A 144,179-nucleotide genomic window follows, 5' to 3' on the forward strand; every position below is an offset into this window, starting at 1 on the left:
CTAGTTATGTTTCAGTTAATGACCGAAGGGAGCCCTGACAATGAGGCCAAGTCTACTCCAGTAAGATTTTAAAGGGCTGCAGGAATTGGGAAGAGATTCCCTGTAGCTGTGCTGGCCAGAGAACCCTCATGGTGGAGGGAGATTTCAGCTTGCACATGGGGAGATGAACTAAGGGGTCTTGGTACAGGGAAGGCCGTGGGAAGAGATGAGGGACACAGCCTGGCTGGGATGGCAGACCAGCAGGTTCTGTGGCTCCAATACATCAGATCACACTGGTTCCCTTTTAACATGAGGGTTCCCAGGCCCCTCCAGAATCAGGATCTACAAGGGAGGGGCTCAGGAATCTGTATTTACCCAAGTCCTGCACAAGATTCAGATGGAGAACCAGACATCTGGAGGGACCCACGAGTTCATCAAGGGATGCAGGGAGGAGCGACAGGCTAAGGACAGACCTGTCATGGGCTGTCCTTAGGAGAGGTCCCTGAAAGCTGAAATTTAAAGGGATGAGGGAGACACAGCAGGCCTAAAGTAGAGAACTGGCGCCATCGTTGCTGTGAGTGTAGGAGAAAGGTGGATTTCTAGAGGGGGAAACTGGAGACAAGAAGCCCTCCTGCGAAGCTGCTGCAATAGTCCAGGAAGAAAGTAATGACAGGACAAAGGCAGCAGTGGTGAAGAAACGGGAATGGAATTGAGAAATATGGAGAATTGACAGGATTTGGCAACTGATTGGATGGGGTTGGGGGAGTCAAAGATGACTTATTCCAGATGGCTTTGGTGTTTGTAACATAAAAACAAGCACACAAGATCTTCTATTCTCTAATACTTATCTGATTTGAAAAAAGCATCCCTCTATCGCTCAGTTCCCAAAGACATACAACAGCTCGAGACAACAGTAATAATGGTGTGTTTTATAGTATATGAACTTTGCCATCAGAGGTGCAGGCATCAAAAAGTCAATATGAGTAAATTGACAAGCTTGTCAATGAATGAAATTAATTTTCTTTTTTCGCTGCATCACTAAACATAATTTCAGAATATCATGGTGATATTCACTGTCCATTATCCTGGCTGAGAGAGAGAGAGAGAGAGAGAGAGAGAGAGAGAGAGAGAGAGAGAGAGAGAGAAGGAAGTTAAAACATGGAAAGAAATAGCCATGATATCATGGCATCTAATGCACAAGAACACCCACACCCACTGAAACAGACATTTGTTCCAGTGGGCACACAGCCCCCAATATTCTCTCTCAGAATCTGTCACATTTGCAGCCGGGAGACCTCTGCACTTTGAGCATGAGAAAATGGATTTTAACACATTGCCCAGTTTTAACCTCAATCCAAGTGTTCGCCAAGACAACAGATGGTCAGGCCGAGGAGGAGGCACAGAGATCAGGACGTCCAGCCTCCTTGTTCAAAAACCAGGGAGAAAGAGGTTTACAGGGGATGCCACACAGCCAGCCGAGAATGGAACCCCAGCTTTTAACTCTGGAATCCAGCCATAGTCAGCGGTCCTGCCCCCATGGAGGAGATGGGAGAAGCAGCAGCAGGCACAGCTCTGAGAGTGAGGCCACTGTTTTGGAGAAAGACACAGAGATGCTTGGTTGGTCAAGAATGTTCAGGAACGGTGCTGGTTCTCTCATCCAGTCACTGCACAACTCGTCATTGAGCACTGACCATGGCACACACCCTTGTAAGCTTTGGGGACACAGCAGAGAACCAAACACACAAAGCACTGCCCTCGCAGAGCCTGGAGCCCAGTGCACACAGTCAAAAGCACACAGCAAGCAAAGGAACTGGCAAAGCGCAGGTTGTGACCGGTGCTCTGGAGGGTGAGGATGGAGAGGCAGCTGGGGACGGTGGGCTGGGGTGAGTGAGGGGCCTCCCTGAGGAGTGCCTCCCAGTTTCCGGCTCTGAGCTGCTCTTTCAACAGAGAAGACAGAACAGCCCCCATTTCCAGGGTGTTTCTTGAGTTCCCTTGGCTGACCACAAGCCTGTTTGGACCTCACACCCCCTGATAGGGTAGGTCCTGCTTGCCCCATGGTGCTCAGAGAGGAGCTGTGACGGACGTCCAGGTGGGTCCCAGCCCACGCTCGGTCTGCCAGGCGCCCAGGCTTGTCCTGAGCCCGGCCGTGCTCAGCAGCCCGTGTTGCTGCTAAGTTCACATCTACTTGGGTTCTGCTTTCCGCTCAACTCCCGACTGCCGAGTACAGCCTTCCTAAAACGCTGCCTCGCTGGATCTCTCTCGAGCCTGTGTTGCAATCAGAATCCGTGTGGGCTGCAGGACCTGGCAAAAGCCCCCATGACAGCCTCGTGGTGTGAAGGTCAAGGCTTCAGTAGACCGTCGGCCCCGGCTGAGCTACGCGTCCTTCACCTCTAAAATGGGAAAAATAACTCATCATGTCTGCATCATGGCTCCAAAAGGACAATGGAATGGTTGGGCAAGAGCACTAAACATGCCAGCTCACCCACTGCCCCACCACAGCGAGCTCTGGGGGTGTTTGTGTGTGTGTGTGTGTGTGTACGCACAAAATGTCCTAGGCACCTGCGTATCGATGTCCTTATTCTGAAGATGGGCACATGAAAACTCAGAATGGCTCATTGACTTGTCTGTGTTACAGCCAAAGCGAAAATCATGTCCAAGGTCAGAGTCTGTGTTCTACCTCCGCTGACAGAACAATCCCCATTCTCGGCCAAAGCAAGCGCCCTCCATGCCACCTCTGCTATGGTAGCGGGAGGAGTCACGAGCCTTCCCAGGTGCCAGTGGCGGGGGGACGTCCTTGGGGTGCTTGGGCAGGACGAAGAGCAGGAGCAATGACGTGTGCAACTTGTAGACAGTGCACCCCACTCTAAGCCCGGACCCCGGCTTCACACACGAGACAAAAAGAGGCCCATCCAATTCTGGGCCTCAGCCAACTGGCTTTTTGTTTATGTGAGAGAAGAAATTGCCTTGTGAACGCGAGTGGCCTTCCATCAGTAGATGATTGGCTAAGGAAGAAGTGGTACACTCACACAATGGAGTATTACGCGGCCACAAAAAGGATGAAATCTTACCATTTGCAACAATACCGAGGGACAGAGAGAACATTATGCTAACTGAAATAAGTCAGATGGAGAAAGACAAATACCATACGATCTCACTGATATGTGGACTCTAAACAATAGAATCAATGAACAAACAAAACAGAGACTCATTGATACAGAGAACAAATTGATGGTTATCAGCTGGGGGATGCTGGGTGAAAAAGGTGAAGGGATTAAGAAGCACAAATTGGCAGTTACACATAGTCACAGGGATGCAAAGTACAGCACAGAGAATAAGTCAGTAACATTGTACTAACTATGAATGGTGTCCGATGGGTACTAGACTCACGGGGGGATCACTTTGTAAGCTGTAGAAATATCTGACCACTAGGCTGTACACCTGAAACTAATATAATATTGACTGTCAACTGTTAATTGAGAAAAAAAGAACGAATGGACACAGGTAGCCTTTCTTATTTTCTCTAAACGGTGGGGACTCTTGCCTTCGGGTTGACAACGTGGGTGACAAAGATGGATTTTCGGAGCAAACATTTGTGTTGTCTGTGACCAGGTTGGCGCAGCATGAAGCAGGCAGCTGGATAATGGAGCCCCTTTGGGAGAGGGGCTGAGGACGGGTGTTTTTGCACCTTGGTCCTTTTGGGCCAAGCCACTAATTGGAACCTACTGTCCCATTAATGAGTTCTCTCTCCAGAGAGTCACATGACCCTTTCGACTCTCAAAGTCCCTGCCTAATGGACTACTGAACGCCAGAGAGCCCACACAGCTTTGTTTCAGAAGGCCCCTATTAAATACACAGCCATCCCCAATTAACCCCAGGTTTAAAAAACACTGGCAAAGCGACTCTCAGGCCGGCTCTTGGAAAGAGGGCTAAATTGGTATGATGTCATTGCTCTCCCTCCCTGGAAAAGGCCAGCATGGCCACCATCTGAGCAGTGGACGCCAGGCTCCAAGAATCAATTTCCATCCTCAGGATGCCACCTGTGCATGCCAAGTCATCCAGACCCTGCCAGTGACCCCAGAGGGCGACACTCACGGGGCCGAGTCTTCAGACAGTTCCCTGGCTGCCTGGAAAACGGTCCATGATAAGAGTGGAGCCAAGCAAAACAGGTCGAGGTCAGCCCCCAGGGAAGCCCAACTGGAGATGCAAATAAATGCACCCCCCCTCCCGAGTGGGCTGGGAAAGGATTCTTTCCTGTTTCCCCGTGAGTGCAGTCACAGAGATTCCTAACACCTCTCCATCTAACTAAAATGCAAATCTGCTCGCTGCCCTTCCCTGCTCAGACCCCTCCCTGCCTCCCTCCCACCTTTCAGGTAACATCCGAGCTCCTTAGGGGGTAATGGTCTCACCTCCAATCTCACCTCCCCCACGTGCCTCCTCAAGCTTAACCTCAGGAAATTCTGAGTTGCTTATTGTCCTCACACCCCCTCACGCTCCCTCCTGCCCTGGGCCCGGGCTCAGCTGTGCCTTCTCTGAACTGCTTTCCATGCTCCAGGTCTCACTGCAGATTCAACCTCTTTAGGAAAACTTCTCCCATCCAGCCGTCTGCTCCCCACCCCAGCCCCTGGCTGGGGTGTAAGTTCCCTTCCCTGTGTTCTCACAATGGCTTATATCAACCATGAAGACCCCCTTCACTGCAGAGACCTGACGTCGTCTGTTTTGGGGTCTCTCTCCAACCAGAAGAGGGTTTCTTAACCTTCGGACTCTGTTGACATTTTGGGTCACTTAATTATTTGTTAGGAGGGGACTTCCTGTGCACTATGACAACCAGAATGTCCCCGTACATTGCCAGATGTCCCTCAGGGATAGAATGGCCCTCAGGGAGCACTGTGGGGCTACTGTCAGCTCCGTGAGGCTGCGCCCAGCACAGGGCCGGAGCCACGGGGTAGGGAAGACCCTCACCACCCTCCTCGCCAGCTGAATGTGGCCCCAAGCAAGCTGCTCCCCAGCCTCAGCTTCCTCACCTGTGAAATGGGGACAAGGCTGTGAGCTTGTACAGCTGCTGAGAGTTCCTGCAATGGTTGGACCTGGCAATGCATTCTCCACGTTGAATGGATGTCCTCCTTCAAATACACAGAAAATGTAGTGTTGTATTCAGAGTCACCTATCATCATTGAGCCTTGCGGTGTACCCAATTCATTTTCATGTGTGCCATCCCACTCAACTCTCACGGTTATTACTGTCACCATCCTACAGACAAAAAAACAAACTGAGGCCTCAACATTAGCTGACTCACCCAGGACCTAAGCCGATCCAGCTCCTGCTGGAGATCAGACTGGAACCATCTTCTGGCTCCAAGACTGTTGGGGTCTCTCTCCTCTCCAGAACCAGGCGGATGATATCCCCTCTGCCTGCTCAGCTCCATCCCACCCCTTCTTGTGATCCCTGTCCATTCTCAGGCTGTGACTTTATGTCAATTCCTCCAGGAGCTTCCAGCTTCCCCCAAATACTACGAAGTGTTTGCAAACACCTGTGAGTTCCTACCTGTGACTTAAGACCGCACCTAGATGTGGCTTCCCGGGAAGGCCATCCTTCCCTCCCGCCCTGACGAGGCTCCCATCATGCCTTACACTTCCCTGGCATCAGGCTCCTTCATCTGTACCATTCTCAGTGGCGCCCACCCTGCTCCATCCTCAGTTCTCTCACTGCAGCATCCCTAGTAACCCCTCCCGCCCCCATAGCACAGGTGCTCAGTAAATATCTGATGGATGAACGAATGCATTTTGCAAAGGCGCACATGTTGGGGCTATGGTGTCCTGATATCCCACTGGACATTACGTTTTAAGTTCCTTCCAAGGGTGACTGCCTCTCGTGAGGTCTGCCCATGGAAAGAGAATACCTCGGTCACGACTCAATACTGCTGATCCGCACAACTGTTAATAATTGTCGCCGTAAACTAGCAAATTAGATTCTGGCTTCATAAAAACAGAACCAAGTAGCCGGTGACACCCTTGCCAGAAACCATCTATGTGTTTGTTCGCAACTGTCCTCTTTCCCAGGACAGATAATGAAATGGTTCTCCCTTTGTCTCCTCCCACCCCCACCAACGGCATACACGGTGGGAAGGAGAGAAAATCTGCACTAGCCTGGAATTGCGATCTCATCTCCTTGCAAAAGGAAAGCGGTATTTAATGGAAAATATTGTACAAAAGAATCTCTTTGCACAGGAAAAGAAACGTAATCATCTCTTTAGGCGAAAAAAAAGAAAAACTCCAGTTCCTTAAAAACCCAGCCATATCCTGCATATGGTCTGTTTAAATGCATTTTTATTAAGATTTATACTGCTTAATGATGGCTTAAAGAATCACTATATAAACAATACTATTTTAATAGTAAGAGGGGTGGAATAGTTCTAATTCCAGCCAGTAAAAACTCACTCCTCAGTGGTTTATGAAACTAGAGTACGCTGATGGGGAAGTGCTCAATTAATGTCAGGCCGGATGGATTTCAATCTGGCTTGAAATATATTTAAACAAATGAAGTAGATACAAATGTTGGCTCGTTGGCCAGCCAGAGCTAAAAAATCCATTTTCTATCCCATTTATAATAAGAACTAATTTGAACGTAATTTATCTAAAGCACAACGTTTCCTGATTTTTACATGCAACCATTACTTATAGTTTAAATAATAGTTATATCCATGGATCTCAGTGCACTTAATTGAAAATGCATGTTATTAAAATGCAAGACTTAATCCTTCAAAAATAAAAGCATTATCCTAAAGAATAATTGAATACTCAGAAAGAACGGGTTGGGGGGGAAGCTTTTAAAAATCAAGCCTCCCCTTTAAATACAGCACTTCTCTCCCTTTACGTGGTATTAGAATTATGTCAGAGTGAAATTAGCCACTCTCAACCCGTTATTTCAATTCAGATTACTACTGCCTCTCATCCAAGTGTCAGACTTGGCATCAGAGTCAAATCCGTCTGCCGAGGAGTGACATGTCAAGGGTGACAGTGACAAATTGTCACTAAGTGAGGAATAACACATGACAGGGCATGTGTCCGTAATGAGGCATATGCATGCCAGTAAGCCTCGGGACGCACGGCTGAGGGTGGAATGCTGGAAGCGCTCCTGACGTCGCGGGTTCTCATTAGGGCTGCGCGCCTCGTTGGGTGGGGGTTTCCATCATTACAATAAATAAATAATAAAGAAGCTCCTAAATGAACAACATGGACAAAGCCCTTGTCTGTGTTTTTGTAAAGGAAATCCAAATGTTTGTAAATGGGTTTGGGGGGAACAGGGGCTTAAAATCAGGGCTTTCTTTGTGACCTCTTCCTGCACATTCATGATTTGTTTCTTCATTTCCTCCTTTCACTTCACCAAGATCAAGGAAACCCACACTCCAGAATGAAATGATTCTACCTCTGTGTGTTTGCACAGATACTTCTAGGAGCACGTTGAGAGACAATCCAACTTACCAACTGGAGGCCGCCACATGGACATTTCACAAAAGCACCAAAAAAAAGCAGACTTAGTAGTGGTCACCAGTGCAAATGACTACTTTTTTACCCCAAGCAAAATGCAAACAGAAAGAGAGAGAGAGAGAGAGAGAGGAGGCAAGAAGTACCATTATGAAATATTAACTCAAGAGGCCACAAAAATAGGAAGCATTAAGAAAGGGAGATAGAATCTTGTTTAGTTTTGCTGTCTTCAATTTCCCATATGGGATCTCTGGAAGTATTGTTCTTCCCAATAAACAGTAATGTTTTTACACCCAAGTCACAAGTCACAGAGGTACATAAAGACGTGCTATTAGATTTTATTGGATGGATGGATGGATGGATGGATGGATGGATGGATGGATGGATAAATGTGTGGGTGGATGGATGTGTAGATGGGTGAAGGGGTGGGCACAGAGGTAAGACAGGAAGTGATGAGTCCAGAGGCATGGCCGGGGCAGCTCCTTGGGGGAATCAAATGACATGTAGGAGCTTGGACTGTCCAAGGTGGTAGTTAAATGACTTGGGAGTGACATGGACAAGTCTGCACGGTGGAAAGATCACTCTGCCTTCAGTGTGTGCAGTCAACGGGAGTAGATGAAAATGGAGACTGGGTGACCAAGCAGGATGCTCCTGCAACCTTCCGTGTATGAAGTAGTAACACCCACGATAAAGTGCCGAAAGATATGACTAGAAGTGGACAGATATAAAGGATGTTCAAGAGAAATAATCAACAGAAAATGGCTCGCTAACTGGTTGGATTTATAAAGCGGAGAGAGAAATTGTGGATAATTCCCTGGTTCCTGGTAAAATGATGGAACCATTGACTGAGACAGCAGCACAGAGACAACCGAGTTTCAGAAGGGAGTGATAAACTGACCATTTGGTAAATGTTGAAATATTAGCAAGAAATCAGGATTTGGGAGCCCTCAGCACATTGATGGTAACGAAAGCTGCAACAGTGAAAGACATAACTGTAACAAAGACTGTATTTCAGCAAAATTGGGAGGACCCAAGGGGCAACATTTGCACATTCCTAAAGTGCACATTTTCTTCATAGAGATCTGTATTTTTTAAGTGAGATCATGCTTTTAACACAATTTGGAATCTGCTTTGATTTTCTCTTAACAAAAATACCATGGACATTTTTCTTTATCCTTTTCCTCTCATCTCATTTTTAATTGCTGTTTCAATGTACATCATAAATTACTGACTATATCCCCTATTGTTGGGCATTTAGATTATTTCTGGGTTTTCGTGAATATATATGCCTCCTGTGATTTCTTTTTTACTCTAATGTAACTGATTGTCTTTGCAAGGGCTCCTCAGAGTTCCACTCCGATTAAAGGGAGAGGGAAGGGAGTGATGAGACAGGAAAGCCAGATGCTCTCATGAGTGTGCCTGGGGATAAGAGGTCTGGGGTGAGGGGAGATTTAGGGACCCACACCATCTGGGGTGAGAGGAGAGATGGAGATACCCAGGGGGGCTTTTCTAAGAATTCATTTCTGCCTCCACAGCTCCACAAGTTCCATAGAGTCTGTCCAGGAATTTCTTGATAAACTATTCATCTAAAAGTCACTTATTAAATTCAGTGATACAAATATCTATGTATTGATTCTTGCTATGAATTAGATAGGCCAGGGGAAGTAAAAAACCTAAATGCCTAGTGGCTGAACACAACAAAATTTCCTTGGCTCATGCCAAATCTCACAGTATCCACTGTGGATCTCCAAGAGACTCGGCTCCATAGAGTCCCTCAGGGACCCAGGCTGACAGAGGCTCCACCATCTTATAGTTTCACCATCTGGAACATTCCACCCCATCGTAGACAGAGGGAGATTAGAGAATCCCACATTTTCTAGTTTTCCACTGCCCTTGTCTGGAAGTCACACACGTGGCTTCTGCTCTCCATTCCTGGGCTAGAACTAGTCATATGACCATACCTAAAAGACAAATGGGTTGTTCAGTGAGCTTTACTGCCTCTGCCAAAATAAGGTCACCTCCAATAAATGCACACTGTATCATAGCAAAAGATTAAAAACAGCCTAAACGTCCTTCAATCAGAGAACTGATTATATTTGTATTCATATCAATAGAATATACTTTAATCAGAAACAACAGATAGCACTTGCAAATCAATATAAAGTAATCTCAAAATATATTATTAAGTAAAGAAATTAAAGTACCATTAAATAAAGTAAATTAAAGTATCATTAGGTAGAAGGGGATATATACTGCTGATCGTATATGCATAAAATGGCACCAGTACAGGAAGCTGGTGATGTGGTTGTCTTTAAGAAGAGAAACGGGAGAGTAGGATGATGTTCACTGCTACCCTTTCCTACATTTTGAATGTTGAACCACCATAAATGCATAGACTATTCAAAAAACTCCTAAGTGGTTTCGCAAAAACCTTCATTAAAATTGACTTTGAGCCCCACACACACCCTGCAGGACCTTACACAGACACCATGGACACGCCCCAGCATTACTGAGCAGCGCCGGCTGCCTCTCCTGCCCCTTTGGGCCTCGTGTAAAGCCACCATGTCACAGCTGTGGCTGCCAATAGCCCTAAGGAGGTCACTTTCCTCTGGACAGACTTTCCCATGGTGGTCACTGCTCACACTGCCCCTGGCCTCAGGGAGGGGCTGCGGCCTTGATTCCACGGACACAGCTGATTCCAGGATTCGAGGTGTCAGAATAGCCTCGGGCATAAAAGAGAACCTACGGTCTGTTAGTACTGGATGGGGGCCCTCAGGGGCTGCTCCTGCCTCCAAGCCCCAGGGCCACTCAGCCCACACCATGGAATGCACACCCCCATGACGGCACCCCCAAGTCCAAGCCCAGCCTCCCAGGAAGCTGAGACAGGAAAGACCTCTGACTTCATTTCCTTTCCATGGTGGGCCTCTCTGCAGGGTGCCTGATGTGGAGCCTGGCCTTGACCTCTGGCCCCAGCTGGCCAGAAGCCCCGCAACCACCCAACAGATGTACATTTGGAAGGTATGCGAATACCTGAACACTTACATGGAGGCGCTCTCCAACTCAGCAGAGGTGTGGCAAGAGGCAGGCGGACACGCATGGCAAGCCAGGACCGCATGAGAAACCCTGGGCGTCTTCGGTAGGCTTGCCAAACTCAACCCTGTGGGTGAGATTCCAGCCCACAGACAGGCTGCAAAGGCTCCGGCCCACCTAATTAATGTCAAGTGTTGGGGGAAATCAGAGAAAATTTGCTGAAGACGAATCTCAGACCTCCAACAGGACAACTGCACCCCAGCTCATTTTCCCCTTAAGTCTCGTTCCCACACAAACATTTTCCCCACCAGCCCATATCCTCCTGCTGGTGGAGGAGTGGCGTGGGGGTCAGGGCTGCTCTCGCTTTCCTCTCCCTGCTGCCAGCCCTCCCCTGGAGGAGGTCGCAGACAAGAAAAGCATGGTGGCCGCAGCTGCCATTCTGCTTTGTGGGCAACACGTGAGCTTATGTATTTCAGCTGTGGAATTGGGTGTAGGATGGGACTCACCTGTGTGGAAGCTGAGACTCCCCCCTGACGCCGTGTGATTGTAGAGGTCCTAACAGAGAGAGGCCGCTCCAGGGACACAAGGCAAATATTGACAACATGTGGGCACTGTTCTGGGCACCAGAGGGAGAGCAAAGAACAGACAAAACATCCCCTTGTCCCGGAGCTGGCAGAGGAGACTCAGCATGGAAAACAAATAAACACACAACCTAGAATGACGATCAACAGGATGGTGACCAGCCATGACACACAAGACCCCGGAGTCACCTGAGGGGCTGCAGCAGAGGGTGAGGGGCCAGAGTGCTTAGGGCAGTGGGGGCCGAGGTGAGATGACCCAGGGCAGAGGGAGAAGGGAGGACAGTGTGACAGGGGCAGGAAATGAAAAAGCTGCGGTGAGCCAGAAACAAAGCAAACAAAAGAGTGCTTGGGGCAGAGTGAGCCAGAAGGGGAAAGGAGCCCGAGAAGGTGGAGAGGCGGGAGGGGCACGGTGGCCTTGTACTCTGATGGCAGCGGGAGGTGCAGGGACAAGCGGATCATGGGCGCCAGTGTGGGAAGAACAAACTCAAACTGCATTCACATCTAAAATTTCCAGTCAGCAAAACATTAAAAGACAAACCACACATCAGGCGAACATGTCTGCCCCTTGGATAACCAGCCAAGGGAGGGAAGCAGAACATATATAAAAAACGTCTACAAATCAGTAGGGAAAAGAAAAAGTCCAAGAAGAAAGACTGTGAACAGGCTTTTCACAGAAGAAACCCCAGAGCCCGCACAGCAGGGGCGGCTCACAGGTGCTGTGGGGAGAACCTGCCCCAGGCCTCCCCCAGCTTCTGGAAGCCTCCAGGGGTTCCTGGGCCTGCAGGTGGCTGCCGTCCCATCTCCTCATCCCATCTGCCCTCTGTGGGGATCTCCGTGTCCAAATTTCCCCTTTCCACAAGGACACCGGTCACCCTCATGACCTCAGATTACCTTCGTGACTTCTGTAAAGACCCCATCTTCGCATACGGTCACATCCTCAGGTACCAGAGAACCCCAACATATCTTTGGGTGGGGGGTGGGAGGGAGACACAATCAACCCCAAAACAACAACAATAACAAAGTGTGTTGATCCAGCTCTGCCTCACATGGAACCAACCAGAAGGCATGGATCCTTCCAGAAGTCAGTCACCCATTTATTGCTGGGGAGTGGGGGAAGGGCCACCAAGAGCGGCATTTATGAATGGCCGGGGTGAGCGGACAAGAGCATGACCACGCAGCCTGGGTCTGACTCCTCAGCTTTGTTCTTTACTAACGGAATTTGGTCAGTTTTCTTAAACCCTATAAGCCTCCGTTCCTTCTGCTATAAAATGAGAATAAAACCGTGGCCCCTACCTCATAGGGTGACTCTGGGAATTAAGAGCGGATGCACCTGAAAGGCCCAAGACAGCGCCAGCAGAGAGCCAGCCCTCGATAAATAGGAACTGCTATCAGTGTCTGTGTTCCAGTTTCTCACACCTTGTAGGTGTTTAATTTGTGTGTGGGGAGTAAGTGACAGAGCAGGAGAATACATAAACATAACCAATAAGTGGCCATAATTGGTGCAGGCTTAGAAATGACCAGTAATCGTCCTGGCTGGCGGAAAACAAAGGTGCCTGGTGAATTGGAGAGACCGCGCTTGTCGAGCGCGTTTCCAGCAGGTCACTTCCACAGGCAAGGGCGGCTTCGCGGTTTCCTCCACGGTGGAGACTGATAAATGTCTGGTACTTATTTACGAGGCACAGTGATTATGTATAATTATCCCATAATGCCAACACATCGTGAATACTTACAGCACCGCTTTCGCCCCCGCCCCTAAGGAATCTGGCCAAACGGCGCATTCAAGATACTTTGTGTGATTGAAATTTGGAACAGGTGTAGGAAGGAGGAGTCTTCCCGCCTGAGGTGAAGGAAAGCAGCTACTCTCGGAAGGATGGGGAGGGCTGTGTCCTGGGAGAATCCGCGGTGAAATGAAGAAATGCAGGGCAGAGGTCCCCACGGACCCAGGCCCTCGCTAACACGCCACCTCCTTTGGCTCCTTTACAGGGCTTATCACGTCCAAAGGTACCTCATCTGTCCACTTGTCCATGGCAGGCCTCCCACGCTGGCAGGGGAGAATTCTAGGTCTTGTGGACCAGGGTAGCCGCAGCACCCCAAGGAGGGCCAGGCACACAGTAGGCACTCAGTAAATCCCTGCGGAATGGGCAAGTGCATGAAGGAGTACGTCACTCCCTGAAGGGAAGGCGGAAGGGGAAAGGAACTAGCATTAAGTGAGTTCTTACTCCATGGGCCAGTCCCATGAGAGCGTTTAATCCTCATCAACACTCTTGGGTTTTTATTTTATGCCCAATGTGTGGATGAGGACACTGAGGCTCAGGGACATGAAGATCACACGGGCACAAAGTGCTGGGAACGAGGTCCTTGCTCCGGCCTCGGCTGTGGTCACTGCCGTCTGCCTCTAACACCAGTACCTTCAGAGAAAGGGCGTTTCCTAGGGGTGAACAAAACACAAATCACCCAGTTGAACAGTACCGCTGTGATCAAAAAGGAGCCATCAGACACAAAAGCTGTTTTCAGAAACGAAAAAGGGGGTCCGCGTGGCCGGGGGAGGTCATTCATTAGGGGAGCTCGTTTTCCCAACAGCTGAATGGAAACTTGAACTACAGCCTCTCAACCTGAACTTCGACTTGGCCCACTTCCGTATCGAATGACAGCAGTTTGCCATCTGTCCTGGGTCTGGCTCGCAGAGGACCTCAAAGGGCAGATCTAATCTCCCTTCGCTTGGCCTTGACTGCAAACCCTATCTTCTCTTACTTAAGAAACAATAACAGCATTTATCCCCCGGCCCCGTGCAGATGGCTGGACAGTCGCCCACTCTCTTGTCTGCTCCTCCATCTGAGAGAGTCAGGGAAGGGACAGTCACTTTAAAGGGAGGTGAAGCTGATAAAAGCCCTCGCAGACAGAGAGCCTTTTAATTAGGGCACGACAGATGAAACTCGTGCACCTTTGCCCTAAGTGTCGACTTGAGGACTGAGCCACATGGAGAGAAAATGTGGACTCGGGGGTCAGACTCTGGTTTGCATCCTGGCTTCCTCATGGACTAGCTGTGTGATCTTGGGCAAGTCACTTTACTTCTCTGTTCACCATCTTAGCTATAAAACTAGCCCCTTCTTTGTGGATGCTGTGAAGATTTTAGTTACTGAGATAATGTATGTAAATCACCTCAGGTCTGACACAGAATGAGCTTCTTAAAGAGCAGGTATTCTTAGCAGTCGGTTACTTAGACTCTCCGCAAATGTCTCTTAGGCCAAAAAATTCCCAGGCACACAGCTGCAAATCTTTTTCTTTGTTGAACTAACCTCTTCCCAGAACTCATCAGAAAGTCAGTTCATCACAGGGCTGTGAGAAACCTCAGCAGTCATCTGATCTGCCCATTTTACAGATGGGGACACCAAGGCCCAGACGGGGCAAAAGAGTTGTCCAAGTCCCCCTAGTGAGACAATGACAGATCCAGGAGCAGAACCCCAGGCCCCTGCGTTTGTCCTCTTACTGCCCTAGCTCTCTCTATATTCTGTGTCACTTACTATTGTACATAACAGATACCCCCAACACTTCATGGCTTAGCACAACAATCATATTCTCTTCTGTATTCGATTGCTCTGGCTGCCATAACCAAAACCATCGACCTGGTGGCTCAAACAACTGAATTTATTTTCTCCAGTTCTGGAGGGTAGAAGTCCAAGATGAAAGTGTCAACAAGTTTGGTTTCTTCTGAGGCCTGTCTCCTTGGCTTGCAGATGGCCGCCTTCTCACGCTGTCCTCACAGGCCTTTCCTTGGGGTACCCACACCCCTGGTGTCTCTTCCCCTGATTATAAGGACACCAGTCTTACTGGATGAGGGAGGGCCCCACCCTTAGGACCTCATTTAACCCTGATTACCTCTTTAAAGGCCCTGTCTCCAGATGCAGCTGTCTTCACGGTACTGGGGGTTAGGACTTGAACATACGAATTTGGAGAAGGGGGACACAGTTCAGCTCATGACATTACTCCTCACTGTTGCTATCAGTCAGGGGTTTGGGAGGGCTCAGCTGGGCTGTTCCGGCTGAGGGTCTCTCATGCCGTTGCAGTCAGATGGTGGGTGGGCATGGAACGGCAGGGGCTGGGCTTCGGGGGCTGGCCAGGCCTTTCCTTTTCCTCACGTGGTCTCAGGGCTTCTCCACGTGGTCTCTCCATGTGGCCAGGTGTGGCCTTGCTTGGGCAGTGGGGCTGTTTACATGGCAGCACAGGAATCTAACACATGTCTACAAGCTGGCAGATAGAGTCAAGCAGCCGTGTCACTTCCGCCTCCTTTTGCTGCTTACAAGTCACAAGCTGTACTGGGTTGAACAGAGTCCCCAGAAAACCCATAGACAGCCAGAACCTCACAATGTCACCTTATTTGGAAATAGGGTCTTTGCCGATATAATTAGTTAAAATGAGGTCACACTGGAGTGGGGGAGGGGGGTCCCTAATCCCATACGACTGATGTCCTCATAAGGAGAGGAAGATTCAGACAAGGAGACACAGAAGAGACACCCAGGGAACATGTGACAATGGAGGCAGAGACTGGAGTGGCACAACTAAAAGTCAGAACTGTCAGAACAGATTCCCGTTGTTTTAAGTTACCCAGTTCATGGTAATCTTTTGGGGTGGCCGCAGACACTCAGACATATCCACCCGATTCAAGGGGAAGGGGGCTAGACTCCACCTCGGGAAGGACAGTGGCAGACTTCCAGAAAAGCTCATGGGATCCTGCAGGGACCAACTTTGAAAAAGACGATCTGCCATGAATTCTGAGCAGATTAGAAGAGTGGCCTTAGTGACAGGCCTACAGACCCTCTCGAGCCAACCAAGCTCTGTGGGGTTGACCACGCTCAGGCTGGAGTGGCCAGGCTGGGGCAGGAATGGAGGCCGGCTCAGTGGGCAGGGAAGCTGGGGAGGAATGGCTCCGGGCCAGCACGAACCAAGCAGCACTCATGGCCCCTGAAGCCTGAACAGGGGCATTTACCCGGCAATGCCAGGAATCTGTCTGAGCCTTAGAGAAGTGTCATCTTCCATGCTGGCTGGGGCTGGAGGAGGGGGTCCTTCTGGCTCTAAAGACGCTCTGCCCACCCGGCGCTGCTCCCAGCTGCCCAGCCCAGGCCTGCCGTCCCGCCCTCCTCCCTCCATGCCCTTTACCAGGGCCAGAGGGAATTGCACTTTGCTCTGCAAGTGCCCGGACTTGAAGTGTTAGGGTTGGGGTGGAGGAGACCTTTGACTTCCAGGGCTACATGCTGACCCCACGCCCCAGAGGTCTCAATAGTAGATGCTAACAGTTCAATCGGTTGGGATGCTGAGGGCTGCAATGAAGCAAAGCTCTGCCTTGAGCTGCCTTCATCAAAGGAAAGGTTTTAGTTCCTAAAATGGTAAGACTAGGACTGGGGCACACTCCAGGCAGCCTGTCTTCATTAAGACTCCCTCGCAGTGGGCAGAAGCAGACTCACAGTGATCAGTGCTTCCAAGTCCAACAGAGGTTCATATCTCGCCTGGGTGAAGCCCAAAGCACGGTTCTGACTTCTCCAATATGGGAGCTTGTGGGTCCCCCTGTGTCCCTGCTTGAGGGCATCAAACTTGCTGGAAGGGGAAAGGCACAGATGACGGGCTGAGAGGTGGGGGCCGGTTACTTCCTGTCTCCCCTACGAGAACGCAGACTCCACTAGAGCAGTAAGTGAAATCCATATCGTTCTCTAAGGCATCGCCAGTGCCACGAAGAGTGCTTGGAACACTGCAGACCCTCACTAAGTGTTGGTTGGGTAAGTTAATAAAAGGGTTGCTAGGGCAACCAGGGCCGTATGCCTTCTGACTCATGCCCAGCAGGACAAGGAGAGGGTACTGAAAAAATATTTCTCCTGCCATGAAATAGAGACCCCTCTCTTCTGGCTCTTGAATCTGACTGCACCAATTTAGGAGGCATGTCTACCCCAAGACTAGGACCCACCATCCACAGTGAGTTGGCTCGTGTTTTCAGCCGTATCCCTCATGGTTGCAAGGTGGCTGCCATTGCTCCAAGCATTACGCCTTCACATTGCAGCAACCAAAGCAAGAAGCTAAAAGGGACACTCTGGCAAAAAGAACTCCCCATATATACCTTTCTCTTCTTGCCAGAGAGGAAAATCTTTCCCAGAAGTGGCCCTTTATATCTCATAATCCAAAACTGGAATGCATGACCACCCCTAGCCAGAAGAGAGCCTGACAACGGGAGTATCAGGATTTTGAGCTTCTAGCATGGAATGTGGGCATGGTGAGAGGTCAGCAGGCAGTAGGGTTTGCCACAAGCCTTACTGAAGACCAGATCAAAAGTGGGCACTGCAGAGGCTGCGTGATGAAGATGCCCAGGTCAGCCTGGACGGCGAGCAGGTAAAGCCAGACCTGGCACGAGCTGCAAAGGGGCCTCGTTAATTAGGGCAGAGTCAGGCCTCGCCCAGCATCTGCCCCCCAGTTCCCATAAGCCCCACTCCATGGGAAGTGAGCGGGAAGGTCCTGGGAGAAGCCCGTAAGTGGGGTGGGAGGTGCTCCCCACCCATGAGAAGTGCAAGGACAGAAATAAACCATTTGGCTGCAAATAATTATCATTCTTTGGATCAAACCCGGCATTTCCGCGACGGCTTCGTGCTTCTCTCCAAAGTCAGCTGCACGCTGACGAAGCTGGAATCACTGAAGTCACCATTTGCTCACCCACCACATCTCTCCATCCTCCCGAAGCTGTTTTTGTCCTATTTCATTTCCCCCTCTTTTGGCCACTTGATAAAATATAGTACAATATATTTTTTTCCCAGAAAGGACAGCTATTTTATCAGCATTACAAAGCACCTTCAATTTGGACTCAACTTGTAACCACAGCCGAAGACTATTTTGCTTTTAGTCACCATTATGTGGAATGTTATTCGTTACTTTTCTTTTTTATTTCCAGCAATATGTTTTCTATCAACGTGTATCTTTTGTAACCTTTTTTCAACACGAATGAATTTTTCTCTACTGCACTATTACGAGGCGAGGCCATAACACGCATGCTAAACTCCAGTGTCTTTGACTTCTTGGGAAAGAAAAGGCACAATGGAACTGGATTCCCTCGCGCTTTCCTGGGCCCGTCATCAGACATACGGAGCCCTGACTTCTCCCACCTGCCACCTGCCTGACGAGAATGAGGCCCTCGGGGCAGGGTCGGTCTTCCTGGTCCCCCCAAGCTCTGGGACTCGGTGGACTGTACATGCTCAGGTCTAGGAGAGAGAGGAGTTTGATAACTCGACACGGCACCAGATGTCACCCCCTTTGGAGAGAAAGTTTCTCTGACCAAGGGAGCGGTTACAGTGTGAGCCGTCTTGGCACCTGGGAGAGTTGGGGGTTAGGGATAGAGGCCATTTTCTGAATGGGTGACCTTGGGAAGGTCACTTACCCTGGTGAAGCCTGGTGAGCCTCAGGGCCGGTCTCTGCAAAGCAGAGTCCTCAGCCACGGCTGTGTGACGGTTGCCTTCCCTCCTGGTCACTGTGCTTGGCCACCGCTGAAGGGCAGGGCTGTCTGCACAGGAGTCGTGCTTGTTCTTCAGAAGAAGCAGAACCAGCCATCAATGGTGCTGCTCTCGGGACCTTACTGTTTGGGAAGGAAGAAAGGCAATAAATGCCTTCTATCTTCAAGGCCCCATCCCAATGCTGCCTCCTCCAGGAAGGCTCCCTGATCCCCACCTCTGCTCTATGTCCTGAGAGCACATGGCAAGCGGCTTCCCTCGCATTATGCTTTGTGGACCTGTGGCTTCTGCCATGCCTCCGCGTCCCTCATTGGTCCCTGAAAGCCTGGAGCATAATTTCTACTCAACGCTCAGAAAACATTAGCTGACCTGACTGAGGCACCCAAGGGGGGAGACGCAGGTATCGTGGAGTTCAACAGCTGCGGCACGTGGGTCTCGCGAGCACAGCGTGAGTACATCCCTCAGAACGCATTTAGAGGCAGAAGAACTGATTCGGAGGCAGGTGAGGCACGATGAAGGGCCAGGTCATGGCAGAGCGGTCGCTGGAAAGCAAAATCTCATATTTCTACATTGCGTGGCGAGACTATAATTAGCCAGCCGCCTTCCAGCTGCCACGCAATGTAGACAAAGAGCTCTGTGGGAAGGAAAGGGAACATGTATTTGAAATGGCTAAGCTAGCAACAGGTTAGTATTCAGAATGTGCAAGAAACTCCTGCAAATGAATAAGAAAAAGAGAACAGACCTAATAAGAAAATGCGCAAAGGAACAAGCCACATACAGAGGAGGAAAAGATCGACAAGTAGGCAAAGAGATGCACAAACACATAAGTAATCAGAGACATGCTATTTAAAATAAAGACAGCACATTACAAATATCAGACCGGCAAAAATTAGAAAGCCGAGGTATGCCAAGTATTGGTGAAGATGTGGACCGTGGCTCCACTTAGTCAGATTAGATGCCTCGAAACACAAACAACCCTACTTCTGGGTTTACAGCCCAAAGGAATTCTCACACTGGCCCCTAGCGGATGGAAGAGTGTTCACTGCAGCATACAATATGTCACTGAAAGGAAGCCTCACTCCACTGTGAAAAGCACCGCTATTTTATGTACCACTAAGAAAGGAAAGCCACATGGAGGGGCAGGAGTGACAAAGGAGGGCCACAGCCCTAGGGATGAGCTTGGTGGACAGATGACCACGGGCGTCTCTGCCACATCCGCCCTCTGCCCGGACCTCCAGGCAAGGCTCAGAGCATCTGTGCCTGGGCCACGGTCTGTCTGTCCTTCCAGCCATCGAGAAAGATTGATGCCCACCAAGAAATGCTTCTAATATCATGTGCTGAGTATTCAGTTACTTGCACATTGGAAGTCAGGGAGGTATCTCTGAAGGAGTAAATTTTGAGCTAGGCAGGAAGAAAGGAGCAGCAGCTCACCAAGGCAGAAAGAACATTTGTGGAAAGGGCACAACACACACAAGGGCTGTGCCCTGCCATGTCTCCTTGCACTAGCTCATTTAAGCCCACAGCCACCCTATGTCAGAGGGGTGGGCGCTGCCTGCCTTTCACTGGTGAGATCTGCCTCTCAGAGACGTACCAAAGCCCACTCGGGTCTGTCTACCTTGACAGCCTGCACCCCCTCTGCTACCTCACAATGCCCGCCTCGCAGATATCAAGGCAAAGGAACTGCTGGGGCAGAGGTGGCTGTCAAAACACAAAGTGGCTGGGAGAACCCCAAACAGCCCCACGTGACTAGAGCTGAGAGAGCAGAGGGAAGAAGGGGGGTAGTGAGACTGAGGGCAGGGGCTCCATTCAAGGCTCCGACAAGCCCACTCTGACCACCCCACACAAAATGCAGCCCTGTGGACGCCCCCATTCCATTTCCGGCCAGTGAGCGGGATACATCCCGACTCACGCCAGGAAATGACACAGCGTCAGGCACTTCACTCGCCCTTGGCGCTTCTTTCCTCCTGGCACACTATTTATTTTACTTATTTGCTTATTCTATTCCCCCCCCCCCCCGTAGACTGTAGCCCCCATGAGGGCAGGAGCTTTTGTCTGCTTTCTTGGCTGCAGCATCCTCAGTATCTAGAAGGATGTTTGCATAGAGCAGACCTCAGTAAAAGCTTTGTTAAATGAATGAAATCAACATCTTACATCTCATGCCAAGGAGGGCAGCGGCTTCTTTCCTGAGGCAGTGGACTGGCCACTGAAGGGGTCTGAGCAAGGCACATGCTCAGATCCGCAGGCAGGATGGCAGCAGCAGGTGTAACAGTTACGAGTGAAGACCAGGGCCAGGCTGCCAGGAGTGATTCCTGCTCCTGCAACAAGCCAGCTTGGTAATCTTGTGCAGGTGACTTAATCTCAGTTTCCTCAGGTACAAAATAAGAATAACAATAATACTTCCCTCACAGGTTTTTGTGAGGATGGGATAAGTTAATACAAGTGGTGTTTAGAACAGTGCCTGGCACATAGTAAATGCCATATAAGTGTTAGCTGTGTATCAGTTAGTTTTTCCTGCATATCAAATCCACCAAAATTAGTGACTTAACATGGCAATCATTCATGTAACGCACGATTCTGTCGCTGGGCGATCTGGGTTGACCTCCAACGGCGAGGTTCTTCTGCTGGTCTTGGCTGGGCTCCCTCATGCATGAGCTGGCAATCAGTGACCTCACTCACACATCGGATGGGTGGCCAGATGCGGCTGGGACCACAGGGGAATCGGGGCCCTGTGTGTCTCCTCTTCCCGCAGGCCATCTCCGGCTTGCTCACATGGTGACACCTGCAGTGACCCCAGAGCAGAAAGAGAAAGCAAGCTCCTATATGCAAGCACTTGTTAAGCTTCCGCTTGCGTCATTTTGCTAATATCCTATTGGCCTAAACATGTCACATGGCCAACCCAACTCCCAGGAGTAGAGAAAGTCTCCACCTCTTGAAGGGAGGGGAAGAATTTGTGGTTAGTTTTGCAATTTTTTGCCTTTATGTTTGTCAGAAATGCCAAAGGCATCTAATGAGTATCAGGGTGCCTTTGCTGATGGCCCGATTTGATGGAAGACTGGAAGCCCTCCTGGGTGTGAGAAGTGGCTTGTCCCATCCCTTACTCCTACTTCCAGCCCTCGATGATAAAAACCAGTGATTTTGAGTGGTGAGTGAATGTCAGATATTGACTTCTGCTCTGTCTCAAAGGGCCCTTAAACTTTTGGGGGTGGGGAAGGAGCCCAGGCTTGGAGCCGACCTTCATTGGGAGTGATCGGAGCTCTCTGTCTGGGACATCCTCTGGGGTGCTATTCCCACCCCTCGGCCTCCACAATCCAGGCTGCAAGAGCCTGATCTCACTCATCGCCTTCTCAAACAATAATTTGAAATCAACGAATTCTGCTGTGACATACTCCTCCCCCATGATTACTGAGCTGTAGACATGGGGAAACAAGACATTTCTCAACCAAGCCCTCAATCAGTGATTATCATTATTGCATAATTGGGGACATCAGAAGCAACAGAGTGCCATGACTGCAGGGCCCAAACTCCCGCACAAATGGCACTCTGAGTTCAGCTGCTGGAAGACAGGGAAATGTGGCTAATTGAGGCCAAAGTCTGCGCTGTGTTGCCTTCTAATTCTCCACAGTGAGTTCCTTTTTATTCTGCAATGGTATCCTTCGGTAATTGACTTTCAAATACTACGTGTTACAGATCACACTGAAATGGGAGTATTTCTGGCGGGATTGAGCTGCCCAGTGGATCCACGAGTGGATTTCATGAGGGGAGCCAGCTGTACAGATCTGGGGCACCCCCAACAGTGCCCACTACACATCGATACTCAAGAAACACATGCCCCTGAAGTCCATTCACGGTAATCAGAGCACAGACACCATCGTACCACCTACGTGTCCTTACAGCGTATGCACAAGCGATCACAGAACCCCCACATGTTTTCCCCCATTGTGTAAGGTCCTGTGAGTTTAGAAGCACAAGTGATACATGAGGAAACTGAGGCTCACCACACAGTGCATTTTACTGCACGTCTACTACATGCCGAGCATTGCAAACACAGGCGAGATTAAGGCGACCCCTTCCCGCCTTCAAGCGGTTCTCCGTGTAGGGGGCAGCAGTGGGAAGATAAAAAGCAAACAAATTGTAACAATGCAATGGGAAAGTCTGGTAGTAGAGACTTATACAAATGCAAAATGGGGCGAACTCTCCGTGGGGGTTGAGGAGGTGGAAGGATGCCTAGAAGTCTACCCCGGGGGGAGAGGAGGTTAAGGCATCTCAGTCAGAGCAGGAAGCAAACACTGCATATTGCAGTCCCCTGGGCAGAGACCCTCCAGGCCCCTCGCGTCAAGGGCATGGCCTAGTGTAGACTGACCTCAAGTTCCTGGCCTTGACTCAACATCCAGAGCTGCTGTGGTCGTGTACTGTCCAACTGTTTGGCAAACACGTGCACTCCCGTGCTTGCGTGGAACCCCTCAGGATATCCCCCTGGAGAGACCACATAGGCATTTCACGGGGGCTGCCATCGCGCCAAGCTCATTTGGATTCTTATTTTAGAATTGCCACTGGAGTCCATTTGTCAGCCATGTAATGGTTTTGTTTTTAGAGCAATACATTGTTTTTGATTCCAACTGCTATATTCCTCAGTACAGCTATCCATTTTGTTGCTAGATTTGGCTCCAAAAAATTCCGAACTATCTCCAAGCATTAAATCTAGCCTCAGAGGTTAATGATGGTCTCTGCAGTGAGCATATTCAAAGTGATATGCTCTTACAAGAAGGTGTAGCTTGTCGCTGCCTTTATCACCCCTGCCCAGGTGAAAAAAAACTACATCTGATCAGTCAGCTGCCAGAATACTGATTGGGCTACTCCGGGCGGGGGACCTGGTACCCAAAGGCCGAGGACACTGAGTGTCCATGGGTGGCACTGTCCTCCATTTGGTGGAACGATTAGGGTGACCCTGCCCCCATCTCCACCTTGGGGGGTCAGCCAACTTATTTGCTCTGGTCTAAACATGCTCATTTCCACTTAGGTCAGCCAGAGGAGCCTAGGACCCCAAGATTTGGACTCAGGGTTAAGGGACTCTAAGAGGCTCTGCTTACTTTGATAGACAGCATACTTATTACGAAATAATCAATATGGGCTGTTTCAAAAAGGCTGACGACTAGGTAAAAGCCACACCTCGTATGCAGACAATGCTGGGGAGGGTAGGTCATTAAAAATGCTGGCAAAATCCTTTTCATGGGAGCACAATTCTGAAGCCAGCTAGATGATGGGAACCAAGAGCCCCTTTTGAGACCCGAGTACCGGGTTCTCCTCCTTCTGTCTTCACGCCCAGGGGCGCCTCCGCCCACCCCGGGGTGGAGTCCCCAGCCCAGAACCATCATCTCAAGGAAGATACTGCAGTTCTTCGATGCCCACCTCAGCTGTCAGAATTACATGCTGTGAACTATTGAAAACAAAACCCCGGGACCGCAGAGGGCAGCCAAGAGAAGGACTGGCATTTCTGGGCTGGGAATTACAGATCGGCGCCTTGGTGGGTCTGCGGTTCCTGCTCCTGAGGGCAAGCAGACCGGCTGGCTGCCCTGCTTTCCAGGGGAGCTGGCGAGCTGTGTGACACCGTCACTCACCAAGAAAAGTTCACTTCCTAAAATACCACGCGCTGCAGGTAAACGGAAGAAAGGTCAGAATGGTACAGGTGCGTGGTATAAACCAGCTCGTACATAAAAATTGCCTAATTACTGGCACTATGTGGAAGAGCATATATTACTCTGAGCAGCTAACCCTCATGGCTGTGATGGAGGCAAGCGCATGTCAGAACTGCTTAAACCCAGCAGACCTCTGGCTCCAGCCGCAGAGAAAACACCGAAACTCTTTTATGCCCCTACCCCTGCCATGTTATTACTCATAAAGCAATCTGTAGAAATCGCATGAAAACGTCATATATATTTGAATCTTTTGTATTCGTTTCATACTTAAATAATGTGACTAATCCGTGATTTTTACTCTTTACCCTTGACGTTTCATTATGAAGATTCAAAAAGGATAAATTCCATCCATTAGGTTTGGAAGCATACATAGTATATTATTTGAATGAATTAAATTTTGTTGACTTCTGTTTCAATCAGATTTTGCAATAAGATGGGGCAGCATCAGGTCTTCCATTGTCCTTTATTTTGCTTGCTATCCAAACTCTCTGTGCCCCAAACTCTGCAAATAGGGGTCCTTTATCACCCATAGATCAAATCCCCTTTGAAGCAATACAATTGTCCTTTTAAAATAACTTTGTAATTCACTTATCCCACCAAAAATTGATTGTCTTTTATATTCTAGACATTGGGCATCAAACAGGAAGTCAGCAATTATTGTTCCGGTACTTGGGTGAACTTTTGGGGAAAAGCCAACACATAGATACTGAATTATTTTTTTAAAAAATTGTTCATAAATGTAAAATAGCAAACAGGAGAAATATCTAAGCTAGTTTGGTGGTGTCAGGGAGGGCTTCCTGGAGGAAGTGAAAAGGGACTCTTAAAGAATTAGTAGGCATTGGTTAAGTAGAAAAGAGAAAGGGCTTTGGCGGCAGACGGAGTGACCTGTGCAGACACAGAGGCCTGACAGCTGCTCGCTTGAAGAGCTGCCAGTTGTTTCTTTAAGACGCAGCCCATCAATGTGAACTCTGAGTGGCAAGCCTTTGTTTCCAACTGGTTTTTCTGCACAATAACTACACCACCTTCTTGAGTCTTCCTTCTTGTTCCCCTCAGGGTCTGACCGTGAATCAATGTCATAAGCTTGTGCCATTTTTAGAAAATAGCCAATATTAGAGAGACTGTACCAGCCAGGATATCAGAGATTCCCAGACATGGACAGGAATTACAGGCTGAGGGGGCAGTGAGGCCCCTGGAAGGCCTGGGAAAACGAAATCCAGGGGCCACAGCGAGTGACTCTCTGACCATCACGAGAAAAATGGTAGATGCCAAGTCAGCCACTAAAAGGGGCTGGATCCTGCAATCCCATCTCCTCATAGGCATGCCTGCACGTGTGCGCACGTACACACACACACACACACACACACACACACACACACACCCAGAGGACATCTAAGCACAGCTCTTGGGTCATTTATTCAGGTAGAGGGTTTATTACACTCACAACAGTGTTTGCACGGTCTGGAGAAGAAACCCCAGAAATGAGGGTTGCTCCATCGGAAAGGAACCACTGCAGAGTGGAGATTTGAGTAGCACCACCGGGATGCTAGTCACAGAATCGAGGGTATCGCCACGACCCCACCTCCACCCGGGAAAGGACGTGTCTGTGACTGTGGGGGAGGGGACCACTGGCTTCTCGAGGTCTTCCAGAAACGTTGCTTCTTTGCGGTGCCCACTCACATAATGCATTGCAAATATCACCCAACACTTCCGTTTCCTGGAATTCCTTAACCTTGTAGTAACTTTGACCAGTTTTCTTAATTTCCAATATTCCCATTTTTCCAAAGAAATGGGAAATATAACAACCAGAACTCTTCTGAAAAGTTGATTTACCCCAGGGAAATTCCTTGTCGAATGCATCGATTATGCCAAGGCTAGTGCCCCAGTCGATCTCAATGGTGAACAACAGGAAGGCCAGCTGCTCTGGGGCTACAGGGAACGAGAGGGCACAGGGCCAGTGCACATGAACTTGTAATCCCAGCAAGGGATGGGAGGCGGGGATTTCACACAGGAGACAACAGCACACAACAGAACGCAGCCCAGGGGAGCCGGAAACACGTGTGAACTGAAGGTTTAGTCACCAGGCCCTGCTTGAGCATTCAGTCCATCACTGGTTCATCTATCAGTTATCCGAGCGCCAAGAAGCACGGGGAAACAAGGGTGCCGCCGAAGCAACGTGTTTTTGCCGAAGAAGAGAAGGAAGAAGTGAGGATAACATGTGACTGCCGATATTCTTGGTAGGACTGGTAGGAGGGCTGCACAGACGGAGCTGCGGGAATTTAGAGGAAGAAAGGCCAGCACACACAGGACACTCAGCCCTGGTGTACCGCTGGGCAGCCCCTGTCTAGTAACAGGTCGATGTGGGAGATGGGGGCACCAAGGCTCAGTCCTTCCCCTCTTGGGACTAAACTGAAGGGCCATCCTTTTATTGTCACTGCACCACAGTTTAAGCTCTGCCTTGGCCTGTGTCCCTCACGCCCCCACAGCCAGTGTTGTGCTGGAGCCAATTTGGAGCAATCTTCCCAAGTCTGCACTCAGTCACGGCAGGTGGGAAGCCAGGAATTGGCCAGGGTGGGAGAATTTACACCACAGAAATTGGCCAACAACAAATCAGGACTCCTCCCAGCCGGAAAATTGTTGTTAAGCGCTTCCCAGCACACCGCTGCCCACACGGTCAATCACAAGGCACTCTTGAGTCAACTTCCTGAACACAAACCCCTTTGCCACCCCAGAGTCTGTTTCCTGGGGACCTGATTTAAGACCCTAGGTGAGCTGCGGTGGGCTCCTCTGCAAACCCAGGCTGCCCAACCACTGGGACTTTGGGCATTTCACCTGGCCTCCCTGAGCCTTAGCTTCTGCATCTCTCATGAGAGGCGTGGCCTAGGTCTGGGTTACGTGGAGCACTGGATGCTCAGGGCGTCTGTAGGGTCATAGAAAGGAGATCTAATCCGTGTGGCCTGGGATCTGAGCCCTAGCGTCCTCATTTATAAAATGGGGCCCAATTTCTCAGGTTGTTAGGAGGAATAGATGAGACCAGTGGAAGAAAAGCTCCCAGTCCAGTGTCCAGGCTGGGACAATCCCTCTGCAAATGGATGAAAGGCTTCTGGACTAGTGTCCCACAAGAGTAAGATTCATCACTCACCCAGAATCTGGTGGCACAAACACATGTCGAACGCTTAGATGACATGGGGAGGCCTGTTCTGTGCATTGCAGAACACAACATAGAGAGAAATGATAGCCAACCAATCCAAACGTAAGATTTTCCACGTTTTGTCTTCTCTGTGGCCGCCATAAACAGAAGACAATTAGAGACTTCTAGGAGACGCTTTTAACAGCCAAATTGTTAAACTTAAAACCAACTTTGGTTCTCTTTAGAATGACTGTTTTGCTTCCCACTGTTAGGCTACTGCCTAGTGCCCTGGTAAGGGTCTGCCTTGGGTCTTGGCATCACACTCTTGCTTCACAGAAGAGATTCGTTTTACCCCCTACCTACCTCCATCCCGCTGCAGTTGAGGGCTAATTGTCTCCTTGGAGCGTGTGTGCTGCCGCGCTTCTCTCCTGGTGGAGGGTGAGCAAGACAATGTCAAGTAACCAAGACGCAGAATCATGCCTTGCTTGGAAGCTGACGCCAGCCATTTGTCTTCAGCAGTCTGGTGTGCACCTTACTGCTTCCCAAATTGCGTATTCGGGGACAGAGTGGACACGTTGCTGTCGTGCAGGGGACTCTGCTCGCTGGACCAGTTGTTACGCGAGGCGGCCTGCGGGGTCTCTGGTCCCACTCCCCGCACAAGAACGCAGGATATGGTGAGGCCAAAAAGGAACACCCACGGAGCCATAGGTAGGGGAGTCATACCACTATACTCTCGCTGGCGGCTGGGTTGGAGACACAGGAAACAGGAGCCACACAATTCTCAACCCTCACTGTGCCGCTTGCAGGCTCAGCCACCATCTTCTTGCTAGCTCCCATTTTTCTGCTAGCGTAGCCACGCAGTTATATTAGTGCCCAATGGCTCACTGGTTACAGCTGATGGCCATTTGATCACAGTTGACGGCCATTTACTACCTGAGCCAGCACCTTTTTATGTGAGGCCGAGAGCCTGGAAACTGCTTTTTGGGGCTCTGTCCCCACACTCCACCCCTACAGGGTCTCGCCTCACAATCTACGCGACAAGCATCTTCCGCGAGGGGCCCGGTGCCAGGAGCCTGGAGGTGAATGCTATTTCCTGGACACAGCCAAGCTCTCTGGTCATAGCCAGTGTTTCTCAGGACACCACCAGTACTTCTGGGCACAGCCAGACTTCCTGGACTTCTTAGGGTACCACTAGTCTCCCCGGGCACACGAGGGCCTCTCAGGGCACTGCCATTCTCTCTGGGATCAGCCAGACCTCCAGGACTCAGCCAGGGCTCTCAGGGCATTGCCACTCTCTCTGGACACAGCCAGACTTCCTGGACACAGCCAGGGCTCTCAGGGCACTGTCACTCTCTCTGGGCCTCTCAGGGTACCCTGCTGGAACAACAGCGGCTCACAGTCAAGGTGCTTACATATTCTCAATGGTGGCCGGTCAAGACACAAAAGCAAACATCCCCCAGTTCCACTACATGGTGGTATGTTCCCAAACAGTCAAGTGGTCCATTAAATTAGGGATGGAAGGCAATTCCCCATAGTCCATAGTCATTCGCCAGGGCTGTCCTGGGGGTGAGGGATGACCTTGACCTCACCCTCATCTCCCAAGGAGGACTCAGCAAGTGTTTCCTCCTGGGACTACAAGTCCTGCATCCGGGCTGCCTCAGCAAGCACTTCCCAGCTCACAGGGCCGCAACAGCCTTCGCTTTCTCCGGCATATGCAGGCTGGGGAAATATCCACGTCTTCCCACCCTTCCACGGGGGTCCCGGTCTCCGGCAGCTGCTCCTCCTGGTCTTCCTGCAACTGAGTGTTCATACGCACAAACTGCTCCACCACCCTTCGGAGAGCTTTGGCCGACACCATACCCTGCTCGCTGCGCCATGTGTAGTGCAGGGGACTCTGCTCGCTGGACCAGTTGTCACGCAGGGTGGCCTGAGGGGTCTCTGGTCCTGCTCCCCACACAAAAACACAGGATATGGCTAGGCCAAAAAGGAACACCCATGGAGCCATAGGTAGGGGAGTCACACCACTATACTCTCGCTGGCGGCTGGGTTGGAGACACAGGAACCAGGAGCAACACAATTGTCAACCCTCACTGTGCCGCTTGCAGACTCAGCCACCATCTTCTTGCTAGCTCCCCACTCTTCTGCTAGCATAGCCACGGCAGTTATATTAGTGCCCAATGGCTCACTGGTTACAGCTGACGGCCAACTAGTCACAGCTGATGGCCATTTGATCACAGTCGATGGCCATTTACTACCTGAGCCAGCACCTTTCTATGTGAGGCCGAGAGCCTGGAAACTGCTTTTTGGGGCTCTGTCCCCACAGTTGCTTTCATGGAGCCATTTGGCGACGGGCTTTCCTGAGTGCTGTCCCTTATTATTTCAACATCAGCAGCAGTTGCATTTCAGGTGGGGTCTAGCAAGTAAGAATACAGGACACCCAGGTACATTTGAATTCCAGATAAATAATGAAAAATGTTTTTAGGATAGCATGTCCCAGGCAGTATTTGAGACATACCAAGGGTGCCAAAAAAATGTGTATGCATTTTTTAAAAGGAAAAACTGTATTAAAATTGTAATACTCAATATATACCAATAACAAAAGATGAATACAAGTCACATTTGACTTCTGCAATTACAAGAGGTGCTCAAAGTGGTTACCATCAGCGTCCAGACACTTCTGATTACAGCAACTCCTGCTTGAGCAATGTTGACCTAAGTGTCCACTTGCATACATTTTTTGGCACCCTTGGTACTTATACTAAGCAATTATTTGTTCTTTATCTGAAATTCAAATGTAACTGGGCGTCTTGTATTTTATCTGGCAACCCTAAGTTTAGGGAACTTCCAGAAATCAAAGAGAGTAAGAGAAATCTCTTTGATTTCTGGAAGTTGGAGCAGCTTCTTCTGTTAAGGGAGACGGCCGTCGGCGTCTCCCAGGCCAACTGATTCCTTGTGTGCAGTGGCTGGTGGAGGCGCTTCTGTGAGGGGAGATGGAGCATGGCGACACTCCAGTGACTTCAAAGGAGAACTTCCTGCCTTTGAAACATGGTGAATCTCAGTATTGCTGGAGCCGTGGGCAGAATGCAGAGGGCGAGGTCCCCTCCAACCGCACACACTGGGCACAGCTCTGGCCACCAGGAATGTCTTCCAGTTGAGCTCAATTACTGCCATGTGTTCATCGTAACCCTGTTCTTCTGACCACGGAGGGGACGTGTGAGCCAAGATAAGAACCTCTGCCCTTTCACAGGTCGATGTCTGGATTTGGTGCCTGACTTTCCAAACAAGGACAGAGAACGGTCACACCTGCTCGCAGCACAGGACGGGCCCTTGGCTGTAGGTGGAAGAAGTGTGACTCGTTCCTACCCACGTTCCTGGACCAAATGCCAGAAGACAAGGGTGTGCATCCAAGTTTCTACACTTCCGCTGACGGCAGGAGCAGTGCTATCATGGCTCACATTTCTGCCACGTGAACTTATACCCAGGGAGGTTGCTGAAGGACAAGGTCCTCACAGTCCCTTGGTAATTATAAAACAAGATCGCCCTCCATAAGCCACAAGGGAATACGAGTCTCATTACTTAACGTTCTTGCCATTTAGGTCATGACTTGACACCAATGATTTATTGCTACTTTTAACTTCCTATTGCATAGGTGGGACAGGAATTCGTGTTGGTCACCAGGTATTTCCTGTTCTCCTTCCCAGGGCAGCCTGGGTCACGGAACACGGGAAAGAACAAATCCCTGTAATTTTTAAGCCACTGAAATTTTAGAATTATTTGTTACTGCAGTACGACCTAGCCCACACTGACTGATGAAATCAGGGTTGAAAATGTTTCAGGGGTGCAAGGGCCAGGTTGCAACAGCTGAGCACGGTATCAACTTACTCAGAGAAAGTTTGGGCTCGTCTCCGATTGTACCCCTCACTGTGTGACTTTGGGCAAGTGCCCCGACCTCTCTAAGCAGCAGATTCCTGGAAAAATCATGGCACCCTTTTCACAGGGTCACCATGAAGATTAAATGAGATAACGCCTATAAAAGAGCACAGTGCCTGGAACACAGTAAGCAATCAAAGCGATTAATATTAACACGTTTATATTTATTATTACAAGACGGAGGTTCTACTGTAAGAATCCACCAACAATGTATCTGGCACCATCTCTACTTGACATTTCTGGAGATGAGGGTTTTACTGCCTCACCGGGCTGCTGGTCCCACATGGATGTAAGCAGCCACCAGTCACTCCTCTGTGCCGGGCCATCTCCTTTTCACTTCCACCTCATTAGGCCCAGTTCTGCCTTCTCCGGGGACTCAGGGAAACCTTAGTCTTCTTGCACATGACAGATTTTCATATATGTGTACACACTGACCTTCTCCACCAGTCTCCCATGACCACTTCTGTCCTCTCCTCCAGACAAAACAGCCCCAGTTGTGCCAATGTTCCCTCGTGCAGCATGGTTTCCTAACCATTCTCCACCCTTTCCACCCTCACTCAGAAGCACTTCAATTTCTCCAGGTTCATGCAAACGGGGCAGCAAGATGTGGTCTACTGGGTGCAAAGCAGAAGGGTCAGGCGAGAGCTTCCATCTGGCCGTCACCCTTCCGTTGACCTTGCCCAGGCGATGGCGATCAATGCAAGCCTTGGCCCTTACAAAGCCCTGCTGCTGGGCCAAGTCTCCTTCATCCTTCATCCTAAAATAGCGTAACTGCTATTTTGCCTTAATATAAATGGTTGGCAAATTAATTTCATTTCCCAGTTTTCCTCGTCTTCCAACCAGTCATTCATTCAGCAAATATTTAACCCACACCAACCACGTGCCAGACACTGTGCTCAGACAGCAAGACAGCAAGAGGGTCTCAGGCTGCTGAGGGAGAGAGACCGGCAATCAGAGTGACTGACTCTTCCGACTCTCAATACCATCCCAAGTATGAATTGCTACTCCTGATAAAATGTTTCACCTGTAAATATGATAAGCAGATTTCTATATCTTTATATAAAAGACAATTAAAACGTGGAAAGAAGGAGTGAGCACAGCAGGACAGTGGGGAGTTTCCTGGGTGAGCTCTGTCAGCCAGCACTCCACCTGACAGCATAATGCCCTGCCCGTTTCTGCACTTTTTCCAGGACCTTTTGCCTTGCTGAAAGAACGTTTCACTCTTTATTCCTCCTCACTTCTAGCAAAATAAATGTGCAAGAACATGGAAGGAAGGAAGAAAGGAAAAAAAGAGGGAGGGAGGGAAAGAGGGAGATAAAAAAATAAAAGAAAAAGAAAGAAAACCTTAAAATGAAGAAGAAAAAGATTTAGGTTAGCATCATCTGTTTATATAACTAAATCCAGAATATGGTATGACACTGACATTTGAAGATCTGCCCATTCCTGATCTCTGGCATTTTTTTTTACTTTTTCCACAATTACTCAAAACACACCAACAGTGTTTCTGCCACCACACTCAGCGCATTCTAGCTGTCCCCGAGTGTGCAGCAGGTCAGCACTTGGACAGCTGGGTTCATATAAAGTGTGTGACTATTCCTGCCGACTCGTACTTCTCTTGAACCCTGAGCACCCCTTCAAAAGGTATTTTCTTTTATTAGGAAAACGGAAACAAATGAACAGGTACAGTTCCACTTGTCATCTGCCAACATTAACACAATGCCTGGAACATAGTGGGTACCCAACAAACAAGGGCATTTTTTGAAAAGAGAGGATAGAGAAGAGGAAGCAGTGGGAGGGGTCCTTGAGGCGCACAGAACCCCAGGCTCCACAGGGGTGCTGGGGAGAGTGCAGGGCTGAAATGGGGTCCTGTTTGGACCCTCGTCTTCCTTCCCCACTCAGCATGGCCTCACAGCTCCAGACATTGTAAAAACGTCTTAAAATATTGAAGGATAAAATGAAGGAAAACTAAAAAAAAAAAAAAAAGGAATAAAAAAACAGAGAAAAAAATAGGAGCGGTCCAACAAGTCACTGTTAAGAGGTCCAGAAACATGAAACAGAGAAATGATCCAAGGATACAAGAACATTTCCCAGAGCTGAGGAACAGTCCTCTGGTGTGAAAGGGCCACTGCGTCCAAGCCCATCATGTGAAAATCTGAAATAGCTTCCTCAATGGTCACCTGCTTCCATTCTTGTTCCTCTCTAGTCTGCCCTCCCAGAGCAGCTAGGGCGGCCTTTTAAAATGGTCCAGTGGAGCCTATCACTCTTGTGAGTATAACTCTCCAATGGCTTTTCATTTCAGAGAATAAAATCCAAACTCCTCGCCATCACCCTGCAGTGTGGCATTTGCTGAACTCTTGGACTCCATTTCCTGCCATTTCTTCCTTCCACCACGCCCCAGCTACACTCTAATCCCAGCTCCTCAAACATGCTGAGCTCAGCACCTTTCCATTTGGTTTTGCCTCTATTGGGGACTGTCTTGCCCAGGTGGCTTCCGCCTTCTTGCCCGCCAGGCCCCAGCTCTAACATCACCTCCCCTGGTCACCCTAACACATAGCACCCACCGTTCAACAGACATTCTTCAAATTCATTTTTGTTTTATATTCTTCATTGCACTTGTCACTATGTGAAATTATTGTTTTTATATTTATCTTTTCCCCCTACCAGACTAAAAACTTTGTAGTTATGGAATGAAAACCCTGTCTTATTCACTGCAGAAATTTCAGGGTTTAGAGCAGTGCCTGGGACAACATAAGTATTCAATATTTGAGAAATAATGGATTCTCAGTAAAATAAATGCAAGAAGCCTCACCAAGGCATGAAATATTATAACACCAAAGATAAAGAAAAGATCCTAAGAGTTTCAGAGAGAAAAGGGAATCAGAACGCATCAGGCTTTTTCCTCAGCAACACTAAATGCTAGAAGACAGTGGTGCAACACTTTAAAAAAATTTGAAGGAAAAGAATTTTCAACCTAGGCTTCTATACCTAGCCAAACTATCTATCAGATGTGAAAGCAATTTAAGATATGGTATTTTCAGACAAGCAAGGATTTTAAAAAGTAATAGTAACCTCCTGTGCATGTCTTTAAGGGGCCTTCTGGAGGATGTACTAGTGCAAAGCCAGAGAGAGAATAAAGAAAGAAACTACAAAAACCAGAACAGCAGACACAATACACCAAAGTGGTAAAGAGAAGACCAGTATTACAGGGAGGGGGAGTCCTATGTGAAGAGCCATGCTGGAACCCAGGGACTAACTGATATTCGATGGAGCAAGAAGAAAGACTCAGAAGGGAGGCATCTAATTAAAAAAAGAAAAAGAAAGAAATCAATTTTCTGGCATGATTGACGATATGAAAGAAAAAGGCTACTAATGGGTATTATAATGGATCTGATGGCATAACTGTAAAAAATTAAAAAAATACGTAGAAAACTTAACAGAAAAACAAGGAGGTCTTTTTTAATTCCAGGAGAAACAAATGTTTTGCCAAAACAATGAAATGATATCACAGTATCATTGAAATAAACACTACCTACCTAGTAGGCACTGTTGAAATAAACAGTACCTACCTAGTCGAAATACTGTAAACAGTACCAATTTATCTTAAAAAAAAGAGGTAAGATCTTATCTACTATAACAAGAATACCTGAGTGTTAAAATTGGCAGCGAGGTCATCAATGTCACAAGATTCAAGATAAGCACACAAAACGCAATCGCATTCTTTATACTAACAATGAATCTGTGGAATCCAAAATTAAAACCACAACACCATTTATAATTGCTCCAAAGAAAATTCAATACCTAGGCACACACTTAGTAAGATCTGCATCCTGACGCTTATAAAGTACTGATGAAAGAAATCAAAGAAGACCTAAATAAATGGAGAAACATACTGTATTCATAGATTGGAAGACTCAACAGAGTAAAGATGTCAATTCTTCCCAAATTGTTTCAATGCCACTTCTATCAAAATCCCAGCAATTTTTTGGTAAACATAAATGAGTTTATTCTAAAATTTATATAGAAAGGAAAATTTATATATAAAGCAATCTTTTTTTTAAAAAAGGAGGAATCGTGGCGATCACTGTTCCTGATATACAGCTTATTATACAAGTGCAGTAATCAAAACAGTGTGGTACTGGCACAGGAATGAACATACACATCAACTGAACAGAAGAGAAATCCAGAAATACACCCATTTACAAATACATCTACTAATTTTCAACAACCCAGAAGAGGGCCCCCAACAGAACCCGACCAGGCTGACACCTTGATCTCAGACTTCTAACTTCCAGAATTGTGAGAAATAAATTTCTGTTGTTTAATAGCCATCCAGTCTATGGTATTATATTTTTGTTACAGTAGCCTGAGCTAAGACAATTGGGATCTCTTAACAATTCAATCCTCTGGGCAAGAGACAGAAAGAATCTTCTCTGGGGAAACTGACCAGTCCAAGAGGAAAGGTTTTAACATAATGACATGGTACTGCATTTGAGCATCGCTTAACATCTTCCCTCTTTCCAGCCCAGGCTGCACTAACTCTGCATAGGCTTCCACCAGCTCCTGATGGCCCCTGGTTTCCTTCCCTGGGATTTGCATAGGATGCCTGCCAGGAACAGTGGACATTCCACATTGTAACTCGGAAGTGTGGGAAAGTTAGCCCCCCAAAGAAAGGGAGCTGGGGCAGAGGCTGTGAGAGACATTTCACTGGGCTACGTGGAAGGTCCTGCAAGATTTGAGTGCCAGTCACTCTTAGTTGTAGCCAACTTGATGACGTCCCTGTAACTGTGCTCCCTCCTTCCCTGGTCCTGCATTTTTCCTTCCTGGGGTCACATTCACAAATAAACTACCTGAACATAAGCCTTTGTCTCAGGCTTAGCTTTCTGAAAGTCCCATGTTACAAGATGGGGTTCTTCTAAAACCAGCTCACCCAAGTCATTCTACAGGAAAGCCAAAAAATGACAGCTCCAAACCCCTCCCCATCACACACACACACACACACACACACCCCAATAGCCTTTTCAATGGTTCACGTTTATACCTATATGGACAGCCAAGAATCACTATGCATTTGAGAAAACCATCTAAAATGAAAAATAAAGACAAAAACAAACAGGACAGGGTGCTAGGGCTGCAACTTGGAGAAAGAAACTAGGACAAGAAAGAGATAAACAGGAACAACAAAGTTTCAAATATTATAATTAAAAATCCTCAGGGAGATAAGAAAATCCTTCATCCATGAACGAAGACAAAATTTTTTTTAAAGGACATTAGAGCAAAGAGCTCTTTCTTGGAAATTAAAAACATGATAGCAGAAAATTTTAAAAGTCAGAAGAGTTAAAAGAAAATATTGAGGAAATTTCCCAGAAAGGGGAGGAAAAGAGATAGGAGACAGAAAATGGGTGGGCGGCAGAGGAGAAGGAAAAAGAGTTTAGAAGACTATGATTCCCAACATCTAAATAACAGAAGTTCCCAAAAGAGAACAGAACAACTTCAAGTCTGCTCAACAGCAACACTGGAACCTAGACAATACCAGAGCAATGCCTTCAAAATACTGAAGGAAAATTACTTCCAACCTTTTTTTTTTTTTTTTTTTTTTTTTTTTTTTAAGGAGGACACAGGCCACAATGGCCCATGTGGGGATCAAATCGGCAACCTTGGTGCTACCAGCACCACGCTCTAACCGGCCATCCCTACTTCCAATCTATAATTTTCTACACAAGTCAAACTATCAGTCAAGTAGAAAGGCAGAACAGACATTTTCAGACATGCAAGATTCCAAAAAATTTAATTCCCACACATCTTTTTCTCAGGCAACTAATACAGGATGTGCTCCATCAGATAAAAGGAATAAACCAAGAAAGAACGCAGTGGACCAGGAAACAGGTGATCCCACACAATTAAGATGCTGAGAGGAAGCCCCAGAGTAGGGGAGAAGAACCCAAGACTGTTGTGCAGATGGAAGAAGCATTGAAAATCTGTGCCTGAGGACGAGAGAGCCAGTCACTTGTCCCCAGTGTGGGCAGGCAAAGCCAAAGTCTCTTCTACTGATGGAATCAGTAAGAGATCCTCAAAGAGGATGACGTAAAACTGAGACTGCGTCCCCTAACGTCGTGAGTAGGTACGTTAAAATCTGGTATTTGACCCCAGAGCTTGGTCAGAACCTTTATCACAATAATTTGGCTATATAGAAAACACTGGAGTTTCTGTTGGTCTCTCTCTCTCTCTCACATACACACACACACACAGACACACACACACACACAAACACACACACACAAATGGATATGCAGATTGAAGGCTAGCCAATTTTGTAACAGTTGTTATTTCTAAAGGAAACTATGGCTTAGGAAAAGGAAAGGTTCTTAATTTTTTTGCCATGGATTTTTTTGGTTTTTAATGAAACAAATAAAAACAGGATCCTTTTCTACCCAGATTCCTCGAGGGTCCATGAGCTCAATTTAAGACTTTTTACTATTTACCTTCATTCCTACTGATTTTCCTGGCATGTACCACGCGCCATGTATTATTCAAAAAATGATTTCCTAAAAATTAGTTTAAAATGATGTACAGGAAGGAGAAGTCTAACATACAGCAGACATTCACTTAAAGCCCTCCAAGGTCATCCATCAACCGCTAGTGTCCCCTGAAAAACCACGGCAGGGCTGTTCCTGCCTTCAGTCTTCCTTGGGAGAAGCCATCAAGCCCTGACCTCTTGGAGAGAGAATGACCAGATTTTCAAAAGCCAGTTCTTTGTCAAAGGGCAATTAATTACAGACATCTTAATAGCATATTAATTTTATTGCATAAATCTAACACTGGATAAAATGGCCTCTTGCCCTCTTCCCTCAGCTTCTGGCAGGGAATAAAAATCACGAGAAGCCCCCAGCTTTTCTGATCCTTTGCTAAAACAGGTGACGCTCTTCACCTTTGTCAAGGAGGCCACACTTTCACTGATGGCACCTCCAGTCATCTAGTCAAAGGCTGGAGAAGCAAGTCTGGACGAAAGTGCTTATGAGAATATGGGCTACTACACATATTTACAACGGAAATGTAATTATAACGAACCCTTGCATTTCACTAGAATTTGTCTGCCAGCTGGCCTTCAGTGGGGAAGACAGCACCATCAAAGCCAAAGCTTGACAGCAGTTCTGAGGGTGTCAGAGAAAGCCCACTGGAAGAATGACCAGATGCTGGGAAATGGGAAGTATTCAAACCCACTCCACTTACAGCTTCAACATTTTAAGATGAGACTACAGTTCCTAATATCTTCTGAATGGGGAAATATAAAAAGCCACCCATTGGAGTTTGTAAAAAGATGTATATTTTTGAAGCAGGAAAAAAACGATTCATTTCCAAACAGGACATCGGCAAAACTGACAGGATGGGGGTGAGGAGCTGCTTCAGACGCGCCCAGCTGAGTCAAGGTGACAAGAATTATTTGCCTACTCGTTTCTCTCCACATCTTCATTCCCAAGGTTCTAATGATTCAGAAATGAAATGTCAACTGAACGTGCCCTGTACCGGTCTAATTTCTTTTGACAGCCTGCTTCACAAATTACAAAAATTTTTGAAATTAAGTATCTTTGGAAATGGAAACCAGACCCACTGTCCCATTTTGGAGGGAGGGGAACTTAATGTACAAAGTGAAAGCACAGTAAACTAATTGGAAAAGGGTGGGAGAGTGCTAGTGTTAGAAATGGTCTTCCGAATTAAAAAAAAAATAGTAACAATGGGGACTATCCATTATGCAGCGAGTGCTGTAAGCCTATGTGCTGGCTCGTCTACGTTTTTCTCTTTTTTTTTTTAATGTCTGGCAGAATGTTTTAGAAACTAAACCCAGCAAGACTACAATTCTACCAGAAGGTGCCTCAGATGGTTTAGCTAATAATTTTGATCAGCTGAAATGGAGAAAAGCATCATTTCAATTATTCACTTTTCAAAACCCGTCAATTTTAAGTTGGCATATTAAAAGCCCCTTTCTTCCACCCTCCGTCACCATCAACCAAATAAAAGTCAACCCCAAATGAACCCTCACAAAAAGGAAAAGGGGGTGGGTAGGCAGTGACATTTTTCAATGTTAAAGTACTAACAACCTTGTCAACATTAATTTCTTGCCATTCAGAAGTGGAGTCCGGCTTATGGGTAACTTTGTTCGAAGAGCGTATAAGTTCCCTGGGAGAACAAGGGGGAGGCTGGCACTGCTACTGATGCAAAGATGTAAGTGCAAACCACCATATATTGGCTTTGGTTTTAATAGCCTTTTAACCAACTTTGTTAATGGACTGAATGCAATTTAGATATGGAACTTGGCTAAAACGTCGCTTCAATTGGCTATTAAAATTTAAGAGCCAACTAAGATAGCTAATTACAAAAAAAGCCCCAGTGATAATGCTAAGCAGAATTAGTAATAGCAAATGACAGTCTGTCTAGTCTTATTCCCATAGGGAAAGAAACTCTTAACTGAGAAGTCAACCAGACAATGTGCAGCAAACACAATCGCATTACTGCTATTATGGCGTACAAATCCGGCAGCGCGCGGGACAAGACAGCGAGGCAAGTCTGTCAAACTCGAGTCAGAAAGCAACTGACCCCCTTACATACCAGTTCCGGCAGATTGCAGGGAATTTTATTTGTACTCACAGTTGAAGGAAAAGTGTTCTCATGGAGAAGCATTTCCTGTAAAACGCTAGCGGGGACTGACGTGTGTGAATGGAAGGAACAAAACCTCCAAACAAGGACAGTTCCAAAGGAAAAGGTCCTTGCTACCACAGAATTAGATTGCCCTTTTAGATATTAGGTCTAAAAACGACGACAATAAATATGTGACTGCTAAAAAGTTGAGCTTCGAGGGGACCAAAATGTGCTACTGCTTTGCTTCATTACAGATCCCCTCATTACGGCATCAGCTGAAGTGCAGCCCAGCCGCCTGCGAAGATCTGTCATGTGTGGTGACCACTTTGAATCAGAGGTACTGGAGTCTTTAACGTTCCCTAGTCAAGTGTCTCCCTGCTGTGCCTGTAAATGTCAGTCCAGTTTTTTCACGGCTGTGCGCACAGATTAGAAACAGCAGGAGAGCTCGGGAGTATGAGTACAATACCAGTAAGGACACTTGTCTTCGTGGCACTGCTCAAGTGGTTCTTGGAATGCAGGACCCTGCTGTTTTCTAATATTTACACACAACTGGAGTCATCACGAGCAGTAAATGCAGTCTGAAGGCAGCTTGCTTCTTTTGTTGGGGCCTTTCCTTTCCAATAGGGAGAGCAACACCACCACCAAAAAAAACCCCCAAAAAACAAAAAACCCCACCGTTTTAAAAAGTTTCATATTCTACCCCCCCCCCCCCGAGTTTTGCTAAAAGACCAACTGGGTGCTATGATGGCTGTTCGCTTAGCTCGACCCTCCCTTCCAGACGTTGCCGCGCGCGGCACAGTTCATTGGGAACAGCAGGAGTTCGGATTCTCGACCTGGAATTGTTTCGCGGGCTGTGGTTTCTGACCTCTACAGAACAGACAGGGCCTTGGAAAGCATTTTTGATGTAATTTCACCCACCTTCGCCTTCTGCACACTTTGCAAGACCTATCAGACTTATCTGGGGATACAGCACCTGGAATAGACAACTTCTTTCAAAAGCCTGGTTAGGAGCTTAAAAAACGGGGAAGAAAACCCCACTGGGTCTGTATGTATACATTTAAAAAACGTCTTAATGATCCCTCTTTAAATTATGAATGGAAGGGAGGATAAATTACCTATTTTTGACATAAGCCTTTAAATATCTGCCAAGGCATTTTGGACTAGAAACTTGGAAGGGGCTGGCAGTGGCTGGCGGGGGCTGGGGGGGCTGGCAGCGGCGGATACAGGGACAGACCACATACCTGCTTGCAAGCAGCGTTAACCAGATTAGGAGCACAGCCCTGCTGCAGTAGGATGGACTAGGCATTAGCACCAATGTTCTCTAAGAGTTAATGAAACACATGAAGACGAAAGAACAAAGCTGTTGTTTTCTTTGACGGGGTGGGGACTGACGTGCCCAGAACAGAAAGGTCTTCTTAAGGCTCTTGAAGGCACATTTCTCTATCTAGAAAAGTTCAAGAAGTAAACTATTATTCTCTCCTGTCTTCACCAGGCAATCTAATAGAACCAATATGCCTCCCCAGCTGTAAGTTACTGGGACATCCCGCCTAGAACTTTCCCGTGTTCAGGGTCAACAGACCCTGCAGTGGCTTCACTCTAAGTACTAACATACACCGGACCTGCATGAGGAAAATCTGAGCATGTGTGTAGGGCCATCTTTCACATCTGGGAATTATACCAAGAAGTACTGTCACAAACTTGTGTGTCCAGGTCAGAAAGCATACTGACTACAGTGATTCTTCCCTCTTTAAACAAACTGTAGCCCGATGTTAATAACGTGTTCATTTACGTTCACTGTGATCACTTTTCACTTGCTCCTAAAAGATAATCAGAAGCAGAAAGACACCCTATAGGAAAACAGGAACAGATTTCAGACTCCTGTTCCACTTCCTCCCTGCTCCAAATTCTGGATTCACACCTTTCGATCCTCCCCCAGCCTCTGCACTCCAGGCACGACGATTATGTTAGAGGTCATGTCCACTCACACTTTTGATGACTCAGACTTCTAATAAATGTTCAACTTGACTAAGTCAAAAAGAGGAGTTTTTCAAAGATCACTTGCAGTGGGTTATAAATAAAAACGTAATTTGCTCAATGCAGAAATTTTACAGGTAACGCATTAGAGCTGACTGTCTGGCTAGGTCTTATTTTCAGGGAAACACAGTAAGTTAAATGGAATTAATTAAATCAGCGTGGCGAAGCCATAAAAATAAATCAATGAAATCAAACCAACAGTTCAGAAACAGACCCTGGTTTAAGAACTTAATACGTAATAAAGCAGACATGACATCACAAACGAGGGTAGAACAGGGGTAAGGAAGAGAATTTATTTAACAAGTGATACTGGTGCTACTGGTTAGCTATTTGGAAAAAAATCCATTGCGATCCTTACTTCATGGCATACACACACCAAATAAATTGCATATGGATTAAAAATTTAGAAGTATTAAAACAAAAAACCTCGGAAAAGTCATGGCAAATATTTCTGATTTCAGGATAGAAAATATTTTAATACAGTGGTGGAATTTACAATGAAAAAGATTAACAGATTAAAGCCATAAAAATTAAACTTCATAAGAATTAAAAATACATCAACAAAAAATAAACTAGAAAAAGTCAGTAACAAACATGACAAAGGGTTAAGATTATTACTATGCAAACAGTACAAACAAATACACCAAATAGAAAACAGAATTATCAGTTGACAAATAAAATACTTAGGTTTACTAGTAATCAAAAAAAATTTACCTTATCAAATTATAAAAATTAGTAATACTCAAAGATGACAAAAATGTAAGTTGAACGCTGATTTACTGGGCAAAATGTTCAGTGATGAATTTTTTGCAAAGCAATTTGATAATACGCATCTATAACCACCTTCCATTTTTTCAATCTTTGAGCAAATGGATCCCTTTTGAAAATCTAAAGAAATATTTATACATATGGACAAAGATTTTTGCCCAATTTTATTCAAGAACATTGTTTTCAATACTGAAAACAACTTAAATGTCCAGTATTGGGGAAATGGTCATAAAGTATCATAAATCTACTAAGAAAAAAGTTATGGAAACATAAAAATTATATTTATGAAATACATGTAATAACATGCAAAGTATTAAATGTTAGCTTTAAAAAGCAAAATATAGGCTGTATATAAAATATGATAATTATTGAAAGATAAAAATGCAGAGAAACCACTGGAAGAAAATGCGTCAAAATCTTAACAGTGGTTGCACGTAGTGATAGCAGCACGGCTAGTTTGTTCTTTGACAGTTCCCTGTCTGTTCTAAATTTTCTACAATGACCATGTATTATTAATACATCTTGATAACCAGAAGAATAACGAGCACTAAAAACAGAATGTTAAAGAATAAACAAACATATAATGCTCAACTATATCTATACAGACATACACAAAGGCGTACAATTAGGTTAGTGCAATAGTAATTACGGTTTTTGTAATTATTTTTATACCAACCTAATTTTTGTATTTTCACCACTAATTTACTGCTATCCAACTCAGGTCTCTACTGGACATTTTATTGTAATTCAGAGAAATAACTAGAGTTTTACAGCTCTGGTCTAATCAAGTTTTGACTTAAGAGGCCACTCCTGTAAAATGCCTAGAAGCTACTCCACCTCAGAGTTTACTTAGTTACAAAGATTTATCAGTTGCTTTCTAGAAAATGTAGAGCACACATAGCTCCTGTCGTGTGAAGGGCAAGAGTCTGGCACAGGCGTCGGTCCTCAATAGACCAGAAGCCACTCGCTCTTTAAGGACCTGAGAAAATGGCACCGAGGACAGGATACACAGTACCGAGACATGTTAGAATATGGATGCGGGATGGTGAAGAGAATGAAAAATGGCCAAACCCACTGAATGCAGGGATTGCAAAGAAGAGAAGCCAGTGCAAAATAAAAACAGCAAATATGGAACTGAAAAAGGCAAGAAAACTAGCATGACTCCAAATGACAGGGAGGTTATTTAACCCTTTTTTTTTTTTCAAATCAAGGGGGTGAGACAAACCAGTGTAAGGAGGAAACAGAACAGCCCAAGGGATACAGCTGTGAATCAAACTGGCTACTACGGCTGCTGCGAGGTTTTCATTTCTGCAGCCCTGCCAAGAGAGTAACATTCGAGAAAATGCCAGCACTTGTTACAAACAATATGTGAGGAAATTTTGTTTTCTTAATGTTTAACCAACAGGCTTTTGCTGTTTTTGTGTTTTGAAAAATAAAAAAAAGGCTAAGGCATATACATAAAAACACACCACACACATTTTATCCTATTTTAGGCGTCAATGTGTTTGAAACAGAACTTGAGAGTTGATTTAGGTGTTACAAATAAACTTGGGACCATAACACTGATGAGTACTAAAATCAAACATGCTACAGAAAGCAAGAGTCTCTGCCCAAAACCTAGCTCTCTATTCTGTAAAGACAAACTCCAGGAGGCATGTAAAAGATTAACCTTCAAAGGCAAGTCTACAGATCTGTTTTGCATTTTTCAACACCTGACCAATACAGTGATAAATGCTTCACATGACAACTAAATATGCACATCAGAGAGCCAAAAGTTAGTCTTTGTGCTGATTCAGTTGCTCAAACTTGGTACAACCTTGACAATTTCTGGTCTACATCTCACCTGCACTATTATCTATTAACTTGCTGTTTTAAAAACTGAAATATTTACTTTAGGCTTGTCCTAAACAGTAGAGAAATCAGTTTAATATGCTACTTATATTTTGAGTACATGTTAAAATGCTTAAATACTTAAATAAATGTGTGTTTCTTCACCATCTAAAAACATTGTATGTGCTACAAGCGCTAAGGCGTACGACCATTTAGAGAATCTAATCCAATCCCAATTCTGCTAACAAAGTATATCTTGAAATCGTTCATAAATGTTTAAATTCCAAGCTTTTGTTCCCAAGGCAACTATAAAAAGTTCACATTTTAAAATTTCTAATCACAAAAAAAAAGCAAAAAAAAAACCAAACAAAAAATTTCTAATCACCAAAACTTTCAAGTGCTTGGTTTACTGTACAAATATTATATGCTACAAAAAATGGAACTAGTAATAAAAAAATCTGTGAATGATCAATAAGATATAGATAGATGATAGATAGATATACATATATTCATTTTACAGGATTTCCTTAAATGAAGCCAGTCTATTAAATCTTTGATCATGCCACCACTCGATACTTGATCATGTTTTCTTATCATCCAACTTGCATACTTACATAATTCTTACATTATTTAATTTTCAAACATGTATATTTTCTCTCTCACAGATATACTTAGTACTCCACTTTTTCTTTCACAACCCTTTCCTTTCTTCGTACCTCTCATTTCATACAACAGGTGCTTGTGGAACTGAACAAAATCAATACAAACCAAATCTTATGGCCACAAAAGAACCCTTTATTTTAAGTTTTGTATTTCCTTAAAAGTAAGAACTTTGTCATTTTATATACTCTGAGAAATATACGACCATTAAAAAGTGCACATCGTAATAATTTTTCTTGTAAGTACTCCAGAATCTGTCACATACAGCGTGGGATAGCTTAAAGAGTATATAACCTAAGGATTTTGTAATTTTATAAATTAGCCTCTAATAAATTGTACAAAGTATTTATTTTAATAAAAAAGTTTGTTTTTCAAAGCTATAGGTATTTCACCGTTACCCCCACCCACAAGACTCACACAAAAACAAAATAGAAAAAGAGGGAAAAAAATCCAATGAAAGAAAGAAAAGAAAAACTGGTTCACAGCAATTGATTTACTTCTGGACCCTTCTTCTGGTTTTGGAACCTTGAAGAGAAAACAAAGAAATTCAAATCATTAATTTACAAAGCAAAAGAAGAACAGAAATATAAGTATTTCTATATATAATTATTGACCATCATGATTTGTGGACATGAAATTCACACACAAAGGTATAATTGTTAATACCCTGAAGATCTTAGGAAACTGTCAGTTTTCTAGTATGTCAGACAATACGCTAACCGAGTGTACCTTGTAGTCTTAAGTTACATCAGAACACTTCCACTGGTAAAACATACCCAGTTTACACTGGTCCTGAAATATTTCTCCCAGAAAACTTTATTGTACAATTTAAAACATTAAATCTAATATAAACTGTAGCAACAAGGTAAGTATTCATTCCTTGGGGGAAGCAATGAGGTTACATATATTATGAAAAGCAAACAATTTTATTCTAAATGTGTTGCCTTCTAAAGCCTGCTACCTATACTCTAGGCAGGAGAGCACTGGGCTATTCCAAAATGCAGTCTTTTCCACTAGGAATTAAAAAGATCCCAACTGAGTAGCTTTCCAGAAAAGCATCACATCTGATACTGGTCTACGAGTAAGTAACTTATGACAGCTCCTATCCAACTGTTCCTGGGTTGGAATAAATTCAGTGATTCCTCATCATGGGCATGGGAGTTCTGTGTCATCGAGGAGATGCTGTTCCCAACCACCACCCCCACTCCACCTCTAGCGGGAGCACAGCAGACAGAAGGATATGCTTAAGCCTGACCAGACTGCCTAGTGGTGGCAAAGGAAAGATGCCCACCCACTGCTCAGGCTTAACTCCTTCAAAAGTGTGATGGGAGGGGCAGCGGAGCTCATAATTAACCCATGAATGAACTAAACAACAAAGAGATCAATACTTCTGTTCTGAAACATACAAAACATTCTTTGAATCTAGGACAAAATACCTACCACACATGTCTAATAATAGTGTCTAAAGATTTTCGGATCACAGGTTTATTTATTTAGTTACTTCACTGGAAGATCAGTTTTAAAATCACTGCTCTTTTATTTTTCCAAGTTCTAGTTTCTATTCAATTGCACTAAGTTAAAGCAGATTTCAAACATATATAAGTATCTTTTTTTTCCTGACACTCAGAATGCACAGCCTGTAACTATGGTGGTTTGAACTTTTTAGTTTTTTTCCTTCAATTTTTGTGATAGCTTTCTTTTCAAAATATCTCGTGGTACATTTCTAAGTTTTTATTTCAAGAATTTGGAAATTAATTTTGCATAGAAAACAGAATGTTGTGATTGTCTGAGATTGGCATAATGGTATACCACAAGATCAAGGTCAATGATCAATACTATAGTACATCTCCCTTTCGATACATTTTGAATCTATAGTCACATTACAAAGAACACTAAAGATAACCATGACAACTACATTCAGTAGTACTGCTCTCATTAACCTCCACTTTCCTCTTAAATTAAGTATTATTGCTGCTTATCCCCTTCCATCTAGTTTTAAAGTTTCCCACTGCAATTAAAAATGCTATCACCACCTGGAATTTCTTATATGATCAGTATTATGCAACTTGGACACTTTGCAGCATGTATCGATTCAATATTTCCCAAATAATCAATTCTGATGGCTGCAGAAAAAAATCTATTTTCCTTCTAGTCTTTTTAAAAAATACATTCATTTTCATAATATGCTACTATTGGTAAAAAGTCCAATCATAAGACTAATGTGTAAAAGTTAATATTTGACGAACAAAAATTTAGGATACTCGTCTATGATTTTATAATGCAAAGGAAAAAAACAAGCGGAAAATTTCTTTGTAGGGTGCCCTTAAAATTACCTCTTTCTTAACTAGACTGAAGATACTCAAGAGGTAAACATCAATCATGTTTTCCTCAGAATCCTCAAGAATGGTCCAAAATCAAAGGTATCTCCAAAAAAAACAACAACAAAAAAAACAAGACTCGGTTGTTGAGCCCTGTCCACTTTATGAACAGTAGGGACAAAATATACTAGCCATAAGTATCATGGCTACATTAACTCATTTTTAGTACAATTCTGAAATATTGGTATGGTTTTGAAATGCCAGAATACACATGGTTTTTTAAGGCTTATCATTTTGTGGGGGAAAGAAATTACTTGCAGCAAATAACCAAATTTTCTCAATTGGTAAAAATTATGCCTTGCATAAAAATAAAAGGATTAGAGGCCTCTGTTCTTCTTGAAAACCACGCCATCACCCCCTCTCTTTCTTTGAGAAAACCTACACAATACACATTTTGAAAGCTTTCAGAATGTGTTCTTACACAATAGACCCCCAACTAGTCAAAATGAGTTTAGGTGTATCAAGAAAATTATACACGTTTTTAAAACGGTCTAAATAGATATTAAAGGAAAGTTGCTCCCATTTTGCTAGGCAGAGCGTTTTGAAAGAGCACACAGTGAGAAAAATCTCTTACCATATTGTAAACCATAAATTGTGTTTGAAAATAAAATTGTTAATGAAGAAACTGACATTTCTAAAGCTGCTGCTAGAGGTAACTATTCTTGAAACACGTTTATGACACAAAATCTTAAAGCTCTAAAACACAGAATTCGCTGAACTGTATTACACACTTTTTAAAAAAACTTCAAACGTAATAATGTGCTTTCTTCAAGTTACTTTAAACTGATAAATACAAATGTATACATTTTCATGGCCTCTTGGTTTTTGTTTTTCTTTTTTCTAGAAGCAATAACATTTTACCATCTCAGGTAATAGTTCTCTCTTTTATGAATGTTTAGATAGTAAAATACCTTAACTAGGCTCATACTTTAGGGAAAAAAATGAATTACAATGGGGAAATAAGACAGCATTTAAGTACAGCAACTCAGAGTTTATATAAGGGAGAATCTGATTATTCTTTATCTTCTATTTTTATATCAAAAAATATCTGGATTGTTCTCCTTAAATTAGCAATGGGATCTACTCTCTTCTTTGGTCATTAAGTAAAACAAAAATACTAATATATTTTCTCACAGTAAAAACTAACAGTATAAGGACCTTAAGTTAACATTTTAGGTACAAAAAGCATTTTTTATAATTATGGTTAAATTTAAAATCATTATGTATCAAAACAAATACCTCTGCTGCTCATGAAGCACCGCTCAGTAGCAGTGACCTGCAGGCCGTCGAGAGCCTGAGTCTTCCTCACGCACAGCTGTGACTTGGTTTTGGTCTAAATGAGTACCAACCTTACTAGAACCGCGGAGGACCTTCCCTAAACTAAAACTGCCAGTTTTAGAATTGAAGAGATTTTTTTAAGTAAGTATATTACTCCATCTTTAGAAATGCTCCTCAATTTTGCTCTCACTCACTGTCATAGCTGCTGCTGCCAGCCTCTGGCTGAGACATGCTTCCATGTACTGCTCCTTGGGACGCCTCACTTCCTAGTAACAAAATGAACAAGACAGGGGATGGGGGGTGGGGAATAGTAGGGAATGGAAGGTGGCGGCAGAAGAGAGAGGGGACTGCTTCAAAACCTTTAGCTTCCACAGTGAAGTTATACATTCCCTATTCAGGTACTCCAAGTATTCTCTTGGGTAAGTTCAGATAAACCTAAGGATGTCTTACCCATACATATAATGAAGAAAATATTCATAAAACCTGGGCAAAGATGATTCTCTTAGAAAACTGAGATTTTGCCTTCCACAAACATGCCCTGTGCTTCTGCCAAAGCACAGTACACCTCTGACCTAACTCAACAGGGCACTTACACTTGAATGAAATTTTTTACCGAAAATAAGCCTTTTACATTAGAAATCAAGGACCAACAAAAAAAAATAGTCCAGCCTCGTTTTGCCTTTGCAGATGCTCCCTCTGCTAATGTCATTTCCAGAAGCACTCCCCATGGAAGCGCCTTCAGATCCAGCTTATGAGCCATCGAAAAAATACTTTTATGCCTCACTTTTTGCTTCAAGAGCTTTGAAAAACGATGATTCGAGGTTTTAACTCCTTATGTCCAAACTTGTTGAGAAAGAAGGGCTGGCGTTTTGTGGGGAACGATGGGGCAGCTCCGGGAAGAGGAATCTGGAAGCCACAAGAGACGCACGTGCCAACCAGCTGAGTCCTGACACGCGCTCTCCTCCCCACGCACGTGGATGAGTGCACGGAAATGGCAAGGGAGGGGCCTGAGAGTTACGAGTTCTGGTCTCCAGGTCTAAGCCTCTCAACTGCTCTGTCACTTAGATGCTCGGTGTCTCCGGGTCCCTATCTGCAAGATGAGCGGCTCCTTGTCCCAATGTCATAATCACGGTGAACAGTAACACAATGTGTGTACAAAAGACACTGTGACCCATACTACACAAATGACATCTTCTCTTAGGATACTTTATTATAAAATCTAAATGCGATGACTCAAATAGTTAACCTCTTATTTGGTGAAAGGAAAGGAAATTCGTGTTTACATAGGGAAAAAGCTAACAGGCAAAACGTCCTACTTACGGGTTTGTATGGTTGTTTCTGTCTGCGCATCTGACCATTCCATCTCTTCAACACTAGATTCTGTACTTTCCTCAATTTCTTTCTTTCGCTTCTTCCATATGAAAATTAAAAAAGAGAGAGAGATGTAGTCTGATGGTCAAAGAAGTAAATATACAAACTTACCATATACATGAATCTATACAGGTGTGGGTGTGTTAAGACCTACAGGAAGAATATACCGTAGTCCCCCCTTATCTGAGAGGGATACATTCCAAGCCTTCCAGCGGATGTCTGAAACTGTGGGTAGTACTTGTGTATGCTTTTTCCTGTACGTACACAACTTTTCAGTTAAAGGAAACTCTCTTAGGCATATCTGAACCGCCAGCAGCACTGCTCTCGCGCTTCGGGGCCACTGTTAAGTAAAATAAGGGTGACATGAACACAAGCACGGGATGCTGTGAGAGCCGATCTGATAACCCAGACGGCCACTAAGTGACTACCGGGCGGTCGGGGGAGGCGCTGGACAATGGGGTGAATCATGTGTCAGGCAGATGGCTCGAGATTTCAGCATGCTGCTCAGAACAGTGCACCATTTAAAACTTATGAATCGTTTATTTCTGAAATTTCCCATTTACTATTTTCAGATCACGGTGGACTGGAGGTAACTGACACCAAGGAAAGAGAAATGCGGATGAGGGGGACGACTGTGTACCACTTCAGGGTAGTGGTCACCTAAAGGAAGGGACAGGGGGTGGAAGAAAATGGGATTACGAGAACCACCAACTATCCAGTCTGCATGGTGGGTACGTTTGCCTCTAACGTTTTATGCTTCATATAGTTCACCACTGAAAGCCATGCTTTAACCATGAGGATGATTATACAGGAACTCTTTTAAAGCAGTGTTTTATAAACTTGATATCACCACTCACTGAGGCCAATGATGCTTATTTTCCCCATTTTACCATGTACGTCTGGGGAGAGAGTAACCGACTTGATAAACGGGAAAACAGACGCCTTGCCCCACATTTTATCTCAGTGGTTATACGCTACAAATTGGTGGTAAAATTCTATTCATGAATCAATAATGGCAAACTTCCAATAAATGTTTTGATACATTTTTATTAAGGTTTAAGAGGGCCATAAACCTTATTGTAAAGGAAGAGTCTTAAAAGTACATAGCTCTCCTAAGATCTCACACGACAGGTTGGATTTTCCACCATTCTCTCAGGTCTTCCCTATTTTCTATTTAGTTTTCCAGTTGAGTGTTACTTAGGAGTTAGTGCTTGCATTGTCACCATCCATTCTTCCCAAATGTTCATTCAATTTCGTTGTATTATTTCCTATCACTACAACATTTTCTAACTACTTTCTTTCTGTGACAAGTTTGTAAATGACTTAACATCTCCCTATGTAGGTATAACTAGAGAAGGACTTTAGTAATAAATTTAAAACTTTGTATTTTTCATATAACTTTATCCCATGTAGTGTCAAATTTAAATGTGTTAAAATGCAAATTATAACTCAAAGCTTCTCTAGGTTGCCTAAAATAAGTCTGTATCATTTAAGAAATCATCTGATACTTCCCAAATTTCACAGATTCGCAATACATCAGAATGTCCTCATTTTTATTTCCTAACAATTACTATTAAACTTCATCTAAGAATTTTCCGTGCTTCGGGCCATTGTGTGTACAGCTGCAAAGAGTATAATACCTGCTGACGGCACAGTTCCTTTTTCCTAATGGCAACCATGGCTTCTGTTCCAACGAGAATTATGTGGGAAAGCCCAACTCTATTCAAACCTCGTTATCTTGAAACTTCCAAATGTTCAGAACTGTCATTATCTATGTATTACAATTAATTCCATTATTTGAAAATATTCTTAAAGTGGCTATGGAAAGATCAGAACTCAAGAGATACCCACCATGTTCCTAAAGAAAATGCTTCACATATACAAAAATAACAACTTGACTAAAGCTTAGGAAACGTTAAAAGCATTCACTTAGCAGATTTGTATATGGAGGTATTCCTTCTCAAAAATAGCTGTGAGAGTGGCTGTAACTTCATATAGCTGAGGAGAGAAGGGGAGAGTGCCTTCCATCTTTCTTCTCCGAAGTGTTGCTTCATGATTACCATCTAAACCCTGCTGGGCTCAACAGATTGGTTCGATAATTACATACAATAACTGCAGTGGGCAGGTAAGCCTCAGCTGGCACGAGGCAGCTCCCCTGTGAGAGCTTCCATATGCAAACTGCACTGACGGACTGTGCATTAGGTCCATCTTTCCTGCCGGTGCACAGGCCTGAGTAATGCCAGCCAAGGCTCCGAGGTTAGCATGTCAGCAGATCTGTGATGCATTAGGCAGGAATAAACACAGACACTTCTGTTCATCTGGACCAAAATTAAGGAGGAATATTTCAGGACCATACTGCTTTCCATACAGAAGAAAATGCATTTTACAGTTTTAGAGGGGCAGATTTCTAACTGCTCATTTTAAAGGGAGCTATCCAATACATTCTACCCAAGAACCTAGTACATTCATCTTGTTTTCAAGCTTATTTAATAAAAAGGAGCTTTCTTAATCTCCATGCAGGTAAATTACATCCGAATGAAAATCAGACAGTATTCAACCAACAGAAGGAACACCTGTGTTTTAAGCAGTACGCATTAGGTGAAGCACTGAATTTTATTCATCCGCACTTCAGCTGGGTGTCTCCTGCTCAACTCTTCTGACGACATATGTAGTTTGGATAGAAATGGCCAATGGTCTATAGACTAAGACCAATTTTTAAAAAAACCAAAACCTTCAAGTTTAATAGTATCTAAGTACCAGCTGCCATCACAGTTATAAAAACCATCACAAGGATGTAAAGTACAGCACAGGGAATACAATCAATGACATTGTTATAACTGTGTATGGCGTCAGGTGGCTGCTAGATCGCTGGGGTGATCACTTCATAAGTTACATAAATGGCTAATCACTATGTTAGCTACCTGAAACTAATATAATATTGTATGTCACTTTAATTGAAAGATAATTTTTTTAGAAAGGAATGGAATTCTGACCCATGCTACGATATGAAGAACCTGAGGATGTTGTGCTCAGGGAAATAAGCCAAATACCGTATGATTCCACTTCTACGAAGGACCTAGAGTAATCAAACTCATAGAGACGGAAAGTACAACGGGAGTTGCCAGGAGCTGGGGTCTGGGGGAGGTGAGGAAAATAGGGAGTTAGTTTGTAATGGATACAGAGCTTCTGTTTCGCAAGAATAAGAGTCCTAGGGATGGATGGTGGTGACAGTTGCACAACAATGTGAACGTACCTAATGCCACTGAACTGTACTTAAAAAATGGTTAAGATGTTAAATTTTATGTTATGCATATTTTACCCCATTAACAATTTTAAAAAAACAAACAAACAGTATCTAAGTATGTTATTCATTTGGTAAGCAATGAGTAAAATTCCAAACAATCTGCTGCCAGCTTCTGTCTCCTGATTATCTCCAAATGCTTCATTTTGCTATTCGTCAACTATTAATTAGACTTCGGACAGTGCGTGCACACAGCTGTCCCTGGGTATCTGCAGGGGACTGGTCCCAGCACTGCCCCTCTTGGAATCCTAAACCAGAGGCTGCTCCAGTCCCTCATATAAAATGGTGTGGTATTTGCACATAACCCGTATGCATATTTGCACATAGGCCACCGTGGGCTCTGCCTACACATCACTGCATGCGTGTGGATCCAGCTCAGGGCTTAACACATCGCAAATTCAAGTTTTGCTTTTTTGGAACTTTACGGGATTTTTTTTTTTATGGGCATTTTTGATCTGAAGTTGGCTGGATCTGCGGTAAGAAAACCCACGGATACGGAGGGCCGACTGTATTTTTGTTCTCTTTGGACAGAAAACGACTTTACAAAGTGAATATGCTAATCTCTGATTTTGTCGTGTTCCATACCAGGTTTCACAGGCGCCTTTACTTGCATTTATAAATGAAACCAAACTATTGTATGACACACAACAATGACTTATATAAACTAAGAGTTTTCTTTTAATTCAGCACAGCTAAATATCTTCAAAAAATTACGTTTGTGTGAAAGGGTATTAGCGTATATACTACACATTGTATTTTTGAAGTGCTTAAATGTGCTGGGCTCAAATTTAGTTAACTAACAGCTTCTCACCTCCAATTTAGAAAGAGGAAGACAAATCAGCCAGATGCATTTGGACTGATCATTTACCAATAGTCTAAACAGTGATTGGAGAACAGTTATACTCAGAGCAATTTTAATGGAAAAGAGTATAAAAATCTGCACAGGCAAGAAACCAAAGACCAATTCTTTGCTTTCCAAGTCAAACATCAAAAAATCACCTCTGGATGCTTTCAACAGCCGCTAAGAAAAGCCGACTAGATTCATGGCTGTATCATGATGAGTACTCACTCAGAGACCATGGTTGGGTTTTTCCCCTTATTACAAAAGTCAGAAATGTTCATTGTAGAAACTATACAGCCTAAAATTTTTAAATGTTTGGTATTGCACACACGTGTCAAAGAACAAAGAATTCTAAATAGAAATATGTGACTGCACTAAACATTTCATTTATTTATTTGACTAAGGCCACTTGAAATCACCATGCAAAGTATACACTTTATAAATTACTATTACATTCCTTAATAGTAATCAAAAATAGAATATTTTTTAGTACATAGTAATTTTAAAAAAAGGATATATCTTCTATGAAGGTAAGCCAAATACAGGTGTTACACCATAACTAAACCCAGTGTATTTTAGTTAAAATTCACTGTCACACTTTCTGACTTCAGCTTGTACTACAGGGCAACAATAATCAAAACAGTATGGTATTGGCAGAAAAACAGACACACAGACAAATGGAATAGAATTGAGAACCCAGAAATAAACTCACATAAATATGGACAGATAATTTTCGACAAAGAAGCAAAAAACATACAATGGAGAAAACACAGCCTCTCCAATAAATGGTGCTGGGAAATTGGAAAGCCACATGCAAAAGAATGAAACTAGACTGCTATCTGTCACCATGTACCAAAATTAATTCAAAATGGATCAAAGACCTAAACATAAGATCTGAAACAAACTACATAGAAAAAAACATAGGGATTAAACTTATGGACCTTGGGTTCAAAGAGCATTTTATGAATTTGACTCCAAAGGCAAGGGAAGTAAAAGCTGAAATAAATGAATGGGACTATATCAAACTTAAAAGCTTCTGCACAGCAAAAGAAACCATCGACAAAGTAAAGAGGCAATCATCCAAATGGGAGAAGATTTTTGCAAACAAGGCCTCCAACAAGGGGCTAATATCCAAAATATATAAGGAACTCATACAACTCAACAACAACAACAAAAACAAACGAACAATCCAATTAAAAAATGGGCAGAGGACCTGAAGAGACATTTCTCCAAAGAGGACATACAAATGGCCAACAGACATATGAAAAAATGTTCAACATCACTAATCATCAGAGAAATGCAAATAAAAACCACAATGAGATATCACCTCACCCCAGTCAGAATGGCTATCATAAACAAGACAAATAGTAACAAGTGTTGGAGAGGCTGTGGAGAAAAAGGAACCCTCATACACTGTTGGAAATGCAGATCGGCACAGCCGCTATGGAAGACAGTGTAGAGGTTCCTCAAAAAATTAAGAATAGAATTACCATATGACCCAGCAATCCCTCTCCTGGGTATCTACCCAAAAAATCTGAAAACATTTATCCATAAAGACATGTGTGCTCCAATGTTCACTGCTGCTTTATTTACGGTGGCCAAGACATGGAAACAACCAAAATGTCCTTCGATAGATGAATGGATAAAGAAGTTGTAGTATATATACACAATGGAATACTATTCAGCCATAAAGCCAAGATGAAATAGTGCCATTTGCAACAACATGAATGGATCTTGAGATTATAATGCTAATCGAAATAAGACAGAAAAAGTAGAGAACAATAAGATTTCACTGATATGTGGTATATAAAACTGAAAACAACAAAAGAACAAGACAACCAAATAAAGAAACAAAAACTCATAGATACAGACAATAGTTTAGTGGTTACCAGGGGGTATAGGGGGAAGGGGGGTGGTAGATGAGGGTAAAGGGGATCAAATATATGGTGATGGAAAGAGAACTGACTCTGGGTGGTGAACACGCAATGTGATATATAGATGATGTATTACAGAATTGTACGCCTGAAATCTAACTTTGCTAACTTTGTAACTTTGCTAACAATTGTCACCTCAATAAACTTTAATTAAAAAAAAAAATTTCACTATATAGAAAGAACTGAGGCTGGGACAAAAGAGGGCCAAGAGAATTTTCTCAGTGTTTCTCCGCTGGCGGTGGTGAAAAGACTAGAATTCAGCTCTGTTCTTACTACGATTTCCTTCCACAGAACTACACCGCCCCCTGACGTGACTTTTCCCATGAAGCAGCGGATTCCGGTTGTGCTTTCCCTTTGATGTAGCCCTTCCTAAGTCTGTGTGCTTGGTGGAGCCCATCTCCACACTTCTCTCTACTTCCCTCCTACGAGGTGAGCACGGACATGATTTTCCTCATTTAGAAAAGCCTCCTGACCATTTCCTTTTGCAGTAACACTGCCCTCCATCTTCACAGAGGTAGAAACCCCACCACATATTTACTAAACACCTACTGTGTGCCTGGCACCTTTACAGGCTTTATTCTCAAGTTCAAAAGGACACACTAAAAAACAGATTAAGGGAATAGAATAATTTTAGCTTTTATAAAATTAAGCACACACAGGTTAAATTTCTAAAACTATTTATGTAAGCCTGTAAGAAATCATTTTAGAGTTCCATAAATGAGTCTTAAGTATCCAGGGTAATCCCTCTTACGTGGAAGTCCGTTCTATTAAGTATCAATCCATGTGTCAATGTAACACATGCATACTTCAGGGTCAACCTGATTGTTTTGTTGTGGTTGTTATTGTTTATTTGTTTAAATTTAAATCTCTCTTCTGTCAACACTTTTACTTATCTATTCTGCGGGTGGGAAGAGAAAGTACAACTCAAGTAATTTTGCTAACTGTTAACAGGTCTGGGGAAAGGATTTAGCATAAGAAAATGTTTAAATAGATGACTAACAAAGTTTGGAATAGATATTTGGAATAGATATGGTCTTCACTAGTTTAAGCTATCCCACTCTTATAACACCATGAAAAATGAAAAGTTTACCATAATTATCTGAAAATGATGCACTAAAAATTACTGCTAATTTTTGAGTGTGCCAAAAAAATACGGATGCATTTTTAGGCTCTGTCAGGATAAATAAATAAAGGGGGAAAAACTTCACCTAGTTGGCAATCAGATTCAACTCCTTGCTATGGGCAATACATTTTTGAGCAAAAGCACTGCTTTCACAAAGTACGCATAATATGTCTACTGGCTTATTTGGAACAAGTATGTGTTCTTTCGGAAGTTGGGCCTGCTGAGGACAGAAAAGAGCTGCTTTCAAGTCCTGTTGTCATTCATCCTCCCAGAAAAAAACACTTGGTGAATGAGCAGACAATGAGCTGGAAAGCAAGCTGAACCCTGAGCACATGATATACGGACTACTACATGCATGAGAACTTACTCTCATCAAATTTTCATGTGATACGGGCAACCACAGCCTGGAAAGATCTCCCAATAGCATTTCAAAACCAGGAAATCCAACTTCCAACTTGCTGGCAACAACAGCCTTTCGTGCTCTAACATCATTCACCTCACAAGGACCAGGAAACTTCCAACATGATCAAACCTGTGGTCACTTAATAAAAGAAGTTTCTGCAGACTTGATAAACTAAGGTCTAGAAAACTAACGTCACTGTATTCTCTTCTAAGTTGGAATTACTATGATACCTCCTCATTCATATTTTCCTCTGAGGGCTCCATGATCTGTACCATTAATGTTAAAAAACACTTTTAGCCAAGCTAAGGTGTTTCAAGGGCAATTTATGAAGAGTGGCAAATGGGCGTCTAGTCTTGCTTTAATTGCCTTTAATATTTTATGCCTCAAATCACTAGGAGATTTTAAGTGCCTTGAGCTCCTCTGAGGGAAAAAATAGCTATATAAATACATAATAATAATTAATGGCTGTAAGGCCCAACATGTACCTCACATCAATGCTGTAAAATATACATAAAATAATTTAAAAGTTCTGACAGAACACTGAGTACTACATAAATGTTCAACGATAACCTAAAGTTTAAAGGGTCGGTATCCTATGACCAGCACCGAGCACCAGCGAATCCCCTGGAGGACTCTCAAAATAAAGCATAAAACTCAGAAACTGTAACACTGCCAACTAAAAAGGCCAATGAAAATCAACCCTATGTATGTAATGGTGGGAAATTAAATGGGTTCAAGTCATACATGAACCAGTTTCATACAAAATAAATCATCAGGCTTAGCGTTCTGCTGAAAACAGACTGCCTGACCTCCCGGAATAGGGCCACGTCCACAAAATGCCTCATTCCTAACCACACAGGGAGGGGACGGCAGACACAGAATTCTTTGGCACTTGGAAGTCCTCTGCTTTCTGTCAACTACCTATAACCCTCAGCATCAATCAGCAGCTCCAGGGAAAAAGTTAACTTCAAACACATTAACTTGATTCATGTATTTTTAATATGAATAAGGTATGGAGCTGCATTTTGGTGTCTTTATTTCACAGTAATTACCACCTCGTCTTTGTTGCAAAACCGACTTTTATCAGTTCCCAATCATTTACTATGCAAAACAACTTATTTAAACACACACACTCTCCAAGCGAAATGTAAGCCCGTCTTCATTCACATCTGCCTAATCTATCTCATAACCGAACTTTTAAATTTGTAAGTTCTTAGTTCAAAAGATGTTAATAGATTCAAATAAAAATGCTCCACGTGTTATTTTCTTGACTTGAGTAAACTTAAATACTTAGGGAAACTTTAACAATAACATTAACGTTTACTGATCACTTGCTACGTGTCTAGCACTGTTCTAGTCACTTTCTACATCTCATTTAATCCACCCAACAATTTTATGAGCAAGATACAGAACGTTATTATTTCCACAGAGAGAAAGCTTTTAAAAAATTCATCCCTTATTAAAAGAGCAAAACCAAATTATCAACTTCAACAACCTAAATTTAGATATTTAAAATATAGTTCCTATTACTCTACCATGCTGAAAGAGCTAGACAGACTTTAACCAAATTGCAAGGGTACATTTGGGGCAGTCTAGCTTAAATAATAGGCAGCATGGTATAAATTAAATAGTACATGAGGGACAGTGACCTCCGAGTCAGGAAGCCGGCCACCAGAGCAGCCGCAGGCCAGACTCACAAGGAAGGCCTGTGCTCTTGTTCAATTCTCGGCCACGTTCCAGGCTGAGTGCCAGCGAGGACCTACTTAACAGTGGTGAGTGATTTTTCAGAGGAACTCCAGAAAAGCCAACTAGTATAATCTAACCTAAAAAAACCAAAACCTTTGGAGGTAGAAAGGAGGGTATGCGCGCCTCATTCGTATTACGAATATTCGTATTCGTAATATATGGCATCTGAAAAGGAAAAAATCAAATATAAATTGCAGGGCCACACTCTAGACCTACTCAATGAATCTCCAGGGATGACACCCAAGAGTCTAATGAACGGCTAGCTCCCTCCTTGCTGGCTTGGGCAAGCAACTTAATCAAAACCCTACAAGAAAATAGCTAATGGAGGTAGTAATGTCCTTTTAACTTGCTGAGTTCCTGCCAGTAAATTAAGCTATTCTTAGCCCAGATGGGACAGGACGGAATTCTTTAAGGACGGACTCTATCTTATTGATCTTGGCAGCCCTAGAGACCCAGCCTGGACCAGGTACATAAATTAGACCTTATACATAATTGTCGAATGTTGATTTACGAGTACACACTAAATCCAGTAACTGTTGAAACTGTACTGCCAGATTCTAATGAAAGTGTTTACTCCTAATCAATAATGAAAATTTGGCTGTACTTTTTAAGGGCAGACTGATCATTAGATTCTTTCTTCTTCAGCTTTATGTCATCCCAAAATTCTGTGCTTTAAATAAAACTCTTAGGCTATTGAGACTGAAAACACTCCAAGTGAGTAAATTCATATTTCACTCTAGTTTCCAAAGACACTGTATCATGCTCACGCATGGCTGTAAACAATGGATTGAAACCTTGCTTCATTCCACTGCTGATCAATTCTTATATGTTTTACCATAATGGATATCTCTTAGGAACATAAAGAGAAACAGACTGAACTGACTACACCTGCCTTTTTCCAAAAGAGACTTGAATCTGACCAATACAAAGAACATACACTTTTTTCTTATTTTTTTTCTAAACTTACTGTGGTAATCATTTCATGAAATATTTAAGTCAAATCATCATGCTGTACATCTTAAACTTATACAGTGTTATATGTCAATTATATCTCAAAACTAGAAAATTGAAAAATAAGACGTTAGCAAAGACTTGTATAAATGCCAATGCTGTCAGACTTAACATCAGCTACTGAGGTGGAGGCAGGAGTGTATAATGAAGACAGTCAAGAAGCCTCAGTTCCAATGCCTGCCTGCATGAATCCCATAACCCCAAGGTCCTTTGCAATTCTAAAACTGGATTTGCAAAAAGGAAATGGGTTCGCAAACAATAACTACAGTTTAAATATGGATTATCTGAGTAATAAATCTGAAAAAACTTTAAAAAATTACAACAAAGAAAAAGAGGGACCAAATATGCTAATTATAAGGATTAATATAGTCTTTAATCATAGAATCATATTTAGCTCTGAGCTTCCTAGTAACCAGAGCAAAAAAGACACCCTGATTATATACCTCTTGCCAAAAAAGAAATGGAATACTAATTTCTCAAAAAAGAAAGTTTTTCCTTGTAAGGAGTCCCCAATTTTTCAATCAGTGGAGCTCTGCTTTTATGTGTTTTAGACATAGGGTATTTACAATTTATTTGAAGAAAATGTTCTAGGCCTTTCCTCTTTGGGAGAAAAGAAAAAAAGTTTTTATAAAACTGGTCTGGTCCAACTCTCATTTTTACAAACAAAAAGACAAAAGGCCAACAAAACCAGTAACTCACCTACAGTTACGTGGCTATCAAGCAGCTTCATGATCTTACCCAATCCTAACTTTTATTAATTTCTTTCTAATACTAAGAATAGCCTTCTGTCAGCCATGTAGACGACAATAATAACAAAATAAAAGCAGTAAATTAATAAAGGAAACCTAATAGTTCAACTTGGTGTTCCTTTTTGCCGCCTAAATGAAGATTTATTCGTGTAGGAGACGATCCAACAGGAAATTTCCAGCCTTCTGAACTACCCAAGGACACAAGAGAATTATAAGGTCACAAATGTTAGCTCTGCAGCAAACAGATCTATTCAGTTGTATGGGCAGCCAACCTGCAGAAACCAAATTTTCTCCAGCACATAGGCCCAAACAGTGACTTGCAAAGGAAGGGGGAATGGCACTGGACAGGTTCTCACTGCAACAGAGATCTTCACTTCTCAATGAGCAGTTAGAAAGAATTACGAAAACCTTTTCATTTGCTGCTTCTTATTTTAAAGAGAGAAAATTTGTTTTCAACCCTTTTTCTTATAGTTTGGAATATGAGATTTCCAAAAGAATCTACTGAAACTCACAGCGTTAACACAGTAAAACTGGGCAATAATGTAAAAAACATCTTTCTTCTAAAAGCAGTTTTCCTTTTCCATATAAAGTTAGCTAATGCATTTTATTAAATAATTTCAGATTAATAAAGGAAATCAGTAAGTCAACAATTTATTCGAAATAACCAATAATAAACCAGTAAGTTAATATATACCTGTAAAATCTAAATATTAAGGTGATACCAGGAGTTACTTACATGTCTGCATAATACTTCTACCATAAAGGTCATTATTTCTTATTTCTTTCCAAAAAATTAATCCCTCTGTATACATGTACATAGCTTTACATAATAATATTTCTATAAAGAATAAAATAACGTTCAAATGATAAACATATCACACCAACAAAGAAGAAAACTTTCAAGTGGTACTTTGACCACACCAACAAACAAGGAAAAACAGACACAAGTTCAACCCTAGGGGTTCGCTTGAGAGAAGGAAACACACAAACTATGAATTGAGTGCCTGGTCAAAATCTCTCTGCCAGATATTACTATCCAAGTTAGAGTATTTTTAGAAATTTAATAACTTGCTACTGTACTTAAAAAAAATGTACAAACATTCATTTTTTTACAACCCTCTATATAGTTTTCTGTATCATAAAGAGTCTGCCTTTGTATAATGGTGATAATATTTAATCGCCAAGCAATCTGTTATTATTGTCTTTACTGAGCTACTGATTTACTTTACTAAAATTAGTATTTGTTGCAATAATCACAGGAAGTCCAAAGAATAATCCAATGACAAAATTCACCTTTGATACAGTTTTCACTTTCAAACCTCCATTCTCCACAGCGCGGAGTTCCAGTTTGCCATCATCTTTACATCCTATAGATTTTAGTCCTTGCAAAAGAATATCTCGCAAATTTTGATATCGAGGTTTTTCAACGTAGTCCAGTGATTTCACTGTTTCCATGTATTTAGCAATTTCATCTAAAATAATAGCACAATAATTTTGTAATTTTTTCATCATAAATACAACATATTTACCTAAGAAAATAATTTGTAGTTCTAGTAAAATTAGAATGCAAATGTATATCATGTTAAAAGATGACTTTTTTCAATTACTTCTTCAATGAAAAGTATGCTTTTGAACTCAGGAATTGTCAGATTAGGTCAAACAAAACTATGTTTTTAGATACAATGTAAAAAAAATTTTTGTAATAGTGACACAATTAGAAGCCATACTAAAAATTTAAACATGCACAAAAATAACTACCATAGTTTTAAAGCTATCAAAAAATAAAAAAGGACCTAGAATAAAGATTGTAAAGTAAAATGTGCTTAAGTACAATGAATATTACAGCCATTTTTTTTCCTGCTTTCTTTGTATAAATGAGAAATAAATACGTACCAAAAATAGGTGGAAGAAAGAAGCAAGGCCTGGTTTTCCCATAAAAGAAAAAAATCGGCTTCTGAATAAAAGGTTTACTGTACACTGAGGCAGAACCATATCCATAAAAAGAAATCTTACTAGTTAAGATCAATACTTCTCAACATCAAAAATCCATCTCTAGGCTCCCGACTCACATATGTGTATCCCCAGCCTAGCCCTTTCCCCTGACTTCCAGACTTGTATACCGTGTTTCCCCAAAAATAAGACCTAGCCGAACCATCAGCTCTAATGCATCTTTTGGAGCAAAAATTAATATAAGACCTGGTCTTTTATTACATTATGTCATATAAGACCCGGTCTTATAGAAAAATAAGACCGGGTCTTACAATAATTTTTGCTCCAAAAGACACATTAGAGCGGACGGTCCGGCTAGGTCTTATTTTTGGAGAAATAGGTATACACTGCCTCATATAGTGGCTTTTGGATGTATAATTGTCATCTCAAACTCCAACAGATCTAAATGGAAAGCCCTGGCCTGCCCCTAAAACCTGCTCCCCATGTGGTTTGCCCTGTCTCTGTTACCAAGAATTCCATCCTTCCAGCTCTTCAAGCCAAGCTTCTCTTCCTACACCCCATGTGCAATCAATCAAGAGATCCTGTCATTCTCTCTCTCTCTCTCTCTCTCTCATTCAAGTATTTATTAAGCACCCACTATGTGCCAGACAAGACTCTATATACTTGGGATACATGAGGAAAAAAGAGACAACCCCCACCCCCAACTTTCAACTTTCTCAATCTGATAAAGGGGATCTGTAGAAAACCTAAAACAAACATCATCAAGCAGGGTAAAATCTTGAAAACTTTCCTTCTGAGAGAGGAAAATGGCAAGTATGTGCACTTCCACCATTTCTATTCAGTACAGCAGTCATGTATGCTTTTACCAGTACAGGAGGGCAAGAGAGGAAAACAGGAGGCAGAGAGTGGAATGGAAGATATAAAACAGTTCATTCACAAACATGATAGTGCATGCAGAAAACCCTAAGGAATCTATAGAAAGCTACTAGAATAGGTAAACTTAACAAGTCACAGGATGCAAGGTCAGTATATAAAAATCTATTCTATTTCTAAATATTTACAAACAATTGGGAAATGAAACTTGAAAAACATATCCCTCACAATAGCATCAAAAGCTTCAAATACAATGAAAACTGAGCGAGATTTTTTGCAAAGAAAACTATAAAACACAGTTGACAGCAATTAAGTGACACGAAATGGAATGGAGGATACCCCATGTTATTGGATTGGAAGCCTCAACGGTAGGGAGACAAACGCTCCCCAATTTGTCTACAGTGAATACCATCGCACTCAACGTTCCAGCAAACTGGGAATGGACAGATGTGTGCGGAAGTGACAAGGTGACTCTTAAATTTACATAGATGTACAAAAGGCCAGAAACAGCAAAAGAGAGAAGTTGAAAGAACAACAGTGCTGGAGTACGTAAACTATCAAATACCAAGACTTGAGACAAAGCTATAGCAATTAGGATGGTATGGCCCCGGAACAGACAAAAAGGACAACGGAGAGTCTGGAAACAGACGCACAACTGCATCAAGACAAATGTGGCCCCACAGGGGAAGAGTGGTCTTTTCAAGAAAGACTGCTGGGTCACTGGATATAAATATGGGGGCGGGGAAGAACTATGCTCTTCCCATATAATACACGGTAATTCATTGCAGGTAGACTACATATCTACATGTGTAACTGGCAATCTGTAATTCTCAAAAATTGGAAATAACTCAACAATAAAATAAATAGTATATAAATACAATGGAATACTATATAGAAATGAGAATGAACAAACTACTGCTAAATACGCAACAATAGGGTTCTGATGACCTAATGTAATGGTGACTATAGTTAATAATGCAATACTGTCCGCATACGAGTTCCTAAGAGTAGATCTCAAGTATTCTCACCGTAACAATGGTTAATGTGAGGTGATGGGGAACCAATCTACAATATGTATGTACGTCATCATGTTATATACACTTTAATATACGATTATATTGTCAATTATTCCTCAATAAAGTTAACAAATAAATAAAAACATCCAAAAAAGCCACGCCACAATAGGAACGAATTTCACAAATACAATACTGAGAGAAAGCAAAGGACTCTAACCGAACTAGAACACTAATTCATTAGGGGTAGGGATGTTTTTGTCTATTTTGTTCACTCTGATTCCATTTCGATGCAGTTCGAAAACAAATCTTTGGTGCTGGAAGTTAGGCCCGTGCTTCACTAGGCCAGAGGGACTGGCTCATGATGGGTGGGGACAAGGGGGGATTCTGAGAGCCTGTAACTTTCCACTTCTTGATGTGGTTGGTAGGTTCCAACTTTAAATACCAGAAGGTCAGGGTAGACCTCCCTGAAAAAGAGGCGATTAAGCAAAGGCTTGGAAAGGCTTCTAAATATATTCAAACTGACCACTTCTGACTACCTCCACTGCTACCTCCGCTGCGTGGATTGTCGCGTGGATTGTAGCAGCAGCCTGCTGACCGACTCCTGCTCACACCCTGCCTTGCCCTTTTAGCAGTCTACCCTCAAAACAGAAGCTAGGGAGATGTCCCTAAACAGCCAGTTCGTGTCACTCTTCTACTCCAAACCTTACTTTTGCTCAAAGTAAATGCCAAAGCCCATATGATGGCCTAAAAGGGGGCATTCCTCAAATACAACAGGCATTAGCATTCCTTCGGCCTTGAACGCTGGTTCCCCATGTTTCCACATAGTTCACTCCCTGTCTCCTTCCTACAACTGCTCAAATGTCACCTCCTCAGTCCAGCCATCCCTGCACAGGATATTTAAAATTCCAATCCTCTTCCCCACTTTACTCCAGGATTCTATTCCCTGCTTTCTTCTTTTTTCCATAGTGCTCACCATATGATATACTGTAAAATTCACTCATTTGTTTACTGTTTATCTCTCCCAATGACAGTGTTAGCTTCATGAGGACAGGAATTTTGGTTTTGTTCACTGGTGTATTCCTAGCACCTAGAATGGTCCCTGGCACACAATAAAACTTCAATAAAAAAATAGTTGAAAGAACGAATGAAATTTGGTTCCTCTCCTAAAAGCAATGAATAACTGAATCAAACTCAAGTATTCATGTAGCCCACTTTTGAAAAGGGAAGTGTTTTTTGATGAGCAGGCCCCATACAACGATTACACCTAGACTCTTACATTGAAGGATATTCCATGGATATCATGACCTTTTTTCCACCCAGAAAACAAAACCCCTATGAATATACAAGAAGTCTTTTCCTACCTGGCTTGTTTATCTCAGGAAAACATTTGTCCATCAAAGCTGCAATATTTTCTCTGTATCTGTTAAAAATTAAAGAATGAGTCACTGGTTGACGCTTGATGCCAGAAAATTAATATTTAATATGAATAAACAGCACATTTAGCAGCGCTGTTACATCCTCAATATGCTTCCAATCTTCTAAAATAAACTGAACAAAAGACCAAAGAATCTTACTGTTTAACACATACCTTCTTCTTCTTCTTTTTTTTTTTTTATGATTTTTAAATACCTGTTTCCTAGCTCTGTCCATTGAAAGGGCCCCAGAACAATGATATCCCAGTGGCAAGAAGCACACCAGAGCCCTGACGGTGGTTTCTACCATTCTCCACCGGAAGTAACCAGGGCTCCCTGGGGAAGTGGCTGATACCAACCCTGAGCCTGGAACATCTGGTTGTGCCAGAATATAAGGAAGAGCTCAAAAACCGATGGGGTATGTCAAAAGGAGATGGCAGCCAGCTTGAAAGGGCTCTCAGCCAAATATGAGCACCAAAATGAATAATGCCAGGAATGGACTATATATAACGGATGCAATCGCAATTTTTAAAATCCCTGAACCCATACTGATACTATTACTACCATTAATAACAATTACATTAAAACTATTTTAAAGGGGAGGGTGGGCAGGACAGCTCTTCTTTACAAAAGAATGCCAACTAATAAATGTAGAAAAACAACAGAAATAATAAAATGCCGTTTTTTCACCACCATAATAATAAATGTTTCAGTCAAGAATCATCACAACGTGCTAAAGCCATTGCATAAAAGATTACTGGGAACAGAATATTTTATTCACACATTGTGAGTGATCCCAAAGGATCCTCCACAGGTAAGTTTTTACTTATAAAGGGGGAAAAGTTACCTTTACAAATGACCCGAACAAATGACAGTTATTTAACATTATGATGGACGGGACAAACGGACAGCCTAGTTTGTTGACAGGTAATGGCAGTGAGAAGGACACACATCATCAACGTAAGTTTCCTGCCAAAAATGTTCGATTTGAATCTAATAAGGAAACAATCAAGCAATTCCAAACTGAGAGGCTTTCTGGGGGGGAAAAAGGTGGCCTGGACCTTCAAAAATATCAACATCATTAAAATAAGATTAAGACTAAATCTAACACACACTTTCTTATGTCTATATTAGTATCAGTGAAAACCACAGTTCCAGTAAAAAAACTCTAACTGAAAAACATTTGCCTTATCATGAGTTTGCCCAAAATAATTTATTATAAGTGTCCTTTACCTAATTTTGGAATCTCTAACATACTTAGGATCTTTCAAATTATCCTCCCAAGGAAGATGGCCGCTAAGCCACTGGATCATACAATAACCGAGTATTTCCAAGTCACCACGTCTCGATGGGGCTACGAACACAAAAGCAGCAGGTTAAGCACACTGAAATCATTTTTAAGGGGTAAGTTCAAGTATATGTAAAGCAATAAGGTACAACAGTCAACTCTATAATTTTGTTTCTCTTCATAAAATTTTGACTGCATTTAATAAAAGTATGGAATATTGGGCAGTATAAAAGAAATAATCTATCTGCAACTAATAATTTACTTTAAAACTCAAATTGTCAAACTCTGGAGTTTCAACCTGAGACTCCTTATCTAGGAAATAAATTATAAAATGACACATTTCATATTGCCCTTGGAAAACTTAAAGATATTAAAAATGCCATGAGCTATTAAGGAGGGGGGTTTTAGCCACCCCCTCCCGCTCCCCCGTGTCAGGCACAGAAAAAAGAAATGACTGATGAAAAAACAGTCTGACTTAACAGGTGACAAAATAAAAGTTGACCTGTTATAAAGCCATAACTTCATAAGAAACTTAGACTTTCAGGTGGGGAAAAACTCACATTCCAATCAAGCTAAATGTGACCAAAAAGGAAATCCTCGCTGCAGCTGACTGAACAACCTTTTCTGCTAAAACCGCGGTATCTTTGAAGCTGGGCCCAGAGTTGGGGACAGGGACACAGGCGGCCCTGCTGCACAACTGCTGGGTCTGGCGCCCCCTCCGCTCCCCATCCCACCTCGCTTCTTCATTCTCATCTACTCATTTTTCCCACAGAATTGCGAACCGCGTGAGAATCGGTTGAAAACATTAGCTGTGAGCTTCCTGTTCGGCTGCGGCTGACGTACCCACACCATTGTGCGCGTCGATGCTGGTGAATTCAAGGGTGCCATCGTGACATCTTCTGGGGTCTTCTTTGTATTCTTTATGGACTCCGTCTGGGCAGTATCGATAAGCAAGGCCATAATCTACCAAGTACACCTAGAAATTTCCAAGCATCGAGACAAACTGAAGCCAGAATGACTGCACATCCTCTTTTAAAGGCCGGAAACAAAACGCTGTCATTTACGGGTGAATCCGCTGTTAAGACTATACCATAGCACCCCAAACACGTTAGCTCCTATGTGCAAACAACAGCAAAGACTGAATGCTAAAAGACTTTTTAGTCAAAGGAAAACGTTAGATGACCACATAGCTACAGTCCAGACAGTATCACCTGACGTTGTGTACTTTTTAGATAAATATGTTACACTTGTAATTAACCTTGTCTCCTCCACCTGAACAAGGACTATAAACCTCATGTTTTTTCTTAGTTTAAAACACAACTGAGCATGGAGTAGACCGTCAATACTTGTTGTGGCACAACTGCCACCCTCAAGTATAAGACTGCTGGCTTAGTTGACACGTGATGCATTCGTTGTCTTCAATTCCTCTGCTTCTTCACTTGTAAAATAATCAAATATCAATTCACTCCATAAAAATATTTCACAAGTTATAAAAATGATCTGAAGAACTTTTAGATGAGGCTTTTACATACATTTAAATATTGTATATTAAAGTTAAGCCCTCATAATTAAAATTAAATTTTAATATGATATACATCTTTGGGCATGTACATGCCCATACCTGATTAACACACAAAACTAATAAATTTGGCTTTCCTTTATTTTATGACCTCATATTACATTTCTAGTTCTGGGTAATGTCTCACAAATGTATGCAGTTAGTCACAAGGGAGAACCGATGTGAAAATATGGGGATTATCCACACATACATCTAATACTAGAAAAATAATCCATCCAAAGGATATGCCCAAAGAAAAAGAGAGCTGTAAAAATATTTCCATATAAACAAAAGGCGGCATGTTTTATAGGTTGTATTTTTAGTTACTATGTAAGTCCAGTCTACTTCAACTAATGGAATCCTTATTGTTCAGCCTCTTGGTTATGTTTTGTTTGTTTTTAACCAGAAAACATCTAAAACAAGATGGCTGGAAACCCTATGACTGCCTGTAAGATTTTTCCATTAGCATGCTTTAGTACAGCAACTTTCTTCTGTTGTATGTATGTAGATCCCGTATGGCCACCAGATCGGAGACGGGGGAGGGAAAGCAAATATATGAGATGACAGAAAAAGAAAGAGAAGCCAAAGGAAAAAGGAAAAACGGAGCAAGAGGAAGTTAAAAACAGGTCTGAAAAACAGAAAAATGAAGTATGGACTATCGACATAAACACTATCACACTGCTTAAATATTCTTTTCTCAGACAAGATCAAGTAAGAAGTAGGAACACACATGGAGCAAGTACAGTGGCCCAACAATGAGTGTCAACCAAATCTTACTTAGGAAAATCATGGAAAGAGCTATGAGAAAATTATATAGATCCCTCTACTCTAACTAAATTAACCCAAATAAAGGTAAAATAACATTAGCTTTTCTCCTTTCCTTAAAAAGTAAAAATTACAAAGTGAATGAAATAAACTAAAAAAAAATATGCACATTTAAATTCCAAACACTAAGGGTATACAAATTTAGACAGCTAAGATATTTCTGTAAACCAATTGATTTGAATAATCAACATGTTAAAGACCAAATTTTCCAAGTAAAAGAACACTTACACTTGATGGATTTCTTCAACAAAGGAAATAAAAAAAATGACAAAGCAGACAGGCAAACATAATTCACTGGAGCACTATATAATTTTAAGCTTCCACCCCCAAATAGCTATTTGAAATTCATTTTGTATCACAAGCACTTCTGAATATTATTTAGGGCAAAATAGCCAACTTGATAAAGTGCCAAACAAATCACATCAAAAATGCAGAATGTTAACTAGATAAAAATGTCAAGAAGAAATATTACTATTACCATATCTACTTCAAAAAGTAAAACTTCTGCATGGGTTCGAAAGTTCAAAGCAACCATATTTGTTTTCAAACAACAGGTTTTAAATAGTAGAAATTAAATTTATAAAACTACCTGGTCAGGATTCTTGCAGCTCAGAAGAAGATTTGAGGCCTTGATATCTCCGTGTACATACTCGTGCTCGTGAATATATTCCAGAATATCCAGCTATGAAAGCATCATACAGAATTAATTAATGCAGTACCTAACACCAACCAGCAGAGGACCAAGCTTCAACACAACTAGCTTTACTGGATTAAAAACAAGAAGTGTGTAGCTCACATACAATTCTTAAGCTTAGCTGCAAGACAGTTTTCCGAGAAAACCTTTTGGCATTTGCTTCATATATTTTCTGAAGGTCACTCCCAAAGCGATCTATTATCATAAACCTGTAACTGAAGACAAACAAGAAAAGTCAATGAACAAAACATTAAGTTAGGAAAACCTATTTTGCAATGAGTGCTCTCCTTTCATGGTAGTTTTTCAAGGCAATGTTTAGGAAGAAAGAAAAAGACAAACATTTAAAACAATTTCTTCTAACTAGAATTCTCAAGAGCTGAGAGTAGGCCTCATCCTGGTCTCAGGTAGTGACATGCGACAATGTTCAATATAAGATAATGCCCACAGCAAGAATCCAGCAGATTCATTCACAGTAAAGATAAAACAACCTGAGTAAGAAAGATACCACCGTTTTTTTCTCCTAGTTAAATTTAATTTATGTTTCTGGATATTAGTTCCTTCCTGTGACTGCTTTTCTCTATTTTTAAGGCACACTTTAGCAGTATCACTACCATTCTATTAAAATCAAAACTGTTAAAGAGATGCTGTAGCAATAGCTAAATTCAGTGAAATTGCTTAAATGGTGTAAAAGGATTATATATTAAATACTCAATGGACAAGATTTAGGGGAAGAAGAAATATTCTGGAAAAATGTGAAGATTTTTGTTTTTGCCACAAACCAAGTATGTTACTTTAGTCAAGTCACATTCCTTCTTTGGGACCCAATTTCCACAAGCATCAAATGAAGAGTAGGGCAGGGCCGCATGCTTCCTAAAGCCTTTCCTAGCGCTCAAACCCTAAAGGTTCAATAAGCACATGCTGTATTTCAGTGCAGACTGAAAAGCCTCCCCCAGTTGCAGTTAACACAGTTCATCTTCTGCTCTGAGGACACTTTTTATCTTTATCATGTTTTCCAGATTCTGACTTGTCCAGTTAAATCACTCAAAAAATCAATAAAAACCAAGACCACACTCAAAATGTATCAAGCGATCTCGCAATGGGGACAAGACGAATCATCATCCTCACAGCAGCCGGCACTTTCGGAAGCCTCGGTCATGAGCAAGGCAGGCCCTTCAGGTGCGTGAGGCACCTGCCTCTCAGCATCACCCTTTTGAGGTGGGTGCTCCGAGGAGCCCCATGTATAGCAGAGAAAAGCTGATGAAAACGCACGTGTCCTCCAGTAACTGGTGGAGCCACGCTTTTGCCCACTACACTAAACCTACGGAAACAAATGTCAGCAGGACACAAAAATCCCACTTGTGTGTTGCAGGCTTCTAAGATCAAAACACAGTACAACAAGTTCAACAGGGAAGGACGTGCTAACATTAAAAGACAACATGGCAAATAAAAAAATCTAGAATTCTCTCCATTTTTGAACTGGAAGAGAATTTGAGATCATCTTGTCTGAACATTTTTAAATAAATAATTAATCTCTACAGAGGCAAAGTGATTTGTCCAAAGTCATACAGTTAGTGGCAAACGTATTCATTCATGTGAGATTTTCCAGTCCCCTGACTTCTCAGATAATAACGAAGGAACAATAATTTTGACTGCCTGGTTTCCTCTGTACAACACGTTTTCAAAGACTGAGGGGTGGGTGAGACCAAGGACACATGTATATGCTTGGTTTTTTTTTAACAAATAAGTATGTAATTATTATAAATATATGGGTAATAAAAATACAACCTCTGTTGACAGTCTGAAAGAGGGCTAAAACAACTGCTTAATTCAACATGAGATCTATTAATACATCACATTCAGTAGTTCTTTGTTTACATTCATACATCACTCCACACTACTCTATAAACAATCCCTTAATCGCCTCACCATTTCTAAATTATGCACATCAACTGAAGCATGATTCTGTACATTGCATAGAAATGTTTACCACATTCTTCTGCAGAGACATTTCTACCACTGAGCAGTAAAATGAAAGTTATTTCTAAGTAACACCTCTGAAGCAAAACCATACGTAGACGTACAGTATATGTTCCTGGAAACTCGGATAAAACAATGCAAATAATGGGAAAATATAAATCAGTATAAATAATTTAATAATAATAGCATATAATGCTTTTATGATCCTGACACTGTTCTAAGCACTATAGTCATATTAACTCAAATGAGTTACAGGGAAATGTACAGGTTTCTGGCAGGAAAGCAGGGCTAGAAGAACAATTTTTCTGTATTTTTACTTTTGTAAGAACCAAAGTGATTATTTCTTAAGAGCTTCAACTCAAATAGGAAATCAATACCTTACAGGTGATTAATGCTCCCTTTCAGGAGACACTTCCAGCAACTTCATTTTAAGGAAGCAACAGGCTGAGAGGTAAGGTGACCACTAGTAAATGGTGAGCTAAGAAGGAAACTCGAGTGTGTCTGCCTCCCAAGTCTCTGTGACTCTACAGCATCCTCTAGTCCCCGCAGGGGAAGTTTTCTCCGCTGAGGCTCCTGTCACTCAGCTTAGAGTCACCCTTCCATCGCCACCATCTCTCCAGGCCCTGATCACGTCACAGGAGCCACACACACACAAACACAAACATACAAGCCCTGTTTAACTGGCTCTGGGCTTTATCACAAACTAGGTAATAAGACTGGGTAAGATAAAGTGTGCTATGACAATGCTGCCAACTTTAAGAAAAGGAAGGAAGGAAGGGCGGGTGGACTCCACAACTAACATTTCCTGAGCACACACCATGTGCCAGAAAATCTCCCTCATGTTTTACATGTTTTCATCTTCACAATAACTCCATAAAGTATTATTATTCCCACCTTCCAGGTGAGGAAACATGAGAAACTGAAAGTAACTAACCCAGAACCACACCTGATGGAGTCAAGTATAATCTAATTCAGTGATGTTTAAGATTTTATTGTGACATACTTCTTTGTTGTTTAAAACAAAAAAGCAGTTTATATTAAAATTCTGGAAGGTGGAGAAAAACTTCGTTATTCCAACTCTAAAATGCTCTAGCCCCGGCCACACTCCCCTTCCAATTATCTCTACAAAATGTGGGTTTTGCTAACGTACTGTTTCTTAGTCATATAACTGCTATAGACCAGAGTACAACCATGTACCTGCTTTCTAGCAAATCATCTGTAAGGGGCTTCCTGACCAAGTCCCCTGTACATGGGCTCCACATACACCATGTAAACCAATTCTCAAATATCACTTTCGCCATCAAGTCACTGCCTCTTGTGCAAGAGCTTCCGACTGTCTGCTACACTTAGGTTCCAGACTGCTCCCCCACTCCCACCCCCCCCCACCCATCATCTGCCTCAGTCTCTTTCTCCAAGTTTATTTCCTTCTCTTTCACATGCATCCCCTCTTCCTTTGTTAATAAAAGATGGTGGCGAGGCCACACAGAGGCCAGGGGCCTATCCTGTCCCTGTGCTCACATTACTCTCCCACTTGAGAGCCACCCTCCCCTTCAGTGATGTTCTAAACCAGCAGCTCTTAACATTTAAGGAATTAAAGACCCCTATGAGGGTAAAAATCTAACACATGTTTAACATATATTCTAAAAGCTTTATATTTAAACCCCCTTATTAAGTGAATAACTGGTACTTTATTTCATAGATGACAAAACTGAGGCAAAAAAGGAAGAACTTACCCAGTCGGACACATTCTAAGGAGCTAAACACAGACTTGAAACCACGCAGTCTGGCTCCAGAATCCTTGTGTAGAAATTACTTAATCAAACCTTGATCTATAATATTTCTCCAGAACATTTCATAAAAGTAGAGAACCTTGTTCCAGCAAAACCATATGTATGTAAAATGTCACGTATCATTTCAGGGAGTTCCCACGTTCCCTGAGACATGCATGGATTCCAGGGGAAGCATTTCCAAGGGAACAACACTGGCCGCCCACCCAGCACCTCCCTCCTGCCCGCCTTTGCTCCCAGAGCACCGGTTTGCTCAAGCATTCCGCCCTCTTCCACTCGGCCAAGTGCTTCACCACGCAAATCGCTGTGATCGCTCTGCCCTTGCCCGTGACTGGCTGAAGAAGGAACGACAAAACTCTGACCAAGACGTCATGACAGGAAGTCTGCCACAAGCCTCCAGGGAACGGATTCCTCGCCAGGAAAGTGAGGCTCCCCAGAAGCAACACCGTTTTCTTCTGTGGGGCACGGTCTGCAAGCGAAGCCTGGAAACGGGGCAGCCGCCTGGAGACTACACAGCAGGGAACTAACAGAGCAAGGCCGAGGTGAGGAAGGCAAAGGCCCAGGGCAAAGGCCCAGGGGAAGAACCGGGGCCTTGCTGACTCCTTAGGAGAGCTGAGTCCCAGCGCTCCTCTACAGGCAGGGGAAAAGTATTCCAACCCCATTCCAAACTAAGTCTACTCTTCAAGTCTCAGCTACAGCCTGACCCCAGACTGCCATTCAAATATTTAAAAAGTATCAATTATGCATCAAACTACTGAAGGTTTTCTCCAACTCAAAAGTTAGGTTCTCTCTATTCTCCAAACTCCTAAGACCCATAAGAGTCAGAATCACACAACTGAGCACTTAACTGTTCTAATGGGTTCATACATGTTTCATGGTAGCTTTTTCTCACCCACCAGACTGAAACCTCATAAAGACCGGGGCTCTGAGGTAGCTGATTATACATCTAACATGAAAGACAGAACTGAAACTTGAAGGGCTTCCTTTTACATAAAGGCCATGGAGTTGTTTGTTTGCTTGTTATTTTTAAGGACAAAACTCCAGGGCACACAGGCTCTGTCCTGACTTGTCAGCTGGGTTGCATCCAGTTGTCACTGGTTTGTGCTTGTACAAGTCCTCCAAATGAGAGGCGCCGCCATTATAATGGGGCACCACCGCAGCCTGTGGCTATGGAAAGCAGAGGGCAGCCGTAACACCTTGTTCAGTTCGCCACGCACACTCCACACAGCCCAGAGGAAGGCCTGGCAGGACTGTAGGTGCTCAGTGAATAATTCTGGACTAAACCTACTGCACAGTGAATGCTCAAAACAGTGAGGAGAAAAACAAAACATGTATATTTTTACCTTTTTCCATTTTTATCATGTAGACCAGACCCCCAATACTTAGGGACACCCAGGTACTTCAGTTTATGGGTCTGAATCCATTTCTGAACTACAAATTAAAACAGATGCAATAATCTTTTAAATCATTAAGAACAAAATGTACTTATACACGTAATAAGATTTTACTTTTATTTATTCATAAAAAAGTAAACAGTACATTATAATAAAAAGGAATTCAAAGCATTTTTATTAACCCACAATATTTTGTTACCTTGCCCTAAATATTGTCTTTTTACAATGAAAACTATGCAAAAAAACATTCTTTAAAAAAAATCAAACAACAGTACTGGGGTTGCAATTAATATCCCTAATTATGTAAATGTTTACTTGCTACCTCAGAAAGACTTACTTACCCCAATCTAAAAGTTTTTACCTTTCTAAAAGTCCTCAACCAGGAAATGAAACTCTAGGAAAAATGGAAGGTTTCCTACAGATTTCTGAGCCTATACCATCCAACCAGGAGAGTCCTTGAAATCAGGGAGGAGAAGAGGGGAGTCCTTGAAATCAGGGAGAACAGAAAGGACCAGAGTAGCTAGAAGAGGCCCTGCTCTCTACCTTGACAGTTTGTTCTTGGCACCTTCACCCTCATCCCAGGTTATGCTCTCCAGGGTTTAGAAAAATACTCAAAAAGATGTAGAGATCCTTGAGCCACACTCATGGATTAAGGTTATTTCTCAATTTTTAACATTTCCTAAATCATACGAGGTCTGACAATTAAGTTCACGAACTCATCCTAGAAAAAGTGCTCCAACCTCATTGCTGAATATCACTACGGTCACCTTCTAGGTACTCCCCTTGGGAAGCTATGCACAGACGCCAGCGCCTAGTCCACCCTTCAAAGCAACTTTGGAACTCTTTTTCTGGAATGGCCATCAGAGCTGTTGTCCTATTACCCTTGATGTCCTAAATGTCTTCCTCTCGATATTTCCTTTATCTTCAGGTAAAGAAAGAAGTCATTGGGGCCAGATCAGGTGAGTAGGGAGGGTGTTCCATACAGTTATTTGTTTCCTGGCTAAAAACTCACTCACAGACAGTGCCGTGTGAACTGGTGTATTGTCATGAAACAAGAGTCATGAATTAATTGTTGGTGAAAAGTTCAGGTTGTCTGATTTTGTCACGCAGCCTTTTCAGTACTTCCAAATAGTAAACTTGGTTAACTGTTTGTTCAGTTGTTACAAATTCATAATGAATAATCCCTCTGACATCAAAAAAGGTTAGCAATATTTTTTTGACTCTTGATTTGAACTGACAGAACTTTTTTGGTTGCGGAGAATTGGCTGACTTCCATTGTGTATTGACGCTTTGTTTCAGGGTCGTATTGGTACATCCATGTTTCATCACCAGTGAGAAAACAGCCCAAAACATCATCTTGCTTCTCCAAAAGGTCTTGGCAAACTTCGACTCTCCTTTGCTTTTGTTCATCGGTGAGCTCCTTTGGGACCATTTCTGCACACACCTTTCTCATGCCAAGATTTTCAGTTAAGAGTTTCCTGTTTCCCCATCGATGTTTACTTGGTCTGCTATGCTTCTCACAGTCAGCCCACAATTTTGACAAATTTTTGCAATGTTTTCGTCAGTTCTGCTCAGTATTGGCCACTCTGACCTCTCTTCATCAGTTCTCTCCCCTCAGAAAAACGTTTAATCTATTTGTACACTGCCATTTTCTTCATGGCATTATCCCCATAGACTTGGACTAACATGTCCCTGATTTCACTTCCACTCTTGCCAAGTTTAACAAGAAATTTAATGCTTGTTTGTTGCTCTAATTCAAGCTCAGACATTCTTGCAACGGCACACAAAAACACACAATAATAATGAATGCCACTCAGCAAGATACCGCCACATGTTGACACGAACACAGCTGTGAGACACTAATATACCAAGGTTATGAAATCTTACTGAGCTGTTTGTACAGTGCTGCCAATGTAAGAGCACAGTGGCAAGTTCGCAAACTTAATTGTCAGACCTTGTATATCATTTATTAACTTTACTCTTAACTTTATATATATCGAAACAGGTAAAACCTTGTAATAAACCCATAAAGAGATCAGAATTCTGTCATGAAATTTCATTTAAATGGAACATATTTATAAAGTAAAAATCGTAATATAAGATACGATGGCCATGTTAAAAGTGCTAACATGTTTTGTATTGCTTACTTTGCTCTGGTTTGGCAGCTCGCTGGTAGAACTTTAATTCAGTAAAAAGAGGTCCATTCTCACTGGGTTCCTTGAAAATAGGAGTTAATTAGTACTAGCAGCAGTTAAAATTACTAAGTTATCTTCAGTAAAACTTCAAAAAAGACTAACAAATCAATCTTTTTTCCAAGCAATGTAATTCTGACTCTTAAGTTTATAACTGTTTAAGTCAAACTGTTTAGAAATGTTTTAGATATTCTCAGAATAGTCTGTAAGTCTTATATTTCTCTCCAGTTCCAAGTCTATAAGTTATAAATTATACAAAATTAGATGTACAACTCAGTCATTGCAGAAGTTTAAGAACTACTTAAATCTGTATCTGTATTAAGCATTCTCTTAGGCAAAGATTAGCAACCATGTTAACTATTTCACCAGGAGGCTACAAAACATTTCTGAGATTTAGTAACATTTCAATATTTGATTTAACTAATTAGTGGCACAATCCCATTCCTTTCCTGTTTCTCATTGTAGTTATATATAGTTTATCAAGACTGGCAGAAACCGACTTTATCACAAAGAAGAGTATTCTGGAACTCCAGAATGAGCAAGCAGTCCATTTAATTGCATCCTTTCCTTTGATACTGATCCCACATGTTCCAAACTAAGGAGCCCTACAATTTACTTCCCACGTGATAATTTAAAATCAAAAGGAAAATAGGGCTCAATAACAATTGTTTCCCACCAATTTTACTGGACTACATTCATTTCACATTTTAAGAGACATTAACAAATTATTTGCAAAGAGGCATATAGGAGTATACTCACAAAAAGGTATGTGATAAGCAAGGAATACCAGCCTGTCGGGAGTTTTGTCTTGTTAAGTAAGTACGGAAAGGTGGGGAAAATCGTACAATTTTGTGGCATTTTTAAATAGTAAATTTTGTCTGATTAAAACTGATTAATGTCTATTTAATGTTTAATATTCTGTGTTGGTATTATCTTGTTTATTGAGAATCTGAGAAAAGTTATGAAAAGCAGTGAAAACTTCAAACCAGGAAGCTAACATTTCTAAACTAATTTCAGAATTGCCTTTCTTTTAGGAAGTATAGGAAAAATTTTATTTTGGACAAAATATCTGTGTAGCTGGAGTTCAAGGGTCAATAGAGCAATAGGAAAGTGATAGATGAGGCCTGATACCTTAACCGAGAGAATATTTGTGAAAATACGTAGTTTTCAGCCACTGGAGATACTTTTTGCAAATACTAAAAATGTTTTGGGTTTTTTTTTCATTCAAGATACCTTCACTGTCATAGAAGATAATTTTACTCCTTGAGGTTTAAATAAAGCCACTCTATACACACAGTTCTAATATCTCAGGTTTCTTGTCATTCAGAAAAATAGGAATTCCAAGTTAAAGTACATACAGGGAAACCGATACGCCAATCTGCAGCGTCGGCAGGACCTACTTAAGACTGAGCATTCCAGAGCCAAATGGGCAATACATGGCACTTGGGTCAGAACCTGAAAATAAGCTTGTCTTATGTGCTACAGGTAAGTATACTTTTCAGCCCAGCCTTGGAGGAGACTGGAATACAAGGGTTTGGCATGTCATCAGCTCTTAAGTAGAAACGAACCAATATACTAGTAAGGTGCGGGTGCCAAATCCTAATTTGCAGATTCAGTACCTCAATTTTCGCCATAACCAGTGGCTCTGTTCTTAGCAGCAGTGGTAGCCAGACAGACACTTGTGCATGTTTAGAGCCTGTGGCCTGAGTTCTCCAGGCCTGAATGAATTCTGGCCTGAGTTCTCCAGGCCTGAGTTCTCCAGGCCTCCAGGCCTGTGGCATTCAGCAGGAGTAAGAGATTCAGTGTAAGTAATGAAGAAAAAAATGGAAATTCAACAGAAGGAATTTTGGTACACTACTCTCCAAAAACTAACTTTTAGACCAGCTCATTATTAATATAATTTGGGTTTGAAAGGGGTTTTCCTAAGACAAATCCTAGCTTATTACCCACCAGTATAAAATTCTGACTTATTCAGTTTCAACCTATGTCATATCAACGTTAATTTTCAAGCTTTCCTTCAGGCAATAATTTATTAAACTTATAATAATGAGAATCAACCTATCTAAATCAGGCTAGTACAATGAAAGTCCCACTACAATGAAGGCTCTCTGAGCTCATTTCATACTTCTTCAAATCCAGTAAGATTCCATTATAACAAAATAAAGGAGCTACTTCCTTGGCATTGCACTCTAGCCAAAGCTAGCTATTTCTGTTAAAGAAACTACCTTAACTCATAACTAAAATTTTATTAACATATTTCAAATCTAAAATACTTTGCCAGCTCTATAATAGCCAAGATTTAGAAAAGAAATCAGGACTGACATTTTAACTAGAATATCACTAAACGTTTCTTTAAGACTTTTAAGTGTCAAAATGAAGATGACAACAGAAAAAAAATTAAAATGTGATATATTTCAATGGCACCATCTAAAAGCAACTGGCTGCCATTTAAAACGGAAGCTGTATAAAGTTTCTTCTTCCTACCAAAAAATTATGATATATGAGTTGAAAATTCAGGTCACGTCTCATAACATCAGTGAGGGAACTTAAACATCAGTCTGCAAACTTCTTTCCAGGGAACTTAAAAATACAGGTTTAATCCACTCATACTGGAAAGTGACCGTGATGTAAAGAACTGTTAGGACACAAGATCCGAAAGCCTGACCTCCACCTCCAGCTCCGCTATTAACTCACTGACAGAACTACAAAAAGTGAGGAACTGAAAGAACTATTATAAATTATTATAAAGTCTGTTAACAAGAAAATACAAAGGGGAATTTTTTTCTCCTTGCATTATTGAACTTATTACTTCCAATTTACCATTTCCCCCTGCACATTTACTTGACTAAAATAACATACTAATGCAGTCTCTCAGTTATCTAGAGGCAGAGAGTACAAGTTTTCCATCTCTGGAGACCCAGCATGCACCACGACGACAGGGCTGCTCTCGTAAGTCAATAAGGAGCAAGACCGTAAACAAAACCAGACTCACTCATCTGGCAGAAGAGAGAATATATTTAGAATTTACCTAAACATCTATCTTGAATATGTATGTCTTCATTTCAAAGCCAACTGTAAAAAAATGTGTGGGTTAACTACTTGGAGCTCCTTCGTAGAGCAGACATGCATTATTAGCAGCAACCAAGATTTGTGACAAGTGTTCCACGTGAAGTCCAACCAGAAGCACAGGTACCTGCAGGTCCCTACTGAATAAAGGGCCCCCAAACAAAGATAAACATGAGAATGTGTACATGGCTGCACTGAAAATAATTACGGAGCTCTGTGCGCCAGACCCTACCAGTGGTCTCAACCTCGATGCACAAAAGACTCCTCTGGGGAGCTTTACTAAAAAGGAGCTTTACTAAAAATACCAGTGACCAGGCCGTGCATCCAGAGGGTCTGATTAGACTGTACAAGCGAAGCTGAGAATCACTGTTTGATATGCTACTACATTATTAAGTGTAATGTCACATTAAGAAGCAATTTGCCTTCGATTACTTCTTAACATTTGCTGAGGTTTTTTTACCTCTAAAAATAAAATACATGCTCATTTTAGAAAATTTGGAAATAGTTTGACATATTTTCTTCACACACATTGCTATTAATATTTTATAAAATTACCTCTAAACTATAGCTTTGTTATCTTGCTTTTTATTTAGTAATTAATTATGGAATTTCCCAAAAGAGGAGTACCTGTTCTTTGAAAACACGACTTTTAATAGGCCTCAATGTTTTAGATGGCAATAGTTCAGATTTTAATAGTAGACAGATCTGATATTCATTTTACATTTATATTTGATGAACCATTTCAACTTTTAATATTATAAAGCTCTGAGAAGAAAAGAACTACAGCACAGTAATGGACAGAGCTCCGGCATAGCATGTCACAAGTAAAGGCAAATCATGAACGGGCCTACTCTAAAAGGCATGCACAGGAAATGGAAATGGGTGGTATTAAGAAGTTAAAAGGTGGTGGGAATCAGCTAAAAAATCTTCAAAAAAATTAAATTGGGCACTTCGAGTATGCATGAAAAAAAGCTTAAAACATGGTCCTTATCATGAAATAACTTAAAATCTAGCTAGGGAGACAAAATAAACACATAAAAAACTAAAAACAACTGATGGCATGAGAAGAGTATTAGCAAGTGAAATTATAAAATAAATGGAAATAGAATGAGTGCTACAGGAGATTAAAGGAGTTCAGAAAAGACAGGTATCAGGAAGAAACAAGCCAACAGTAGTCACTAAAGTCTCCCTTTGAGAGGAAAGAGAAAATCAGTAGTGTTGTTTTGTTTATGGCATTCTTCCAGAATCACAGGCAAACTACGACATTGAAAATGTTACTGAAATATTAAATGCAAAAGAGAAATCAACTGAATATTTATCATCGCCCTAATTACAAAGAGAAGGAGTAATACAGGCTAATGGAAACAGAACTAAATTAGGAGACAGGAGAGGCAGAGTACTGAACTAGGCTTGATAACAAATGGCTTTAAACATAGAAATGTAAAGTAATTTGCTACCTTAAGCAGTTAGGAAATACTTGTTATTACACATTTTTTCCAAAGTTGTAAGTAAAAAAGGTAGTAAAAGTCAAGTTATATCGAGTCACAACTAAAATACTTAGAATTACCCATAATGAATATCATAATTCTGAAATAAAACACAAGGTAAAGAAGCTCAGGTTACAGAGAAGAAAGAAGACATGGTACCACACCAGTCTCATCGACAAGACAGGGCCCAGGCACGCTTTCCTCCCAAGACCTGGAAACGACTGTGCAGATTAACCAACAGATTAACCAACAGGTCAGAGGAGACCAAATTTTTTGAACCTTGAGATTATGAGAAGTCAAAAGGGGACTTGCTTTCTTCACACAATGGAAACTTTCCAAGGATCCCAAGAAGAAACTAATCTTACCCGTAGATTTTAATATTTGAATTTGTTGTATCAAAGACAAATGCAGATAGGGGCCGGCCCAGTGGCTCAGGCGGTTGGAGCTCCGTGCTCCTAACTCCGAAGGCTGCCGGTTCGATTCCCACATGGGCCAGTGGGCTCTCAACCACAAGGTTGCCAGTTCAATTCCTCGAGGCGCGCAAGGGATGATGGGCAGCGCCCCCTGCAACTGAACACGGCACCTTGAGCTGAGCTGCCTCCCGGATGGCTCAATTGGTTGGAGCGCGTCCTCTCAATCACAAGGTTGCCGGTTCGACTCCCACAGGAGATGGTGGGCTGTGCCCCCTGCAACTAGCAACGGCAACTGGACCTGGAGCTGAGCTGCGCCCTCCACAACTAAGACTGAAAGGACAATTTGACTTGGAAAAAAGTCCTGGAAGTGCACACTGTTCCCCAATAAAGTCCTGTTCCCCTTCCCCAATAAAAATCTTTATAAAAAAACAGACAAATGCAGATAATGCTCTGCAAGTCCATGCAAATGACCCAATTTAATCGAAGTAATTTTCGTTCCTCTGATTTAGCAACAAAATGATTATTTCAAAAGGAATATTAGTCTTTCTCTAAGGAGAAAGAAGAAAATTCCAGAATGAAAGGTCATCAAGAAAAGTGAAATGTCAGGGGAAACACACAAACGACACGTACTTTAAAATCACCGACTTTACTTCCACGACAAGCACGATGGAGTAACTGGGAACCAAGTAGCCCTCCCACTGTAAACAAAAATTAAAAGTGGACAAAATATAGGAAATTGCTATTTTCAAGCACTAGACAAAACAGGCAGTACGACCTCTAAAAGCCAGGAAACAAGGTGAGCCCATGACAGCCCCAGCTTTCTTCATAGAGGCACTAGGAGTACAAAGGAAGCGACGGAGGACGCTGTGGGGGAAAAAATGGGGAGACCAAACACTGTTTCCAACAGCCCTGACACCAAAACCAAACAAGGAGATTCAAAAATTTTTTTAATTTAAAGATACTAGGCAAAAAATTAAAGACCAGTATCCCTCATGAACAAAGACATAAAAATCCTTAACAAAGTATTAACATGTCAATTCCAGCATTATGTAAAAAGCATAATATACCATAACTAATTGGAGTATACGTTAAGAATACAAAGTTCATTCAACACTCAAAGATCAATCAATATAATTGCCATGTTAGTAGAATAAAAGAGAAAAATCCTATGATTCACTTCAACAGATGTAGGAAAAACATTAAGAAAATAAATAGACAAACTACAGACTGGGAGAAAGTATTTACAAGACACATCTGAAAAGGGATTTCGATCCAGAACCTCTCTTACTATTCAATTATAAAAAATAAAACACCTTGTTATATTTAAAAAAAAAAAAAAAAAAAAAAAAACAAGTGAGGGTGGGGGTGTCAAAAGACCGAGGAGGCGCTCTATTCAAAGGAAAATGTATGACTGGCCAAAAAGCACAATGAAAAAGGGCTCAGAATCAGTCATCAGGTAAACTATAAACTAAAAGTATGAGACACTACTACATTCCCAATGTCATGGCTAAATAACAAACCAACGGATCAACCAAGCAACCTGACAATTCCAAGTGTCGAAGAGGAAGTGGCGCGCCCTAACTCTCAGATATTACTGGTCCAAGAGTCAAGTGGCACGACCCACTCTGGAACTCTGCCTTGTACCTCCTTACAAATTTAAAGATACACCTTACCCACAAATCACAATTCTACTTCTAGGTATTTACCCACAAGAAATAAAAAACAATATCCACAAAAACACTTATACGACAATGTTTACAGAAGCTTTATTCATAATAGACACACTGTGAAAACAATCCAAACGTCTATCAATAGGAAATGGAAAGCAAACAATAATATGTCCATAGATATAACCTACTGAGCAATAAGACTGAACAAGCAACTGATACAATATGAATGAAACTTGAAAACATCATACTGAGCATAAGAAGTCAGAGACGCAACAGTACATACTGTACAATACCATTTGTCTGATGTTCTAGAACAGGAACAACGAAAGCACAGCAAAAAAAAAAAAAAAAACTCAGATAAGCAGTTGCCTGAAAGGATGCGGGAAGCAGGGCTATGACCAGAAAAGGACACAAGGAATCTTTTTGGGGTGATGGAAATGTTCTATATTTTAATAGGGGTGGTAGTGACAAGAGTGCATGCAATTGTCAAAAAAAGTATTCAAATTGTTTAATATCTACGTATTTCCTTGTAAAAAACTATGCCTGAATAAAAAAATGTTAAAAACAATCACTAAAACAATTAGAGTCCAAAAGAGTTAACTCATAAGGAATCAAATATATTCCTTTTTGAAAAGACAGTAAAATAAAACAAACCAAAACGAAAAACCGTGGGGTAATTCTAATTCGACTTCCGTAGCCTTTACAGGAAAAAAAGAAAAAGGAAGGCTGGGAGACAAATGCGGTAATTCGCCCAAAACCCAGATCCTGTTACCTCTTCTATGTAACACAAACATGTCCTACACATGCATTAAAGAACTTTGAGAGAAGGAAGTTATAAATGTTGGTAAGAAAAAAAGTGTATAATATACTGATAAAAAAAAAAGTAGTTAAAATGTCTTAGTGCACCAATATATAAACTGACCTGGCTATTCAAGCACGCTTATGTCAAGTGGCATGTTGTCAACCTTCACTCATTGCAAACTAATTTCACCGTTAGTATAGCCAAAAGAAGTTTCAAAATGATCACAATTAAATAAATAATTTAATTTTCTAAAATGGAAGGGGACGGGAAGAAAATTGGAAATAAACAGAAAGAAAAAATTGACCAAACAAGTTCAGAAGCAAATGCAAGATAAAATACAACAAAATTTCATTAAGGAAGTACAGTCTTACAGAATATAAATATGAAAAGCATATCATCTACTGTAAATATAGCTGAAATAAAAATGAAGTGAATAGTTTTATTCCACATCTGTAAACCTCTATGCTTTCAATCCATTTTCCCCAAATACCACTGCCACTCTAATTCAAAAGACAGGACAGAGACTTTTTTAACTCAAATTATTTAAAACTATAAAGCTATCTCTAAAACTATAAACTATTTTGTATCTCATTAAATATTTATGAAACATTAAAAATGTAATACCTTATGGTTTAATTAACTCCAGTTATCAAAAAGGATATTTTACAAAATAAATACAGTACTACACTAAAGCAACAAAAAAGAAAAAAATCAGTTCAAATATTTTCTTACCACTTTTACAACACAGGGTGCATCGCTGCCCACCGATTTTGAAGAATTCGTATCAGCTGTTTAAAAAAGGGACATATGTAATGTCAGAGCAAGAAGTAGCATCATCATAAATAAACAGCCTGTTACTAATCTTTATTAACATTTAGGTCTGTATATCCATAACCCCTTAGAATAAATTTCAGTTCCCAAATAAATGTTTCAGGATATCATTACAGTGTATTTCATCAATTTTAAGACATTTTTTTCATATTTTAACATGTCTGAAATTGGAATGCATCTTACAATGGCTAGTATCTTCAATATGATGATCAATTAAGTATAGAAAACTCCAAGTTAAAAACTGATTTAATTCAAAAGTATGCATGGCCTTTGATATGCTAATGTATGTTGTGAATTCCCAAGGGGATGATAACTGATGCAATTTCTTAAATTGAACAAACAAGGGAATCCTTTTCAGTTGGAGTATCAGGAAGGTAAGCAAAGAAGGAGCTAAAAGTTCCCAAAAGCATTAGTTTCGGGGGCCAAAAAAATCTCATCTTGATTCAGGATAAGTGGCACTAGAACTCTAAACTGCCATCCAGAATAATTTTAATGTGCCTGCCATTTTATTTCATGTAAATAAAGAAGCGCAGTTGCCCTAGAATACTGAGTCAGGAATGTAAGGTTGCCCATATTCATTAAACAAATATTTTTTAACAACTACCTACTATATGCCAGTTTCTAAGAAACTGATTTAGCAGTGAACAGGAAAAAACAACCGCTACTCTTATGAAGCTAACGTTTCGGTGGCAGGGCATGGACAACAATTAAAATATAAACTATGGCTGATGGTGCTAAGTGTAATAGAGGAAAAATTAAGCAAGAGAGGAAAGGAAGCAGTGTTGCAAGGCAATAAGAGAAACCTCACTGACAGGGTGTCTTTGGAGCAGTGGTCTGAAGGCAGTGAGGGATCAAGCCATGTAAATGTCTGAGGAAGAAAATTTCAGGCCAACCAGCACCAAGGCCCTGATGTGGGAGCCTTCGACAGGTCTGAGGAAAGCCAGGAGGCCAAAGTAGCTGGAGAAGAATTAAGTGAGTGGAATGTAACAGGAGACAGAGCAGAAAAGCAGCAGCAAGCAAACACGATGAGCTTGACAGGTGACATAAAGCTATTCCTGCAGCATGAGATGGAGCGCCACGAGAAGGTCTGAAGAGGACTGGCAAGATCAGACTCTGATTTTTCCAGAATTCTTCAGGCTGCTTTGTGAAGAATGGAATGTAGAGGGTAAGGCAGGGAGATCAGTTAGGCTGATCTCTTATAGTACTCTAGGGGGGAGACGGTGGTGGCCTGAACCAGAGTGGGAGCAGACAAGGTGATGAGTGGTCAGACTGAACGTACCCTGTTTCCCAAAAATAAGACCTAGCCGGACCATCAGCTCTAATGTATCTTTTCGAGCAAAAATTAAGATAAGACCGGGTCTTACATAAGACCCGGTCTTATAGTAAAATAAGACCCGGTCTTATTTTAATTTTTGCTCCAAAAGACGCATTAGAGCTGATTGTCCAGCTGGTCTGATTTTTGGGGAAACACAGTCTTTTCAAAGACGAGTCAACAGGAATTAATGAAGTTGATGGGGGGGGCGGGGCAGTAAGGATGACTCCAGGTTTTTGGCCTGAGTAACTGCTTCCTAAGATGGAGAAAACTGCAGAAGGGGCTAGTGCTTTGGGGTGTCTAAAGTTGGAGATGTTTATTAAACATCTAAGTTCAGACGTTAAATAGGCAGTTGATATACAAGTCTTGAGGCTCAGAAGAGTGGTCCAAGTTGGAAAAAAACGAGAGTCATCAACCCAGGAATGCTGTTCATTTGAAGCTCATGAAACTGGAAGAGATCCTCCAGGGAATGAGTGTAGAAAGAAAAGACAAAATCCTAGAACTGAGCCCTAGGGCATTCTCACGTTAGAAGTTGAAGAGAAAAAGAGGGACAGGCAAAAGAAACCAAAAAACCTAACCAGCTGGGAAGTAGCAGTATTGTGAAAGAGCTGCAGCTGCAATACGTCAGACTAAAAAGGAACACCAAGTCATAAAAATGGCTAAAATAGGCAGGTGAAGAGTTCTGTGTTCCTCAAGGAAGAGCCAAGGATACTGGATCAGTAAGAAAGCACGGTCAGATTTTGTAAAGAAGCATTTAGTGTACATAACATCAAAACGAGGATAGTATCTCAGGAATATTGTACAATTCAAACGAGGAAAGGGGGGAGAAAAGCTCAAGACCTCTTCAAACAATGTGTGCTGAACAATATGCCAGGCACCAGGCACACGGTAAGAAGAGCTGTCCCATCATCAAGAGGCCCATGTTTTTTCTGGCAGGAAGAAAAGTGATTTCAATGCAGCGTGCAAAGTATTATGGAAGGATTAACACAGGGGGACCATAAACAGACAGTACCCACCCTAAATTCAGCTTTGGAAAACCAAAGCGAACGAAGTACCAGATACAAGGATCAAGAGGCAAAAGGCAGAATTACAGCCAAAGCAGAGATTCTAAGGCGATAAAAGGGATGAAGGGAAATGTTACCTACAGACCAGACTATATAGAGGGTCTCGTATGCCATTCTCACACCTTTGGCCCTTTATCCTAAAGGCAGCAGGGAGACATTAAGGAAATTTAAATGGAAAGTCACAGGATCTGGTAAGCAGGCTAGGTCAGTCAAGCCACAATATGTGAAAAATGGCACACAAAGGGACAAAACTGAGCAGAGAAGATTCATCGCTAGAATGAGAATCCAAGCAAGACATGAAAATGACCTGCACTGACAGTAATAAGGCAGTGGCAGCAAAGATGCAGAGAAATGAATGGGTCTGAGATGTCACTCGGGTAACGCCCCAGGACTACATGAGGTACAAGGGACAGCAGTGAGGAATACCTGAGAATGTCTTCCCAGTGTCTGGCCTTCCCAGAGGGCTATCACTCATTCAGATAATCCTCTCCTGATTCGGAGAGGATGCTGAGATGGAAGAGGATGGCCTGAACTTTAGACATGCCTGTGGGACATCCTCGCAGAGATCCCTTGTGAGCCACTGGCTCTGGGCCTGGACGAGGAGATCACGCCCTAGGCTACAGACAGAAGGTACAGAAATCAACAGTACAGAGACAGTCACAGAAGCCATGAGGCTGGATGAGATCAGAGAGAACACACAGAATGAAAAGTGAACCAAAGGAGAGCTGGAGAACACAGCAGGACCTGCGAAGATGGTAAGCACAGCCAGAGAGGAAGGAGGAAAACCAGAGGTGAAGGTGCACTGTCACGAAGACAATGGAAGCCATTTTTATGAGAGGGAAAGGTAAACAGTATCAAATGCCGCAGAAAACATCCAAAGAAAACTCAAAGGCAATCTGTTTAGTTCATGAACAGAAACTGCTGATGACCGTGAATATACGGCTGTCTTGGTGTATCAGTGGGCAGAGAGAGAAACAGGAGGAAGCAATATTGAAGCAAATCCCATCTCCAGATTACCAATACAGTTTTACAGAAGCAAAGTTTTGTCACAGAAATCTTTCAAACCATTAAATGCTAAAAACAACTTGCTATGAGATGGCACTTTCTGATCATAAATACAAATAAAACAGCTACACAAAACAAGTTCCAAATTTGCCAAAGGTTACAACAGCAAAGTAACAAATGTGAAGAACCTACTTGTTTAAAGACATGCTCCCATTCCTAACACAGGATGTCCTAATCCACACACCCTGCAGTAGAGGTAGTTTATGTAACCTACCATCTCTAAATTACAAGGCCAAAAAACACACCTGGCTAACATAGCTACTAACCTTTCGTGGTTTATGAGCATTTTCACCTTAAGTCAGAGACAGCCTCTGAATGGGTTCTCTGAATAAAACTAAAGAATCCACACCTGTTTCCCAAAGACAGGTGCCACTGACCTAGAGGAACCATATTTATGAAACACAGTAAAGCAGTGGCTTTCAAGCTGTGTTTCATCAACAGCTATGATTTCATGCATGTTTCCAGAGACTATGTCTAACCAACTGTAGCCCACGGGTCCTGGAGGGGGTTCAGTGAGACCCCTCCAGAGTCAGAGCAGCTGCTCTTCTATCTATGTCAGTGGGTCTCAAACTGGAGCGTCAGAATCACCTGGAGGACTTACCTGTTCAATCACAAAACTGGGCTCTGTCCCTAGTTTCTGATTGGCTGGTCTGGGTTAGGACCTGAGAATTTGCAGTTCAAAGAAGTTTCCACATGACGCTAATCTACACTATAATATTAGTATTCTGAGAAAGATGTCGCTTGTAAGAGAAAAAGGGTTTGTGGGGGCAGAGCCAGGAGTGCAGTTTCCAGGCTCTCGGCCTCACGTGGCAAGGTGCTGGCTCAGGTAGTAAACGGCCATCAGCTATGATTGGATGGCCATCAGCTGTGGCTAATTGGCCGTCAGCTGTAACTAGTGAGCCATTGGCCACTAATATAACTGTCGTGGCTCCGCTAGCAAAAAATGGGGGCTAGCAAGAAGATGGGGGCTGAGCTAGCAAGCGCTGATTGCAGTTAGCACGGCGGATGCTATGAGGGCAGTTGGCAGAAAAGCGGACAGCAGGTCGCACGTCGTGTGAATCCAGTCTCCAGTGAGACTGTGGTGGTATGACTCCCCTACTTATGGCTCCATGGGTGTTCCTTTTTGGCCTAGCCACATCCTGCGTTCTTATGTGGGGAGCAGGAGCAGAGACCCCGCAGGCCGCCCCATATGACAGGGTTCCTCTACTAAACATAAAATTTTAAAAACCTCCATGGCAGAAGTTAAATAAGTAATGAACTAAATGAATCGAGATTAGAGATAGGGTAAGAACACAGAATGGAAAACTTAGGATTATAAAAAGCAAAAATGAATTGTGTTGCATCACTATAATATTCTGGTGAAGCCGACAGAATAAAAGCAATCACATAAAATTATTTTGAAATCAATAATTTAATTAACCTACAGAATCTCAGGGCTCCACAATGAGTCCCCCAAAATTTCAGGGAAAATATGCTAATAGCATATTAAATCAGACCTAATATGCAGTTTCTAGGTCATTCTCCTAATTCTACTACAGTGACTGTAAGGGTGGTCTAGAAGGAAAAATAAATCCACAACTACTAAAGATCTGAAAATCTCCAAGTTAAACCAAAACAGAGGGAGTAAATCCTAATTGGGCAGAGGTAGGGAAAGAAAGATTTACATGGCTTTTTTTCTATCTCAAACAACATTAAGACTATAAAGAATACCTTAAAAATCTAAAGCACAGTACTCACTAATGACAATATTACAGATATCTTACCCTCTTTTTCTACTGTGATTAAATCAATCGTCATCTTTTCCACTCATATGTCAGAGATACATTTTTGCCTAACCACACAATATTAAGTTGACTGTAGATTATTAGGAACAGCCAGTAAAAGCTCATAATTGAGAAACTATTTTTATTTTAAAAAGCACATAAATCTTTGGATTGACAATTTACTGGAAGTAGTCATCCACTTACCGAGATATATACAACCAAAGCCACCTTGGCCAATGGGTGATCCTAGTTTCCATTCCTTTCTTGACAAGTCGGTGATTATCTCCCCAACTGCAAACTGTTCTGCAAGACGTCTCTTTGCAGGGCCCTGCCTTGCAGCTTGAGCTGCTTTAACACGAGGCATTTTCACTATAAAACAAAGCGACAATCAGAATTATAATCCTAGAAGTGTTCAAAACATTTTTCACTAAGAAAAGTTTCTGTGCAACACAGATGCTGTTCAAAGTCCTACTTACTCTAAAATTTAAAAGGATGTGTGATCTAATTTATAATCCTACTTGATTATCTTCTCATTTTGAAGAGGAAACAATAAATAAAAAGATATATGCAATTACTTTCAAAAAAATACTAGGGGTGTCAAAAAATGTATACAAGTGGACACTTTGGTCAGTGTTGCTCAAGCAATAGTTCGCCGTCATCAGAAGTGTCTGGACGCTGATGGTAATCACTTTGCGCAACTCTTGTAAATGCAGAAATCAAACGTTGACTTGTATTCATCTTTTGTTATCAGTATATATTGAGTATTACAATTTTAATACAGTTTTCCTCTCTTAAAATGTGTATTTTTTTGGCACCCTATGTATTTAGTTTTAAGTTCTAATGGCATAATATCTACGACTGAAAATGCTATTTAACAACAACACAGAATTGGTCTATGAAGTTGACAGGGAAAGTTGCATCTAATTAGAGCGCACATTTTATCCCATATCCAGATCAACACCGATGTGATAAGAACACAGCACGAAGACTGAAAACACAGGACAATTAACACAACAGGAAAGGGAACAATATTCTGAACTGAAAAAAAAATTGTGAAGCTACAAAATGGTCACATCACACACATAAATCAATTCAGGATGACTAACACTAAGACATAGCCTAGTAAAATTACTAAATTTAATAGTAAAAGAAAATAGTCTTTGAACAACCAGAACAAAAAAAAAATATTTTATAAGGAAAACAAAAGCAGATTGCCATCACTTTGACAGCAACACTTTATGCCCCCCCCCAAAAGTAACATATTTAAGACTCAAGGAAAGGAAACATAAACCTAAGATTTTATACTCAGTTACATTTCAAGTATAAAGACTTAAAGTCTTATCAACATGGAAAAAGGGAATGAGAATCTACTAGAAAACAAGCCTCAGATCACCAAAACGACTAATGTAAAAACTGATAATGAGCAGTAAATACATATTCATTTGTAGAACCTGATACTTAACAAAGGCTATAAAGGAGAGGATAGAATTCATAATGGTATATGTTCTATTCATGTAGATACAGTACAACTGTAAAAAGAATCGGAGAACATATGCAAAAAAAGTAACTTTCCAGTAATACACAGTGTGCTGATACTCGGTTTTGTTAACTAAAGCTACTGTATGCACAAATATGGAATAATTCAAATGAGTAATTAGGTGATGTTTTAATTCTATCATCCTCTTGCATCCTTAAAAATCAGGATTCAAATATGAAAGAAAGGGAATACAGATGAAAGACGGAAAAGGTAAGATTAAAAATGTGGATATTTGGAAATATTTTTAATTCAGAAGGTATTTTATCTTTTACAAAAACCACACACACACACACACACACACCCACCCACACACACACACACAAAACCTTGTATTTTCCAGCCCATTCACAAAAAGCTTAGAAACCATAACCAACCCAGTAGCAATGAGCATTCCTAGTACACAAATTGTATTCTTGAAACACCACTTCTTGTTAAAAGAAACCAGGTTCCTTGAAGAAATGACTGATTCCACGTCTGGAGCTGTAAATGTACAAGATAGACTTGGAACATCTTTTCATTTCTAGATGTCAAGGAAGCTATCAAAAACCACTAGAGTTATGTCAAATATGTCTAAGGAGCCAGCCTAAAAGATGTTTCCACTGGCCAAAGATGGGCCATTTTGAGTCAATAAAGATAATAACCACAACGGATTAAAACACGTAAAATGGATAAATCCAAAAGTTTATAACAGTAAGAAAACCTAAGCGGTCACCTCTAGGGAATAATAGAAAACCACTCAATTTTGAAAAGTGGTAAATAAAGGGAGAGAATCAAGCATTTATATTTTCTTTCTTATATGAATTGTACCATTGGGTAGCCAAATAGAAAGTGAAGAGAAATTTCTCCTCACAGAAAAATTTCAGCTGATAAATGACTAAGAATGGTTTCGGTTAACACCATTTCTACCCACTAATGAGTGAATAAATCCAGACATTGAGCACTGATAGCTATTAACATCAAAATATGAGAGAAATCCAGGTATTAAACGCCTCCCGATAAAAGAACACACCACTACCCATGAAGTAATCTTGCCAAAAAGAAAAACAAAATAAACAGAGCCTGAATCTAATCAAGCCTACCCATTCCTGGATGTGAAGAGAACAGAAGAACATGACCAACTGTCCCGGGAAAGTAATCAGCACAGCCCTAACTGGGAAACCCTACAGTATATATAATCCCATTTCTTCAACAAAGAAAAACGAGGAGAGATGGGGAAAACTACATTTTTAAACAACATATCTAAAACAGAACGAGATCTGGCATATCTAAACTACAGCGCTCAAGAATGCCCATTTGAGTGATAAAACTGTACGGAAAAGGAAATGACTACCATAAAAGACAGCAATCTTTAGAGAAGCTTAAGAAAGTTGCCATTAGGACGGGGCACAAGACAGGACAGGCCTTGTTCCATTTCTTAGGGTGGGTTGTGGTGATAAAAGTACCTTGTAATTCATTAAGTCTGTATTTGCTAGATAAGGTTTTCTGAGTTGTGAAACATTTTATGGTTTTAAATATCAAAAAATTACTGTTCCTATAATTAACAGTCACCAAGGGATCAAAAACTAGAAATGTTTTTATATTCCATGAGCTTGTCCAATCACACAAACAAACAAACAAAAAAATAAAATCTGCACTTCATTTCCTGTGAACTACTTGTAGCCTTTTGCTTTTTAATGTAGAGGCACTTGATACATTACAGAAATTAGCTCTTTGTATCGCAAATAGTCTTCCCAATTTATTTGTCTTTTGATATTATTTATTTTGAGCTTTTGGATTTTACATTATCCTTTGAAAAACCTCGCCCAAATTACTTTTTCCAAATATCTTCCATGTTTTCTTTTAGTTGTTTTATGGTTTCATATTTCGCTGGTACAATTCTGATCTGCCTACACTTATATTGGTATAAGATACAAGATAGGAATCCAGCTTTTTCCAAATGATTTATCCAGTTTTTTTTTTCTTTTCCTCAGTCATTCATACACATTAGGGAGACGCACAGCGTTGTGGAGGAACTTAAATATATAATACCAACCCAAGTAAAGTAAGTACAAAGTTCAGATAAAGTCGTTCAGTGTAGGTCCTAGATTACCAGCTTCTTTTCAAAAAAAAAAAAAAAGAAAAGAAAGAACATCAGATTTATTAATTAGGATTTGAAACTAACTTTATGCTTGGGTGAAAACCTCCGCCACACTTAGGTGGGCTCCACATGAATGAGAAATCACTGAAATATCCTCTGCTGCTCTAATGGAAAGAGGCCACTACGACACAACATATTTCTCTAAAATGTCCCTAAATGAAACCTCTTTCCTTCCTCATGTGGCTTCTCACGAGAAAAGATGTGGAGGCCTCCCTTCTGGAGCCCCTACAACCTGAGGCAGGGCTCAGGCAACCGACCACATGTCAGTGCTAAAGGGCCGGGTGCAGGGGACGATGGCACAGATTAACAAACATTTGGTCAAGTAACACATCTTTTAAAATGCTGAGACACAAAGACCTCAGCAAACGCAGCTAGTCTGCCGCATACGTGTACCGGGCAATCTAACACAACCATTCCTAAAACAAACAAACAAACAAATCATACCTAACAACCAGTCTGATTCTTACGGTGTGCTGCTGGATTCTATTTGCTAACATTTTATTTAGGACTAAAATTGATATTCATGAGTCAGACTGGTCTGCAGTTTTTTCTACTAGATTTATCTGTTTTGATACCAATATTAACGCTTACTTCATAAAGACTTCAGAAGCTTTTCTTCTTTTACCACAATATAAAGAGTTTCAACAGCACTAAAGGGATGTGGTCCTTAAAGGTTTGGGAGACCTCGGCAGTGAGAGCCTGACAATACCAAGTGCTGCTCCGGAGCGGAGCAGCCGCAGTTCTGACACCGCATACTGGCGCAACCGTTTTTGAAAACCTGTCTGGCAGTAGCTGACTGACCCAACAATTCCTCTTCTATAGCGCTACCTAACAGACATGAAAACATGTCCATCAAAAGACATGTACAAGAATGATAATAGCGGCTTTATTCAAAACAGCCGAACAGGGGAAACTCACATGTCCATCAACAGAAAAGTGTATATAATAAAATGGAGGAAGCTCCCAAACATCATGTTTAGAAAAAGAAGTCAGACATAACATACTGCACGATTCCATTTATATGAAGTCTAATAATAAAACTAATCATGATGAATGAAGTCAAACAGCGATACTGTTTGGGGGAGGACACGAGTTAGAATTGGAAGAGGAAGGTTTCTGGGGATCAGGTCATGTTCTGTATTCCAATTTGAGTGACATTTAAACCATACGCTCACTCATCAAAATTAATCAAGTTGTGCACTTATGATGTATTTCATTGTTTTTTTGTTTTTTTTATTTATGTAAAATTAACACAGTAAATTACACAAGGCGCGTTATGACAGTCAGGGTCCAGACAGGCAATAAAACTACACAAGCAACTTAAACAGGAATTTAATATAAAAAATTATTAATTTGTAAAAGGTGGGCGGCTCCTTAAAGGGGTGAAAAAGAGCTCTAAGGGACACACAGGGAGCAGTGACGATCTACAAGGCTAAGGGAGAGCCATTCACAGCACAGGCTGCGGCTCCAGCCCGCCGGCTGGGGACAGACCTCTCTGGGGACAGAGCTCTCGGGGGTGCCAGGGGGCTGGGGCTGCTGCACAGGAATGTGTGCACGGGGGCACAGGTGGAGCAAGAAGCTGCCTACTGGGGAGCTACAGAACATCACGGAGAGTAAGCCTGGCTGGCAGCCACACCTTAAGAGGGAGAAGGAAAACAAGAAAACAAACAAGCACCCTGAAACATGAGAAGCTCCTTCCCCTCCAGGCCCTGCAGTGTCCCTCCCTTACCCTCTATTGGCAAAACCTAACATTGTAATGGAAAGGAGAACATGTTTCCAGGGTCTAGCTCAAGTGTCACAAACAGAGCAAAGCAAGGTGAATTTGGAGTTGAGAAGCTATAAATCGGTAACATGCAGGCGTGTACAGCAAACTGGTCCATTTTCCACATGCATACACACCTGAGCGACCACCTGGATCAAGTTACAGACCATCTCATCACACCGGCAAGTTTCCTAGAGCCCTTTCTGCCCACACCCCTTCCTGTTCTCCCACACAAAGAACAGGCTGTGCCATCAGGGTGTACCCCTCACTCTGGAGAACCCCACTCTGCCAGCGTGGTCTGAGCTGCCTCCCACCTGGCTGTCCCGTCAGCATCGTCCCATGCCCCTACCTGACCTTCACTGCATTTGGCAGCCCCTCTTATGTTCTGGTTCAGGGTGACAGAAGTCCCCCAGTTTTAGAGAATATGAAACCTCTGTTTCTCAATCTCTTTGTTCCTTTTCAGGTAATTTCTGAAAAGAAGAAAGAATTATTTAAAACCAGAAGTCCCTAATCAAAGACTATAATAAATAGCATAACCATAGCATTTGCTTCAGTTAAGTGAGTGAATTTTCTAAAGAACTTCAAATACTAATTTGAATTAAACAATTGTGTTAATACCTTATAGGTTTCTTCTAACTAATGAAACCAGTATCTACATTAAGGTTCCTATTAAAAAGTACACCGGAGAGCACAGACCTCGACCGAATTAAATCTTTCCGCCTAACTTCTGTCCACTTGGAGCAAAGCAAATCCACTATTATGATAGCCAATCTAACAGAAAAGTTTCAAACAAAGTTTACCATCACATGCTCCATTACATAATCCGACCACTCCTTTTCCCACTGATACTAAATGAAATGCAGATGCAAATGAAAAGCGCATCAAAATGCAAATCAACACTGCCCTTTGCTGAAATCACTCACTGGCATATTCCATATTAGCATATTCACCAAAATTTAATTGTAAACAGAGTAATTATGGTACTAAAGTTATTAAATACACAAAGCAAGCTTGGAACTATACATATTCAAATTGAATTTCAGAGGCAGATCAACTTCTATATCTGAAACAATATCCTAATTAATAGTCAGCTCTGATAATGGTCCTGTTTTTCAGATAACATTCCAAAAAAGTTCTTCTGCGAATATTAAAATAAAGTTTTTGTGAAGACATTTTTAAATTTTCAATAGCTATATTTATCACAATATGGTACTGTATTTAGACAACTGGCATTTTTCAAGTCCTGGATTCAAATTTAGAACAATTTCTTTTTTTAATCTTCTGCTGAAGAGACGAAAAAGCTTGAATGAATCAAACAATGCCACTTACCCTTGGTGAGTTCTATGAATTCATCACACCCAAACTGGAAAATGGCAATGCTGTATAAAGCTGTTACACACTGGATGCCTAGTCATAAATTTTCCCTAAAATAGGAATACACATAAGTTCTTTTCAGGGGTGATCATATTTTTATGAAGTTTTCTTTAAAGTCATAAGCTTCTCTGATGTCTTTAAACTGCAGAGAGAAATGTTGACTCAAAGATACTTTTGCACGAGCTGGATCACTCACCATTCCATTAACGTGGTACCAACATCGTCTTATCGCCACTCTTCACAGTGTAAAGCTTTTTCTCGCTCCCCCGCCCCCATCTATGTTTACTGAAATCTTTTCCACACCTAAAGATCTCTCTTCCTCAGTGGGATATGACCTCTGGTTTCAGCACTGTTCTTACCTCTCATTGCATTTGATAAATGTTCCCTGTAAGTGTATAAGCTCCCTGGGTAGAACTGTCTTACAATACACTGCACTTGGTAGGAATTCAATAAATGTGTAAAATTAAACAGCAAAAAGGTTAAGCTTTTTTTCCCCTCAAGTACCTGATGCCTAACTTTATGCTTTAATAAACATCACCCAACTGCAGTAGATACTGCTACTCCTTTTTAAAACCCAGCAACTTAAATCTACAATGACTATGTTGAACCCTGTTGACTCTCCTCAAAACTAGAATCCCCCTTCCTAGTTCCTAGTTCTCACCAGATGACCTCATGTCCTAGCACAGAAGAAAAACAACCCAGCAGCTTCAGGTGAGAATTTTCTTTCTTTCCAAGACCCAAACCCACAAACCACCTTCACCCCCCTCAAGCACAACTTTGTACCCACCCGATTTTCCTTCTCTCCATCACAATGTAGAAAAGCCATCCTCCTCTATCAACACCAGGGCCTTCTTTGCCTTGTATTCCACCCCCTCCAACCTCCGCGGGGCTTAAACTATTAATTAATCCTTCTCTCATATATTACATCTCCCTCAGCTAGATCCTTCCCATCAGCTTTTAAATACGCTCATGGCTCAGCCATTCTAAAAAAATGTTTAGTCCCTCTCCACGATCACCCTTTCTTCTCCCTTTCAATGCCAAATGTATTAAAACTTGTCTTCCAGACGTTTCCTGTCTCCTCACTCCCCCCACCACCCCCTCGCCTGGCCTCCACCGAACGCATCCACTCCACCTACTCTCGCTAAGGGCGCTAAATCCAAAGGACACTTGGAATCGTCTCATTTGCCCGCTCCGTGCACTGTCACTGTTGTTCATTCTTTCTTTCTTGAAACACTCTCCTCCTTTGCTGTCACAACACAACACTGTCCTGGTTTCATTCTACTGTTTAGGCCACTCACAGATTAGACAATTTGGGAGACACAACAATGAGTAACAGCTTATTCTTTCAAAGAGTGTGTTCTACTTTTTGATGTCCAGTTTTCCTGGGTTGTATCTCGTTTAAAAAGCAGACCACCTACATACACTTCCACAGCTTACACCAAAGTACAAGTTAATTATGAGAATAAATTATATAAAAGGAAAACTTTCTATTAAAAATTTAGGTCTTTGGAAATAAAATTAAGAGCTTTAAAATTAAAATGGAGGCATATACTGAATTTAGAACCGACTGATATGTTTGTTCCTTTAAACTAACAGCTCAAGGAAAGAGTTTATAGTCTCGAAGAGGTATCTGTACCCCCACGTTCACAGCAGCATTGCTAACAACAGCCAAACGGTGGAAGCGACCCAAGTGTCCCTCCATGGGTGATGGATAAACAAAACGTGACCTATCCATACCACGCAATACTATTCAGCCTTTAAAAGGAAGAAAACTCTGACACATGCGACATAATGGACCTTGAGGACGTTACGCTAAGTGAAATAAGTCACAAAAAGACAAATACTGTAAGATTCCACTACTGTGAGTTGTCAAATTCGTAAAAACAGAGAGTAGAACGATTGCTAGAGGCTGGGGGGGAGGGCACGGGGGACGGGGAGTTGTTTAATCAGTATAGTTTCAAACTTGCAAGATGAGCCGGTCTGGAGATTGGTTACACAACAACGTGAACACACTTAACACTACGCAACTACACACGAAGAGATGGTTAAGGTGGTAAATTTTATGTTACGTGTTTTTTCCCACAATTAAAAAAAAGAATTTACAAATGCAATTGATAAAACTCACATAGAAATTAAACTGAACCAAAATAACACCAACATATTCTTGGTGATTACGGAGTCACCCCCCCACACACACACACAGGTGGAAAAGTATTACAAGGGGTATTATTTCAAAGGTTGCTCTATAGATGCTGATGACATAAATCTACTAGTTACCACAGCCACACACAAAGCTTAAGGGTACATTATGTGAATTTATGAGGAAGAGTAGCGGTTTGTTCATTCACTCCCGCAGTAAGTGTTTACTGAGAATCTGCCATGTACCAGGCACTGTTCTAGGGACTCACTGTACTTCAGGGAACGAATGTGCTGCCCTTTTGACACTTACAATCTAGCAGAGACAATAAAAACAAACATAACAGACAGATGATCTAATATTTTAGAAAATGTAGGTGCTATCCTTAAACACTAAGCACGCCAGCAGGTCCAGAGCACGGCAGGGAGAGCCAGGCGGCGGGGTAGCCCGCAGTGTGAACACACTGGTGGCCGGCGGCGGCCTCACGCAGCCGTGTGCGTCCCCAGGGCAGATCCTCTAGGCAGAGGGATGAGCAGGGCAAAGATCCTAAGGGAGGGGAGGGAGGCGCAGGCCTGGCACCCAAAGAGGAGTACAGATGGCGGCGTGGCAGGTGTGCAGCGAGCAGGGGAGGGAGAAGTCAGAGCGGGAACACGGGAGCCCAGGAGGCCACTGTGAGTAACACGGGCTGTACCCAAAGGGCAAACGTGCTTCTACAAAGTCGTGGAACAGGTATCACACGTGCATTTCAATTCGCGACACTTCAACCAAAATAAAAATCATACTCCGAACACCTGAGTCAAGACTTCTCTCATTACCAATTTCTCACCAAAGTTTTTACGTTTATTTCTTCCTAACCCATATTACTCCCTTCTCAAAATCTATTCCATCCATAGACTGAACTGTGTCAACTTGATACAAATCCAGAATTGTAAGTGCCTTGTTACCAGCGTCACTTCACGGTAGGAATGGGTTTCTAAGGGTTGAAACTCCATTCCTACAAAGTAGAGGTTAGGACTAGGGCCAGTTCTCCCTTTAACTTAAATATAAGTAACTTGGCGGTGCCACTAGAGTAAATGGTTTGCAACTTTTTGACAGGAAATAGAAATACTACAGGAAATTCTAACTTTTTGACAGGAAATTTACCATACTACATCCCTTTTTAATTTAAAATAAAAATGACACAGAGTCCCATGAAATTCTGTATTATTACAAATGTGCTCGTATAACTCCTGCTTCATTGATTCATTTGCTCAACAAATACTTATTGGGCACACACAAAACCCTGCCCTCATTGAAGTTACATTTTTATTTAAGATAAATTAATTTTTAAAAAATTAAAGCATGAGCTATATCCAGTGGTAAAAATTGCTAAGGAGAAAAATGATAAAGTAGGGACAGAGAGTTTGGGGAGTGGGGTGAAATTTAAAAGCTGATCTAGTAAAGCCTCACAAGAAAGTGACATGAACCAAAGACCTGAGAATAAAGTGAGGGAAGCTAGCCACGCAGTTATCCAAAGAACATCCCACAATGAGGGAGCAGCAAGTGAAAAAGCCCCGAGGCAACAACAGCCCGCTCAGCTTGTTCTAGAAACAGCACGGAGGCCAGCACAGGCTGGCAGACAATTAGCCAGGGAACAGCACTGAGTGACGTCACAGGTGGGAACGGACCCAGCAGTATTGACGCCCAACACACAGGGCACTGTAAGGACCTTTACTTTAACTCGTGGTGAGATTCTGAGCAAAGAAGTGGCATGCTCGGACTCCGTGTTTTCCAAGATCACGCTGACTGAGGCATCAGCTAGACTGCAATGGGCAAGGCAGAAACAGCTACCGGTCATTACAATGGAGTTACCGTACCACTGGAATAACCAATGACTGCATTCCTCCTCACTGAATAGTAAGAATGTCCATTTTTTAAGAACTGTCCTGACTTTTACCCACTAAACAGAGGGGTACAGAATAACCTAAGAGGTTTTCTTTTATTCTTTTAACTTTACACAAGCTACCCTCCCTCCCGCCCCCCCCCAAAAAAAGTCTTCATTGCCAAGTAGAAACAATTGATATTAGGGACAGATGGTCTAGGAAACATGCTAATCACCTCTTACTCTAGATTTCCTAAACTCTATATTTATCGCAATTTAGTTCACCAGGAAATTAAACACTTGAAGTCATTTATTCCAAAGGCATTTATAAAACAGCTCCAAAGTACATGCTGGAAACTGTATGAGGGGCTGGAAATACAAACATGAATGAAATGCAAACTTTAGCCTCAAGAAGCTGCACTTACTTAGCTTCATGCAAAACACCATCACATAGTTATGATTTAACATTACACCATCAGCTTCAAACAAGGCTCAATAAAAAGCCCTCCAGCTGAAGGATGTTTCTGAATCCTTGATAAAACTATTTATTAAAGACAGTGAGCAGCTGTAGAAATCTACAAAACCAAACTCTGTTAGTTTCATGGTAGGAAAAAAGTGCCTCTTCCAGTGATGTAAGTTTTTAAGATATGAAGAGGTATGGAACTCCTGTTTCCTCTTTTGCAAAGAGTGCCAGAAACCGCAGAGCAGAAGTATAAACTCAGTCACGCAACTACCCGTCGTCCGAGGCAGTCCTTCTCACCCCTGGCTATCCATCACAGTCGCAGTGGAGCTCTGAAACAGTCAAGCCCTGCGCCACAAGCGCCCAGCGTCTGTTTCACTGCTGCACAGGGGGCTGCGATGCACAGGCTGGACCGCTGATCTAGATATTGTGCTACATCTTCCTTTCTTCATTAAGTCATTCATTTCAAGGTAATGACTCTTACATAGAATTCTATTGGATTACAGAATTTTAATAAAAGCCCCTTCCAGTTCATTTTAGAAGATGGGTAAAATATATAAATTAGTGAAAGAACTGACACAGGACAAACCCCTCCCCCAAAAAATAAAAATCACCCTTTTCCCATCCCGTCCTATCCCAGGCCAAAATCACTCATTTGTATTCCAAACTTATTATATTTGGGATTAAGAAGTACTTATCATTTTGGTATAAATGGCTTCCTGCAAAACTACAGTTAAGTTAAAGAAAAAATCAGGGGTACGGAGGGTGAGAGATGAGGGTAAGGGGGATCAAATATATGGTGATGGAAGGAGAACTGACTTTGGGTGGTGAACACACAATGGAATTTATAGATGATGTAATACAGAATTGTACACCTGAAATCTATGTAATTTTACTAACAATTGTCACCCCAATAAATTTTTTAAAAAAAAGAAAAAATCAAACAAGAGATTAACTGGTCAACAAAGAACTTCCTCCCTGGCTGTCACCACTTCCTCCTGAAGGGAGTGGTCTGCGGAGCCTCTGCGGCACACTTCCTTCTCCTTCTGAGTTTTGATGTGGTGGTGAGATCCATCCCTGAGTCCTAACAGGTCTCCAGGAACCAACCATGAAGAATGGACAATGCAGTCCATTCTTTCATCTATTTGTACAGAGATTGGAAGCTGGAAACTTCCTGCTCTGCCTACACAAAGGCACACGACCTAAGAGGGGAGCAAGTCTAAAGACGGGGACTCAAAGGAATGTGACACTTGCCTCCTTGGCCCCTAAGCCCTAAAAGCAAAGAGCAACAAGGAACGCTTCTTTATGTAAACACTTCCTAAGATAAGAATTTCTGTACTGTGCTGTTAATATTCTTATATAACACTTAGCACATTTTGACAATTTTGCAGATGATAGATTTCCTATTAGTTCTCCTATTTGGGGGGCAAAACTAACTACCAAACTTTGTTTACTGTCACTTCTCTGGGTGCTCAGTATTAAATCTATGCAGGATAGCTACTGAAAAACATTTTTCCTTATATATTCTTGCAGTGGAGCTCAAAGGGAGAATATTTCTAAATAATTTAAAAGGAAATTAGGGAGACCAAATCAAACAGTCAAAATATATCAGAAGCATACCACATAGTCATTAAAAAATTCTTGATGAAAATATAAAAGAACTTTTCAGAATCTGAGAGACAAGGTTTCTCTAAGCAACATACAAAATAAAACACTCAAGACATAAGGAAAATTGATAAATTTGACAAAATGAAAGTTAAAATTCTCCATAGCTAAAAAAAATACAGTAAGCAAACTCAAGACACAAAAAATATCTATAAAACATGTGACAAAAGTATTTTTAGAAGCCTTTATTATAAGGAAAAAGACAAAAGGAAAATGGAAAGTGACACAGAGAGGCAAATTCACAGAAAAAGAAATGCAAATGGTTTTTAAAAAAATTCGTATTAGTAGACCTTTCAAATACATACAAAGTAGAGAAATTATATAATGAACTCCCATGTACACATCACCTAGTTTCAACAATTATCAACATGGCAAATTTGTTTCTTCTATATACCCTAGTCCACTAGCCTCTCCCAAGATTATTTTAAAACCCCAGACATCTTATCATGTAAATACTTCTAACAGGTACTTTTCAAAATATAGCCACCATATATCACTGTCACATCTCACAAAATTAAATAACAGTAATGCCTTAATATCTAATAAGATGTGTTCAAATCTCAGTTGTCTCAAAGTCGTCTTCTTCTTATAGTCGATTTTTGAGTCACTACATCTGGCAGATGTGTCTTTGAATCCCTTTAATCAATAAGTGCCATCTCCCTCTTTTTTTTCCTTCCCCTTGTCACTTATCCTGTAAAATTGTCCACAATTTGAATTTTACTGATTGTGTCCCTATACTGTCACTTATATTGTCCCCTGTAATTTTTGTTGTTGCTTAACTTGTCCTATCTCTGGTGTCAAAACTCTTCAACTGAAGACCACCAAGAACACACCTGTACTGTAGGTGGGGGCGTAGGTTGGGTAGTGAATGAGCTGGGAGAACAGTGGGACATCTCAGTAAGAGAATCCTTAAGCATGTATTATAGGATGGGGGCTTAGGTTGGGCAATTTTTGTGGGAGCGTCAAGGGAAACAGAGTTTCTTTAAATTGGATGCTGTCAAAAAGTGGGGTAATTCTATGTTTGGGAATCTCAAGAAATGTTTTCTAAGGGAGGGGAGACTAGAAGGAAGTTGAAGCCGTCATTGGTAAGGATGCAGCAGTCACTCATTTTGGCCAAGTGTTTTGTCGGTGGCACGGCGACCTTGGTTTTGTTTGTGTTTTGTCTCATTTTATCGTGATCTCAGAGAAACCTTGTGTGAAGTCCGCTATCAGTGTCTGCATTTACCTGGCGAATAGGACCTGTGCGTGAGGGCCACGCCAGGGCAGCTCTTTTCTCATTCCTCTGCACTAGGCAATGGAAGCCCTTCAGGTTGGTACTGCATCCTTCTGACACGACCAAGTCTCTGATGTTTTCCTTATTCTCTATACAACTCATCCCAGGTTCCTATACATATGGAATGGTCTCCAAGATATCATTAGGTGAAAAATGCAAGAGATGAACCATGTGTAAAACATTTCTATGTATATAAAATAAAGGGACCTATTATTCATATGTTACATATGTGTAAAAGCCCCAACATTTTGATAAGTAAAAAGACAGAAAATCCAATTTGTTAAAAAACAGGCACTACACAACACATGATACCCAAATAGCTAACAAGTATACGAAAAGGTGCTCAGATCACCAGTTATCAGGGCAATGACAATTAAAGTCACACCGAGATCTACATTTCCATCCTGCCTTTTGGCCCACCCCTTCTTGGTCTCTTTGTTACCTCCTTTCTGCCCAGCCACTCAACATTGGGACTCCCCAGGCTTCCATCCTCAATCTTCACACACACACACACACACACACACACACAGGCCCCCTTCTGCTGTGTTCTCAGTCTCAGGTGAGGGCATCATCACCTAATTGTTCTTGCAAGCTAGGAACTTCAGAAATGGCCAAGATGAGGACTGCAGTTAGCTAAATCCAATAATAAGAAATTTAACAGGATAAACATAAGCTCTCATGGTTGGACCCCAAAACTAGTGCACAAAAACAGAATGAAGAAGATATGGCTTAGATAAACCTAGGGGTTTTGTTCAACTTTAGGTTGAATGAATGATGTGGTCATCAAAAGGATATAGCTGATAAGAATACAGTATGTAGAAGAAAGGTAATATTCTTTCCTGTGTTCATAGAAAAGTGTTGTATCTAAAACAACAGATGCAACTCTAGTTTTCACTAATCAAGCCATGCCTAGAGTACTGCATTCAATTCTAAGCACTATAGTTGTAAAATGGAATTAAATCAGAGGGAAGCCACCAATGTGGTGAACTGACTGAAATCATGCCTTCTAAGGAACAGCTAATGAACTAGATGGAGGTATTTCAACTCAAAAAGACTGAGAAGACCTGATGGCGTCTTCACATATATGAAAGGACATCGTGTGGAACAGGGGTTCAGTTTGTTCTACGTCTCCAAGACAAAATCAGGTAGAAGTAAGCTGACTGCCACTCAATACAAGAAAAAACTTACTAACAATCAAAACTTCATTAAAAACAGAATAGGCTGTCTCTAGAGCAGTGGTTGTCAACTGGGGACAATTGTTCCCCTGGCCTGGGATGATGCTAAACATCCTAAAATTCAGAGAACAGCGCTTCACGGCAAAAAATGATCCACCTAAAATATCACTAGTCCCACAGTTGAAAAACCCTATTCTAAGGGTAGTGAGTTCCCTGTCAGTGGAAGTATTCCATTATAGACCAGACAATGTGATGATATCCAGTACGTAACTTTCAAGAACGACAGGAAATGGGTTGAAAAAAGATTAACTGTTTCAGATAACTCTCCAGAGAAAAATATCTTCAGGGATGTTAAAGTGAGGCTGATAAACATTTACTGAACACTGACTGTGGGCCAGATATCCTACCAAGTGACGAATGTACGTATTTCGGTTAATTCTCACCACCACCCAATGACTTCACAGGTATTTTTCCTTGATTTGACGGTAAAACTAGGCTGCCCTAATGTCACACAGCAGTCAATATTTGAACTCAGATCTACCTGACTCCAATTATATACATCACTGTCCAAACCATAAATATTAAATGACATTCAGCATTTTTGTAGTCTAGAAAACAAATGAAGCAACACATATTCTAGAAGTAGTGGGACGATGTCTAAAAAGGTTCGTACTCATTGCAAACCTAGTTGGCTAGGAGAAAGGGGAAAGGATTATTTGAAGTAGTCCTGTGATGGAGGAGAGAACAATTATCCTGACTGTCCCCAATTGCCTACTTCTGTAAGAGCCAAGAAGCTCTTATATACCCATGGAATCTCAGTCAGATGCTGAGATTAATGATGACATCCCTTTATCCATAGGCGTGAAAGCTCAGGATGGACAGACGTTTGAACATCCCCGACTGGGAATCCTGCCCTTAACAAACACACTAGATGCAGATACACGGTTTCTTGGCTGCCTACACTCATGCCCATCTGTCAGGATGGCACTGTGCCTGCTCACATGTTGGTCAAACTGTCACTAGGGCATAGGTGCCAAGCAATGATAGTTTTAAATGGGCAGCTTGCATAGCACTGTAAAGAGCTTGCTCTTCTGCAGAAAAAAAATTTTTCTGTGATAATACTGAAGGGTTGCAATCACAAGAGAAATATGCTTGGTCAATCTCAACATTTCAGTGAAAAATGATCTAGACTAGTAGAAAAGAATCAGACTAAGGAAATTAAATCAAACAGAAAAGGTACTTTGAAGACAAATAAGTGGTTGCACTAAAGCTTTTCACACTGCCAATCTTTAATTAATACACGTCATGGTAATCTGTTATGCAGTAAAATCCTTTGCTCAACAAGTCATCATTGATGATTTTTTTTTTAATGGGATGATCTTTTCCATGTTCTAAATTAAAAAGTAGAAATGCATTGATATTTAGTATTTTGTCATTAAATAACTTCTATTTGTTGAGTGGTTATTTTTTAAATGACAGAAGTCTAATCTATATCCAAGATAATCATTTAATTCTGCACAAAAGAAAGCAGAAACCAAACGATAGTCCCACAGAGGAATAGGGAAAAAAAGTATAATTTGTTCAGGGAAAGAAATCAAGAAGTGAAGTGGGCGCTAGGCAAACAGAAATTGAGTACTTTCGGTCACAATAAGTTAGAACTCGAGAGCTGTCATATCCCCAACGATAATGTCCCTAAACTACGTCTAGGTTCCCATTCTACCTTTAAAGATGTTTTGAACCAACGGCATTAAGTATCTGATGTCCTTACTGCCCGGCAATGCCCCCCTAGATTAGAGCTGCAGTTGGAGTCATTTGTCCTTCCTCAGTCCTCGGCGGTTTTAAAGAACAGCTGGTCATCATCATTCTCCGTACAGTTCTTCACATATAAGCATCAGGACAGACTGATTAAATAACCCGAGTCTCCTCTGTGCCATGATAAATAAAAGGGATTCCATTAACTTTTCCTCATTAGATCGATTTATCAAGTCTCTGTTTTTATCATTTCAGTTGTTCACCTCTTGGACCCTTTTTAGGCCTGATGAGAAATGTCATCCACACCAACAATGAGCCGATAGCAAGTACTCTTCTTCCTACATGTTCAACTTACTAAAAGTGGCATTAATATGAAGGAGTCCAAAAGTCCAGCAGAGTTCTCAGTATCCATCACTGAAGACAGTGGCCAAAGTTTGAAATCTGCCATTATTCTTCTAGGAAATACTAGGGACTTAGTATTCTCAAGTGACACTTTTTTTATCTTTCTGGAAAACATACATAACACGAAGTGGTAAGTCAAGTTAAGGGCCATGGTTATGTAACCAATGAAACTGATTGTAACTGTCTAACCAGTGGTTTTCTATACTCATGAACTAACTATCCTTCCTTTACTTCCCTCCTCCCCTTCACTTGCATGACTCCCCAAAATAGTCAGTTCTCACTCATTTTCTCTAGGACCTCTTTGCTCATGCTATATTCTAAAATGTTTTCTGACTTCCTCTCAATCTATAGATACTTTTTTCAAGACTCAAGCCATGTCATACCTTCATAAATCTCCATTAATTTTCACACTTAATTGCTTGCTCATTTCCTATCTTCATTTTGGTATGAAGTTTACAGTGTATGACCAACTGATTTTTTTTTTCCTGAAAATCCAGTTTACTTTCCATGTTGTGGACAAATCCAGTCAGTGTGATTAGTTTTTCTGCACGTGTAGTAAATTATCAAAATAAGTTTTCCCGCAACGCTTTTCCATCAACTGTGAAAAACCTGGTCTGACAACATACCCAAATAAAGCTCTTGAAAATCACCTCTTAAAATTTGAAAGAAAATGTGGCAAGTCTTTCCTGTAATATTTACTGAACTACAAATGGCTAAAGAGCAATTTATGTTTTAAAAGGTGACTAGTACACCACCAACTGATTTTTTAAAAAGGTACAAAAAACAATTCAATGGAACAAAGATAATTATTTTCAGCAGACAGTTTTGGAACAGCTGGACAAAGCACATACAAGTATCATACAAGGACTATAGGCAAAAGGAAAAGAAGACAAAGAACCAAGACCTAAACTTCATATCCTATGCAAAAATTAACCTAAAACAGATCATGGATCTAAATATAAGATATAAAATTATAAAACACTTAGAAGAAAACAGAACATTTTCCTTACCTAGGGTTAGGCAAAGAGTTCTGAGACACGCATGACACCAAAAGCAAGATCCATATATCAATAAGTTGGACCTCATCAAAATCAAAAACTTTTGTGCTGCAAAAAAAAGACACTGTAAGAGAATGAAAAAGACAAGCCACAGACTAAGAGAACACATTTACAAATCACACATCTGGCAAAGGACTTGTATTCAAAATATATAAAGGGACACCTAAACTCAACAATGAGAAAACAATCCAATTACAAAATAGGCAAAATTTGAACAGACAAGTCAGCAAATAAGATATTTATGGCAAATAAGCCATGAAAATATGTTCAACATCATTAGCCATTGGGGAAATGCAAATTAAAGCCATGATGAGATACCACTATACACCTTCATGGCTAACATAAAAGTACCGCCAACGCCAAATGCTGACAGAGATTCGGGGAACTCTTCTATACGGTGATGACAGGACTGTAAACCGGTATGGCAACACTGGGAAAGTCTGGCAGTTTCTTAAATAAGTTAAACATACACTTACCCTATGACGCAACAGCTGCACTCCGGGCATTTATCCTAGGAAAATGATGACTTACAATCACACTAAAACCCATACATGAGTATTCACAGCAGCTTTATTTTTAACGGCCAAAAACTGGAAACAACCCACAGGTCCCTCAATGGGTGAGGGGTTAAATAAAATGTGGTAGAGCCATCAATGGACAAGCACAGCAGCATTAGCAAAACCAGGAAACTGACACTGATGCAGTATCAGTAATTAAACTTCTTACTTGAATTTCAGTTTTCACATTCTTTTTGTTTGTATGTAGGTAACTTCCATGGCATTTTTTATCATGTGTAAAAACTCACGTAACCATCACAACATCAGGATACAGAACTGTTCCATGACCCCAGAGAAACTCCTTCATGCTACCCCGTTAGTTACAGCCCCAACCCTGGCAAAAACTAACTGGCTCTCCATTTCTGTAATTTTGTCATTTTGAGAACGCTACAGAAATGCAATGATGCAATTACACAACCTTTCACAACTGGCTTTTTTCACTTAGTACTATTGTGTTTCCCCTAAAATTAGACCTACCCCGAAAACAAGCCCCAGTTAAGATCGTCAGCCAGACGGACACATTTAGTACGTTATGATGATGTTACAGAAGCTGACCTGACTGTATTTAAATAAATGTAGATTGTTGTACATGAAAAAAATAAGACATTCCCTGAAAATACGCCCTAATGCATCTTTTGGAGCAAAAATTAGTAGGAGACCCAGTCTTATTTTCAGGGAACTACGGTATAAGACCTGGTCTTACTTTCGGGGAAACACGGTACATCCTTGAGCTCCATCCAAACTGTTGTAGGTGCCAGTAGTTTGTTCCTTTTTGTTATGAGTGGTGTTTCCTTACACGGCTAGTCCACGTCTTACTTAACCATTCACCACTGAAGGACCTGCGCTTCTGTCTGGTTTCTGGCTGTTATAAACAAAGCCCTAGGAACATCATGCACAGGTCTTAGTGTGAACACAAGTTTTTACTCCTCCAGGATAAATGCCCAGGAGTACAATTGCTGGGTCATATGTTAAATGTATGTTTAACTTTTTAAGAAACTGCCAAACGAATTCCCAGAGGGGCCGTACCACTTGACATTCCTACCAGCAACACGACAAGTAATATAAATTTGAAAGTCATAATTTCTAAAATATTTTCTAAAAGCCTGAAAAAAACAATAACATTAAACCTTAAATGTTATCACCTGACCTTAGCTTTTTAAAACTAAATTTTTAAAATGTTTTTCCTGACTCCCAAATAATTATTTTTTTATTACTTCTAACAAAAAATTTATGAGATATAATCTGTAATGTTGAGAGTTCTGCTGCCATATTATATAATAAACTGCAAGAATTGAAAAAAAGCAACACCCCTAGTAGAAACAATAAGTTTGTTTCTATGTCTTTCAGACAGTCTATGAAGACTAAAGGTTTAACAGCACTTTCTAACACTTAATGTTGTGAAATGGGATCACAATGCATTTATATGGGAGTGGCATTAAACAATGACATTTTGTTCAGCTGTTACTTGGTAAAGCAATTTGAGAAAAGCAATTAACCTGAAATATAGCTGTAGTTATCTTAGCTCTCTAACTTCATAACTTCTTTTTAAATTTTAGGTATAATTGACAATTAGATAACAGTCTCTTTTGGGTTCTTGAAACTAAGAGCCAGGTCTAGAGCAGACATACCTGCCCCACATGCAAACAGCAGCAAGACTGCCAGTTTGCAAAGAGAAAATGAAATAAATGCATAAGAAGAAACTATAAAGTCCCCAAAAGAGTCAGATGGTGCTGCCCTCGTTCGTAATGACTTCCAGTTCTCTTTTAGTCCCTTGTGGGACCAACTATATTGTTCCAGGTATTGAGCTCCACAAGACAAATGTGTCCTTCTAATAAAGTATGCTATTTGCTTAGACGTACATATGACAGAACATTCCCAAATCTCAAAGTAATAACCTTGCAATTTAATTATATAACTTCCATCTAGTGTATCTTCTCACTTAATGTACATGGCTTACTGATAAACATATTAGTGTGTTTAATATTCATCCTAAATATCTGCCAGAGTGAGCAGTATCTATCTTAATTTTCAAATCCGAGAGTAGTGGTTCCCATCCTATAGGCCAGAGACCCAGGGACAAATAGGAGTTACTGCAAGGAATCATCAAAATCCGCGTGATCCGTGTACCTACTTGAAGACTAAACAAATAATATGATTCACAATGCATTCTTCCCAGCTGACAAAGTTGATGCTGTGGCTAATAAAATTCTTAATAAGTTGACTGAAGAGTATTTCTAAAAGTAGTTTCCTGTCAGTATTTATTGGTGAATATTAAAATCTAACTCCTGTTAGGGGAGGAGGGCACACCTCATATCTCCCTAGGCTCTCTAGAGAGCGTTTCCTTTTTAAAGTATTGCCCATACATCATCCAGAACAAGAACAACAGAATGCGCTCGCATTTGAGGGCAAAGATTTAAGACAACATCGGGAGAGATGAAGTGCATGAAACTACTTCAAAACAGTCACCTCAGAAAGCTAGGTACTTAAATACCATTCAGGAGCCCAGGGGGAATAACATCAAGGGCACAGCCCTGTAATGGCAAGTGGGTACATATTCACGGGGACCAAACAGCTACACAGAGTACAAACACAGTTGGTTACACCATCTGGCTAAGTGCTGTCAGGATTCTATCACCTTTCTAAATTAATCTTACATTCTTATTAAAAATGCCATATTTGCTGTATTTTATCAACAACAGTGTACTTTTTCAAGTCTGTCCTGTACATTTGTTGACTTCTTGTGTACTGGATGCTAAATAACTAAAGTCAAAAAGAATGACCTCTATTTAAGACAAAGAAAACTTGCTTCAACAGAACAGTACAATAGCAAGAACAGACTGTCCCTAGCAGCTCCTGACATACAGTAGTCATGTGATATCTGGTAAATAAGTGAGTCCATTTCTGCTCACTCTGAAAAATAACCTCAGCAAGCATGTAAAATATCCCACCAGTCTGACAAATATTCCCCAGTCCTATTCAGTTACCAATCCATTCTCAAAACCCATCAAGACCAATTTTCATGAAAACCTCACCCCCACACACAGACAGAATTTAATTCCCATTAGGTTCATGCCTGGTATATACAGATATCAGCATTTGCACATTTGTACAAATTCAGGAGTCATCCTTCATTGGATACAAGGTAAACTGTAAAGCTTTGCTTCATGTTCAGTAAATTTTATTTTTTAAATCAAAATTCTACTCGAAGTACATTATACCTTAGTAGGGATGGCTTAAAGGAAAAAATATAGTTGTCAAAACAATCTTGTTTCTTCTTTTCTAGACATCTGGGACATTCACTTACATATTCATTATTATTTCACATTAGTTCTCAAAAATAGCTGGCCTATTTAAGAAATTTAATTTTAGCGTGTCAGCATTTTGAATGCATTACTGTTATTTTTAAAATATACACTTGCATCCTGGAATAAAACTTAGCATAAGCTTTCCCTGTAACCATTTCCTGGGAACCGACTAACTTACTATATGCCAGGTTCTAGCCTTGACACATTATTCCCTTGTATCATTTGTTTCACAAATATCATCTCATAATTTTTACAGTACTTAACATAAGAAGCCATTACACTATAAACTTGAAAGTATTTGTCCTAGATACTAGTACTAAATTGACAGGAATGCCTAATACAAGTTTATTGTTATTAAAGTTGTTCTACTGTGTCAACACAGAATCTGGTCAGCAATGTTGAAATGCAGAGAAGACCATCCGTGGTAACTTCAGCAGAGAGAGCTAGTATTGACTACTTAAGTTACCTGCCCTTCTCTAGGTAGCAGGTGAACATAACCTTATCTACCCAGAAATTTAATTCCAATTACTACATGCCATTTTGAACAACACAAATATAATCTGAATAAAATGATTACATAAAGAACACTTCCTTCCCTCTGAAACTACTTTAAAATTGTTGATTAAATTCTCCCCCAAAGTATCAAGCTCAGCATGTCATAAAAAGTAAGGTGTCTATTCTGAACCCTTAAAAACAAACACTGCTCTACATTTTTCTTTTGCAAATTTCATACTCAACAGACGGGCAATTCCAATTTTTTTAAAAAAAGAAACAACAGTTCCCTAAAAGCACCACCCTCCCAACAGCAAAACTGGTTAGTTCCAAGTTGTTCCAAAAAAGGAGATGGGGAGGGAAAGAGCCTCCACAAAGAAAGACAAAAATGGGTGACTTGATAGAAAAGTTAGAAAAATGGATGGCCTCAAAAGGAACGTGTCCCCTCTTTCCCTTTCTTTCTCTGTCTCAACACAGCGACTCGGTTGCTGTTTGTCGAATTTAACTCAATTACCCAAGAGTTTTCAGACCAAAGCCAAACACTATTCCTTGCCCTTAAATACAGCTGTATCAGGAAAGGGTGCCCCCCCTGCCATCTAAGGAAACGCGAGAAACAGAGTAGGAACTGTCGGAGGCGTATATACGCCAAATCCCGCGTCAAACTCCCCACGGAGCTCCACCGCCCACACCAGATCTTAAGTGCAAGCTCTCACCGGGCCTCACCGGGACACGGACTGGTAGGTAAAGGGGGGTCCTGGAAGCTGTCCTCGGGGGACAGGCTCCTTCTCCTCTCTCAGGTCTCAAGTCAAACGCCACCTCCTCCCAGATGCCCGACCTCAGCCCCACCACCCTGGCCCACAATCGCCTGTCCTTGTTTTAAGGAAGCTTTTCAGTATTTGAAAATTATCCTATTTGCTTCTATTCAGTTTCCCCCTCCAGAATGTCAGCTCCGTGACACCGGCGGGACCTTCGTCGGTCCAGGCTGGCACAGACCCCACCTCAGTCCTGGCCCTGACCGACCAGGATGCAGTGCAAGACTGGCCGCGCCAAGACGCCGCCCGGGACGTGGAACTAAGCCTGGGGGCCAGCCTGGGGGCCGGCCCGGCCCTCGCAGGCAGCCCGGGGCCACAGGGGGGCCTGAGAGAGACCAGGATGGAGGGAAGGCCCGCACCGCCCGCAGTCCCCGGCGCCACCGAGGTCACGGCCGCCCGGCCTCTCGGCCTCTCCAGCCCACCGCCGCCCCCTGCGCGGCCCCCGCTCGGCGCCCGAACACGCGGACCGCGCCACCCGCAGACCCCTACCCCGAGCCGCAGACCCGTCGCCTTCTCTTCAGTACGAACTTCCCGCCGCTTTCTCCAACTCGCAACTCCGCTGCTGCGCCGTCTCCGTCACACCCTGCAGTATGAAGCCTTCCCATTGGCTCGGGGGCCAGTGGGAGAGGCGGGGCGAGCGGGACCGCCGCGGAAATCTGGCCCCGGCTGCCTCCCCTGGAATGCCGGGAGCCGTGGGCCGGCACTCCCACGGCATGCTGGGAAATGAAGTCTTTTATACACGAAGTAGAATCCCGGTCCTTCTGGCCCCCCGTGGGCTTCTGAGAAACGTGATTCAAAGCTTCTGACTCAGCCCTTCTGCTCAGGTGCTGTACCCCTCAATGCCATACGAACCGAAATAGTTCCTGCCAATGTTCACAGTGGCTTGATTTATTAAACAAGTGTGTTGACAAAGGGTTGGGTGTAAAAGAAGTCCCAGGTTCCCATTGGCTGAATGTCTCCTCTGTCTACTTGAACTTGTGTTTCCCCACCTTCTGGTCCACCACCCTGGAATGCTTCTCCCCCAACAGCTTCGTTCAGTATTCTATGTCTTGGCTCTGGAAGCAAACAGCCCCCGGTTCAAATTTTAGCTCTTCCACTTTGTAGCTTTGTGACCTACGTGCTTTAACCCTCGTGAGTCTCAGTTTCCTGTTTCTATCAGGATTAAATGAGATAATCTACAGAGAGTACTTTGTACATAGTACTCGGTGCTCAATAAGTAGTAGAGAGTATTAATATTATTCAGGCCACCCTTTGCCATGTGCCTAATCCTACCTGTCTTTCAAAGCCTATTTCAATGTCCACCTAACCTTTTCTAGTATTTCATCTGTAATTCTCTTATGCCACAGTTTGCTTTCTACTTACAATCAGTTGTCTAAGCCTCCAACACCTATGAGACTGTAAGCTTAATGTGGACAGGGACACTGTTCTAGGTCACAAATCCCCAAAGCTATAGGCAGGGGGAGATTTACAAAGAAGCTAATAAAACAAAAGCTTCAGAGCCTCATTTGCACAGGTCCCTCCTAAAGCCCTGGGAAGGGCCTTAACAATGTTTTACATTGTTTTTTTTTTTTATTTATTTACCTTGTAAGATATTTTTGTATAATTTTCTTAAAGCGGACCTCCAAAATAGTGTGAGCTTCAGTCCCCAGAAAACCTGGAGTTACTCTGTCCATTGGACAGTGCAATATGGCACATGATGACTTATATTTGCCCCTCCAGGTACCCTCACCTGCCCCAGGTACTTCTCCAGCCTGCCCTCAGCCCCAGGAGGCTGAGCTGTACAAACCACTTCAATGTTCCTATGCCCCTGGCTTCTGTTGGATTTAGCAAGTGGAGGACCCCCCAGAGTACTGGAAGGAAAGACAAAGCTTGCTGGATCCTTGTTGTCAAGGTCACCTCCAGTTGATTGTTTTCCTTAGCGGAAGTCTGCTGCTCCCTGGCTCTCCCCTCCAACTTGTGGTAACAACTTCCTCCCTTTGTGCCTCAGATCTGCAGATGAAAACGCCGGGGTCTGCTGCTGAACCACAAGTTCCTGCTCCATTCCCATGCTTTCCACCCCCACACCTTTGCTAGTAGTCTCACTGTAGAGAAACCCTTCTCAAATGATCCTATTTCCAGTGTGTCATCTGCTTCCTGTAGAGACCCTGACAGAAACCCATGAACAAGGTGAGCACTCGATGAGCATTTGTCGGCAAAGAGGCCTTAAGATTCACCCATCTTATGGGTGTGAGGTTCCCCAGCAAGACTCGGTGGCCAGAATCCACTGAGAGAGACATTCTACACACACGCGTGTGCACACACATGCACAGCCACACACACACTAAGAAGACTTGGACCAGAGCTTATCTGTCACACTGTGACCATGTTCCCCTAACTTCACCACACACGTGCAGAAGGACTACCTCTGCTCTCACGCTCGGTTTGCAATTGGCTGGCCTTAGAGCACAGTTACAGCAACAGTGCGTGGAGTATTCCAAGGTGAGAATGAAATGTGTTTATTCTGGAGCTCTTGGCTCCCTCACTCTCCGTCGGATGGCTTACTGTGACACATTACTCAAATGCAGCTATGTTCCAAGGCGGTTGCCAACACTTCCAATACCATCCACACATGCTGACATGTCCTACCAGTGGAGAGCGTGGCAGGACACCAGTCCAAGCTGCCATCACGGAGACAGCATGTCTGAAATGCTGTAGGTAGGGATACAACTCTGGGACATAGGAGAAGGCCCTCGGTGAATTCTGATGAGTTGATAGCTTGGTATCAAGGTCAGGGTTGTACAGAAGATCCACCAGTGAGGACTTGCTGTGGCTGGACTTTAGATCTTAAGAATTGAACTAGGGAGGACAAGGTCATGAATATAGTCCTGCTATATATTCAAAAATATCTCTACAGTCCAAGCAGATGTTTACTGAGCACCTACGGTGAGCCAGGGATTGGACTAAACTCTGGGGACTCTGGGATTCTGGTTTACTTAATGCTTAAGGGGGCCCTACTATGTGTTAGGCCCTGTGCTTTTTCACATGTTATCTCAGTTCTTAAAGAGGAAAAAAGAAATCTCAAAGAGTTTAAATGATACCAGGCCCCCTGAATCTACCTTCTAAATGTGTTTTTACCGCCCCTTTATGCACAACCGCAGTACATGAGGAAATTTCTTACGAGGAAATAATTTCAGTGCTGTGATAGAGATTTGTAAATGCTGTCATAATCAGGTAATGGGATCCCTGGCTGACAGATCATCATGGATCAAGCTGAGTGACCCATGAGTGGGTTCAACCCAATGAATAAAAATTTCCAGCTGCCTAGCAAGGACAGACCAGCTAAAAATTTATATACATGGGATCTGTATTGATTTGCCAGATATTCAGGCCCCAGAGTGCCATTTTTAATTTCCAGGAGCCCCTCCAGCCCTGGCAACCCTGGCACAGAAAGGTCACAATAGTACAGGACAGTTTGGGAAAGGATGGGGGAGGTTGGTATAGGCCACACCATGGCAGAAACGAGTCTGTGAAGTTCCAACATGATAGCCACTAGCAAGAAACACTGCCCTGGCAGGCTTCCCAGCAGACACTGGCTCGACGCATGTGTCAGTGTACCAGTCCTCGTCTTTGTTCTTTCCATCTGTAGAATGGGAACGTGCTGGCCCAACCAGTTCTCTGCCTCCCCAGGCTGATGGGAGGTAGACAAGGTAATGTATGAGAAGAACTTTGATCTGCATGGAACAAAGCTGCTAGGGTGGCATTACTCAGTGCGGGCCACCTAACAACAACCCGAGGAAATATTACCTCCCGGAAGGAGGGAAAAGGGAGAGAGATGAGAGCAGAATGTGTTCTGGGGCCTTCTGAGGACCCTGCTCCTGGTTTCTACTCCATCCCCTTTTCATGCCTCAACGGATCCCAGGTGCCCACTTATGTCCACTTTTAGGAAGGACATTTGAGCATCTACCATGTGCTAGTCACTGTGTCCCTAACAGACTTATAATCCCGTGACAGAGACAGACATATCCACAAATTCTAGTAACTATGATTTTTGTGAGCACTTACTATGTGCTGAGAAAACCATGTAACCCTGAGAGGTAGTTAATATGACCCCCAGTGTCCAGATGAGGAGACAGAGCCCCAGAAAAATGAACCGATTTGCTCAGGGTCACACTGCTTAGTGACCCACAGATCTGTCTGACTCCGTACCCATCCGGATATCAGTCACAGCTGCCGACACTGGAAAAAGTAATGAGATAAGAGCCTCCGGGTGGCACAGACTGGCCAGTGCAGATGCAGGAAGAAGAGCAAGTTGTTCTGCCAGGCTTGTCAGACAAGGTAACCCTGACTCACTGACTCTGCTGAACGAGTCCTGTGACTCCCACAGTAGTAGTGAGAGCTTCTTTTGGATTTAATGACTGTCATTGATGATCATAGATTATTCTGAGGTCCAAAGCAGATGCACATTTAAAAGTCTTAGGAAAATGTTTCCTCCTTCTCCTTCTCTTCATCCCGATAGTGATGACGGCATTGATGATGGTGAGGGTGATCACAGTTTCCATTTATTAAGTTTTAAGCATTTTGCCAGGAATTGTGCTAATAATTTACAAATAACATTTGAAGAAATCTTATCCCCTTCCCCACTGCAGAGATAAGGAAACTGGAACTCAGAGAAGGTAAGTATCCAGCTCATGGTCACACAGCCAGTGAAGTGATTCCGTTGGGCTTTAAGCCAAGGTTTTGATTGACTCGGAAGACCAAACGTTTAACCACTCTCTGTGCAGTGCACCAACCATTCATCATTTCATGTGTTTTTATCTCCTGAGCTGGTTTTTCAAGATGCCACAGTTATTTGTCTTCCCCAAGTTTTGAGAGATTGATGGTATAGGAAATTTTAATCTGTGCACCTCCAAGAATGACTGAATTGTTTCATAGTGTTCTGGTGACACTCTCTGAGCTCAGGATGATATGAGCTGTCTGTGGATGGATTGCTCTCTGCCCACTTGTCCAGAGACATGGCGGATACGGTCTACTGATATTCAGCACACATTTCTACCCCTTTCTCCTCTCCCTTCCTACTGCAGAGGCCACAAAGCTAACCCCCACATTTCCCAGACACCCTAGCACTTAGGGCTCTGGATGCAAATGAGGTTCCAGCAGTCAGATTCCTCAAGAAAGATGTGCAGGGTGAAGTGACGTGTCGAGCCTTGGGATATTTTTGCAGCAGAGTCAGAAGGCAACTGTGTTGGCGGCAGTCGCAGCTTCCTGATCCCTGGGTGGCAGGGACAGTGGGAGTCTGTGGAGTAAAGAATTTAACCCTGCCCCAGACAGCAGAGCTCTGGCCTTTGTCCTCAGCTTTTGGGAGGTGATCTCTAAGACCTTGGAATGTCACACCTAATAGGAGCATCTATGTTTGCCCGGGAGCCTTGGGTCACCAATAGGATTTAGGGCGGGGCTGTTTATGACAGAAGAACCAACAATGCAATTTGTGATGGGTGCTTTGGGTCACACAGCATCAGCCAGCCTCTGGAGGAACTAGAGGCTGAGATCAGGCAATTAGCTATCAATCATACCCTTGTGATGACGGAGCCCCAATAAAAACTCTGCACACTGATGCTTAGGTGCTGGGTTGGCAACACTCCACACGTATTGTCACACGTTGTTACTGTGCAAGTAATGCTCTCCTAACTCCACAGGGAGCAAATAACTGAAGCTCTGCATTGGGAACCCTTCTGGCCGCTGCTTCTGCTCTTAGCCGGTTTCGACCGGTATCCTTTCCCCACAATAAACCACACCGATGAGTGTAACACTTTCAGTCAATTCTGTGAGCCCTTTTAGTGTAGTATCAAAACTGAGGGTGGTTTGGGGACCCGCCCCCCCAAAAACGTGCAATTGGTGTCAGAAATGAGGGTGGTGGACTCTGTTCCCTCAACTGCACAGCTAGCGAACACTCTGTGTCCCTAAACTAAATGCTCTAGTCCTCTAGTCATAATGGCATTCTCCTCCTTCTTCTCCTTTTTGATTGTGGCCAAGCTCGTGGCTTCCCAGCAGGTCAGTTCTGCCACCAGCCCTTCAGCAATTTTATGAGTACTTAACTGTCTGTATTAAAGTCCTTTGTGCTTAAAATACCTAGAATGGTTACTGTGTGCTGTGTTAAACTAATACAAAAGAGGAGCTGGCCCTGATAAATGACGTCTCTGATCGATTCTAACACGCAAGCGTTTCACATTTTAATGTCTCTGAAATTCAGATATGTCTTGCAATCAATGCCAGTTGTAATTAGCAGAGATTTTATTTTTTTCTTTATTAGTCACACAAACAATAGTGGGATATCTATCTTACAATGGATGGAAACTTAGATTTAATTAAACTCTAGGACACCTGGTGCTTGCTTCATTGGAACATCTCTCCAGGTCACCTCCCCTCTTCATTCCACTTCTCGCATGTCACAGTGGATCTGACACTCCCAAACTCCCAAGGGCCTGGACCGTTCCTCTTTTCTCCCACTCCACACGTCTTGAAAGTGAGGAAAAACATCCTTAGAGAAAGAGAAGCAGTGTGGTGATAAGATAGGGGCATGTGTTTGGTGAAGGGGACACACCTGAGTCTGGAAGCTCCCTGTGCTCCTTAAGTGCTGTGCAATCTTTTGGAAATTATTCACCTCACTGAGCCTCCCTCCTTATCTGTACATGCTACTATTTGTTGGGATTAAATGGGACAGCATGTGAAAAGTTCTTGGTCCTTAACAGGCACTCAAGAAAGGTCACTTCCTCCTCCATCTGCTCATCTCTGTCTTATTTTTCTCCTTCTGAACATCGAGAGGTCCACCTCTCACGCTGCTCCATCTCCAGAAGCCAAGCTTTGAGCAGCTGTTATCACTTATTGTCAGTGGTTAGCCACAGCTTCAGGTCAAATATACATACATGTTCACAGCTGCCAAGTTGCAAAGGAGGAAAGGAAGGACAGCTTTTTCCAAAAACAAAAGCAAATTGTTGCTTTTATTTTTGCAACCATCCAACTCTTGTTATGTTTTGATTTCAGGGCTGCTCCAAGATTCTGGGACAAAAGGCACTATATATAAGCATTATTATGAGACTCAAAGGGGCTGTGAGCAAAACAAAACCCTTTTCTCACAAGAGAATTGAAGAGACTTGTTGCCAAATATAGTCACTGCCTGGAAAATACATTTTCCTTTTTTTTCCACACATCGCCACCATCACCACCACCTTGCTTTAAACCCATAGCCACCAATTAATCCAATGGAAAATATTTTTAAATAATTGACATACTTTAGCAGTTAGCTTGTGCCAGGCATGGTCCTAAGCACTTTATATCTAGCATCTCATTTGGTTTTCCCAGCAAGTCTGTGAAGTAGGTACCATATTTACCCTACCTTATGGGGTAGGGAATTGAGTCTTGGAGAACTTAGGCCACTAGCCCCAAGTCATAAGCTAATAAGTGGTGGAGCCAGGATTTGAACTCAGCTGTACTGTGTCAGTGACTACGCTCTGCTTTATGTCAAAGGGGATACGGGAAAACAGTGAAAAGTGGCACATGGCCCCTGATGTCCAGAAATCTGGGATCTGATCACTGAGGTAAGTGTCAGGCTCAAGTGTGGGAGAAATCTTAATGAGCAAGGGTTCTCTGAGAAGACAGCGTGAAGGGCACTATATTGTGTTAGTAAATGACTTTATGCCTCTCTTCCTCCCCCACTGATTTCTCTGTACCCTGCGGTGTCTCCCCAGTTCTGGCAATAAGGACATCCCAGCCGCTTCCCTCCGAGGAGGAATGCCATGGGGAAGATGCGAACCAGAGAGCAAGATGGCAATTCTTGGCTTTTGAATTTTAAAATACACCTTTGAAACTCAAGGCAGAAGCCATATGATTCAGAGAAGCTTTTTTGAGTTTCAAAAGCTTGAGCTTTTGAGTATCGAAGGTCAAGGTCATAGAGGAAAGGCCAGAGCATAGCAGAAGTTTCAGCAGATCGCTGTCTAAACCAAGACTGAGAGTGGGGGAAGGGGAGATGTCATACATGGTGGCCTGTACGGTCTCAGCTCCTGCTCCCCACGTAAGAACACAGGATATGGTGAGGCCAAAAAGGAACACCCACGGAGCCATAGGTAGGAGAGTCATACCACTACAGTCTCGCTGGCGGCTGGGTTGGAGACACAGGAAGGAGCCACACGATCCACAACACGCCGTCCACTTGTCTCTGCCAACCAACGCCACTTGCTAGTTGCAATCCGCCCTGCTAACTGCAATCCGCTCTTACTAGTTCAGCTACCATCTTCTTGCTAGGCCCCATTTTCTGCTAGCGTAGCCACAGCAGTTATATTAGTGGCCAATGGCTCACTGGTTACAGCTGACGGCCAACTAGCCACAGCTGATGGCCATCCAATCACAGTTGATGACCATTTACTACCTGAGCCAGCACCTTTCCACATGAGGCCGAGAGCCTGGAAACTGCTCTCTGGGATTCTGTCCCCACACAGTGTATGGGACCTCACCTAGTCTGCCAGGCTCTGGGCTGCTTGCTCGGCTTCCATAGTGTTATGGGCTGAATTGTGTTCCCCACCCCCCCAAGTTCAAAGTTGCTATGTTGAAGTCCTAACCCCCAGTACCTCAGAATGTGACTGCATTACAGACAGGGTCTTTACAGAGGAGATTAAGTTTCAGTGAGGCTGTCGGGCGGGCCTTAACCCCGTCTGACTGGTGTCCTCCTAAGAAGAGGAAGCTAGGACACAGACACACACCAGAGGGAAGACCCTGAGAAGATGCAGGGAGAAGACGGCCGTCTACAAGCCAAAGAGAGAGGCCTCAGAAGAAACCAAGCTTGCCAACACTTTGATCCTGGACTTTCAGAGAAAATGAATTTCGGCTGTTGAAGCCCCCCAGTCTGTGGTATTTTGTCACGGCACCCCCAGCAATTGAATACACATGATGACGAGAACTTAGCGCCACAGAGCTGCGTGACTCTCATGTCAGCCACCCCCCACACCCAGAGTCAGCCCCTGCCATCCCCTCCTGCGCAGCCTGGCACTCTGTCTCCATCTATGTCTAGGACACACCAATATTTTGCAGCCATCTGGCTGTGTGCCAGGCCAGGAGCCCTTTCTTTTTCTGTCCCTCAGTTCACAGGGCAACTTCTATGAGGTGAAAGGTGACCTCAGGGAGAGATGTTGGTGCAACTGTACTTTAAAATGTTTACTAGATGGACAGAATTCCTAGAAAATAGCAAAGGGGACAGGAATGAAACTATGTTACACGTGATCAGAGGCCGTGGGAGGATGCGGACTCATTTCATCCTCACGGTGAAGCCTGAAAGGCAGGCATGATTATCACTACCTAGCAGGTAAGAACCAGGATCTCTAACTGTGGTCGTGGCTACTCAGTGACAGAATGGAGCTTCCTACCCAGGGCTCCAAAGCCATAGCAATGCCACACTGCCTACTAAAACTAGATACGTTGACATTTTTTTCCTCTTTTTCTGCGTCGATGTCTCTGGCTAACACCTTGAGAGAGAATGAATAATCAGCAAGTTATAAATTATACTCAAGTCAAGCAAACAAGCCAAGAGTTTTGCCTCTAACAGGTGTGGCTTGATGGCAGACCATTAGTGACCATTATTACAAAAAAACAAACAAAAAATAAAACCCAGGCTGCAATTCACCAGTATGTTTGAATTTCTCAGGATTTACATTTCACACCAGGGAGCTGAGCTCAGCCAATATTTTCACAAGCCAGCACCTGTGATAGAGGCATAAAGCGTGATTTACTGAAGTAACATTTATCCTTGGAAATTAAAATATAAACCAAAGGCTAATTTGTGAACTTGATCATTCTTTCCCTTGACTGTCACTGGTCTTCGCACAGAGATAAGGCCGCAGGTGTTTCAACATGAGTCGAGCAGCTTTAAGAGGATTCAGAACACATCGCCTGGTCCTTCAATGCAAAGGTTTACTGAGCACCTACTTTGCTCTAGGTGCTGTGCTAGGTTCTCAGGGAGGAGACAAGATTGCTGTCCCTAAGAGGACACATTCTCCTGGGACAGATGGACCCACAGAGACAGCTACAGGATGGGGATAGTTGCATTATGGGAGGGGATTCATGTTTCCACCCTCAAGGTCCCCTTGGAAAATTCCATTCCACATCCCAGGAGAGCCCTTCTCCCATTCTTCCCCAATAAGAAGTGACTTGTCAGATTGGTAAGACTGGGAGAAAGTACTCAGCATGAGGCTGAGTGTCTGTCTGTCTGTCTGTCTGTCTCTTTCTCTCTCTCTGATCTGCCTACCTCTTCCTGCCTCCGAGGAGTAAGAAAACTCAGGGCAAGACCAGCCCTGCCTTCCTGACTCAGGTCTGGAAGCACATAATGCTCCGTTAGCTCGGGGCTGTGGGACAGAGACACACAAACCACAGCACCTTCCATATGGCTGCGTGTGGCTTGGCTGAGGGGAGTCAGGTTTCGGTCTGAGGCCAAAGTCTAAGGAAGCCCATTGGGCCACAGGGCAAGTCACGTTCTCCAGTCCAGCTTCACCAACAATCAAGCTGACATTTGGATATCCACCTGTTTGATTCTATGTCTACTATTTCAATTTATTTCAAAACTCAGAGGAAAGGGGACAGAGTGTTAGTTACTTGAGTTCCTAAACCCCTATAGCTGTGACAGAGGGGAGTAGGAGGAGATGAAAGAGCAAAAATGAACAAACATACAAAACTAAAAAAAGAGGAGACACCTAACCGGGAAACTGGGTGGCTACTGGGTAAGGCTGGACCCAACATCCAATGTCATTGAACTTCTAAAGGATGAGTGGAAGTGAGTCAAGCACACGGGTGGGAAGGGCACTGACGCCAGGAGAAAGACACATGCAAAAGCATGGAACATGGAAGCTGCTTGGTGCTTTTGAGAAATTGTAAAAAGCCACCCTTGTCTCTGATCCTCCATGGATAGCACCGTCCCCAGATGTGGCCCCTCGCTCTACATCTTTGTCTATGACTACGGTCTTTGTTTCTTCATCTCCTTCTGACCCTCTCTTCGACCTCTCCAACGTGCCCTCTGTCTCCTTCAGTCCACCAAAAGCATTCTTGCTCTGGTCCCCAGTGACATCGTGTTACTGATTACAATGGTCCCTGCTCCGTTCTTATCTTACCGGCCTCGTCACAGCCTTCAACCCCGTTACCCACTCTCTTCTCTTTAAAGCACGTTCCACTCTCGGCCTCTGCCCTCATTTCCATTTCCTTTTCTGAAAGCTCTTCTGCAGTGTCTTTCACTGGCACTTAGTCTTCGGCTCCAACTTCTGAGTCTTCAAGACCCCATTCTCTATCTTTATGCTCAAGGTTTCAGAGGGTGGAGATAACAACCTGGGAATCATCAGCACAGAGTTCGCTTGTTAGAAATGAGAATGAATTCTCCATGGGAACAGATGGACTAGCCTAAAGAGCGAGTGTAGATGGAAAAAAGAAATCAGACAGTTCCAGTGGTGATGGTGGAGTAGCTCATATCATACTAACCTCCCGCTGGACAGTTGCCCAAAGCAGGCAGAAACAGAGGGGATTTGCCCTTGAAAGAAAGAGCCACACTGCAGGAGATCCATGTTTACCCCACTTTTCCCCTGAGGACACTTCCCAGTCCACATGCAATGGGGTGCTAGAACTCAAGAAGAAAGTCACACTCTTAAACCCTGAGGAGCCAGAGGCTGGAGCATGAACAACCAGAGCAACTGGGAATTGAGGAGGGGAGGTCACAGGACAGAGCCCCAGGGCAGCCCTAAAACCTCATACAAACACCCCTGCAACCCTTGACCAATTAATAAATTACACCGGCATGAGCAAGACTAAACAGCCCAAGAGGAAAACAACTGGAAGGCTGAAAGAGCAGGCGGAGACCTCAGCCACTACCTATCGCGGGGAGACGGTTGGAGTTGGAGTCTTACCAACTTGGAGGAACTGGAGCAACATTTCAGGCTGGGACCCAAAAAAAAACCAAGATTAAGAGGAAAGGCTACGTCCGAGGACTAGGGAACTAAGAAGGGAGGCCCAGTGAGGTCAGTAGCTGGTCTTAGGCACCCAACTGATGAGTGGCAAAACTGGGATTCAAACCCAAGAGTGCTGGCTCCAGAGCCCGTGTCTTCAAGCACTGCACTCAGCACCTCTTTCTCAGCACCCTGCATCCTTCATTTAAAGCACTCATCACCAAATTCAACACCCAATGTCATTGCACATCCAGCTGTTTGTCTCCTGCACTAGACTGAAAATCCCTAAGAGCAGAGGGCTTGCGCAGTGCCTGGCGCGCCGTCCAATAAATATCTGTTCCATGAAGAAATGACTGGTTTGGGATGGCTGACTCACCAAAGCCTAAGCGTGTGTAATGTATGAATATATTTTTATTAGGAAAGACATATGATTAAAAATGCATTCCTGCCATATAATTTCACCACCACCCCCCTTGTGAGCCTGGAGTGAATTAAATCACCAATAATCACTCTGGTTTGTGGCGGGGTTTATTTGTATGTATCTGTCACTGACTATTTTTGAGCACGATCAGGAATTTCTAAGTGTAATATAAATGACTCAGTATTTTGATTAATCAGCTCAGTAGGGAAAATTTCCATGGGTAATCAGACTGAACATAAAGATAGGGCTCATGCTGAGAATGAATGGAGGGGAGGGGAAAGAGGGAGCGAGGCAGACAGAGATAAGAATCTTTTTGTACTCAGGCAGTTTGGGTCTATGCTACAGAACTTAGAAAGTTTCGGTTTTATCATAAACTGAAGTTGGCAGCTGCATTCGTTTCCTGTGGCTGCCACAACAAATTACCACATACTTGGTGACTTAAAAGAACAGAAATTTATTCTCTCACAGTTCTGAAGGCCAGAAGTCCAAAATCAAAGTGTCAGCAGGGTCCCACTCCCTCCAAAGGCTCTATAGGAGAATCCTTCCTGACCTCGTCCAGCTCTTGGCAGCGTCACTCAAACCTCTGCATCCAACTTCACGTGGCCTTCTTCCTGTGTGCCTCAAATCTCCCTCTTTTTTCGCTTTTAAGAACACCAGTCACTGGATTTAAGGTCCACCCTAAGTCCAGGATGATCTCATCTCAAAATCTTTAACATCTGCAAAGAGACCCTATTTCCAAGTAAGGTCACAATAACAGCTATGGCGGTTAGGACTTGGACAAAGCTTTTTGGAGACAACAGTTCAAACCACCACAGCAGACGTGGCCAATATGGCCAATGTTGGTGCCATAATTCCCTGGAATGGAAGTAAGAGAAGCTGTGTTGACAATTTCCCAAGGACCCCAGGTGTCTCCTGTTGCTACATGCCACCCCACCCCCACCCCCAATTGGAGCCGTCCTGGCCAAAGCAAAACCGCTCTGCGAGGTCCCCACTCTTCAGAGAAAGAAAGAGCGGCCTAAAAAGGTTTTACACTCACTCAAGGTCGTATACACTGAGGAGTCAAGGCTTGAACCCAGGTGTGTCTTCTCCAAAGCCAGGGAAACACACTACCGGAAACGCCCCCATTGTGAGAGAGCCACTGTATTCTTTAAACTCATGTGTTAAAATACAAACGCTTCCTAAGAGAGGTTACCGAAGTCTTCATGGAAACCCAGATTGTCCAAGAATGTATTAGATCTTCTTCTAGAACACAAGAGATCCCAGGGATATGCATGTGGGGAGAGAAGCAAAGAGCTTTCCTTCAATTGACAAATTGAGAAACTGATGCACAGAGCCGTTAAAACTTGACCAAGAGTACCTAGCAAATCAGTAGCATATAATCAGAAATGTGCATAAGGGAACTTGAAAGGCATCAGCCAACTTGAAATATCCCAACCTAGCTGTACCAAAGGGTTGCTGTCAGTAGAAGCAATTTGAAATAGCAAAGCCCTCTCCAGACTCTGCGAAGAGGCTCCCCAGAGGAACCCTTCCCAGAAGGCCTCCCTAGCTGCAAAGAGGAGAGTTACAGAGCATGGAGCTGAGGGTAAGAGACTTGAGTTTTTAGGAGCAGGCCTGCTACTAAAGACTCACGTGATCTTGAACAAGTCACTTGTCCCCTCTGAACCTCCATCTCCTTAACTTGGACTTTCTAATCTCAAAAGTGCCTCTAGCACTCCGTTTCTACAGCTTGGGCCAGCTAGGTCTTGTTCACGCCTCAAATGGATGTCTGTTGCTTCCTTTCCCGTTTCCAGGAGCTCACCACTATTCCAACAGGAACCATCCTCTATAAATTTCACTCTACAGCTGGAATGGGATGACCCACTCTCACTTCTGCTCTAAAGTGCGCATGTGATCCAGGCCTGACCAATCAGTGTACTCTGCACCCTGAAAATGGTGACTGGTTCAGGGATAGACCTGTGATCCAATCTGAACCAATGAGATTCAATCCAAGGGCTTTTGTTGAAAATGTTGGAGGAAAGAAGTTCTCCTTCTGCTGGTGAAGCCAAGCAATGAGAACGTGAACCTGGAGGGAAGGGAAGGCAGCATCAAGGGGGAGCCTGACTGACCATGATATCAAGAGAACTAGTAACACTGCTGGAGCGTCTGGATGCACCCTTACCTGAAGCCAGCCATTTCTGAAATTTTTAGTTACATGAGCCATTGTAGTCCTTTTCTTTTCTTTTTCTTTCTTTTCTTTTTTTCCTTAAGCCACTTTGAGTTACCACTTGCAACTAAAAGTTTCCTGATTGACTCAAAAGCCCTCATTTTAAGGATGAGGAAATGGAAACCAAAAATGAGAAAATGGTCTTTTCAGATAGTCTGACAGCAGAAAACAGCTCAGAGCCCATCAAGTTCAATTCCCACTATTTACAGATAAAGAAACTGGTGTCTAGAATAAGACGGGACTTCTGTGTGTACAACACACACACACACACACATACACACACTGCGGTATCAGTCGCCTTATTACAATGCTGAGAAGCTCTGTTTATCATCAGGCATTTCATACATCCTATTACATGTGAGAGAATTATTATCTAGCCTGGTACAGTGAGATGCTTTTTCCCATAATGGAATTTTACTCTGGAAGTGTATTTTGGTATTAAAAGGATCCACTTTATAATGTCAATGGTTCAATCTGTGATCTAAAAGGCACTTAAGCGCTTTGAACAAGAGGCATAAAAAGCCTTTATTGCAACAGCCTTGCTGGATCTACCGGTTTTGCCATTGATCCTTCTCCCCAGAAGTCCTCTCTGGAAGCAGACCATGTAGCAGGAAACCCCATGGCAAGGTTGGACCTCCAGCTAGTGAGTAAGACAAATTTCATAGGGCGGCACTTTCCACATGCCCATTTGCACGTATCGAAACCATTCGGAATGGAGTGCAAGAAGCTTCTTCAGGCACACCGCTCAAGCAAAACACGCAAGCCATCTAGAAATGGAGCTTAATTCTAACGCTCCTCATTACGTCCCGCGTACTTACTTGGCAGGAAGTTCCATAAGACGAGTTCCCCGTGTTCTTGTGAGGGACCAGTTAATTATAGTTGCCAAGAAGCTCGATTCATGGAGGCGCTCAGTGAATGTAGGCTCCCTGTACTTGGTTGACGTGATTCTTCAGTAACTGAGGGATTGAGTTTCCACTGAGAGCAGGGGTGTTGTGGACCCCACATGTACAGCCGGGAGACCAGGGACTCGCAGCTTCGCCCTACGTTAGTCATTCACTCCTCTAAGCCTCCTCTCCCTCACTGTAAGGGGCACCAGAATATGCCACAGAATTGTCATGGTCACTCATGTCGTGCGGGGACCAATAGGGCTGCCTCCACCCCGATTCCCTGTGCCCCTTCAGCTCTGTCCCCTGCCAAGGAAAAGAGGATAGACCAAGGGGCACTTCTTGGTCATGGACCCACCCTCTGCCAAGAGCTGAGGACCAGGGACATTTGGTCCACTGCCTGCGTAGCCCACAGGGGCTAAAAGCAGGAGTATCCCCTGAAAGGGGTGGTGGGCAGAACAGCAGCAAGAAGCTGGAATAATAGGGCAACATTTCCCAGAGAGTACACCATGGACCAATGGCCCGATCCAAGGTCCAGAGTGAAATAAGTGAGAAACATGGCATCCTGTACTTCCTGTGAGGCGCTTTCCAATGCCCACCTACATATTTCACTCCTACGGTCAAAGGGGGACATTCAACTTGGTTTAATCTTGGGCTTCCCAAATATATTCTACCACAGAACATCTTTCTTCCAAGCAATGTCTGTCTCTTCTCCATGGCACTAATGGAAGGCACAGCACACGTGGGGGGCAGGGCTCTGAGACTCCAGAAGCTGAAATGGAATTTTTCAGCTATTTCAGCTATTCCTGCTGATACTTCATATGCTTCCATCCGGGTATTCCAACGTGAAGCCATTCCCCAGGCCACACCATCTGCCTGTTCTCAAAGCATTCATTCACACATGCATTCCCATTCACAAGATGCACTCTGCTTCCCACGCCCTCTCCTAGGTAAATACAATACCCTCAAAACTACAGCTCCTGGCTTCAAGGGACTCGCTGTCTAAAAGGGAAGATAGATACGTGAACAGACAGTTACTAGCCAGTGTGACAAGGTCCACGGGATAAATGTGCACCTTGTAGGGTGGGGTGGGGCAGGGCAGATGTCAGATACTTGTTTGAAAGATGAGTTGCTGCCAGAGGAAATAGAAGAAACAGTCATCGGAGGCAGGAATGCTACAAAGGCACCACATGAAAAGACCCAGAGGGAAGACAAGTAATCAGATTAGGATGGAGACTAGGGGGTGAGTGGAAAGGAGAGGAGCAGAAAGGTAAGCAGAGGCCAGGCCATGAAGAATTTACTGAGTTGTGCATACCAAGGAGCTTAGGTATTCCTCAGAGGCAATAGAAGAGCTATATGTTTGTGAGTGTCGGGGGGACAGTGGGTGACATGGTGGATTTGTGGTTAAGAAGGGTAGTTCTGAGACCCCGTGTAGAAGGCCTTGGAGTGACCACCTGGAACATTGGATAATGGCTGACAGGCAGGATGAGCTTTAAATGTTAAAGATGGCTGCAAACTCCATCCATCTCCTGATTGAGAGGGAAAGTATTTTTCCCTTCCTCTTGAATCAAGACTTAGTGAATTATTTGGCCAGTCGAATGTGGAAGAAGGGACACTATATGAATTCGAGGTCAAGGTACTAAGAAACCTTGGAGTTTCCACCTAGCCTACTCACTCTGGAGGGGGGCTAGCTGTCCAATTCCCCTAGGACCACCGTGCCGTAAGGAAGCCCAACTAGCCACATGGCAAGGTGTGTACTGAGCGAGAGGTGCCCAGCCAACCTGAACTGTCTAGTCACTGCCCAGTCCCAAGACATGTGAGTACAAATGCCATCTTGGATAATCCAGCCCTAGGAAACACAATGTGGAGAAGAATGAAGGAACAGGGCCAGCGGCCAGGACCAAGGCCCCAGCCACGCAGCCTTGGGCTGCTCAGCCATCTCCAGTTCAAATCATCTGAGCGGAGGCCAAGCCACGGTGGAGCAGAGACGGTCTGTCTCGCGTCCCTGCCCCGATTCCTAACCTACAAAACTATACATGTAATTAAATGGCTGCTGCCTTATGCCACTAAGTGTTGGGGTGGTTTAGTACAAAGCAAGAGATAAACAGAACACTGGACAAGATCAAAGCATCAAATCTAGTGAAAAAATATCCCGTGAAAAGATAGGCAGTAGTGCACATGCGTACACACACACACACACACACACACACACACACACTCTTCTCAGGCACAACTCCTATTTCATAGTTCATGCTCACCCTGTCTCCTGGCCCAGCATGTGTCACTTCATAGCCACAGTTCTGAAGGCATAAGGACAAGGGCCCATTTGAGAAAGAAACACTGCATAAATAGGAAAAACGTAGTTAGTAGGTGGTTTCATTAATTACTGAGAATTTAATGCAATTCCAAGAGCCGAGTAATAACACCATGTCAGTCGGTGTTTCGTTCCCATGGCAAGATCATCTCTACAGAGCCTTCTTATGTTCCTGGGTCAAATCCAAGGTTGCACTGCAAAGCCAGCAAAATCCTCCCTTCGAGGAAGGCTTTTGGAGCAATGTCAAGCCGTGCATCTCCTCCCAAGGCTCAAGTCTACCTAGAGGAGCTGAAGGCACAGCTCAACCTCACCTTGGCCTTCTGCCGGGAGTGCAGGGCTGAGAGAGGCCCTGGGGAGGGAGAGCCTTCTGCAGCAACAAGGGAGGCCTGAGGCCCAGAGAGAGCACGCTGGCCAGGCCACTCCTGGAGCGGCCCGGGCCTGGCCCCGTGAGCCCGAGACCTGCACTCACACCCCAGTTCAGAACCTAAGAGTGTCTGTTCCATGACAGCTGTTTATCTGTCTCGGGGTATTGTGGGGCCACAGTGAGGTAGTGAACTTGCAAATTCTCTGTGACGTCTCGGGGAAGGAACTTTGAGACCAGCCTAAAGGGTTGTTATGGGTGGAATTGTGTGTTCCCAACATGTACACATTAAGTCCTAACCCTCAGTAACTAGAAAGTTGGCCTTATTGGAAAGAGGATCATTGTAGATGTAATTTGTTAAAATGAGGTGACACTGGAGCAGGGCGGGCCCTAAACCAACATGACTGGTGCCTTTATGAAAAGGGGAGGTTTGGACACAGACGTGCTCACAGGGGAAATGCCATGTGAAGACGGGAGTTGTGCTGCCACAAGCCAAGGAACTACCAGTAGCCGGGAGAGGCCTGGAGCACATCCTCCCCTAGAGCCTTCAGAGGGAACCTGAACCTGCTAATGCCTTGACCTCAAACTTTCAGCCTCCAGAACTGTGAGAAAATACATTTCTGTTGTTGCAGTCACCCAGTTGGTGGTACTTTGTTACGACGGCCCTAGGAAACTACAAGAGGTCATTCATTCAACAAACGTGTATTCATTGAGCTCCTCCTATGTCCTTGGGCCTCATATATAGAGATGAATAAGACACGGGCCTTCCTTGCACTCAGGGAAGAAACTCATTACAGTTTTTTCAGTTTGTAATGAGTTTTTTTCAGAGAAAAACTCATTACAAAGCAATATACTAAGTTCCAAATAAAGGCTGGGCAAAGGTGCAGAGAAGAGGCTCCTAACCTGGCCCAGGGACTCGGGGAAGGCTTCTGAGAAGAACTGACATCTGCGATTCGGATGACTCCCCAAGGCTGTGAGGTACAAGTTCCCCGTTTGATAAGTGCCACTGTGATGTTTCACATGGAGAATTCTGGCACTTGATGCATGCTCTCCTTTCTAAAGATAAAGCCCCAAATGGCAGGGGTGGCCGAGATAAGAATTCTTTTTTCCACACGGGGGTTCTTGTTAGCAGAAACGCAGCTAGGGGTGTTGGAGAAGGTCAGTAAGGACTTCTTGTGACTTCACAATTCCCTACAAACTCCACGCAGTAGGGAAGGGTTATAATTAATGGACAGCATATCCAGCAGGGTCCAGATCAGAGTCTGGCATCTGGTAGGTACTCTGAAAGCGTTCATTGAACTGAAATGACAACAGAACTGAACCCCAGCCCAGCCCATTTCTGGGGTCACAGAGACCTCTGTAACCTGTTCCTCACATCTGGCAGTGGACCTACCCATCAAATGCACCCATCTGTGGCCCATGTGATGGGTCAGACGTAGGAGGGGGGTATGTACCATACAAGATGGCAGCCAATTGGGCAAGTGACCCAAGCTGAGCCAACAGGTTCCTTCCTTCTAGGATTTTGAGTTGAAGAGATGGGGAAAAGAGATGATGCAAGAGAGACAGATGGACCCCAAGAGAGTCTATGTCAGAGAGTGAGACCCAGAGACAGAGACAGAGAGACGGAAAGAATTTGAACAGCCTTTATCCATGGTTCTAGTCCTTTCCTGAGGCTGGCAAAGCTTACCTGGTAGAGACAGGAGCTGAGGATTCCTTTCTTCCCTGTCTCCAATCCCATTGGCTTTTGCGAGGAAGAATACTAAGGATACCTCCCACCAGGTGCCTGCTGGGTTATTTTACAATGACACAATGAGAAACAAGAGAAATCTTGGCAAACTTTAAAAAAAATACAGTTAATTGCCACTGACATTCTTCCTTTAGTTACGCAAGCAAGCCCTGGGTGTAATCACATGCATTATTGTAATCAGCCTGCCAATCACATTTTGAAATATTTCATTTTTGACATAATTACAGTAGAATACCCACAACCCATCAATAATATGGATAAGGCACGACTGATATTGTGTTTCCAAGTGGGACCTGACAAAGCCATCACAGCTTTTGTTCAGAAAAAGAAAGGTGGGACGAATGGCATCTTCCTCTCACGTTGTGACTGGGTTTAGCCAGACTGTCTCGCACGTCACTCAGCAGAGGCTGGAAAACCCCACTCGTCGGAACTGTAATTGGGAATTTTCAATTATCTAAGGCTCGTGTATGTTATTCTCATTGAGTAACAAATTCAAAACGAACGCTCTAACCTGGGGCCTTTGTGCGTAGATGTTACTGTGAAATGGAGGCCTATTGTGAATTGCTTTTTTATGTTCATTTACCTCATTTTACTTATTAGTTCCTTGCTGTATGGCAGTGTGTTCATGTCTATTACTCTCAAAAGTAAAACGCGTGCGTGAGAAATTACAGAATCTGGACTTCCAACTTTTCCAGGGAGTTCAGTCAGCCACGATCATCCCCCTCCCTCGCCCACACTTTTTAGTCTTTTCATTTCAAGGAAAGGCTTCACAACAGTGAGTATTAGAAGCCCCGATAAATCCTCAGACAAATTGTTCAAAGACTGCCTTTGCTTTTGCACACAGAATTCTGTCTTTCAGGAGAACCCCTTTTATCCACTTACTTGCAGTGCTGATGTTGGGAGAAAAAGGGGGAAGCACAGATCTGAGGAGAGCGTGTCCTTGCTCAAATCTTTTTTCTAGAAGCATCTTTTATTAAGAACACAACATTGGGTGGGTCTGACCAACAGACGTGGGCATGAAACAGCGCAAAAGCAAGTCCCCAGGGGTCTAGGACGGAGGCCTAGGTGTGTCAGCAGGGTGACTCTGAAGTGGCCAGACCTCAAATGGCTTCACACAGCACTGAATGCCCACCCTGGGAATCACTCTTCTCAGCAAGGCCAGAGTACCTGCAAACCGCCCCTGGTGCTGACACCTTGCCCTTGAACTTTGGCCTTAGTGCCAGCTGCCCAGTGTGTTATGGTGAGGGAGCTGACTGACACACCCAGTAGGGCAGATCACTGACTTAGCCAGAACCTTCATTCCCCACTGGCCCTGCAGTTTCCGGCAGTCAAGGCTGACCCGCTTTTAGGCTGGAGGAGGTGTCTTATATCATTTAAGGCGGCCATATCGCTGTGCCTCTGTGGCCTCCGGCCTCAAGCTGTGGCGACCTTAATAGTAACCTGGGGTCATATTGGTTACATGGTGTCTCATATAATATGACCCGGGAAAAAGAAAAAAGAAAGGGAGGAAAAGAGAAAGGAAGGACAGTAGGAAGAAAGGAAGGAAGGGAGGAAGGGAAGAAAAAAATAAAATAATGGATGGGGTGGGGTGAAGATACCATAAAGTATAGGAACTAGAAAACATAAAATAATACCAGTGGAAAAATAAATGTAAGTGCATTCAATTCTTATCTTAAAAGTCAGAAACTCAGAGTGAGTTGTTTGTCAATCCAGATGTATAACATTCATAGGAGGCACAACTAAAAAAATGACACAAAAAGACTGAAAACAAAGGCATGAGAAAAGATGTGGCAAGTTTAGAAAAAGAAGGCAGTCGTGGCAATGTTAATATAGACTACACAGGATACAAGGCAAAAGTAGTATTTCATATTGATAAAACGTGTAGTTTACAAGAGGATGTAATAGTTATGAAATTTTTATACCTGACGTATTATTTTTAAATTTAAAAAAAGGATGGCAATAAAGCAGGAAATTTAGTCGCACAGAATTCTAGCATGTCTTTCAAACACTTTTCTCAAAAATAAATGGATCAAATAGAAAAAGAATAAACATGTAGAAGACTCAAATAGCACAATTAACAAACTTGATGTAACAGAAACATGGAATTTTGAACCCAGCAATCAGAGAATGTATATTCTTTTCATGGAATACTCACAAAATCAGATTATATAGTATACCATAAAGAAAATTTAGAAAAACAAAACAAAAAAAAGAGAAATGATTCAAACCATAAATGATTCTGCGTATAAATTATAGAAATGATTCTGCGTATAATGCCTATAAAATTAGGCATTAATAACAATGAAGAGAGCTAGATAAAGTCAGTCTGCCTCCAAATGTTAAAATGCCATTCTAAATAACTCCTGGGTTAAAGAGAAAAGCAAACTGAAATTAAAAACTATTTAGAAATGAGCAACAATGAGAGTACTATATATAAAAAAACTACAGATTGCAGCCAAATTAATACTCAGAGGAAAACCTATAGGCTTAAATCTTCTGTTCGAAAATAAGGAAGATTGAAAATAAATGAGCTAAGCATTTAACTCAGAAAACTGAAGGGGTAGAAGGAACAATAAAATAAACCTAAAGATGGTAAAAGGAAGAAATTAATAAACATGAAATTAATTAAATAGAAAATAAAATAACAGGCAACCAGTAATAACAAAAGCTTGCACTTTAAGAGACGGATAAAATAGACATACTTTGGGCGAGTATGTCTCATCACCAATTCATTGAAAATTTCTGGAGCACCCAATGTGTGCCGGGTGTTGTTTAAGGCACTGGGAAAAGAAAGTGAACAAAACAGACAAAGCCCCCTGCCCTAGTGGAGCTTACATTCTGGTGGAGGTGGGGTCATAATAAATAAACGAACAAGTAATATCTAAATATGTCCGACGGTGACGAGTGTCGTAGAGAAAAACAAAGCATAGAAGAGAGATGCAAACCCCTAGGTTGGGATTGGTTTGCAATTATAAATAGGATAGTGGGGCAGATATCGGGAAAAGATCACTCACGGCAGACAAAACAGCAAGTGCAAATACCCTGAGGAAAGAACATGCCCGGTGTGTTTGCAACAGAAGCAAGAAACGGGGGAAGGGAGAGAGAGAGAACAAACATATAATAGAAATGAGGAAGGGGCATAACTCAGAAGAGTTTTCTAAAATAGAAGTTATTGAAAATGTGGCTTGTATTAATCATATGCGGGATCAGTGGTTGTAGCAAGAACCCACAATACGTGGCTTAAACAAAAAAGAAGTCAACTTTCCACCTGGACAACTGTCTAGAAGCCGGCATGGAGCCTCCGAGCATTAAGAACTCAGGCTCCTTCTGCTTTATTGGTCTGCCATCCCAGCGCGTGGCCAGCTGACGCACCTCCGGGTCCCCCATCCGGGCAGCACACTGAGGGAAGAAGGGGAACACTCCCACATTTAAAGGCATGTGCCAGAAGTCGCACACAAATATCACTTCCTTTGCAACCTGAATTCTGAAATTTTTCACAACCTGAACTGTGGAACCTGGTCACATCTAGCCACCAGGAGACGCGAGCGAAAGTTGTCTCATTCCAGGCACTTACGCCCAGGTACAAATCAAGGGTTCTCCTTCCTTCGAAAAAGAAGAGAACAGATATTGAGGACAATTAGCAGTCTCTGCCACAGTAGCCAAAGATCTAGCTCTAAATAATCACTGTGCCAGATGGTTTTAAGAACAAATTCTCCCAAATCTTCGAAAAATTGTTTCATAATTTATTAACTGGTATAGAACATGGAAAAAGACAGAAAGTTTTGTAGTTTAGGTTGACATGGCCCTAATACTTAAAAACAAGAACAGTATACACATAAAAACTATAGGTCAATATCATTTATAAATATAGAAGCAAATCCTAAATAAAATATGATCAACAGTCTGTTAAGGAAATAATGTAAATTGACAAAGTAAAGTCGAATCCCAGAAATGCAAATATGGTTCCAGTCTCCATTATCTATTCTCCCTTTCCCCCTTTTGTAATTGTACCTCTGTTTTTTCTGACAATATGGCCACTGAGCCAGAGACTACATTTCCCAGCCGTCCTTGCAGTTAGGTGTGATCAGGTGATTAAGTTCAAGCCAATGGGATATGAACAGAAATGATAACCTACAATTGCCAGGTTATTGCTCTAAAGAGGAAACTATTTTCCCTGAACTTCTCTTTACCCCTTCCATCTTGCTGAAAAATGGCAAGCCTGGAGCAAGTTTGGAAGCTACTGGAGGAGAATGGCAGAGCCAGCCTTGGGCTGCATACCCTAGACTCTCACTGTGAAGTCTTATGTAAGAGAGAAATTAGCTTCTATCTTATCTGAGGCATTGTATTTTGGAGTGTCTTTGCTGTACCATTTAGTTTATGCCCTAATTAGTACCCTAATATTATAGTTACCAGAAATCACCACAAACATCACTTCTAATGATGAATCATGGAAGCATTCCCGTTAAAGTTGGGAACAAGAAAAGGATACCTGGGGGCGTCCAGTTAGCCCAACTGGTTAGAGCACAGTGCTCTTGACAGTAAGTTTGCCAGTTCAATCCCTGCATGGGCCACTGTGAGCTGCGCCCTCCACAACTAGATTGAAACAACTACTTGACTTGGAGCTGATGGGTCCTGGAAAAACACACTTACAAAAATAAAAGCTAAAAAAATTTTAGAAAAAGAAAAGGGTACCTGCTACTGTGTTTCCCCAAAACTAAGACCTAGCCGGACAATCAGCTCTAACGCGTCTTTTAGAGCGAAAATTAATATAGTAAAATATTTTTCTTATAGTAAAATAAGACCAGGTCTTACATAATACAACGTAATATAATATAATATAATGTAATGCAATGTAATGTAATATAATACTGGTTCTTATATTGATTTTTGGTCCAAAAGACGCATTAGAGCTGATTGTCTGGCTAGGTCTTATTTTGGGGGAAACACGGTATCTTCTTTATTATTCAACATTTTGCTGGATGTCCTAGGCAAAGCAATTAAGTGCGAATAAAATAATAAATATTAGAAAGGAAGAACTTTAAATTTCCATTATGTGCAGGCAATACAATTATCTGCTTCCCTACTGAGAAAGTATTAGAAATAGTAAGAGATTTCAAGTGGCTGCAATATATAAAGTGATGCGCCACATAACAACGTTTTAGTCAACAAGAGACCACATATATGATGGTGGTCCTGTAAAATTATAATGGGGCTGAAAAATTCCTATTGCCGAGTGACATCATCACTGTCCTAACGTGATAGCACAGTGCCTTACAGAATAGTTTGTCCGACAACCTGTCTTGGTCCTGAAGGTTCTCTACAACCTGTGCTTCCAATGCCAGAAAAAGTATCGTTCTCCAGGAGGATCTGTTCCTTCAATCTATCCACCCATCCACCCACCCACACATCCTTCCTTCCATCCACCCATCCTTCCATCCAGCCAGCCATCCACAGCACCATTGCACAAACACTCATTGAGCACGTCTTGTGCACCAGGAATGGTAGTTGACATGGGGGCTTTTGAGTTGAACATATCACGGTCAGGCTGTCGAGGAACTCAGAGTCCAGCGTGTGTAAACAAATAATAACACACTATGACAAGTGCTATTATAGAGTCCCCTTTGAACTGCTGTGGGAGAATGGAGATAAGAGCTTCTGGGGGTGTCAGCAGGGATGGCATTTTAGCCAGGAGCTGAAGAATGTCTAAGAGCTATTACCCAAGCAGAGAGGAAGGCTGAAGACAGAAACATACACACATGATATGTTCAGAAAACTGCAAATAATAGGGCAGGGGTAAGGGTGAGTGGAAGGGAGGGCAGTGGAAGGGGGGAGGGAGGAGGGTCCGACAGTGGGTCTGGAAAGGTGACATGAGGCAAAACTCTGAAAGACTTTGCAATCGCTGCTTATGGTAAAAGTTTGGGTGAGTAGAACAGCCATTTTCTAGAAATCTCCTTAAGAAAATATTTAAAGAATCCCCATGATGTCCTTACAGTAATCTGTGCTGCTGGCTTGGGCTTAGATGCAGCTTTGCAGAATATATTTTTTAAAGTTTCATTATGCCACTGTACATCAAAATAGGCCTATATAAATTATAATATGGTCATGCCAATAGGACTTGCAAACACAATATTTTAAGTTTATATTGCATTCCAAGACCCATAAAAATTATTCCGAATGGCTGTTTGCTTTTTGAAGCCAAATGAAAAGGTATTTGCAATTTGATTATTAACAAATCAAATCACTGATATGATATTGGATTTGGTACATCTCAAACTGACTGAGAGTGAAAAATCCTCAGTGGTCAATTATGTAGCATGGCTGGTTTATAGTTTCCTGTGTGTCATTAAGAATAAGCGCTACAGCCAACTCCGATTTTATTTTGATTTATTTTAACCCTTTCCCTGCTCTGAGAATTTCTCTCTAGGCCTCTGCTAGACACTGGAGCTTTTCTCCGACGCAGGCTGGGTCGGGGACGACCAGGTGGATAGCTGACTATATGAATAAAGCAATGGCAGGACGGCCAGGTGGGTGGATGCATGCGTGCAGACCATTTTAACGCTCACCAGGTTTTAAGAATTAGACACTCAAGCACTGAATTGCTTTCGTAGTGGAAAGAGTGATGGTTTTCCAACTTCTCACAATGAGACTTTTTTATTTTTTACATTGCCTTGTGTTTTGGCCCTTTGTCCTTAACTAAAGTAAAAGTCCCTTTCTTCTGATACATCCAGGGCCTTTTGAGAGTAATGGCTACAGAGAAAACAATATACAGTGTGTCGTCACTTAACGTCGTCGATAGGTTCTACAACTTTAAGCTAAGTGATGTATAAGAAAATCAATTTTCCCACAGGCTAATTGACATAAACAAGAGCTAGGTTCTTACAGCATCTCATCAATGTTAGAGCAAAATGACATGATTCAAGGACCTTCTCTATATGCCCTTGAATAAAATGGGTCATCCTAGCCTGGGGCCTCCTGTCTCTGCTCCCTCTGCAGGTTCAGGGGAAAACCTCCTCCTACCAGCAAAGGTACCTGTCTTCCCCCTGGCTCCAAGCTGACACCTTGATTTCAGGGAATCCTTAGCTGACCCAAACTCTGCTAGTGCACAGAGATGTGTGACCCAGGAAAGGCAGACTAGAGGTCTTCTGCAGGGTACGGCGTGTGGGGACACTTCCTCTGTTTGCTGATCTGGAAACCGTGCGCTTGGGTACCTTTCCTCACTATGAGCAGGATTTGGGTGTGGGGAGCCACATCTTGTCCTGCTTTGTGCAGCTTTTAATCCTTCTGCATGCTGGTCACCTCTGCCAGGTAGGTACTGTTGACAGCTTTCACAGGCTTCCCGCTGTGATGTCCTCACACCTGAACCTCACCATGAGCTGGGCAGGACAAGAGTTGTTTCCTCATGTTTTTCTAAAATAAGCGGAGGCATAGATTTAGGGAAGTTATGTTTCTCACACAAGGTCACAGGAATGGAGATCTGTTTGTGCCTAGACACGGTCCTTTTTCCCTTCTTTGGTAATAGACCCCTTAGCTATCCTTTTAGGAAGTGTCATGCTTAAATCATGGTCTGGGCAGGGCAAGGCACACCCTTTCATCTCACCTACTCCCTGGTCTAGAGGTGGAGCACTTTCCTGCAAACCCCTCCCCTCCAGCTACATCAGGAAAGGTTCAAGGAAGATCACGTTACTAGGCCAATGAAATGTATGTCCAGGAATTTTGTTTAACTGCTGAGGCGGAGCAGCTCTATCCACTGGTATTGCTGGAATCAGGGGTGATACAAGTCAGGCAGTCCTGGGGAATATCGGTGGAGAGAGGTGATTTAGCAAAGAAGCCAGCACAGAAGAGAGCAAGATGTGAGAAAGAAAGAAAAACAAGACCCAGCAATCTTATTTGACCTCCCTGGAGTTCAGCATTTATATGTGTCTTCTGGTTATTTATTGCTGCATCACAAACCATCTCGAAATTTAGTAGCTTAAAACAGGAATTCATTATTATCTTCATGGTTCTGTGGGTTGATGGGCTCAGCTAGGTGGTTCTCACTTAGGAGTCTTTCACGTTGTTGTACTGAGATGCCAACCAAGTTTGATGTGCAAGACAGAGTCTTTACAAATATGTCTACTGGCTAGGTTTGTGCAGCTGGGCCAGCGGGGTCACCAGGCACCTCTCTCCCCATGGCTAGCTTGGCCTTCCTCACGGTGAGCATGGAGGTCTCACCCCAGGGGGGCTTCTTACATAGTGTCTGACCTTCCTTAGAGTGAGCGTTCCAAGGGAACAAGGTAGAAACTGCAACCCTTCTGCGTCCAAAGCCAGGCAGTCATTTCTGCCACTTCTACTGGTTACAAGCAAGTCACCCCAGATTCAAGAGGAAGAGTCTATACAAGGCATGAGTACCAAGAGGCAAGCTTCGTTCGGAGGCCGTTTTTAGAGACTAGCTAGCACCATATGCCATGGATTCCCTTTGATGCCCTTGGACTTGGGTTTCCACGGCTTGCAACCAAAGCGAGTTTGAGCAGAGCCTGAAGTAGGACACAGAGTGGAGCCTGCTCTGCCCTCTCCCCTGTGGAAATCCTACCTGTGAAGCCCACATCAAATACACTGCTAATGCACCTCTCCCGACTGGCACTCCCCCAATTGCTCCTCCCCAGTCACAAGCCGTTGCTTGCTTCCTTGATTCTGCTGCACCATTGGAAAGCAGTTGGAAGAACTGGACAGAGCCTGAGACATCACTGAGGTTCAACATCCTACCTTGGCA

At 42.6% G+C, this 144,179-nt stretch overlaps 1 protein-coding gene across 7 annotated transcripts; it reads right to left on the reverse strand.

Annotated features, from left to right (window-relative positions):
- Positions 1-45,323: 45,323 nt before the first annotated feature.
- Positions 45,324-116,158, reverse strand: VRK1 (VRK serine/threonine kinase 1). Of its 7 annotated transcripts, none has more exons than XM_033109266.1 (15): positions 116,045-116,114; positions 98,562-98,656; positions 97,587-97,702; positions 92,001-92,165; positions 86,494-86,549; positions 78,279-78,348; positions 76,081-76,168; positions 71,080-71,188; positions 70,869-70,961; positions 68,740-68,872; positions 67,842-67,962; positions 66,558-66,616; positions 62,651-62,829; positions 50,199-50,289; positions 45,327-45,747 (listed from the first exon to the last, which is right to left on the reverse strand). In XM_033109266.1, exons 4-15 carry the CDS (start codon positions 92,158-92,160, stop codon positions 45,716-45,718), a joined length of 1,191 nt encoding a protein of 396 aa, XP_032965157.1. In that variant the 5' UTR covers positions 92,161-92,165; positions 97,587-97,702; positions 98,562-98,656; positions 116,045-116,114; the 3' UTR covers positions 45,327-45,715. The 7 variants fall into 7 exon arrangements, with proteins under 7 accessions (XP_032965152.1, XP_032965157.1, XP_032965156.1 ...); XM_033109265.1 differs by having other exon boundaries at positions 97,582-97,702; XM_033109264.1 differs by lacking the exon at positions 97,587-97,702.
- Between the last annotated feature and the right edge of the window lie 28,021 nt (positions 116,159-144,179).

Source organism: Rhinolophus ferrumequinum, chromosome 6, assembly GCF_004115265.2.
Source record: "Rhinolophus ferrumequinum isolate MPI-CBG mRhiFer1 chromosome 6, mRhiFer1_v1.p, whole genome shotgun sequence".
Taxonomy (NCBI): Eukaryota; Metazoa; Chordata; class Mammalia; order Chiroptera; family Rhinolophidae; genus Rhinolophus; species Rhinolophus ferrumequinum.

What these genes read in the sequence shown, in the direction of transcription:
- VRK1 (XM_033109260.1), bottom strand. An exon ending in CATGATAAAAATGGAAAAAG is followed by an intron (nt 71,189 to 76,080) that starts GTAAAAATATAC and finishes GTTTGTCTTCAG; the next exon opens with TTACAGGTTTATGATAATAG. An exon ending in GCTGCAAGAATCCTGACCAG is followed by an intron (nt 68,873 to 70,868) that starts GTAGTTTTATAA and finishes GGAAATTTCTAG; the next exon opens with GTGTACTTGGTAGATTATGG.